Source organism: Crinia signifera, chromosome 3 (assembly GCF_055691185.1).
Source record: "Crinia signifera chromosome 3, ASM5569118v1, whole genome shotgun sequence".
In the NCBI taxonomy this organism is placed as follows: Eukaryota; Metazoa; Chordata; class Amphibia; order Anura; family Myobatrachidae; genus Crinia; species Crinia signifera.
In genome coordinates, this window is record NC_139219.1 from 160773688 (window position 1) to 160917866 (window position 144179).

The 144179-nt window shown below is 43.5% G+C and overlaps 1 protein-coding gene and 2 pseudogenes across 1 annotated transcript; 2 read left to right on the plus strand and 1 right to left on the minus strand.

The window, feature by feature from the left end:
• Positions 1 to 14900: 14900 nt before the first annotated feature.
• Positions 14901 to 91465, minus strand: DCBLD1 (discoidin, CUB and LCCL domain containing 1). The gene is made up of 15 exons (XM_083176828.1): positions 91032 to 91465; positions 64792 to 65010; positions 50717 to 50854; positions 47867 to 47918; positions 47520 to 47592; positions 39404 to 39537; positions 34635 to 34675; positions 27506 to 27712; positions 26697 to 26821; positions 25778 to 25925; positions 24845 to 24961; positions 24557 to 24638; positions 23342 to 23388; positions 22974 to 23093; positions 14901 to 18195 (listed from the first exon to the last, which is right to left on the minus strand). The coding sequence occupies exons 1-15, from the start codon at positions 91135 to 91137 to the stop codon at positions 17672 to 17674; spliced, it is 2133 nt and encodes a 710-aa protein (XP_083032954.1). The 5' UTR covers positions 91138 to 91465; the 3' UTR covers positions 14901 to 17671.
• Positions 91466 to 134245: 42780 nt separating this feature from the next.
• Positions 134246 to 134382, plus strand: LOC146066109 (U2 spliceosomal RNA; annotated as a pseudogene).
• A 4311-nt stretch (positions 134383 to 138693) lies between these two features.
• Positions 138694 to 138830, plus strand: LOC146066106 (U2 spliceosomal RNA; annotated as a pseudogene).
• Positions 138831 to 144179: the final 5349 nt, after the last annotated feature.

The window sequence follows — 144179 nt, forward strand, 5'->3', positions numbered from 1 at the left end:
CGGGGGGGCGGCATCGCAGCCCCCCCTGGGCATGCAGGGACATGTCTGCTGTCAGGGACAGCAGACATCGTCCCTCTGTCACTGCGTCTCTGTCACAGTTTATGACGTACATTTATGCCATGTGTCGGGAAGTACATCCCGACCATGACGTAAATGTACGTCAAATGTCGGGAAGGGGTTAAACTGATTTGTCGAATTTTGTGAATTCATTATGGAAACATACCCCCGATGAAGTCTTGACTAAGATGAAATGCGTTTAATGAAATTTTACTTCCGTTTTATATGTATGAATTTACTCCAATCAAATAAAGCTTCTGGACAAGTCTACTCGCACATCCTTGTTATGGACTATCAATAACCATATATATTTGTTTTCATTAAGGAGATATTTGACGCTGTTCCACTACTGTTGTTTGTGTTTGCTCTTGTATGGTTCCCCACCTTCAGGGAATTGAAGTGGATAAGCTGCATGTTTACATTCTTTTACTTTATCATTTTAAATACTACCATTATCAATTGAGCGTGAATAAGGGTATTGTTTTACTTTTTTTTTTTATTATTATATATTTATTGTATGCACACATACATTAAGGATTAAAATGAACAGCTTGCCAAAGCACAATCACAGCGTAACACCATAATGTGAAGATGACATATAGAGCACTGCTCAATCAGCTGCAGTACGTGAGCACTATTTGACATGCTGACAGTCACGTGCCCGAAGATGCTGATGGATAGACTGGACCACAGAGAGACATCACTGCTTCAGGATGGAGAGGCCACGTCCAATGCATTTTGTCACAAGGTAGGACTTTGTCAGGGGGTGTGGCTATCACCCGATATCCCCGTACTTATATACCGGTTTTCAACTATTTACAGGTGCTGCCAAGCAATTAATTCAAATACATTGAGAAACAAATATACACGTTCTTTACAAACATATACAATTAGAACAACAGAACAAAACATCAAGCTGGCTATTGCTGAATGAAAAATACATACCATACATTTTTTTACATCAGTCACAATATCTCAAAAAATGTATAAAAAAATTGAATAAAGATAAGACTCTCTATCTCTCTCTGACAAAAAAAATCTATAAAAAAATGTATATATAGAAAAATATAAACTAGAGGAATAAGCAAGTGTGTAGTGTTCATCAGCATGTAAGATTTACAAAACTAAAATTACATACAAATATATATATATAAAAAAAAAACATATACAGTACATATAAAATATATACCAGAAAAATACCACAATTAGGGGAAGACATAAGTCAGGCATGTCCAAACTGTGGCCCTCCAGCATGCCTTGCCATAGTTTTAGCATCCACTAATAGAAAAACTGTGGCAAGGTATGATGGGACTTGTAGTTTCACAACAGCTGGATGGCCATAGTTTAGACATGCCTGACATAAGTAAAAAGAAGGAAGAAAGAGCCAGAGAAAAAACACACACACCACACCACGTTCATATCGTTGATAACCCCTATAGTTTCTACTGGTGGGGTGTTTAGCCCAACAATAACAGTGAGAAAAGTGGGCACCAAGAAACATTAATGTAGGAAAGGAGTGATCTCATACTGTAGCTCTCATTCATACACGCTGGGCTCAAAGTGCCCAGTGTATAAATCCAAAACTTCTCCCTTTTACTTTATTTGTTCAATACATTACCACCCTGTTATCTAAAAGTACATGCTCAATGGCTTTAAAGGAAAAAATATTAAGATCTGACTGGCAACAATAAAAAAATGTCTAGGGACACTAAGATGGGAAACATTATTTTTTATATTCCTGGTATGTTCAAGAATATGTCTTTTTAGAGGGCGTTTAGTTTTTCCCACATAACGTTTACCACAATAACAGTCTAATAAGTAAATCATGTTGATGATAGTGCAACTAATCTGACTTTTCATTTCGAAGGACTTGCTATTATCAATGTTCCAAATTCTATGCCTATCCTTATTGGCATACTAACAGACCTTACATTTATTGCAGGGAAAAAAAAGCCTTTAGATTTCCTTAGATTACTTGAGGCCAAAACTGATTGCAGTTTTTTTTAATCTGCCGTAAATGAGAATATGGGCTATTACATAACCATTAATGGTAGTGACAGCTCTCATAGCACACATAACTGTTAAGGTCCATACACACTAGGTGACTATGCCCAGCATATATGGACAGCGATGATAGTGCTCATCGCTGCGGAGAAAGCCGCTCAGTGCATACACATTGAGCGGCTTTCCCCCTGCCGGCGCCGACGGAAGGGGGGGAGGACGCCGTTGCAGAGCGCTACGCAAAGCCATCCTGAAAGCCGCTCATCTGCTAGTATAACCAGCAGATGAATGGCTTTCCCGGCGATGTTGCGGGAGCGCACAGCAGCGCTTACCACTCATCGCTGGGCCATACACACTGGGCGGCTTTGAGCTGAGAGCCGCTCAATCCTGCTGTTTTGAGCGACTTTCAGCTCAAAGTCACCCAGTGTGCATGGACCTTTACTGTCAACAGTCTTCATGTGAGTGTATGTCCCAATACCTGAATCCTTAGTCAAATCCTTGGTATCCAGGACCAGATTCAAAAAGTAATTTTTTTTCTGCACTTGTAAGTAACCTTAATTATTAATATTCAAATTAACAACAAAAGTTTAGAAAAATTCAATGTCACCTTGCCACACTATTAGGAGATTGTCAATATATATTTTAAAACATTTTATATGGAATTTATAATTTATATTAATATCGGGATTATTGTCTTCCCATTCCCTTATGTAAATAAATATATATATATAAAATTGGTGAGACTTGGGGCATAAGGGGTTCCCATAGCCACCCCTCATTTTTGGGAGAAAAAACAAACGTAATTATTTTCCATGACCAACTTGACGCATTCAACAAGGAATGTTCTAAAATCATCATTTAAGGTTTCATCGTTGTCTAAATAATACCTAATTGCTGTCAGTCCCCCTGCATCAGGTATAGAAGTGTAGAGAGTCTCTAAATTGATTGAGTATCATAGGTAATGAGGGTGCTATTTGAAAGTTTAAAAAAATCTTAACACCTGGGTGGAGACTTTGAGATAAGTGGTTAAATTTAACACATATTTTTGGATATGTAAATCTATAAATTCTGAAAGAAAGGAAGTGGCAGATCCTATACCTGCGACAATAGGTAGACCTGGGGGTTAACAAGTTTTTTTTTGTATACTTTAGGGAGATAATAAAAAAAGTTATGGATGGTATGAATTAATATATTGGGATTCTTTTATTTATAAGACATTTCTTTTGTAATCCACTATTGATAAAAGGTCCTAATTTTATCAAGTACACTATCAGTAAGGTCACAAATCAATCTAGAATATGTCTCAATATCATTGAGTAATCTATAGGCTTCCTCCATATAGTCCTCTTTATGAAGGACAACAATCCCCCCCCCCCCCCGCCTTAGTCAACCTGCTTGATAATTACATTTTTGTTCTCCTCAATGTTCTGAAAGGCTTTATATTCCATTTTACTTAAATTATTATATTTTGAGATTTTATTTTACATAGAATATCAAAATCCTATTTAATTAAATTTTGAAAATGAAATGTGTCTATATTATATACTACCTTGTGCTTCTACAGCGTAAAAGGAGGATTTAGGTTGAAGACCCATACAAGGTACAGATGGAAGACATTTATGTTCATTAATGTTCATTTATGTTCACCATTTTTTGGAAAAATGTATTTTAATCAATAAACAAATTAAATCCGTCTGGGCCTTTCGATGGTGCAAAAGATAGCCCTTTGGATAAAATAAATATTTTCGTCAGACGTAAATGTATAATCCGTTGAATTAAAAATACCAACACTATGTACAGGTTTTGGCATCTTATTTTGTGACCTCTTTCCACCGGGTCCTGTTTTCTTTTTAGGTTTTGCTGGGGACTTTCCAGTCTGTTGTGTTTCGGAGAGGTATCTGCTTCTTAACCACAGATTATTCTAACCATGCCCTAGTGATTTTTTTTTTGGTCCAAAAATTGCCCAATATATGGCGCAGCATAATGATACCATGCATACATTTGCAGCAACCCCCTATAGATCTAGTGGCTACTTACCCTCAGGACTGCTTTCTTAACATCAAATCACTTCCAGCAGCTGGTGGTGAAACTTAATTTGTGCTCTGGAGGGCGGGCCTTGTATTGCACACTAGGTGATTCATCGCGCCCTATGGGCGCTCTTCACACCGTCGTCCCCTTAACCTGTGAACGCATTTATTGCGTGGGTGAGGGCAAGGTGCAAGGATGGGGGGGTAGGTGCTTTGGGGTGGTGGAGCGGTGGGACTGGGATTACTGTGGGTGGTGGAGTTGCAAGGGCTGGGCTTGGCTGTGTGGGTAGTTTGGATTGTTGCGTGGTGACGTGGGGGAGGTGCGGGTGTGCTGTAGTTGGGTTGGGGTTGGAGAGGGGTGTGTGTACCGTGGGTGTTGGACACACACCCAAAGCTGGGAAAATATATAGGAGATATAGTGTCGAGGACTGAGGGCTGGGTAGAGTGGGCAGGCTCACGTACTGGGGAGAGGATCGTACTGTCGGTCCACACACCGCAGGTGATCTGGCTGGGCGATGCACTACAGTGATTAGTGGCGCCGGCTGCCAATCACAGCCCTACACCCGCCCCAGCTGTCCAGTGCCAGGGCGTGAGCACCACCCCCTTCCTGACCCCTGACATCGGCAGAAGCTTCATCGTGGGCACCTGGTGGCACACACAGGTCAGTCTCCGTCTACTGTGCCCCACTGTGTACAGCCTGCTGCACCCCACTGCCCCCCTATAACTCTTTCTTCTATATATTAGCCCAGATCTGTATGTATAACTCTGGGAGGAGTCCTACAGTGACTCGACCCAGCGTTATACACACAGATAATTGACAGATCTGGCTAAATATATAGTACATTAGGGAAATGCACAGGTTTACAGTTTTGCTCATAAGTTTACATACCCTAGCAGAACTTGTGATTTTCTGGCCATTTGTAAGAGAATATGAATGATAACTCACAAACTTTTCTTTCACTCATGGTTAGTGTTTGGGTGAAGACATTTATTGTCAAGCAACTGTGTTTACTCTTTTTAAATCATAATGACAACAGAAACTACCCAATTGACCCTCAATAGCTTATTGTTCTTTCTATCACATACCCCTGACATTTTCTTTTTCCAAAATATGTTTTATTGAACCTCATAGATCATTGTTATAAACAATAAAAATAGAAATATGACAATATTCAAATGAGGATCAATCCACAATTTCCAATTTTTCCAAAAAGACCCAACAAAAAGGTAAAGAGAAAAAATAAAGTAGAAAGGCATGATGCGGCAACATCAGTGATATTACAGTGGTCTGGTCAATGAGTAATAAACAGCTATGTTTATAAATATAGTCAATCTCTACCAATATTTAGTAATAAAAACGATCAAAGAAATAATCAAATATAGAAATTAGTAAAGATTCAATATTAACCAAGATATCAGTATTGAGATATCTAAATAAATAACAGCCAGCTCCTAGTTCCAAGCCATCTACCCATCCATGGACTGATCCAGCATCCAGCGGAAGGAAGGAAGGAAGGGAGGGAGGGAGGGAGGAAGGGAGGGAGGGAGAAAGAAAGAAAAACAAAAAAAGGGGGAAGAGTGTATATGTAGAGGAGTCACAGAAGATGACGTCTAAATATTTACAGGGGTCTTTTTCTGGAGGAGTTGTAGATGATACCATGAGGTGGACTGGAAGCACATTTGGACAGCAGATTTGGTCCTAAGTGGTAGGATTTGGATATATTTATCCCAGCACTGGATTAGGGATGCGGTCATAGATTCCTTATGGAGGGACGTTTCCAATCAATCCATAGTGAACAGAAAGAGTAACCTAGAGGTTGCCATCTCCAGGGAGGGAGCCTGGGTGTGTATCCATTGCTGCAGAATGGCTTTTCTGCCAACAGTTGACAGGATCACCAGGAGTTTTTTGTCATGTTTGGGGACAGAGGTCTGGTTAGCAACGTATCCAAATATCGCCCACACCTCACTACACCGAAAGGTCAGTTTTAATGAGGAGGTGGCAAAAGTATGTAGGGTATTCCAGAAAGTTTGAATATGTGGGCAGGTCCATAGACAGTGGTAAAGGTCAGCCTCGTGTGAGTGACATTTGGGACAGTCAGAAGAGTCAGCGGTACCCATCAGGTGACATCGCTTAGGGGAGAAGTAAGCCCTATGTAGAATTTTGTAGGACATCACCTGATACAAACTAGCCGGGATAAGCTTGAGGTTGGAAAGGAAGGTGTCTAAGATGTTTTCAGGATCTAACGTCGACATCTGTGAGGCCCATTTGTGAAGTCCAGGAAGGTCCGAGTCAGGGTCAAGTTCAGAGCGTATGCGTGCATATAGCGTGGATATAGAGTGTGTGCAGGTGCGAATAACTGAGTCAAGGGGATTTGTAATGTCTTGGGGCCGCAGTTTAGGGAGTACAGATTGCAAGTAGTGTATAGCTTGGAGGTAAGCAAATTTGTGGTGTGGCAACAGGTGATATCGTGACACAGCTTTGTCAAAAGTTAACGTATGCAGGGTGTTCAGTAAATGTCGTAGAGATAGAATGCCAGAAGAGCGCCAGATGGTGAAAGGTGAGGTGGTTCCGCCATTCTGGAACTCTAAATTACCGACAAGGGGTAGGGACAGAGGCGTAACTAGAACTCTTTGGGCCCCATAGCAAACTTTTGATATGGGGCCCCCCACCCCCTCATGCCGCTGGGAGACAAAAGTTATGCTGGTGGGAGATGGGTGGTCAGGAAAAGAGAAGGGATGTGAGAATAGAAGGAGAGGAGCAAGTGAGAAAGGGAGGGGAATGAGCAGGAGTGAGAGATAATGTTAGAGGGAGGGATAGATTCTGGGAGAGACAGTGCCAGATAGAGTGACAGGATGGGGAGAGAAAGAGGGGGGGGGGGGGGAGAGAGTGGGAAATGGCGGAGAGAGGGGGGGAAGGAAGGAGAGGGAGGGGAAAATAATGGGAGGAGAAAGAATAGGGGCAGAGCAATGGAGGGTGAGAATGATGTATAGGGGTGGAGAGGCAGAGAGAGAGAGAGAGAGATGGCTTGTTACCTCCACATCAGCGCTGGGACCTCAGCAGATCTCTTCAGTGGCGTCCCCACAGCAGCGCGGATATCTGGCTTCCAGCACTATGCCAGCACCAGCAGTATTTATTTTGCTCGCCGGGGCTGGTCACCAGATAGTGACGTTGAGCCCCGGCAGCGTTGGAGAGACAGGGTTGAGTCTGGGAGAGCAGAGGCTGGATTAGCCAGCTCCTCCCCTTCATTGACCAGGTGACGGTCCAGACCAAAGGTGCTGCCAGCGGAGGGGGGAAGAGGAGGCACGGGGAAGAAAGACGGACGGGGTCACGGGATGGCGCTGCGGAGGCACAACATAATAAAAAAAGGTATAATGAGTGCAGGGGGTGCCTGCTTAACCCCCGGGCCCCTGAAAGGCCCAGGCCCCATAGCAGTTGCACCCCCTGCACCCTCCATAGTTACACCACTGGGTAGGGATAGGGAACAGTAACACTGTAGGTGCAACGATTTCCTGGCAGACTTTAAATGCGATGGTTTAGCGCTGGGGTAGCCAACCCTAGTCCTCGAGAGCTACCAACAGTGCATGTTTTGCAGGTCTCCTCACAGAATCACAAGTGAGCTAATTAGCTCCATCTGTGTATCTTTTAAAATGTGTCAGTGATTAATGAGTGCAGCAGCTAGGTTGCCTGGAAAATGTGAACTGTTGGTAGCTCTCGTAGGCTAGGATTGGCTACCACTGGTTTAGCGTGTAGAATAAAACTGAGGGAAAGGGGGTGGCAGAGCTGGGAGTCTAGAGAGGTATCGGTAAAAATGTAAAGCTGCGTACCCACGGTAAGATATAGTGCACAATCTAGCACACTATCTAGCCAGTTTCGAATAGCATGCTAGATAGTGCACTATATCTTACCGTGTGTATGCACTATCCGACGTATGATGCGCGCTCCCGCAGGTCGTATGGGAGGGAGCTGATCGGGTGAACATGCAACCCAATTCTGTCTAGAAAGCATAAGATAGTATAGTGTAGTATAGCTGTGACGTCAGATCGTCTGCTATATCTTATGCACATCGTACCTTATTTTAAGCACAAATCTTATGCTTTTTAACCACCAGGACTTTTCTGGGGAATTGTATATGATATCTTACGGAACATGAATCGTACCGTGGGTACGCACCTTTAGAGTTAGCAATCCAATCCACTGCAAAGCGGAGGATGAATGCCAAATTGTAGTATTTAATGTTAGGTAGGTTAACTCCACCCTCGCTGGGTAGTTTGCATTAGCTTGTAGAGATTAATTCTTGTTTTTTTTTTTAGTTCCATATGAACTTGGAGACCATAGCATTAAGAGATAAGTCAGATTTGGTGAGTAAGACTGGGGTCATTTGTAAAACATATAATAGTTTAGGGAAATTAACCATTTTAAAAAGATTACAGCGGCCTATAAAATTGAGAGGTAAATTTTGCCATAGAGTAAGTTATACTTAAATTTTTTGAATGACTGGAGTAATGTTATGTGTATATGGGGTATGTGGGTTTGGAGGGAGGATAATACCCGAGTAAGTAATAGAGGAAAGGGCCCACTTAAAGGGAAAGGGGGTGGACCATCCAGTACGTGCTTGACCAAAAATGGCGAGGGCTACAGATTTGTGAAAGTTGATTGAAAAACCAGCGAAGGATGAAAAACTATTAATTGTGTCAATAAGAAAAGGGACGGAGCATTTGGGATTGGATAAGAAAAGCAAGATATCCGTGAACGCCACTACCCATAGCTCCCTGGTTCCTATGGTTATGCCCTGGATATGAGGTGATGAGGCAATGTGGCGAAGGAGTAGTTTGAGTGCCAAATTGAAAAGTAGGGAGAGGGGGCAACCCTGGCGCGTCCCTCTTTCAAGAGGGAAAAGGGGGGAGGTAACATTATTAACCATTACCTGAGCCCTAGGGTCTGTATATATGGATGCAATAAGAGCCCGGAAAGATTCACCAAATAGTTGAGTGGCTAGTACCCTATGAAGATGAGGCCAAGCGATTTGATCGAAAGCCTTTTCGGCATCTAAGTTAAGGAGGATATTATCATGAGTTTGATGTAGACGTGTTTGGGTTATTGCGGCAATAGCTGTGCGAAAGCCCACCACTGATTGTCTTCCTTTAACAAAGCCCAACTAGGCAGGTGAAATTAAATGTGGTGGACATTTCTGTAGACAAGTGGCCATTAATTTGGTTACCCCTGACATTTTCTAAATAAAATCAACTTATTCAAGCTTTGTCGCAGAGATTTTTTTGGTACATTCACCAATACAGCACTGATGCCTATTTACAAAAAATCTACATTCACTCCGGTGTCATCCAACTACAACATTAAAAGTATTATTATCTACATGGACAATACCACAGAAAATGTCTCGGTTAGAAATTAACATCTAAGGCGCAATAGAGATTAGCAGTAAAAAATATATTTAAGAAATCACTAGGGCAGCGGTTCTCAAACTCAGTCCTCAGGACCCCACACAGTTCACGTTTTACAGGTCACCTGACAGGTGCACTCATTACTCACTGACACATTTTCATGCCTGAAGCATGGTGAGCAATCTGGTTATACAAATTGGGAGTCCATGTCGATATGTATATAAAACAAAATGGTGAAAAACTCATGTCAACCTTTTGTCAATGTTGACCTAATACGTGATTTTGTCGACCCACTGCCTGTTGACTAATAGTGGCCGACCAATTGACTGTCTATTTAGACACTGTAGACTTTTAAATCAGAAACTGCTCAGGCGGAGGAAGTTGCACACTTTGGGGTATTATGCAATACCCCATGACAAGTTGTGATGGCGAGCCATGCCTATGGCGAGCCGTCACAGCTCGCAGGTTTTTTCAGCGAGGCGAGTGTGGCTGTCAAAACAGCGAGGATCACGGCTATATGCATTGGGCTCGCTGCATTAGCAGTGACCCTCGTCTTTCTAACCCCCCTCGCCCTATTCTATGTTCCGGTGGAATCCTCGCCATCGGAGGAGTCCCCCGGAACATAGAATAGGGCAAGGGGGGTTAGACGGCGAGGATGGCTTGCACCAAGCGATCCCAGACTTGTTTGATCCCCTGGGCCAATAGGGGATTCCCTTTTAGTCATTAACTGTCTATTACTGACTACACCCTCTTCGCAGTGGGCGGTAATTCATTGCCATCACCTTTACGTAGCACCTGGAAACACCACTTCTGATGTGTATGCATAGACAGGCTGCAGCCACCTGATTGGTGTCAGCTGGTCCCATGGAGAAGGCACTGCAAGGTAGCTTGCAGAGGGCAGAGCTTGGAATTAAATGGTTTGGTGCAAATCTGCTGTTTGCAGGAGATAGTTGTCTTAAAGGCAAGATGGTTTTTGGTCAAAACATCTTAAAATAAAGACTCTTGCAAAAATAGCTTGGGGATGCAGTGTACATTTCTTCCAGAAGTCACAGAAGGTATACACACAATAGAGATTAAAGGCCTCCTTTTAACCTAATTCAACACACGATGGGGGTTATTTTGGTTCACTTTCTGACAAATTCCTTCTTAGATGGACAAAACCACGTGCAGATGTTACTTGTTGTGCAGAGAGAGTTAGATTTGGGTGGGGTTTTACTTCAAAGTGAGATCTATATTGCAGTGTAAAAATAAAGCAGTCAGTATTTTCCCTGCACAGAAACAAAATAACTCACCCAAATCTAATTCTCTCTGCACATTTTACATCTGTCCCCCAGCAGTGCACATGGTTTTGTCCATCTAAGAAGTATTTTGTCAGAAAAAGTGAACTAGAATAGGGCCCAATACCACAGGGGTACCAACCTTTCCCCTTCCACATGCCTTCTACCCAATCAAGTTAAGTTCATTTCTCTGGCATACAGACTTTTAACAGTCCCTAATGGATAGTAGAGCGTGGTCGCTCATCTGTACCTGAGACCACCTGTGCCCACACGCAGATTCCCAATTATTAGGTATCTTTGTCTATCGAGGGGGTGGGGTTAGGCCTGCTTTCCCATAAACAGGGGTGTGTCACCCCCAATTTTCAGGGAGGGGAGAGCCAGAGGTCTGTGTATTACCTCCTTCACTTGGTCCAGCAGAGTAAGCTGGGGAGTACTCATGGTTGCAATAGTGCTGGAATCACAGCTAGATGCAGGAGGCATCTTTTCTACCTGCCAATATCAGTGCGCAAGAGCTTGCTTCCATCTTCAAGGAAAAGATTGCTAAAATCCAAGATGAAATGGCATGCTCTTCTTCAGTGACTTGCTTACTTCCTTTCCTGAGCCCTTTGCCAATTTCTCCTCATTTGACCCCACAAGTGAGGATGAAGTATCCACACTCTTCTCATCTTCCTACTCCACTAACTCTCCTCTTGATCCTTTACAAGCCAGTAAATCTCTGTCTCCTGTGCTTATCCCAAAGCGTAACTAAAATCTGCAACCTCTCTCTCTCTCTCTACTGGTATCTTTCTTTCTCTGTTCAAGCATGCACTTATTACTCTCATTCTAAAAAAAACAAAATTCTGATCCAAACTGTCTCTCTAACTACCGTCCTATCTCTCAGCTCCCATGCCTCTCCAAGCTACTTGGGAGACTTGCCTACACCCGCCTCACACACTTTTTTTTAACGGCTACAACTTATTGGACCCACTTCAGTCAGGTTTTTGCTCTCAACGCTCCACAGAAACAGCACTGACTAAAGTAGTCAATGATCTGGCCACTGCTAAATCTAAAGGCCATTTCTCACTTCTTATTCTTCTAGATCTCTCAGCTGCCTTTGATACTGTTGACCACTCTCTACTCTCTTCCTACCTAATCGCTCTTGCAGTGTTCACTTCTCTGATTCTACCTCCTCCTCACTACCTCTGTCCGTTGGAGTACTACAAGGCTCAGTCTTAGGTCCTCTGCTTTTATCAATCTATACCTCCTCACTTGGGAAACTAATCAACTCTTTTGGATTTCAGTATCATCTGTACGCTGATGATACTCAAATCTGTCTATTCTCCCCGGAATTGTCACCAGTATTGCTCCGTGTCTCTGAATGTCTTTCTGCCATTTCATCTTGGATGTCATCTCCCCACCACAAACTCAACATTTCCTAAACAGAATTAATCATAGTCCCACCAGCCAAGAGTAGTTACCAACCTGATATCTCTATCACCGTTGAAAACACAACAATTAATCCTACTCCACAAGCTCGCTGCCTAGGGGTCATCCTCGACTCTGAACTGTCCTTCAATCCTCACATTCAATCTGTGGTACTTGTGTATTTTGGCGGCGCCCATCGCATACCATAACGCATACGATGGTATGCGATGCGACGCGATATCGTACGACGGTGCACGATGGCATACAATTTTGAAATTGTATGCCATTGTACATGGCATACAATGCCATACGATGCGATGCGATTAAACATTGTATAAGCACCCTAATGGGTGCTTATACAATGTTAAGCACCCTAATGGGTGCTTACAATGTTAAATGCCACCCCCCCACTATAAACGTGAAACCGAAGCGTGGCGAGCGCAGCGAGCCCGCGAGGGGCGGCGGTACGCGTCCTACCACCTTTTCATACCCCCACTATCCACGTCGGCGCGGAGTTTAGAATAGAATAGTGTGGCAAACGCAGCGAGCCACCGAGCCCAGCGAGGGGACGCGGATACCTGTGAAGCCTGCGAAGGGACGCGTTTACCTGTGAAGGTATCCGCGTGCGCTCGTCACGCTTCGGGCTCGGTGGCTCGCTGCGCTCGCCACACTATTCTATTCTCAACTCCACGCCGACGTGGATAGTGGGGGTATGAAAAGGTCGTAGGACGCATACCGCTGCGCTCGCCACGCTTCGGGTTCACGTTTATAGTGGGGGGGTGGCGTGGGGGTGCATTTAACATTGTAAGCACCCATTAGGGTGCTCAAAAGCACCCTTTAGGGTGCTTATATGATTTTTGATCGTATAAGGGGTCAAAATCGCGTTGCATCGCATGCCATCGGGTACATGGCATGCGATACGTTCGTCGTACGACGGACATCGGGGGCGCTGCCAAAATACACAAGTACCCAATCTGTCTCTAAATCGTGTTACATGCATCTAAAAAACATCCAAAATTCATCCATACCTCACACAAGACTCTGCAAAAACTCTAATCCATGCACTCCTATCACACATTGACTATTTCAATAGCCTCATTATCGGTCTTCCTAAAAAAAGACTCACCACTACAATCCATTTAGAATGCAGCTGCGAGGCTGGTCTTCCTGGCTAGACGTTCATTGTCTGCTGATCCACTCTGACAGTCCCTCCATTGGTTGCCTGTATATTACCGCATTCAATATAAAATACTTCTACTTACATACAAAGCCATCACTCTGACTACACTGACTTCTCCGTTCTGCACAAGATCTGTGTCTCTCATCCACACTAAATACTCGCTCCCACTTACACTTGCAGGATATTTGTCGGGCAGCACTCACCTTATGGAATACTCTTCCACGCACATTAAGACTCTCCTCTAGCCTCCAAAATTTCAAGCATTCCCTGAAAACTCCCCTCTTCGGGCTTATCATATTCAGGACCCCCACACAACCTCCAGTAGCATTCAGATCTAATTGCATCCCATCAGGACTGTCTAGTAATCTGATGGGACTGCCATGCTATGGAATTCTATCCTCATGTATCCCTCCTATCTCTAGATTGAAAACTTGCGAGCAGGGCCCTCCTACCTCCATGTCGCTTTGTATCTACCCAGTTTGTTTAATCACTGTTTTTTCCAATTGTAAAGCGCAACAGAATATGCTGCACTATATAAGAAACTGTAAATAATAATGTCTCCTGTATGCCCCTCCTGGAGATCACACAAAAATATAATGCTGCATTACATTTTTTCTATTTCTGAATCAGGCCCAAAGTAACCATCTATGTGTCAGCATGTCTAAAGTGGGGGAGAAACGTTCACTCCAAAAGAACTTCAAGGAGTCTGCAAATGGACCCAGTTGACTATTTCAAACTTGAATCCGAGCACCAAAAATTGTCAACCAAGGTCCCCAAGACAGGGTTTCCTGGCCATGGAGGTGAAGCTCTTTGGAGCTCCCTGAAACTACTTAAGTTGGCTGTGTTAAGGAGCTTTTTCTCTACCATCTCATGCCACTTTCATGGAAGACATTCTGCTTCCCTAGGAGGGGGGGGGGGGGTGGGAGTTTAAATGCATTAATTTAAAAATACCTTTTACGTTGTAAAATATACACTGCGTCTCCATACCACAGTAACAAGTTCCCACACAACAGCTCAGGAACAGTTGACAGGACTCCTGTCAGCTGCAGGCACTCCTTATTGCCCCTCTCAGTGCTGGGGGGAAGGGGGTCCTGTTGTGACACTGCATCTGAAAATATTTATTTACACCTCCACTTCCCACGAACGATATACCTCTGGTGAGTATCTGCTGATGCTTCCCAGTCTCATCAGTGTACCTGTACAGCCAATTTCCCAAATTATGCACGTCTGCATCAGTTCCACCTCATTCATTCCAGCATATGCATGATTTTATAGGAATGTGACTTCTTATACCACACAATACAATACCACACGAATCTTGCATGTTAGACACCTTTGCAACTTGGCAGAGCCATATGGTACACTTGCAATTACCGCACAGTCACTTTTAGTAGTCACAATATCTGCAGCTGGCACAAGTACACATGATGGTAACTCAAGATATAAGTACTGTACACCCATTATTTGTTCTAAGCACAGACCCACAAATCTACTTTCCACTATGCGATGCAATTTAATCAAACGGACTAGTTGTAAATCCAAAAATAAAAAGGATAAAACAAATGCATTGATTTTATTCAATAAGTGTACATCAAGCAATGAATGGATGTTGCAGGCTTTTCCAGCTAATCCAAAAACAATTTCTATTGTAATGGGCAAGCATCAACATTTTGTGTAACACCAGTATGTACAGAGAGGTCATGATGAGACTGCTTTCCTAATGCCAGCTGTGACAATGACATCTGCAGGCAGTACAATGGTGTTGCATGTTCCAACACTAGAAAGTGACAACAGAAGCAAAATACCGCACTTATTAATAACATTCTTTGAATTGGGTACATTTATCTTGCTTAACATTTTGTTAAAAACAAAAGAAACTTAAACGAAACCTGAACATTACATGGAATGGAAAGTATAACTATTGAATGCTTTCTTTTGAAAAGAATAATAAAAAAATTGTACAGTAATCATTCTCTTTTCACATAAACCTATTCTGGTAAAAATAGAATATACAGTCATATACAAAGCACAACAGTTCTTCTAGCACACACACATGGGCACTAATTGTGTGCCTGTGATGCTTTCCATTCAAAGTGCAGGCACCGTAGGCTTGAATGGCTAGTCAAATATAGAACGGGGTTGTCAATACAGGATGCACTGAAATGTTCTCAAATGTTTAACAGACCCACTGAGTAAACAGATTATCACACTGGCTAAAGGGACCAGGAATCTCCACTTCATTATTCAAGCAGCGGCGACTGCAGCATGAGTAGACAGCACCACAGATGCAAATAAGGCACCCTTATGTTTCCACCGTAGCATTTGGTTTATAAACACACATATCTGGTCAGTTACCTGAGATCATTAATGTCCTTTGGTCCCGCCAAAGAATCCATTTCTATAATATGTGTAGTAAATGGATTTTATCCTCTAGCTAAATACATTTTTTTCTGCATTCTGGAAATAGCCATTTTGTGGTGTAAAAATGATTCCTGAGGATGCAGCACTCCAAGCCCAGTATTCAGGAGGCCTAAGCAGGAAGCTGTATTCTTATGGCTATAGGTCCAGCCCACACACTTGCTGCCTATACTTTATGTATGGTAGCCATAGGAGGTGTTTAAGTACAACTTTAGAAAACATATCCATTAACCTGAATGAAAACATATCATAGTGACAATAAAACAGTTCACATATAAAAACTTTTTTTTTAAACTTAACAGTTCCAATATATAAAAGCTAACCCAAAGAGACACATACATATTGCATAAAAGTAAAAACTCCATACTGCTTCTAATAAAGTGATTATCCACTGCTGATCTCAATTTGGCACGTGTTGGTCGTCAATGAAATAAACCATTTGGTTCAAGCCCCTGAAGCTGAACTGGTTTATCTCATTTATGATCCAAACCCACCAAGCTAAGATGCACAGAGATCTGAAGGTGCCTACACACGTAGCGATGAACGTCCTGAACGATGCTAGATCACTGGACAGCGACGAGAACACTGGCCCTGCCCTGGTGATTAACTAGATCATGGGTCTTCAACCTGTGGCCCTCCAGATGTTGTGAAACTACATGTTCCAACATGCATTGCCCCATTTTTTCCTATAAGAGCACGCCAAAACGGTCAGAGCATGCTGGGACATGTAGTTCCACAACATCTGGAGGGCCACAGGTTGAAGACCTGTGAACTAGATCATCCAGCATGCTGGATATTAATCACTGGGGCAATAGCGCTACGCGGAGCCACGCATTGCTATGCCCCTACACAGGGAGCGATCACTTGAGATCACTTAGAAAAAAAAAACTAAATCGCTGCCTGTGTAGGCCCCATAAGATCAGAGCATATGCTTATGACACCATAAATGGCCTCTTGGTTGTCTGGTAGCATCATGCACACGTCATCTATGATGTGACAGCTCTGGCCCTTACTACCCCTCTGAATTTCACTGTGCAAAACACGGCAGTTAATTCACAGGTGACATATGCAAGTCAGAGGTTACGGTATAGATGATAGACAATGAATAGGTTGACAGTCATTAGGTCTAAGTGACAGTGACTAGGCCAACACCCAAGAATGGTCAACATATCTTAGTTTAACATTAACAGAAGGTCAATGCACTTTTTTGGTGTCTATGTCGACATGGACATATTATCACTCTATGCCCACTTGGATAGTAAAGTATGAAAAACCCCCGAAAAACTCATGAATCTTCACCTTATTCATGTTGACCATGTCCATTCGACCATAAGCTTGTCAATGTCAACCTAGAGTATGTCAACCAATCTTAGGTGCTAATTTAGTCTCTATCGACCATTTGTGGTCAACCTAGACATTGTCGACCCAGGGGCCGCAATACCCAAGTCAGACATCTCTGCAACATTAGATATATACTGTACAAATGAATAAGCACTGTGCCCATCAGTTCCTGTTTTACAGGCAATATAAATTAAGGTGAGTTACATGTTAAACATTCACAGTGTTAATTTACAACATTGAACAAAATAGAGCACCAGAGTAGTGTAGCTGTGCGATAATGGTTACACGTAAAGATCAAGTAAGACATCCAGTCTGAATAGAAGAGATTTACAGTACAGTAGTTACATTTCTCTTGTCCATCTTCTGTACACATTGCACATATTTCACAAAGTAACCGGGAACTCGGGTATTGTAGCAATACACCATATCTATTTCTGAAGTCACATGACAACCTCAAACAGCGGCACAAAATAAATTCTATGGTAATGTAAACAATATTGTTTTCAGCAGCTGGGCAGTAACATTCACGAATGGGGCTGATCATACATGTAGCACCCTTAAGCCTGTTATGAGAGAGAAGTTATGGCAGTCTGATTTATAGGCTTCAAACAGTCCCTAGGAGAGGAGTATCCATCTGCCACTAAAGAGCAGGACTGCGGTCGTTGGTAATCATCACCGCCCACTGCCGCCCATGTCCTGTTGGCTCTCGGGCTGTCATATTCACACTCCTCTATGTGTATTCTGTGGGGTGTCTGGTAGTCTCCGCCACTGTTCTCGGCACTGGAAGACATTTGAAAACTGACAGCAGAGAAAGAATGCTTACGGTCCAGAGCTACCACAGGGATATTGTAACCAGACTCTGGTGAAAATGTACATTCGCGCATCATGTGGCGCTCAATGATGGGAGTAGCATACTCTGGCTCCGGGTATGTGAGGGGCAAAGCATATTCATTGGTCCTGAGAGGGCAGTCATAGTGGTTTTCTATTTCCTGGCTACAAAGTGCGTCTTTGAAATCGGCATCGATGGGCTTGAAGGTGGATCCCTTCCTGGATACTGTTCCAGTTCCAATCATGAGAGACTGCTCGTAATCTTAACACAAAGAAAGACAGGTGTAAATAGACACATAAGTGAAAACAAAACTAGGTATACATTGTAACAAACAATGCAGTGATCATAAGGCTACAAATTCAATTCTTAATATACTATATATTATATATTTATCTAAAAATATATAATTGCAGAAAAGCAAAATGTAATATTAGTGTAGATTTTTTTTCTAAAAAATGTCTTCTGTGCAAAAAGTAATGATTCTATAGGGGTGCTTGAGAAATTTGACTCTCTGGGACTTTTCCACTTAGAAACAGGAGTGGATAACTACATTTTATCTGCACCAAACCACATTCTGTTTATAAAAAGCAAAAACTGAACCCTGCTTTATTAACTACTGTTTATATTGGGGTACACAATGAGTGATGGCGCTAAAAGGTTTATTCTCCAATAATGAGGGTTATTCTAATCTAACTCGGTCCCCCACACGCTCTGATGTTTTGCGCATGTGCATTTCTGCGCATGTGCAGATGCAGGCTGTGAGCGGGCACAGCGATTTACATGTTGGCCGTCCGGCTCACACCTAACAGTGCGGCCAGCACAGACCATGGGAACACCCGGCATTTCATGGGTGTTCCCAAGAAAATGCAGGCCGTTCCCATGCAAATCGGCTGGCGACATGGGTGCAGACAGCTGACGTCAGCTGCCTGCCTGCTTTCCGCACCAGGCACTCGCAGATCAGAGACACCATAGAGGTGTCTTAGATCTGCGAGCGCTGGACCATCAAATGATCCCCCCCTCCCGCACCCAAGGCTGCGAATGGATACTTATGCAAATCACCCATTTGTAGCGGTGCAAGGGATCACGGCGTGTGAGGAGCTGTCGGCCATGCGGGCGGCGTCTGGGGGCCTCGCAAGGCTGTGAATTTAGCAGGGCCCGTATCTGTAACAATTCTAAACACAAATCCTATTTTTGAGTCTTAAATTAGTTACATTCTCAATAATGCACAGGGAATGATGCTGTCATGATAGAAACCTGTCTGGGTTACCTGAAATATACAAATTAATAAATAAATTAAAAGACAATAAAAGGACTGCTTAAACAAGAATCCCACATGGGCAAAATTAGGTTTGGATAATGTAATACAAGTAGGACACAGAAGATATACAATGGTAATGGGGTAACCCTAGTAGCTGTGTTAGGATTTAGGGTAAAATGATTGTTTAGGAAAGTAACCTATTTGTTTCTATTAGAGCATTATTACTCCACTACCCTGGCCTCTTCTGTAACTCACCACTTCCACACCTCTTTTCTTTAGTCATAAAACTCTAAACCCGTTTTCTTCTCTTGTCTCCTAGATGACCCATGACCCCCAGAGTGCCCTCAGTAACTGCATTCACAATAATCCATGCACCCTTCCCTAATTCTGTATTGTTCCATGATCCATGCAACACATGCTACACAACAAGCCCTCCACTAAAGAGACCTTTAACTTCCATAAACTAGTTGTAACTCTGGTACTTATGTAATATCTGGGCTCCCGTTTTTCTTATGAGACCGCGTCCCCTTGCGGGGCTCGCTGCGCTCGCCACGCTTCGGGCACGGTGGCTCGCTGCGCTCGCTACACTATATAAAATCAACTCCATGCGTAGTTGGATAGTAGGGGTATGAAAAAATGGGGTTCATTTAACATGGGAGCCCAGATAATACATAAGTACCGTAACTCTTTATTGATGACATGAAGACTATTGCTAGTTCAATATATTAAATATTGAAAGACCATCCTTAGACTTTGGCAAAAATAAAAATGACACGCAGATTTCTTCTTGGACGCATTTCATTTTGGACTATATCCACTTTGGTAGCATAGTTATAATACCCTCCAGAGGGTTGGGTACAGGATACAGGCAATCAGGATGCTGGCGGTCAGAATAAAGACATTGGCATATCAACGGAGTAAAAAACAGACTAGGCCGCCGATCTAAAATGAACCCTGAACTAAAATTACCCCAAACTCCTTTAGCCTAACCCTCACTGGGATACTTAAGTTTGGGATTCCGACTGTTCAGATACTGGCTGTCAGTGTTTTGACAGGTGTCTCAATTCTTGCACCGGCATTCTAACAGTCGGGATCCCATCCACCAGGATGCCAACTACATCACCCTCCAGAAGATCAGAGGAATATCCATTAAATTCTATAGGCCTATATAATTTAACACACCCATAGGATTTCTTATACCGCTTTCGCAGCTTTTTTTATACGGCTACTGCAGCTTATACAGATGTGTCCACATACATCTAGCATGTTAAAACAATCCCTCTAGTGACTCTGAAGGGATGAATGTGGTGGTGTGGGGGACTCATACAAGTTTCTCTGAATTATAAATTATAAAGGGGGTAGGGTGCTGCAAGTAAACCCAATTGTAGTACATTTTTAATGGCTATCATGTACTATTAGACTGTGCAAAAGAACATTTTTTTAAGCTCATATCCAAGAGCCCTGGATCAAAATTTGTCACGGGTCTCCTGTTTCATATGTACAATATACAAATAGGGCCAGACTCTCTCAGTCCACCAGCTCGCCATATGCCTATGGGACGGGAGAGTGCCTTGTGCGCCCCATTATGACGTACAACGCCGTCCGTCCAGTGGAAGAGAGCGGCTCCATCTGTATGCCCATATAGCCAATTTCATACAGTAGGACAGACACACAACATAATAAATATATAGCTTTATTAATAAATATAGCTTTATTGTCTGGTAAGCTAAAGGTAAAAATTTGTAACTATTTTTTCCCAAAGATAATATCCTTATTTATGTTATTATAGAGACGGGCATTTAAGCTGTGTACACACGGTGCGATTTTAGCTGTTCATTTTGACTATATATTCAAAAATCGCATAGCAAGTTAGTCAAAAATGCAGTGTACAGCCACATATGATCCTGACGCGCGGGGGCCAGCGACGTTGGTATTGCATAGCAATGGCTAAATAGACTGTGCAGGCAATCTGGACTATGTCCTCTGTAGAAGGTTTCTGGCCTAGGGCAGTGCAGTTTGCCAAAATCAGATAGCAAAAATCGTACAGTCAAAATTGGCCATTAGCCTGGATCTCACTGTGTGTACACACCAATAGATAATCAATGAGTGCATAAAGTAAAATACTCCATGGCATGAAAATATATACAATACTCTGTCCATAGTCGTTTCTGAACTTACACTTAAATTACCACCAGGTGGCTCCACTGTCCAAGAAATGCAGATTTCTTAACAGTTTCTTATATAGCACAGCAAATTCCATTGCCCTTTACAATTGGAAACAGCGATCAATACTGGGTAATGAACAGAGAGGTAGAGGTAGGAAGGCCTTCTTTTACACTCATCGGTCTTCAAAATTAAAGGTTTAAAAAAAAACCATTTAGTTGCTCGATTCTTCAATATTACGAAAGAACTAAACTTTTGAATACATACTCTGCTTTTAGGTTATTGGGGCCAGATGTCATAGCCTTGGAGTTCAGCACCCGTGCAGCATGCCTTCTGAACTCGGGAGGATCTTTAAATGGGGCAATCATTAACAAGGCATGGTTTGGACTTGTAAATGATTGCACCATTAAAAAAAATAAAAATCAGAGTTCGGCAACGCAGCCACTGAACTTGGAGGCTATCTAATCTGGCCCCTGGTATTTATGAGTCTAAAACGGTCAATGTTGCTCACATAAACCATTACGGTTCTTGCCATGTGAGAAATACTGGGCTTTTGTTATGTGACCAAGATCATGATCCTCCTATAATTCAAACCAACACAGCTGGTATGTGTGATTTGAAAGGATGCGATTTAAGTGTGAGAATCAGTCGGTCAGCTGCTGCTTGAAGGCAGTTAAGAGAAAATAATTTGCTGTTATGAGAACCTTATCTACATATTTACGCAGTCTCTAGCCAAAATCCTTTGAACTACCGATATGTTCTTAGAGTATGTAAGCTCTGCATGCTGGACCCTACAAAGGAAATCTATTTCAGGGTTGCCTACCTGATCCTCTCATTCAGGGAGAAAATGCTCTGCTCCTGGACTTGTATGATTGCCATCACCTGTGGTGGGCCACCTGTCTTATCCACTACCTAGCTCCCTACAGGTGCTGGCAATCCTACATTACCAGGGAAGTCCAGGAACAGAGCATTTTCTCCCTGACGGAGAGGGTCAGGTAGGCAACCCTGAAATAGATTTCCTATGTAGGTTCCAGCCTGGAGAGGGTCAGGTAGGCAATCCTGATCTATTTCGAATGTTTACTTTTTGGTTACAGAAGTATGTAGAGCACATTTGTGACCCATCAACAGAGTTCTTATCAAACCCTTAAAAGTGGACAACTCTGCATCTGAATTACTTCTCCTTTTATTGCCAGCACTGCTACTGGGACAAGCTACAACTGTATCCTTTGCTACTGTGCAATCCTTATCTTGCATATTAATACTCATTGTACTTAAAGTATGGAGATTACACAAAGGACATTGCTAATTTCCCACCCCACTTCCCAAAGCAACAATCAAACCAATGTTTTGTAATGTTCCTGATTAATGTTCTGGTTCATCTTAAAGAGAAATATAGAATTATTATGTAACTTGCCTTTCAGAATGACCCCTGTGCAAACAGTATGTTAGATGCATAAATGTAGCATGCTAGGCTGAGCTGGAGGAGCTCAGGGGTATGTACGGTATATGCAGGGAGTGTGTTTCATGCCCAGGCACATGGAGTATGTTAAGCTTCCAGAGTAATACAGGTGGGAGGCAGGAATCACACTGCAGTAATGTACACAAGCTTCTTTCCTACCTTCTGTGTCACATTTGACAAAGTCAAGTTTCTGCAGCACATCCTTATCACTAGTGTAACTGATGGTAAACTCTGTCGGCTGCTGTCTCACAAATGGTTGTTCAGGATGATTCCAGCACCCTGCACAAGAGAAAAGAAATGATATTAGATCACATTTATCTCTCACACAATTTAGGGAAAGCAGATTAGATTCCAGACCCCACCTTCCCCAGTAATGAGGGATGAGACCTCAATGACATGATTTGTGACACCGTGCCCCTGCACCTAGCATTCCTAACCCCCTCTAGGATCTACTGGGAAGGTAAGAAGTACTTGCGATATATGCCCCTACTTATCACACAGGAAAACTCATCATAATCCCCACTTACCACTTTTGTGTTCCTCCGTCTTGTAGGAGTCCGTTTTCAACCTGTTCCTGCAACAATATATATATATTTTTTTAAATGACAGTTTAATAAGCTACACTATAAACAGAATATATCATATATATGTATAGGAAGGATAGGAATTTCACAAGTAAAGGAATGTGTGCTATGTACATACACACCCGTCTAATGTTCTGCAACTCTGCACAGTATACTACAGTAACAAGTCTGCTGTTTTGGTGACAGTCCAGTAGCATTGTTCTAAGGTATTTTCCTAAGGAGACACTTCCCAGAACATGCTGCTAATACATATCCCCACACAATGACATTAGCTGTAACTATGCAAAACATTTTGTAGAATGAAAGTCACCACCCCTTTGGCTGCTGTTATGGCTTTAATTTAACATTTGTATGCAATTTCCATTAAGTATAGCAGGGACTAAAACTGTAGGAGAATACATTCTACAAAGGATAACAAGGAAACATATGACCGTAGATAAATTTCATCATTTTTACAACCTCCAAATGAAAGAAGTATCACCAGAGAGCGGGTGTGGTATGCGCCTCTGACAGTGAGGATCCAGACTGCTGGTGTTCTGACAGGGGGTTGAGCACACAGAAGCCCCTTGCGGGCTCGCTACGCATGCCACAGGTTCTATTCTCCCTCTATGTGCTAACATATGTGATTAGCATCATAAAGGGCAGCTCTTCTGAAAAGAGATGTCCTTACAATGGTCTCCGGTCCCTGGACTTCACACCTGGAAATCCCTCTGCACATGTGCAGAGTGACACACTGGATGAGCAGACCCATCTACAGCACCAATGTAAAAATAATCCAAGTCTTCTATTGGGTAACGCCACCTTTTGCTGGCAGCACCCATCACATCTGAAAACCCAGTGACTTGGAATTAGTACATACGGGAAATGTGGTAAAACCTGGGAAACAGGGTTTTTTTTTAAACACATTTTCCTGTACATCCCACCCTTTCACTGTTGAAATTTAGACCATAACAAAATGTCAAGATGGTCAGTATATCACCAGTCATGCAGACATTCCTATTCTTAACTTTTGACATATCGACTGTATCTGTTTTATTGCCTAAATTTTAAACCTGAAACATTTTATCCTGTGTATACATTACTTACATTATAATCCTATCGGTTTGACATATTTATTGTGGCGATACAGGCTACCATGAAATAAAAACGTAAGTGTACCTTGATATGCATATGCAGATAACAGTGACCAGCACACACACTACTAATGCTAGTGGTATGAGAACTGCAATCATTTTCCATCCTAAAATAAAATTAGAGGGGAGACAATATTAGTTATCATACCTACAGCATATCGCACATGCACATTATGCCTAGAACTGGGCAATCCTGTAACTAGAATTGGTGAAAGCCACAGACGCAGGTTTAAATAAAACTAATCCACTCTCATTTATTTAATGCTTTGGGGATGTTTAAAAACTAGTACATGTGCCAATGTTTAATACATACCAAAATCATTTTCTTCAGAAGGAACTGGCTCGGTGATGTTTTTTTCTTCTTTTACTATATTTTTACCCTTCTTTTCATTTGGCTTCCTCCACATGGGATGAGTGGATGAGTTGTGAGCTGTGGAAGTGAAAACATGTTTAAGCAAGGGATATTTAATTAGGATTCTCTTTAATACCCCCTTTTCCACCGCCGCTCATCTTCTTATATCAGTAGATGAGCGACGGGTTGGACCGCTTTCCATGGTGTCCTGCTACAGAAATCCATTCAACCACCTGTGAAAATCACTGGCCAAGGGGAAAAAATTAATGGCTCAGTGGCAGGTATTCAATGCGGCCGGTGAGGGGGTTAAACAGCGAGGATTGCAGAAAACCAGCGATCCTCGCTGTTTAACCCCCTCACCAGACGCTCGCCCTATTCAACGTTCTGGGGAAATGCTCGCCGTCATGTGAAGGCGAGGATTCCCCCAAACAGCGAGACCCGCGGCTAATGCAGCGAACCCGCTGTATTTAGCCACGAGTCTCGCTGTTTCGGGAGTCGCATACGCCAATTCCCCCTCGCTCAAAAAATGGAGCAAGGGGGAATTGGCGTAGATGGGGGGGGTGCGTTGAATACTGACAGGGTGAGTGGTGACAGCGAGCAGGAAGCCCTCAGCATTGAATACACCACAGTGTGTATGCACTAAGCGATTATCAGGCCAGCAACTTTCACAATATCACTGTCCTTACACACTGTACAAAATCGCCTTGTGTGTATGGACCTTCAGGGTAATAGATGATCGCATACTAGACTACTCGATTTAGGAGAATTGCCAATTACAATTTAAATCACAGTTCAGCAACATTAACTAGGTCCATATTATGAGTTTAATTAGCAGATAATGCTGCATGTACAGCCATCTGTACAATGAGAGATAAAGGTAATGTTTGTACATACTCTGTGCTAGAGCACATCCTGTAAGTTCCACCTTCAGAGCAATTCTTTGGTTCCAGGTCCGTGGTATTATTCTAAGTGCTCTCGTCACAACTGGAGGGATAAAGTTGTTACGAGTCCAATCCTGATTGTCTGAGTTACCCTCCAATACCTTTACAGTGATGGATACAAAACAGAGAAATAGGTCACGATACAAAACCAATAGAGAATCTTAATGTGATTTTCACAATAGGCCTTTGACCATTTTTAGCCACAGGCAGCATGTTCATAACCATTCATAGCCATGCAGACTGTGAGGCAGGTGGAGAATGCTGCCTGACCTATCTGACTGTGAATCACACACAGTGGCCATACAGCATTCTCTACCCGTCTCCTGTACTGGCGGAAAGGCCCCCTTGGTACCAGCCCCCCTTGCTTGAAGGCCCCAAAAATCATGGGGCCATGGGCAGCTGCCCAGTGTGCCAATATAAATTAAGATGGCCCTGCTTCGTAGAGGAGCATACACTGTAAGATGGGGTGTGGTATAGGGCTCAGACAGTGGGGATCCCGACAGTCAGTATCCCGACATCGGGATCCCAACAGCAGGTGCTCCGACAGGGGGGCGAGCGCAAAGAAGTCCCTTGCGGGATCGCTGCACTTGCCATGCTGCGGGCCCGGTGGCTTGCTACAGGTTATATTCAACAATCCACAACCCCCATAAGGGAGAATAGCGCGTGTGTCGGGATCCCCCCTGTCAGAGCACCGGCAGTTGGGATCCCGACGTCGGGATACTGACTGTCAGGATCCCCACTGTCGGACCGTCATCTGGCACCCGTAAGATGAAGGAAGTCATCAAGTCAACATTTTGATAAACAAATTTAGATTACATTCCAAAAATGTTATGTGTCTTAAAAAATAAACAGACATAAAATAAAGTAATAACCTTTTCGTCATTGCTCATTGCTCCCTTGTAAGTCCTCCACTTTGAGCCATCTCTTTTAAAGCTGATAATGTAAGATTTCACAAAAAAATTGAAGTTTGGCAATGTGGATCCTGTCGTTAGAATGCCTAAAAAAAAATAAAACACAACATTTAGGTTCCAAATTCAGGAACAATAAAGGTTCCAGTAACGAAAGGAATATACATAACTTTAGTGGGTGAAAAAGTTTGAACACATGTAAACAACTGGCATTCTTTATGATGGTCGGGGTGAGTTCCCTTCGTCCCAGACATACTGTAACAATTTGCTTGCACCCATTATCAGTAAACAACAAAAAGATATTGTTTGACTGACCGCGTTTTCATGTGAAGTGAATAAACAATATCAATGTGAAATGCAAACAGAACCAACATTTAGTAGTGAGGGCATGAAATAACTGTAAAGAGCAACAAATTATGCTAGCATTATATAAATGTTATTCATAATAATAATAGATGATGATGAATACATATAAACTGAATAATGTTTTCTGTTTGGGGAAAAGTGAATAACCAAAGGCCAGTAATGCTAAAACATATGTCTAATATAAAATGTATACTATTATGATTCAGAAATATAAAACAATTTAAGACATTTCAAATAAGTTTGTGACTGAGCTTATTTCCCATCAGTACACCTACTGAAAGACAAAGTAACCAGCTTCTGTTATGCCAGAATCCCTGTAAACGCTTGCACAATTGCGCAGCCAGTATACAGTCTTGCATGGAATGAGGCATCTGGTACTTGTGAACATGAACAGTAATAAGACTTACCAGTGATTTTCTTTTTTTCTCCTAAATCTATTTCAAGCCATTCCCTGTCAGCATGATGGCTGGAAGCCCAGGAGGCACCTTGAGTGTGGAGCTGTGCCTTTTCTGGGGACCACAGGACCATCTCCCCAGTCTCACCGCTCCACTCCCAAGAGGAGGTTGCTGAAAAGGCTTCTGACCCCAGTCCAGCAGTCAGGGAAGTGCTACAATCTAACACAAATAATAAATCAAAATATGCAGTATTACAAGGAGAGGAAATTACTGTAATAATAGACACCATAAGGTGAATAATTTTTAATGATTTTATTCAGGAATTAATAAAATGGAGTCATAAATGAAGTCATCACTGTGCTAACATTACTACATATTTACATATAAAAGTTTCTACCGCATACTAGAACAAAACATTACAGTTACAAATTGATCACTGGGGAAGCAATTGTTTTTCAATGGATAGAAGACTTCTTTCTAAGTAATGTTAATTAAGGATACGGCAAACAGATGTTCAGACCACAAAAGGGATAATATCTGAGTTCAGTTAGACAAACGGAACCTTGCGCTAGATTGATCAGCCCCTTATTGTATCTCACAGGACCAGATTATGGGCCAGTTGGCTGACATCACCCTGTAGTCCAGGCTTTACTCAGCCAGCATTGCAAAGTGAGACAGACTGCTGTTACATTTAATGAATGATCTATTCAGATTATAGCCTAGGGGCCTAATTCGTGTTTGTAAGTAAAACAAAAAAAGCAAGTAACTTTGGGGCCCATTTATCAGTACATATATGCGCAAATATTAAGTATTCGCCCATATGTATGAAAGAGGGACCGCAGCAGATATCTACAATACCTGCTTCGATCCCATAATTCACGCACGTAGCCACAAACCCCATAGGTTTCTATAGGGGATGTAATGCTGTTCACGTCACCAATATCTGGAACGTGAATGGGCTACTCCCCTAGAACCCTCCCTGGCAGTGTCCACTGTATTTGTGCAGTCTGTCTGATCGTGCATGCGCAAACCCCCCCCTGGCAGACATCACAGCACAACGCAGGGATGCATGTGCGCGCGCACGCCCCATTCGCGGCAATGGACGCGCGAGCGTGACAGACACTCGTGCATCCCCATCTCTGCAAACAGTGCACCAGGGTATATCGATCTGGCCAGATAGATACGTGCGGCTCTATCTGTACATTTCGCAATTGGATCCTGTGCAGTAAGGTCCTGCTGAGATCCATTTCAATATATAATCCATCATAAATGAGCCCCTGAATGACTGGAACAAACCATGATTTCATGCATTTTTTTCTGTGCAGGGTAAATACTGGCTGCTGTTACATGTAGCCCACAATGCTAGACAGTTATTTATGTACGTTGCACTTTACATTTCAGTATGATTACAGCCCACCCTAATCTAAATCTCTCTGCACGTTACATCAGCACCACTGATGGTTTTGACTAATTGATTTTTTTGACATGAATCAGGCCCTATATACGTTCTGATCAGACAGAGCCCATAATGCCCCTTTCAGACCGCACTTTTAAAACGGTAAATTGCCGTTTTTTTACCGTTTTAAAACGGTAATGTGTGCGGTCTGAAAGGTCCAGTCCCACTTAACCGGTTAGAAAATGCCGTTTTTTCTAACCGGTTAAAATGCAGGGTCCTACCCGTTTCTGAACCGGTATTTTAGCGCAAAAATCGGCTCAGAAACGGTATTTAGGACCCAGCCAATGAGCTGGGTCCTAAATTCAGCACAGTGAATACTTAATGAGCGCTCATTAAGTATTCACAGCACTGGAGCCCCCCCCCCCCGCGCGTGTCGACACCCCCCGCGCGCGTGTCGACGCCCCCCGCGCGTGTCGACGGCCCCCCGCGTGTCGACCCCCCCCCGCGCGTGTCGGCGCCCCCCCCGTGTCGACTTACCCCGTGCCGGTATCTCCGTTGTGGTTCCCGGCACTGCAGCTCAGTATGCTCGGAAAGCACTTATGAAAAAAGTGTCTTTCAGAAAATGGCTGCCCCCCATACGGAAGACAGTTTTTTTAAACAGGGTTTCCTATGGGGCAGCCATTTTCTGGAAGACACTTTTTTCATAAGTGCTTTCCGAGCATACTGAGCTGCAGTCCACAACGGAGGTACCGGCACGGGGTAAGTCGACACGGGGGGGGGGCGCCGACACGCGGGGTGGGGGGGGCGTCGACACGTGCGGGGGGCGTCGACATGCGTGGGGGGCGTCGACATGCGCGGGGGGCGTCGACATGCTCTTGGTCGACACGCGAGGGGGGGGGGGAGCTGCACGGAGGGGAGGGCTGAAGGCTGCACTGGCTTTGACCCTGTATTTGGAAAGTTTCCAAAAACGGGTCTGCCAGTGTCAAAAAATCGGCACTTAAACGGTAATATACCGTTTAAGTGCTGCGGTGTGAAAGGGGTTTTATCTGGCAGACCCGTTTTTGGAAACGTTTCCAAATACAGGGTCAAAGCCAGTTATGCGGTCTGAAAGCAGCATAAACTATATATTTGTTTTGAAAATATTATGCCTGCTTCCAGTACACTACAGGTCCCAGCAGGCCTAGATATCAGAGGGTGTTTTGTTTTATATTTTGATCAGTAACTGTGAAACTAAAGCAGCAGATGAGCAAGAGATACCCTGAAGGCAGACTCAGAAGCAGGAATTTGTGTAGCCTTCGCTCACTGCCTCAACAAGCTAGATATTTACTGAACAGCTGCATGTTTATGCTGACCTCTGGTGACTTGTGATTATTGGAACCTCTTTATTCTTCACATTAAATATTCTATGTCAGACTGAGCTATTTACTTTAATGATTCATGACAGTTTAAGTCCAGTATTAAAACCTATTTAAAAATTTTAAGTCCAACTCTATTTTAATTAACAGGAAAGAGAAAGCTATCAATTTATGAGCATTATCATTTTTAAATAAAACAAAACAGAACTCCGCAGTCACATCTGGTGAGTAATAAGTGTGGTTGCTCTCCTAATAAACTAGGTCGCACAAATAAATCTGTGATATCTGTCTAATGTTGCTTTTAAGAGATTATTTTGTTTTCACAGTATTCTAAAAGGTTATTTAGCTCCAAGAAAAAGTGACAATCTCAAAAGTTAAGGCCCCCCATAAACTAGTCCGACTTGTCCAAAGGACAAGTCAGACCCAATTTCTCATGAGCTCCCCCCTCAGCTCTCCGGGAGGGCTCACATACTATTTGGCACTTGATGTGCCATTTTTTACATGCGATAAATCGCATGTAAGGACTTGTCTCCAGGGGAGCTGCAGGTAGGTGGGCGGGATTTAGAAAAATCCTTACAAATGAATGGGCGGCCACTGAGGCCAAGAGGGCCCTCTCTCCGCTCCAGCAGAGGATGCAGAGCACCTCTCCTGCCTGGCGCTTCCCTTCTCTGTAGATAGGTGTGTGCCAGCAGTGCGGCACCGCTAGCACACACTTGATCTGATGCGATACATTGCGGGTGCTAAAAACCGGTGATGGCTGTACATTCGATTTGACTTATGTGAGGCATGTTGGCCCTCTGACTTCGGCCCAATACGCATGGGACAGCGCATCGAATCAGATGTTATAAGGTGCCCACAAACATTAGAAAGATCTGTGATCTTAAGATTTCCCTTGAACTCCCTGTCAGTTCTGGACAAAAGATTCCGTCCCTCTCTGAGGAAGCCGCTGACAGGAGAAGGCGGAGAAATGCATAAGTTTGGTACCAGGACTCTTTCTTTATGCCACCTGTCATTTCAAGTACAAGGATTGTCTTCAGATAAGGTACAGTGCAAGTGCTAACTAGCCAGGAGACACCCTACAAACGTGGTGGTACAAGTTGCTATCCCAAGAAGCTGCACACATGCAGATATCTAGTAGGTAAATATTTCCACATGATTGGTAACTATTATACAATCAAAATGAGTTACTTTTTCAAAACACCAGTCGGTGCATGCTAAACCTTAATATTTATTGACATTAGGATAACAAATATTTATTACTAAGCATACAAAACATTAAGGGGGGTATTCAATGTCAGGGGCACGGCTGCCTGTCCCGTTCTCGCTTTGCTTGACTTGAGCTCGGCGGTTGGGATTCAATGTCCCGGCCGCCGAGCGGCGAGAAGGGGGCGTGGCCGGGAGCTGAGGCCGGAAATAGTCGAGTTCCGGCTGGGATCTCACCTATTTACGTCTTTTCTCGGCAGAACGAGCCCGACAGCTTGTGATGTTGGACTCGTTCTACCGAGAACCCCTGTTCAATGCTGTCGGGGAAGACAGCAGTGAATAGGGCCCCGCAGCCATCTCCCCAGTCGGGAGATGGCTGCAGGAGCACGACAAACATTGAATACCCCCCAAAATCTGTTTATTACTAACTGCCCAATTATTAGGAATTTATTCCTCTTGTGGAAACTTAATTAATTCTCCTAACTATTGGATATATGTAGGAGACCGGTGATCCCCACTGGAATGCAATTATTTTCATTTCTTATCTGTATTGTTTTTTCTTTTATACCATTGTATGTTAATTGTCTAAATGTACCTTTAGCCAGCTATAATGAATATTGATATTAACTATGTATAAGAGATTATTCATGATTATTTCTTTCTAATTCTTCTTTTTTATAAAATAAAGAAAAATGGCTTTATTGTAATGCAGTCTATTTCAATATTTGCCTAATTTTCTTAGTGTCAAAATGCTGTGTGTAGATACCAACAAAATATACCACAACCCTCACTACAAAAATGTACAGCATGTGTAATATTTTCAATATATCTCCACAAATGAAGCCATGCATTTCAGTTCTAGATCACACAATAATGTTTTCCCCCTGTGTTTTGGTGTACAGTTTTCTCAAAACTTACAATATGGACAATCTATGTTTTTTTTCCCTACTACTATGTTATAGTTGATAATCGTCTCGTTGACTTAGGAGGTGGTGATCGGCACATCAACAATATTAATTTCAGTATATTAGGGACACAATCATTATACTGCATGGTTATTGATTAGAGACAGGCTGCATTCCCTTGATTATAGCCACCTCACAAATTCAATACATCCAACTCTCCCATGTGAAGATAAACAGTGCACCTTAATGTACATGCTCTGTAAACCTCTCTCGCTGTCTATTCTGTGGCGATACAATACATCTGCATGCCAATCCTATATTGTGAGTACACAAAGTTTAAAGGTATTTTCAGTTAATTAAATCGGTACTTATGTAATAGCCGGGCGCCCAATTTACATATGCATGGCACCGTAGTGAAATCGCATTGCATGCGATTTTCCTATGTAATTTATTCACTGCTCTCTGGCCTTGGGCAGTGCGATGAGAACGCATCGCATCTCCTGCAAAATCGCATGCGATTTTATAGGGTGCGATGCCATTTAATGTACTATACACTTGTATGACATACAATGGGATTTAGGCACCCCCCCACTATCCACGACACCCTGAAGCGTGGTGATGGGCGGCGGAATGCGTCCTCCTGACCTGTTCATACCCCCACTATCCACGTCAGCAGAGCTGATTTTATATAGTGTGGTGAGTGCAGCGAGCCACTGAGCCCGAAGCGTGGCAAGCCCCGCAAGGGGACGCCGAATACATGTAATGTAATTCGCTTACGCTCGCCACGCTTCGGGCTTGGTGGCTCACCACACTACATAAAGTCAACTCCACGCCGACGTGGATAGTGGGGGTATGAAAAGGTCGGGTGGATGCGTTCCACCGCCGCTCTCCACGCTTCGGGGTGGCGTGGATAGTGGGAGGTGCCTAAATCCCATTGTATGTCATACAAGTGTATACTACATTAAATGGCATTGCATCCTATAAAATCACATGCGATTTTGCGGGCGTTGCGATCTCATCGCACCGCCCAAGGCCAGAGAGCAGTGAATAAATTACATAGGAAAATCGCATCGCATGCAAAAAACGCATGCAATACAAAAGCTATTTGCTTAGTGGGCGCCCGGCTATTACATAAGTACCATTAAATCTCTACCTATTTGTGAATAATGGATAGGACTTCATTACTATTAGCGGTTACAATTCTGATAGTAGTGTACAGAAATGTTCATCACTCAGCTCCTTTTTCCTACTGTAGGTAACCAAAATGCTCGTAATCTCTACCCCCATGCCCGTAATCTCTACCCCCCTCTATTCCCATGCTGTTCTCAGTTCCCCTGCATCTCAGGTACAAATTTGACACACAAAGGAGATTTCTTTGCTCTTGTGGCCTTATATTCTGAGTGGTACTCAAGGCCCAGATGGCGAGCTACCGGCACATAGAAGTGCCGATAGCGCGCCATCAGGGTATTTAACTAATCTGTTTCACTCACCATTTGCCTCCTCGCCTGTTTCCTGCAGCGAGGCAAATATGGCCATTAAAATGGCGAGACTCGCTACGTGAGGATGGCCTATTTTCGGCAAGGAAAAGCCATCCTCACCATAATACCGCTCTTAGGCTATGGGTTGGGGTACATGGTTGAAGTTACCAAAAGGATAAAAATAAAAAGAGGCAGACTAGGTAGGCCAAGATTTGGCATCAAATTCTATGTTTCTATAATAGATATGATAGACAGCTGGCTCTCAAGCAGAGCTCCTAATAGTGAAACTGGGGAATTGAATTAGAATTCTGCAGACATGTCACAAGGTTACCATGCTACATGGGAGCAGTATCTAGTGATGCACAGTGTGTGCAAACCAATCAGTCACTGCTGGAATGACAAGTGCAAAGAAAACCACAAATGACATCCATCATGGTGAGATGTTTTTTTTAACACAAGGTTAAAAACACGACAAGTACAGCAACTATTTGATATATTTAACTGTACATTACAAATCCATCGCAATTTTTTTTCCCCATTTTGTGAATTACTCATAGGTTCTTCTGAATTGAAGAATTGAAGTTATTTGTAGGAAAGTTTGATACAATGTTAATGTTAGCTGTGCAACGGAGATCCTGCCACAGATCATTATCCTGCCAGAGATAGGGACAGTGTATTGTACACTACACTATAATCATGCAAATCAGGCAGTGCTTTATGGGAAAGGAGGTCTGACCTCTTCCTAACGCAATAATGAAGTTCAAATACAGACACATGCAGACGCTTACAATGTATCATACTTACCAAGACTGTTAAACACAAACCGCCGATCTGAAAGTGAGCCGCTGCGAGAAAGAAAAACAAAGAAAAAAAAAGTGATTAGTAGCAGCCAGACAAAGCATTTTTCCTAAGGCGACTAATCTCATTATCTTTGGTACAAAGTGCTGCACCTATCAGTGTCTCCACCAAGAGTACAGCTGATCACTAAACAAGGATGCTTTCTAGTTCTGAAAGGCCTTTGACCTGTGTCTGTTTGTGCAGTGTGCTCACAGTGTCACGCATCATTGTCATGTTTGAGTTTTCTAAGGCAGCATTTCAAGTGCCATCTTGTGGAAATGTAACAGCTGCACTATAACGGTGTATTGCAAGCTTGAAGCATATGTGACAGTAGTCACCTTGTCATCTCTGTGAGAAAAGTCAGATTTCTGATCTATTCTGTATATGTAAACCAGATTGCTAAATATCTAAATGAATATATGACAACAGTTGATAAGTATTTAGAACAGTTATGGTGCCTCTGGTCACTTCAAACTTAAATTTGCTATTAGTTTTGTTAGTTTTCATTCTTTCCTTTTTTTTTTTAACGCTAAAGTTTTTGTTTGGTACTTGTGGAGTATCACGGCTCCCACGACCTGCATCGTATGCAGATCGTATGCTAAAAATCGCATCGCATGCGATGCGATGGCACCCGATTTTGCATTGAAATGCATCAGAATGCATTGAAATGTGTATTAAACTTGTGAAATGCCCCCAAATGCCATTTTTCACAGTGCACCACCCCCACTATCAACGACAACCCGAAGCGTGGCGAGCGCAGCGAGCCCGCGAGGGGCGGCGGTACGCGTCCTACGACCTTTTCATACCCCCACTATCCACGTCGGCGTGGAGTTGAGAATAGAATAGTGTGGCGAGCGCAGCGAGCCCGAAGCGTGGCGAGCGCAGCGAGCCCCGCGAGGGGACGCGGATACCTCCACAGCTATACGCGTCCCCTCGCGGGCTTCACAGGTATCCGCGTGCGCTCGCCACGCTTCGGGTTGACGTTGATAGTGGGGGTGGTGCACTATGAAAAATGGCATTTGGGGGCATTTCACTACTTTAATACACATTTCAATGCATTCTGATGCATTTCAGTGCAAAATCGGGTGCCATCGCATCGGATGCTCAAAAATCGGTAAAACATTGTATCGCATCGTATGCCACTACATATGTCATACGATGCCATGCGATGGCATACGATTTTTGAGCAAAAATGCTCAAAAATCGGTAAAGCATCGCATCGTATGCCATCGTATGCCACTACATATGGCATACGATGCCATACGATGGGAGCCGTGATACTCCACAAGTACCTTTTGTTTTGTTGGAGCATTTCAGATTATTTTGTCAAAACAGCTTTGCTGCTTGGAAAAGGTTTTAATATATATCCTGCGGATTATCCTTATTTGAAGTATGTGGGCGCTCTTTTGCCAGTGTGATGCACGTACTTTAAATGCATTCCTTTTTTATTTTAGGTATATAGACTCACAAACCACATATGATCTCAATCTGTACAATTAACTGCCACATACTGTATTTGAAGCTGCAATATGTGGAACATAACTCACCACAAACACGTATTTACCATAGAGGTCTGATAAATTAGATCAAATCTATATTATGAATCAGCTGTGCCCCTCTAGCAGTACTTGGGTAAAACACACAGAATACGGAGTATAACCGTCCCATGCAGAGATGATAGAACATAAAGACAGAAGAACAGAGACACTGACTTTGGTATTTGAACCAAATTTACCCTCCATCAGTCAAATGGCCTCTTAGCATTTAACCCCTAACAATGTCCATTATGCATCTATGAAACAGACACTATTGTCTTCCCATAGTAGTAGGGGATCGCAAAATACTTCCAACCCAGCGGAATGATGTGCCTGGGATGGATACAGAATGGCAAGGTCATGACTGCACAGTAAGCAAAGCAGTCATTCATAATGGAATTACAACTCATATTTAAAGGCTGATTGCACATTAAAGGGTCATGTTGATCATTGAAAATGAAAGGCTAAACCAGGTCAGCAATAAGAGCGCAGCATCCAAAAACTGCTACTACAAACGCATTACCCAAAATCTACAGGCATTTTAAGGCATAAATCATGACACAAATGTCAGCTGTCCAACAATTACAGCATGTCATAAATAAGCACAAAATATAGTATTGTATGGATACCAACAGTACCCCAAATAATAAAAAAAAAACGACACAAATTTTTTCATCAAGTAATTGCATTAAGATTTACACAGAAACATAGAATTTGATGTCAGATAAAGAAAAACTCATGGCCCATCTAGTTTGCCGCTTTTCTTTATTTATTTTGGTCACTTCAACCCTATTTGAGTTTTATTTCTTTGTATGGATATCCCTGTGCATATCCAAAACATGTTTAAATTGCTCTACTGTATTAGCATCCACTACCTCTGATGGGAGCCTATTCCACTTGCCCACTACACTTTCCATGCAGCAATTATTTTAACCCAATGGGGCATACACACGTTGCGGTTTTTGGCTATTTTTTTTTTAAGTGGTCTGTCTAGATCTCTTAGAAATGAACACAAATCACTCCGTGTGTACACCCCATAGTGTTGACAATGCGCTGTCCCGCACATCGCTATTGTCAGCTCAGATCGTGTGTGCATGCAGTCAAAATCTAGTTAGATCGCTTAACAAGTGACTCACAGAAAGAGCAATAGCCATCTACTATTTAATGCAACTTTTGGTTTTTTTGCTCAGCACAAACTGCTACGTGTGAATGGGTGATCTAGACACCAGGAAGTTTAACGGAAATCGTCTACCCTTAGCAAAAAGGTTAAGTACAAATCTCACCACCCATCAGGCTTTCTGATTCCCTTACCTCCTTCAAGCGCTCCCTCAAAACCCACTTTTTTCGACTAGCCTATCCCTCCTCCTAACCTCTTTTAATCCTCTTATCCTGCCTCCGTTCCTCTCCGTTCCTACTTATCCTATTGTTTTTCGTTCGTCCACCCACCTATTTTTAGTATGTTAACTCTTATGAGTAGGGCCCTCCTTCCTCACGTACTCACCCTACCTCTTTACCTCACCTGTGCTCCTGTCCTGTTCTTCCCTTCCTCTACTTCATCTTTAGTCTCCTTGACAATTTTGACACCTACTTCTGAACTGATGCTGATTTTAGTTCTACCAGCTATACCCCCATTTATACTGTATTTTTCAACACACCCTGTACGTTACCTCGTCATTTATTTTTTGTTTGCTATGTACGGCGCTGCGGACACTTTGCGGCGCCCTATAAATAAACGTACTACTACTACTACTATCTCAATGTGTGTGTATGCCCCTTAACTCCCTCCAGTTTCAGTACATTGCATCCGTGTTGTACAACTTCTTTTACTTTGAAGAAGGTTTCCCTCCAGTACCTTGTTAAAACCCATTATATATTTAAAGGTTTCTATGTTTTTATGAAGACATGATATGGCCTCCACAACTTTAGAGGATATTCTAGATAAGACTGTACCAGTGACCTATACTAGTGGAACCCAAACCTTTTGAATCCCAGCACCCTAGAGTATCACAATTTTATTCACGACACCCTAGGGCAATTTGTTATTATAAAAATATATATATATATATATTAAATGAAGGTAAAATGAGTTTTATATGCCATACTTCACTTCAGCAGTCCTCACGTGTGCAGGTGCCAAGATGGGATGGACCTAGACTTCTGAAACATTTCTGTATTATACAGTTTGTTGTCCAATAAATAACTAATTAGGGGCACAATCCAAAAAAGGATTTCTCAAGTATCAGGATGGGAAAATGAATCGTAGCCAATATGTTGGCAATGAGCCCCTATCTGTGGACTTCATAATGATCTGTGCAGTGCATTGATGTTCTCTGGTGATTACACAATCACCAGAAAATAACTGGTCAGGGTCACATAATTTGAAAGAGTGGACAGCCCTCTTTAACATCATGACATAGTTTAATTTGTTGGTGGGAGAATGAGTACTTTTAATACACTCTTCCCCTTTTTTGTTATTTGGAAAATATCTGCAGTGCAGTTCCAATAGGAGGCATGACTTAACACCGCCATTGCACTCAGACTCAATGATGTCATGAAGCAGTGTCCACACTTAACCTTCAGTGACACCAATTATTACAAGGCAGAAACTTTAAGGTAAGCTAAACACTCCCATTTGAAACCCTGCATTACTTAGTTTAAGTCCTACTCATACGTAGCAACGAGGGGCTTCTTTTATAATAGGTATAGTGATTTTTTAAACATGATAACTAATTAATTGAAAGAATAATCAATTAAATTCATGAAATAAAAAAAAACAGTTGGTGTTATAAACTTAATTTCATATAAATGTATTTAATACAAATAACTTTTTGTATTACACAGGGTTATTATTAAGCAAACTGCATCACCACCACTGTTACCAATCGGATTCAAGTACCTCTCCTATCTCCCGATTGGCAGTCATACAATGTGTGCAAGTATAACAAATGCAGATAGCATATAGACCAATACTAGAAACCCTCAGATAGCTTTTTGACCTTTTATTGCCATTTAGGGTTGGTTGTACAGTAGTTTAGTTTTAATGTTACAAATTAACTAAAAAGCTCTACTGCACTGATAACTAGAACAGATAGTATTAGCTTTTTCATTTGTAAACTTACAACTTGTTAGTAACAAGGGTTAAAACATTTAAAAAAAAAATAGAGGAAAATTGCTCCTCATGGGATGAAGATTAGAACATACTCTTTTGAAAAGACTCCATTGGCCAGAACTCCTATGTATCGACTTATGCCTTTGTACTGAGTGACATGAATCTGTCCACCGAGTTCATCTGCAATAACTCCAGCATGAACTGCAGCTTTGCAGAGTAAAGAGGTCTGCAAAAGAAAACAAAAATCAAAATGTTTAGAAAATTTGCAATTTATTTGGAAAAATAACATCTCTTTGCATGAAAAAAAGTAAAAACATGAATGGAGAAATTTGAAGAGCAGTATCTTTAGCAGATATTAATATAGACTGGGGGTTAAAGTGGGGCGGAACAGGGTGTAACCGAGTTCCACCACCTGTAATCGTGTGGTGGAACTAGTTCAAGCTCTACCTTGGCACTGCACAGTAATACTAGCAGAAAAGCATTATAGTTTGTAGGGGGTGCCAAAACCCTACCACTGGCCCTGGCTCTGCCTAATCGGGAAAGTAATTAGGTAGAAGAGGGACATGCGTTCCCCGCCTCTCCAGCACCACTATGAGCATTTAAAGGACTGTGCATTTAAAAACTGGACTGCACATACTTATTTAAATCTGAACAGCATGAATGTATGGTAAGGTTACATATGGAGTCGGCTTTTCAGTTTTGTACCATCTACGGGACTTCAGAAAGTCAGTGAAACAAATTATCAATCTCCAAGGCAACAGATGCATTCATTTACATAGAAGTTGTAATGGTCACATGACGTTAATATCAAGGGCCATTTCTTGTGTGCATTATATACAATTTATTTATAACTGATAAATGCCAAGTTTTGACACTCAAAGGAATATGCTGCCATTAATATCGTGTTCTATAACTTCCCATCCCTTCCCCATCTCCTAGAACTTTTCCTTTTTATAAGAATGTGTTTGATGTGAATAGAGCTGACCTGTGTCAGGTGCTGCCATGAAGTCACATCTGTCTGAGCAGAAAATGGAGCCTATTTACTTAGGCAACCTGTCTGTCAACTGGCCACTGAGGCACAAACAAAGTACAGAGCACAATGCTAGTTGCAGACGGACAGCTCTGTGAACTGGAATAGCAATGAAGTAACTCACAGCTGGGTGACCTGAATACATGTGAAATCACTGAGCACCGAAAAAGACACTCCGTCCAAACACGGCCATTTGTGCTAAAAGTATTAGTGGAATCTAATGGTCTTAATCACTACATCCGGTCACTGCAACGACTAAGTTTGGCCAAAATATCTGAATGTTTCTTAAAATACTATTAGCAGATAATATTTAAACCTGCAAACTAAGAAAAAAAGTGTAAATCTCCATTCATGTGTATTACTAGCACAAGAACCAATATACATTTGAAATAATATGCATCAAGATTTAATTATGTGGTGTATGTATACACAAAGTTTTTACATTAAAACATCACCATGGGCCCGAGGTTGTAAGCTAGCCACACTTGTGTCAGGTTTGCTGGATAATCAGGTAATTTACAATGAAATGGGCCCGAATCCAGTAAGCAGATGGGTACATAGATCAGGCTGTGCGTGGTCACTGGCCGATTACATGAGCCTCTTATAAACTATAGTTGCTATATTACTGAATTATTGTGCCCAACAAGACATACAGTATGTTAACAGCTTACATTTTGTCTTTACTAGCTCTTGGGGATAAATTTACTGAAGGTGCCCATACACGGTGCGATGATCAAACCTGTTATGGGCTGGATTGCATTGCATGCGTTTTGCATGCAATGCAGCACGTACTTTTTGTACTGTGCGGTGCAATGCCCGCGGGTGCTATCGCACAGTGTATGGCCACCTTAAGGATTGCCTTCTGAAAGATTTAAAATAGATTTTAAAAAAAGTTTAATGTCAGTCACTGTCAGTTCTGTTCCGTTCAAAATCCACTGCACATAGACAGAAAAATCCACCACAAAACACCTACAGTACTTTACCACTTACTGCTCTTTGGTTAAATAATACCACATACAAGAAACCTCTGTGGTGTTTCTAATTTTACTTTGCCGCATACCTGATTGTGGATGGGCATGGGCAAAATTAACCCTGTGTTTCATTTGATTAATTGGCAGACACTATGGTGATCACAGCTGAGGATTTACACAAGTATGAAAAAAATAAATAAAAGATCAGTCCTGAAAAGCATAGGCACACCCACCAGAGCAATTGCAAAGGCACAGTAACTGCATATACATTCCCAGCGCACAAGCAAAGCACTGTATAATTGTCAACTCAATTAAAGCAATGGCCACGCAGCATGGCAGCCTGAATAGACATGCTGGAACCACTCCGAGTATAGATTTGCAGGAGTAGCAGGTGACACACCCTAAAAATGGCCGTGGCAGAGCTGCGTTTTTGCCAATACCCACAAATGATGCCTGTCCTTTACTGTGCGTGAAGGTAAGTGGAGTCAATGGCAATTGACATTAGTCTTTGGTGCATGCATTACAAAAACATTGCCATATCAGGTTATATCTACTTTTATAGGCATCACAAGGTTTCAGCCAATTGCACATGTTTTATTAAATAGACAGACCCGTTTCAGATGTGTCCTAAATTTGAATGATTTTGGTCGATTTTTTGGCTGTTCAAAATAAGAGATTTGAATAGAAGTCTAGAAAAGTACCAATGGTCCATTGTATCCTAAAGTCTATTTCAAGTTTGGTTTCAGGCGATACTACCTTTAGTAAATACAAGATTTTAAAAATCAACTGAAAAATCGACTTAAAATTAATCAGAAAATCAAAATGGACGTTTAGGAATTGTACCCTACTTGTTTTTAACGTAAGTATTTACACAACTGTTTCAGAAATATATAGAAAATGAAGTACAAATATGTTCCATGTATGCTACTGTATATATTATTTTTAAATACATAAATAATGTCACAAGAGAAATAGGAGGATACATAAACAATGAAAACGTAATATAGTGTATATTTGTGCTGCACACGTGTAACTACCAGAGCTTGTGCTGAGCACATGCAGGCCAATATAAACCGATCAATGAGAAGTTGTACCGCACACATGCAGACTTATATCCATCTACATATAACTATCAGACCTTGTGCTGAACATATCCAGGACAATTATATGCATGTAACAAAGTCAAACCTGTAATGTGGAATTTATGCCTCAGGTCACAGTTCTAATTAATAAGGAAATTATGTCAGACAGCCATGTGGAACCTATCATTTCAAAATTAGTATTACAAACACATTTCTTTCTAAATATAACTTTTTTTTTAACAATACACAATTCTAAATGGTCTATACTGACTTGGAAGTTGGTTAATTTGGCAGATTTAGTCCAAAATCCTTTAAAGTAATCCATATTTCACTATTCCAATGTATTTGTTTTTCTTTTTTGGTACCTTCTCATTGAGAGAAACCAGTACACTCTAAATGTGATCAGCCCCCTGGAACACACTGAACTCTTTCTCTCTGTGGTATTGTATGTGATGTATTGGTGATGCATTTATTCAGAGGTGCTTCTAGAGGCTGCTTTAAGCGCATACGTTCATTTAATTTCTGTTCATCTGTATCTGTAGTTGAAACTCCTGAAACTATGACATATCAGTCACACATTGATGAGAACGCAGACAGATCAATTAATGTGCAAGAAGGGGGAGTACCTAGCACTCATACACTTTTGATGATAGTCATTTATAATTGTCAGGTGTGGCAATCTATTGCTTCCTTCTTTTGTTTCCCAAATGAGCGAAGTATCTTCAAAAGAATACTGGGATACATCAAGCAATCGGTATTAGCTCAGATCTTAGAGGTCACTAATCTCAGCTCCCTTCATGTGGTTGGGTGGTGGCTAAATATTGGGGTGTGGATGGTGCAGCTTTTAAAGAAACAAGTGGCTTTTATTCTACCACAGGCAATGTCTGTGCATGAGCTTGAAGTAGACCATTTCTCAGAAAGCTTGCGCTTCACTAACCTACATTTTGCACCTTCAATACACAGTAATAAAGGATAAACAAAATAAATAAGTTGCAGAGTATTACAGGAGTTAAGGCGATCTAAAAACCAGAGACAATAAGACAAACATTATGTTATGACTGGGAGCTTAGCATAACATTATCCGCTTAACTACAAAGGAGAAGTAATTTGCAATGGTGTACATTCTCACTCTCCAACTACTGTGTAAGTTACAAGAAAGTGACCAGTAATTATGGGATATCTACATATGCAATTACATGTGGTGAACTATGCGGGGCTCTGTAATCAGAAATTAGTACAGGCAATAAAAGAGTCATACATATTTCAATTGCATTTCTATTTACAACTGAAAAGGTGTAACTGGGCTGTAATGGTGGTTTTCCAAGACAAAGGTTATTGAGGACATGTCAAAGCAATTGTATTATGTATAGTTGGACACAAGGATAAATACACACATTTTCAGACCTAAACGTTTTGCACTTAGTATAGACTAATGCACACAGATTATGGTGAGGAGTAGCAAAATGAATGTACACATATGGAGCATACACACAGCAACATCAGTGGCAAATTTCTTAAGCTGGACTTGGATGCCTGTTTTACAGTTTGTTACTAGTAAGTTAGGTACCAGTAACTGCTAAATATTTCCACTAAGAGATGCACATGCTGCCCCCATAAGCTGTCCTACTTCGTATATACAAGGTGTGTCTATTAAATTCCAGGACTGGGGCTAATACAACGGAATAAAAAATAAAAAACAAACATACGTTTAATAGTCCTCAAAATAATCACCTCCGGCACTCACACACTTTTGTGCACGGCGGTACAAATTCTGGAAACACGCTTCGTAGTCCTCTGAAGATATGCTTCGAAGTTGAGCGGTTACGTTTTTCTTTATGTCCTCTACGTCCTGAAATCGATGCCCTTTCAGAGCAGTCTTACGTTTGGGGAACAAGTAAAAGTCAGGAGGTGACAAATCAGGAGAATACGGAGGATCATTAACCTCTATGATGTCATGTTTTGCCAAAAAGCGCTTCACATTGAGAACACAGTGGGGCCTCGTTGTCGTGCAGTAGGAGCCAGCTGCCTTCATCCATATTCGGTCGCACACAACAATTTTCAGTAACTCGTAGGTGTCACTCTGTGTTTTCCCGATTTTTCAACAAAACTTGATATTCACTCTTTGCTCCATCACCAACCGTGACACGCGCTCTAATGAACCACCTGCGTTTACCTTCTCCAAACCGGAAATGCTGACATAATCACTGCGCATTTGTTCCACCTTCGTGCCTCATTGGTTACGCTATCCCATCCGCATGATGACGCGTTCCTACACATTTTTCATTCATTAACTACACGTACAATCCTGGAATTTAATATACACACCTTGTATGTGTCCTAGTGTCTTTTTATAATTCTACTAAATTGGCAAACTCAAATCAGGGCTTATAACCAACCAATGAAAATAATCAAACTAGCCAAGGGGGTAGGGGGTCACCCATTACTGCACCCCCACCCATAAATTAGCCCCTATGAAAGACGAATACAAGTGTTGATATTGGCAGACATAACTATTTTTTTCTGTGCATACAGCAGATTTCCACATAATTCTGCATCAGGAGCTCAATGTTTCAGCAGAACCATGGCCCTAACTATGTGGCATACAGTATATTCTCCGTGTGCTTGCTTTGATATTCTCCGGGTATTCCGGTGTCCTGTCATTTTTAGTATGTTAACTCTTATGAGTAGGGTCCTCCTTCCTCACGTACTCACCCTACCTCTTTACCTCACCTGTGCTCCTGTCCTTTTCTTCCCTTCCTCTACTTCATCTTCAGTCTCCTCGACAATTTTGACACCTACTTCTGAACTGATGCTGATTTTAGTTTTACCAGCTATACCCCTATTTATACTGTATTTTTCAACACACCCTGTACGTTACCTTGTAATTTGTTTTTGGTTTGCTATGTACGGCGCTGCGGACACTTTGCGGCGCCTTATAAATAAACGTACTACTACTACTACTGTCACATTCTAAAAATATACTGGTTCTGTAGGTTAAAAATGAAAACTGTGTGTGTAAATGTGGTATGGATCAAAAGCTTCATTGGGACAGGGAATTGCCAAACATTCTCTGAAGAGAGCTGCAGAATGTGTTTATGCTATATAATAATTATTACTTTTATTATTAATAATAATGCAACATACAACATAAACAAATTGAAATATTGTGAAGAAAATGGGATCACCAATATCATTATCTGTATTACTCTTCTCTTCACTATTCTGAACCCAAGAGCTCACCTTAAGCCCCATGAACACAATATTATAATCAATATTCTAAATTATATTGTTCATTTTGGCCTTTTTGAGCAATATTGTTTATAATACTGCTCAGTGTATACATGTTTCTTTAACAAATCGTTAACTAGATCGATCGTTCAGTATGTATGCGCTATATCATTTGACCGAGAGCGTTAACAGTATGGCTCCCTGAGCAAATGCTCTAGGGTGTATGGGGGCTTTAGTCTTCCAGCACCGTTCTTATTAAAAAGTCTTACAGAAGTGTACCGCTAAATAATTTAATGTTTATTTAGTGACATGAATGCTCAATGAAACAATAGACACACTGGCAATATTTCCAACAGGAGACTTTTAAAACGAGACTTTACAGAGCTCCACGGGGCTCTATCACCTCACATTGTAAAGTGCATTACCTCATCCCCTTGCCCTGACAGACCGCTGCGGTCACCCACATAGGTACATAGGTTCCTACTAAGGGACCTATGGATTAAAGGGACCTACATAGGTCATACTAATACCTCATAAAAGGCCTTGTGGAGTGATACCCCGCTGGCCTATTCCGGCATTTATCAGGACTCCATACATCTTTCTACCATAACATAACCTTTAATAAATTCCCTTTGAATTTTATCTATTTACCATCTCTCAATCTGCATTATTTATCCATTCATTCTCATCTTTAAACATACTACATATTCACACATACCTTTAGTGCATCACAGGTGAGCGCAATCTATCCAACTCTTTTCTCTACACTGGCAATATTATTAGAATATTTTTGTATTTAAAAAATTTAAGGATTCAGTTTATATTTAGGTTACATTATCCATTACAATCCAATCATTCCATAACAACTTACTTTTTACATTTCTTATTAGATATTCAATATGTTTGTGTGATAATCTATTGAATCTGATCAAATATAATTTAATTGAAAATCTGGTCAGATGGAAAAATATTCATCCAAGTGGATGGGACAAGAGCAATTTGAATAGTATGTACTGTAAACATATGAAAAGTCTGACAATGCAAAATACCGTTACTACGCTGCACATGACCTGAGGATGTAGTCCTGCTCCCCCAGAGTAAATTGGTACAAGTTATGAACCAACCACATTTTTTTTTAAATTAAGATCTTATTTTAAAAATTATAAAATGTAAGAAAAATGGCTTTGCAGCATCGGGTTCAAGTACAATTGAATGATTCAGACAAAAAAAAAGTTAGACACAGAAAGGGGTTTTGTTATTCGCACAGGACCCTCATTATAGTTGAGAAAATTGGAATGGACCCCCCTAAGTAGTGTTGGAAACTGGGTATGTTCCTTTAAATTCTATATACCTCCCGTGTGCTACCACTGGGCATAAACAAGATATATGAAACCAGAAGAAGAGAGAAGTATGTCATGTCGTGGTGCACCTTAATGGACTTTCACAAATAAAAGTTAACTTTTATTGATTTTGTTTAAAAAGAGCGAAATATAAAAACACACAAAACAGAAACAACATGAATGTGGTGTGTTAAAAAACGGCAGCTCACTCACTCAGCACAATTCGTTAGCTATACATATATGTCTATTCTGTCGACAGGTGAGAGGGGGGGCAGTACAGCATGTGAGAGCCCTGCTAGATCAGAAGAGGCCAAGTGATTCTTATTTTTGTTCTTAAGACTTACATTTTTATTTTGTAACTGCGGAGGGCGAAGGGGGCAATGGTTAGGAAATTGTGCTGGCTGAGTGGTGGCTGTGATGTTCGTACTGCTGGCAGACAGGAGGCGCCAACATGAAGAACACAGAGACAATGTTGTGCCTAGGGATGGCATGACAACTAAATTTTTCCGTGATAAACACTATCCATAAATGAAATACTGTAAAGCGATAGCACTTACATCTCTATATCCTTCTTGCACATCACCTGATATGTCCCCTTCAACATCTCTACAGCCAGCCGGACAGTACCTGCTGCAATCACAACAATAAAATACAAATATAACCAACTGGATAACAATACCCTTGCATCACATCACATATATTGAATAAAGTGGAACTTAACATTAAAATAAGCATTTCTTTACCCTTAACATGCATTTAGGGACAATGTTATTTTAAGTAGTACAATTTTTTTATAAAAATGCTTGATGTGCTTATTCATTATATTTTGCATATCTTTCCTGTGGTAAGAAAACACATTTTTAACTTTAAGCTGTGTAATATATATGTAGAAAATACACCTCACCTGTACTCTGACTCTTGATAGTGGTTTGAACGAGCTAAGCAGGTGATTAAATCTATTGTTAAAGGAAAAAGTTGACAGAAGAGAAAGTTACTATTAACTAGGAAAATATGTCCAAATATGTAGTGAAAAAGCAAACATTATGCATTCAAGCAATGAAATACTTTAGCAGTTTCAAGCAGTTGCTACAGCCACAGAAACTGGTGTTTCATGAATGGTGGGCATAAGAGAAAACAAACCCTTTGGCCAGGATTGTATTATAGCAATGGAATGTAGTTAAACAAGAAGAAAGAAATGAGTCAAAGCTGAACACATGTAATCTTATAGTGATATCGTCCAAACTTCAGTGGCCATGCAAACATTTGGAAGATCATAGAACACTAAGAAGATGATCCAAAGGCCTCAATAGCACACAATAAATATTTTTTAAATATATTATTCCAAACCCTTCAGTTCCAATAACCATGCCAACATACTTCTGTGAAGGGTTCTCTCAAGGTTGATCAATATTAACAGTCGGCCATGAAGGAAGCAGAGTGATGGTACAGTTGTGGATATTGGGTTGCAGTTTTAAAAAGAAGAATGTAAAAACATTCCACACAACCTGACCAATAGCCGACAGGCCGCAAATGGTGAGAATTATTCTCAAACACTGCTATCAACTCTGCCCCAACTACTGTATATAGGTTGAAGGAAAAGGCAGTTGTGCTTTGTAATCCTATAAAAGCATTATAGAATAAATGTGACAGGACAAAGAATGACAGTCTACAAGAGGACAAAATCAAGGTTTTATTTAATATAATCTATGGTTTTTAGCTATTTTTATGCAAAGTACAAATTATGAGAACATGACCAAACAAAGATAATTGACAATATGGTAGATATAAATTTAGCCGCAAAAATGCATCAGAAAAAAATAAAATAAAATACATCCTTTGCAGTTTCACCTATATAACAAATATCTATATATCTATGATAATCAGGGCTTGATAAAAAAAAAAAAAAAAATTCAAATGTAGATGTAGGAGCCAGGCTAGCTTAATGGTGCCATACACCGTGCATTTTTATTTAGAACTCATCTAGTTCAAAACGCATGTAATGTGCTACAACACCGTGCGTTCTCAACTAGCTGCGATCTAGTTAAAAAAAACAACGTGCTGCACATACTTTTTGTACCGTGCGATGCACAAAACAGCTCATCGCCTCGCAAGGTACAAAATGTACTATGTATGGGCACCATTTCTCACCCACAAAAAAAGCAGGAAGTGGAAAGGGATGGTTGGCCACTGCTGCCCGCACTGCCGCTGATCTGTCAGGAGGGGGAGAGCTGTAAGATTGTTCCCAGCGAACAAGCGATCTATGATAAATGGGCCCATACAGAACTCTGTCTGTGTCTCCATACTCCTTCCACAATCATGTCACCCCATGCAGCCCTTTCCTGACTAACACATTAGTTAAATCCTGATATACCCTGTGCTGCTGGGTAACCAGTACACAGGGAGGCAACACTGCCTGTGCTGCCACTGTTCTGTCAGGAGGGGAAGTGGGGTTGGGCTGCCACTGTTCTCTCAGAAGGAGGAGAGAGTAGGGAAGGGGGGTTGGTCAACGCTGCCCGCGCTGCCGCTGTTCTGTCAGGAGGAGTACAGGGGGGGGGGGGGGAGAGAGGTCAACGCTGCCCGCGCTGCCGCTGTTCTGTCAGGAGTAGTACAATGGGGGGGGGGGGGGGGAGAGGTCAACGTTGCATGCGCTGCAGCTGTTCTGTCAGGAGGAGGAGAATTAAAAAAAATCAAAATTTGGTCGCCAGGAAGCAGAATCTGGTTGACATGGCAACCTGGCCCCTGGGATTTGTTGATGTATATATATATATAGATGGGTTCTTGTTTAGTTTCACGGCGGCAGCATGGCCGCCCGCTACTTCCGGGTTTGGCGCTCGGAAAACTATCTAAAATAAAGTCCATGCCAACGTGAATTGGTTCATACCCCCACTATCCACGTTGGCATGGAGTTGATTTTAGATAGCGTGGCGAGCGTAGCGAGTCACCGAGCCCGTAGTGTGGGCGAGCAAAGCAAGGGGACACAAATGCTGCTGCGACTGAGACGCTGCCGCCGTGAAACTAAACAAGTACCTATAGATGTATTTATATTTCCTTAAAAAACACATTCACCCAAAAAACCCAGCTGCGGTTCATCTCCCTGATGAACCGCAGCTGTGTGAGCATAAAAACACACAGTTTTTATGAAACCTGTTTGATTTCATGCAAAAAACAAAATATTTTTTTTTATAGGAGAACCAATTGGATTTCCCATAAAAAAAGCAGCGAAACATCAGGGAAAAAACATGAAAAAATGTCAGTTTTTTTCGATGCTGCTAATTGGATACCCCTAGTCTTGTAATATTTTACATCTTGTATTTACATAATTTTGCAGACTGGCTGTATTCATTTTTAAACAGAACGTACTTCAGTTGTTTCAGAAGTCAGCAAAAACTGGTATCTTAAGGCCCATACAGAGGGTACGACTTCAGCCCGTGCTGAGTGATCTAGATTAGTACAGATCGCTCACACACATGCTATGTTACAGAGATCTGTGCAGACCAGTGAGAACATTGGCATTTTCTAACTAGATTTTAGCTGTGTGCAGTCAAGATCTAGTCAGGCGATGATGACGCGTGGTATCGCGCATCACAGTCGCTAGAGCGCATACAAACAGAGCAATCTAGTCCTACCTCTGTCGGGAAATATTGGCACAGATTAAATACTCCCCTTAAAATGTTAAGCATCCAATATCATTCTGCGGAAATAGACTTTAAATTAGTAGTATAAGCTGTAGCAGATTTCAAAGGTGGTCAGTTACCTGGATGATCGCTGCTGGCAAAATTAATTAAGAAGCCTCGTCCAGACTCGTGGATGGTACTCTGGAAACGGATTGTTACTTCATTAGTATCCAGGTAGTGCTCCTGTGGTACAGTGTCCTGGTTACCACAATAACTAGCTAAAATAAAACAAAATATTTAGGCAATATAAACAATGGGTAGAAAAGGAAGATATAATTCTGCACTAGTGAGAAAGGTATATTTCTCACTTGTAAGGTTAGGTATATGTATGTGGGCAATCATCAGTACAGCACTTTGTTGGTGGTGATCCCAGTTTAAATGAATCCATATTTGCAATCAAGGGAGTGCAGAGAGCCATAGAGCAAAAAGCTATTTTTTGGGTGTACATTAGTATACAGTAATACGCTGAACAAACTGTAACTTATAATTTATATAACCAGTAAAGGTCCATACACACTGTCATTGCTGTGGGGAAAGCCGCTCAGTGCATACACACTGAGTGGCTTTCCCCCTGCCCGGTGCCGTCAGTAGGGGGCGGACGGCTTTGCATAGTGCAGCTCTATGCAAAGCCATCCACAAAGCCGCTCATCTTCTGGTAATACAAGCAGATGAGCGGCTTTCCCGGCGATGATACGGGAGCGTGCATCACCGCTCACAGCCATACACACTGGGCGGCTTTCAGCTCAAAGCCGCTCAAACTTTGTGTTTTGAGCGGCTTTCAATTTAGCCGCGAGTCTCACTGTTCTAGCAGTCGCATATGCCGATTCCCCCTCGCTCCAAAAACCGAGCATGGGGGAAATCGGCGTACGCAGGGGGTCAGTTGAATACTGACCCTGTTCGCTGTCACAGCTCGCTCGCAGCATTCAATACTGGCCAATATGTCTAGAGGATGTGGTACAGTTTCGAACTCAAATTTAAGATGACTCAATCCAGAAAACACACAAATGTAGTAACAATCATGTCTGGTTGCGCCTTACATGTGAAGCAACAACTCCTAAGTAGTATGCCAGGTGTGTAATTAGTATACAAAAATACTTCTAATGCTGTGTTCACACTGCCAGTGTGAACAACACTACTTTTATCTGGCATATTAATTAATGCCAGAGACTGCAGCGCCAGACCCCATTCTTACTGCTAAAGCAAATTCCCAAATGAAGCAGTTCTATCCGTTAATTTGCCTTTTAACATGTTTTTTTTTTTAAGTGTGAATGGGTCAACTGGTGTCTGCATACATGGGTCTCAAATCTGGGTAAAAAGCAGGGTTGGAATTACAACGCTTTTACACTGCAAAAATGGCATGGACCCGGTATTTTTAACGCTTTTAAAAAAGGTCAAACAGCTAAAACCTCTTTAACACCGCATATCTTTAAACTGTATTTCAATGCAGTTTTTGTCCCTTCACAACATTGAACCCGTTTAAACCCATAGAAAACAGTGTATGAAAAAAAAACATGTCTGAAACAGGTAAAACACTGCTTTATTACCATTTAGAAATACCTGTTCTATAGAACCGCTAAATTCACTCAGCACCTTTCAGACTGCACATATTACCATTTTGAAACGGTAAAAAAAAACAGCAAAAATACCAGGTAAAAAGTGCAGTCTGAAAGGGGTATTAAAAGGCAAATTACCTAGTCAACATGCTACACCCCGGAATTTGCCTAGCAGTGAGAACGGGGTATAAATGTGATCTGAATACAACAAGCAGGTGCTGCCAATGCTGCAGTGCTGTCTGAGTCCTCTATATGCAAGTTTCAAATATATATATATATATTTTTTTTGTTTGTTTTGTTATTTATTAATACAATAATCTTGGTTTCCATATGATTTCCATAAAAAGTGTCTCATATAATGGGTTGACAAAATTAAAAGCCAATGAGAATATTGTGTATGATTAATCTTGGCTTACAATGATTGACAGAAATGAAAGCAAATAGGAGTGTCAGTTATGACAAGTCCTGGCTTTTAATGGGTATTGATAGTACTAGAGATAACCAGCAGATTAGTCAATGCACATATACAGACATTTATATATATGATGTTTTACCCCCGAAGCAAGAGAAATCTCTAGCAGTATATTTTTAGAATACTTTCGGGATATATAATTCTTATCTATACAGTGTTCATACAATACAGAAATTATCATAAACTAACATTTTCACCTAAAATAATCTCCTCGACGAGCATCTGCATATTTGAATGAGGAAGTTCTTATCTTTAACACATTTTTTATATTTGTTCTCAAACTAAACCCTGTTCATCGATTGAATGGGGCAAATATACGAAGTTACATTGTATTCAGTCTGTTCAGTCTTTAGTAGTCTGTTTCTGTATACTAAAGGGTGCCCCAAAAAGACAATTCTGCCCTTTGCATCTCCTTGTAGGATAAATATACAGTATACAAGTTAATAGCAATTCAACATAATAAGAAAAAAAGAAAATAAATCTGTATTGCATTGTGAACATGCAATAAGTAGAATAGTCTTCGATAAACTACAACCAAACCTTTATTACACCATGGGAAATATCAGTGCTTTTAAGATGGAAATTTATCACAGGAGATACTTAGAAAACAACAACAGCTATAAAACGTCTCTGTTGGCAAAGAGTGGACATTCGTATAATCTCTCACAGCTTTGCTTTAGGTCTTCCTTTGTGCTGTTGTGTCTACAAAGGGCAGACTTTGCAGCCGATGTGCTCCATACTCTCTACTCTGCTCCAAGATTATGTTTGAAGGATGGAAGTAAATTGCTTTGCAAAGTTGTCAAGTGTGTGTTACAGACAAGGCAAAATCACCTGCTGTCTCCGTAGCAAGTGCCACATTCAGTTACTACTGGCCATGGTAATTGTCTGTTATTTGGCTGGGAACACAAAAACCATTTTGAGCTGTTATTTAGAACACTACTGATTTTGAAAATATAGTAAAAAATGTGAGAGAAACTTTTTTTTTGTTCATTTTCAAGAATGTACTTTTTTTTTTTCAAAATGTCTATTCTGATTTTTAACAATTTTGTAAAAAAAAAATTGCTCTACACTAACAAGCAATTATACCACTCATAAATGCTAGAACATATTGATTATATTTTGCAAATTACTTAGCCAAATAATATACTTTAAAAATAATATTTACATCTAACATTTACTGCAAGCACTCATTTTACATTAAAGAATGAGTTATAGTTCTGTAGCTCTCTGATCATTACATACAATACTGACAAAGTGCAAAGGTCAGGGAGTGATGTCACTACAAGACTGAAAGGGAATAACAAACTCTAAGCTTAACAATTATCATGCTGTTTGCTGACATAAGGGTAAGGAACTACTCCATCGTGTTTTACTTTTTAACACAACACTTGAACCTTGTAGAAAGACTTATACCCCTATCACATCGCACTTTTAAAACGGTATATTGCCGTTTTTTTCCCATTTTAAAACGTTTAAGGCTGCAATGTGAAAGTGCCAGAGTTGATTTACTGGTTAAAGTTAACCGGTATTTCAACACGGTTAAAAAGCAGAATCCTACACGTTTTAAAGCCGTTTTTTTGGCAGTTTGAACAGCTCTATTTCAGTGGCTTGAAACGTGTCCCTTGGGGGTTAAACGGGTTGAATGTTTGAATGGTATTAAATGATTTTTAAAACGGTTTTCACCTGCAATGTGAAAGGTCTCAAGGCTCAGACCCGTTTTAAAGTCCCATTTAAGAATACCGTGTCATTACCCATTTCTGCAATGTGAAAGCAGTATTAACGTTGCATAAAAAAATAACATGGAAGCTCCTGTTAATCAAGTAGATATATACAACTAAAAAGGCACATGTACATCATCATCACAATGTAGATAAACAGCTAGACAAGGATTACAGATGTATATCACAAATATACTATTGTACAAAAACTGAAATTAAATGAAAATAAACATTTGTGTCAAACAAGTATGCTTTTATAGAAAAAAATAATAATAAAACACAGGAATCTATCATGTAATCTGTGGATGACAACATGAATATTAAGACTGGTATGAGTTCTGCAATTCAGGATGCTAATAAATGGCCCTATATTTAGAAATAAAACTTATTTCAAAGTAATAATAAATAATAATAAAACGTATATCAAAATAATCAAAGAACTCATTCTTGCGTCTCCCTGGCCCTACAAAGCATTGTAAATACGTTTCTACTTGGATAGTTGTAGAATGAGAAAAGACATGGGAAGGAAGTAAAGTCATTTGCACTATTTACAGCAAAGGGAAACCTCCTAAAGGCCGTTTGTGAGCACACACACATATTATAATGACAAAACCATGTTTTGAATAAACAATTAATTTGACTCTTAAGGGGGTATTCAGTGTTGGTCATTAGGTCTGTTTTGGCATAAAAAAAAGTCTAATTGATTTCTCCTATACAAGGTCATTTTTTTCTCTCCAGTCTAAAGCATTCCACCTCTCAACTCATTTTGTTTGCCTCACCTGTCTAAATTTAAATATGTAGACATTTTTGTCTAATCTCTGTAATGTTAATCTGATTAACCTATTCAGTGTCAAACTGTCTAAATGGATTTGACAGTTTTAAGTCAGGTTCTAGAGCCTAGACAATGTGAACTAGACATTTTTCTGTCGGGACTAGTGTACAAGACATTAAAATTGTATTTTATTTTACTATAGATAGCAATATATAGATCTATATAAGTTCTGGGCAATGATTCAAATTGTTAATCGCATACATTTTTTGTGATTAACTGCTATTAATCGCATTGTTAAGCACATAATCTCAATGCCAGGGTTTCCATGCTTGTTGCCAGGGGTGATAACATGCTTGTTGCCATAGGGGGTTTTATGTGCCTTGCCAGCAGTTACCTGCTCGTTGCCAGGGGAATTGCCAGTAGGTTACAGGGCCACAACACTCCCGGAATCCGCACTTCCGGGTAGCACTGGGCGCTCTGCACCCCCTGACAGAAGCTAAAGTTGAAGTAGCACCTCTACCGTATGTCTCCTTTACAGCGGTGGCCATTTTTGGAGGGGTGCGCGTTCCCCCTCTGCTTGTGGACAGAGACTCTGCACCTCTGTGGTGCAGTTTCCCCCGCCAGCCCCATTTCACGTTTCCTGGCACAGCGGATGAGGTAGGAGAGGGGGCCGGCAGCACGCCTTCTCTCTGACACAGGTGCAGAGGGAGGAGGAGTACAGGAGGCAGCAGCCAAGACAGCGGGCAGCGAGTGTGGTGCGCAGTGCCCTGCTACCCTTTTGACACCCTCACATTAATGGCATAACATTTTTTAGTGGCATTAAAGTGCTCTTATTTTTATGTAACTGTTGGGGGGGCTCTGGGGTTGCAGCGACGCTGAGAGTGAGCGGAGGCGGTCTTGCAGTGAATATTAATGAGCGGGCCCCTGCTCCAGCGCTGCTGGGGATAATTAGTTACCGGGGACCCGGTTCGAAAAGAATATTAATGAGCAGTTCCCCGCTCATTACTTATGCGGCTGTTGGCGCCGCTATCCCCAGCTCCGACTACTGCTGCCAGAGTGCTCGGCAGTGGGCAGGGTTCACATATCCCGCACTGGTAGAATCCGTTGCCTGTATTCCATGTATATGTGTTACCTTTTTATTCAATAAATTGAGTGTTCTTTTAAATATATATATATATACCGTGTTTCCCCGATAATAAGACACTGTCTTATTTTTTTCTTACACAACCCCCATTCCTTCTTTTAAAGTAACATGCCCCTAGTCCTGATGTGGAGAGTCTAACATAACAGACTCCTCACCAACAATACAGCACTTTTCAGTTCTTCTTCTGCTTGTTTTCCGCCTTCGCCACTGCTCCCTCCGTGTACAGCAGCCGGGTGATGTGCACAGTGACGTCACGCGCTGGGCGCAGTGCATCCCTGGGACCGGGAGCTGCAATAGCTTCTACGGTACAGTAGAAGCCTGTACAAGCAAGGCGGCGGTGAAGGGGGTTAGCGGGGGTGGAGATGGGGTTACAGAAGTTAGTGCACCCACTCGGCTTAGCGAAATTTTGATAGGGCTTATTTTCGGGGGAGGTCTTATTTTGGACCAGTGTCCAAAATCTGGGGTAGGGCTTATTTTCGGGGAGGTCTTATTATCGGGGAAACACGGTATATACTTTTAATGATTTTTTTGGACCAAAAATCATCCAGGATTTCAAAGAAACTGAGATATGAGGATACTACACGAGACTGTGTAAGCCAACGTTTGAGCCTACTTTTAAATTGCTTGTACGGTGTGGTAGTCTGGATAAAAGATACCTTTATATGTTTTATAAAACACGTGTGAATGCAAGCATCATGTAAGAGAATAATCGGTACTTATGTAGTATCTGGGCTGCCGATTTCTAAATCGGGTCGGATCGGGAGATCGCATCGCATCGCATGCGACCATGCGATTCGATGCGATGCGATGCGATGACCCGATTTTTCCATAGGAATCAATGTTAAAATGGACTGAGTCCATTTTAACATGGAATTCAATGGGAAAAATGGGTCCTTTTCATACCCCTACTATCCAAGTGGGCATGGAGTTGGATATAAACCTGTGGCGAGCGTAGCGAGCCACCGAGCCCGAAGCGTGGCGAGCGAAGCGAGCCCCGCGAGGGGACGAATACCGTCCCCTCGCGGGGCTCGCTTCGTTTGCCACGCTTCGGGCTCGGTGGCTCGCTACGCTCGCCACAGGTTTATATCCAACTCCATGCCCACTTGGATAGTAGGGGTATGAAAAGGACCCATTTTTCCATAGGAATCATTTTAACATTGATTCCTATGGAAAAATCGGGTCATCGCATCCGATATCGGATGCGATGCGATGCGATATCGCATCGCATCGCATCTGATTGTATGCCTTAACTTAAGGCATACAATCAAAAAATCGGCAGCCCAGATACTACATAAGTACCGAATAATCTTCTTCCAGGAAAGAACTTCTCACGACCCATAGCATAAGAGTTTTTTGGATTTCTCTTTATGATCAGAAACTGATTTTTTTTTAAATTGGTTAAACCAGGGGTCCGCAAACTATTTTGCTCTGGGACCCCATCAGACAAGTTACTGCAGCAAGTTACTGCAGGAGGTCATCACATGTGTAGTCAGCAGACAGCACATACATGGCAGCATTGTGGAGGCACAAAATGATGTGGAGAGTCTAACATAACAGACAATTCAACAGATTATTCAGACTGAATCACTGACTGAGATCAGAAAAGTCATCAGCATGATGGTCAGCAACATGGAGTCGTGATCCCATTTTGATAAGGTTGGGACCCACTTTGGGGTCAGGACCCACAGTTTGAGAACCGCTGGGTTAAACTATGATCTTTTTCATTTATTCTTTCTACATGTTATAAATCTTATGGAAGAAAAAGAAAATTACATGAAAAAGAATTTGGAAATGACAGTACCCTGACCACCCAGTAGTCCAGGTGCTAAGAGCGCAATTAAGGAATTATCTAATATTTTTGTTTGAAGCAGTGGGCTGTCAGGTGGAATGCCTGATTGATATTCCGCTAGATGAGCTGACGTAAAATCAGCAAACTGGCGGAATATACTCCGCCACTGTCTGACAGTGAATATACCTCACAAGCTCGATACACAACTACAGATTTATCTGTTCAATCTGTCTGGTGGTAACTAAAATCTGGTAATTTATGGCAGCAGATGGCAATCTACCATTTGTTCCCAAATGCTGGAAACCAGACAATAGCCATTCAGACAAATATGTTCAATCTGTTTGATTTAACACATTCTCCAAATAATCATTTCTGTCCATTTTCAAGCATTATGGAGCAAATGGTTGTCTGTCATATATTTCCATATATTACCAGATTTTTGTTCTCACCAGACAGATTGGACAGATAACTCTGTAGGTGTGTACCAAGCATTACAGGGCATCCCACCAACACAACAATTGGGAGAGTTTACTTTCTGGTCAAATTAAATGTAATTAAACTCTGGAATTTAACTGTAAAAATTATTTTATAATAATATTGGTTTCCAATAGAAATTTGATGAAGTGCGGCATGCAGTAAGATTTTTTTTTAGACTGAGCATCAGTAATGAAAGTGCACTCTATGAAAACAACCAGAAAATATATCCACACACTATTAGAGGGTAGTAATAGAAGTGTCAGCAACAATCCTCAAGTTAGCCGCAGACAGGCACATTGGATTATAGAGCTCACAGCCTGAGAAAGATAAGAGGACCTGGACACAGATAGGAGTGTGACTGATTACTTGCTGTCATAGCAATGGATTTCTCATCCATGAAGGGTAATGCTGGCTTTATCTTTCCTCTAACTCAACAGACAAACCTTAATAATTCACTGACTGCTGATTGCTGGACATGAGTTAGGGACCTTTCACTCAAAGGAAGGAGTATGCAATCAGTATGCTTCACCAGAGGCTAGGGTCTGAAGCTGAGGTCTCTGTTGCTGGAGATAGACAATAGCAGGCACCAGCTTCATCTTTACAAAGATCTTGGGCCAGATGCGCTTAAAGGCCCCCATACACTAGGGCGACTTGTCCTTAGGACAAGTCGCCCCCGACTTCCCCCTGAGCTTCCCCGGCTGCTCCCCGGGGGAGCTTGATTAGATTGGCACTTGATGTGCCATTTTTTAAATCCCGGCTCCCCCTGCCCGCCTGTGTCCCCCGCAGCGTCCCCAGCCCCCCCCTGCTCCCTCCACCGCCACGCCGCCCCACTAGGTCCCAAGTCGGGTGGTCGGACGTGCAGCAAGTCCAACCACCCGATGCAGATCCGATGTGCACGGGACCGCTCATCGGATCTGAGGGGACATCAAAACTAGCCGATTTTGGTCCGATTTCAGCCAGATCCGACTGATCTGGCCGAAATCTGACCAAAATCGGCTAGTGTATGGGGGCCTTTAGCTTCGAACGTGATAAAATGGAGAGTGATAAACAACCAGCCAATCAGCTCCTACCTGGCATGACACAGACTGCGTTTGAAAAATGTCAGAGAGGAGCTGATTGGTTGGTTGTTTATCACTCTCCATTTTATCACTTTTGAAGCTTAGTACATCTGACCCATAAACCCTCCAAAGTCAATCGCTAGACTTGTACACTGCACTATACAGAACATTAAGGGCAGGATTCTCTAATAACCCCCGCAGCACATCGCCGGCACTCGCATTGTTAATAATCGCATATGCAGTAACATATGCGATTATTAACACAAAGGCATCAGCCGGCTGTGAGAGGGCTCCTCTTCATCCTCCCTGCACCCGGAAGCGGTGCAGGCAGGCAGGCAGGCAAGAGATCACTGGTCCGGGCAGCACAGCAGGAGGGGGACACGAAAGGAAGCCCATAGGCTTCAATTGGGTTACGCCATCTAGAACTGGCGGAACCCCCCGCAGCGAAGCCCCGGCGGTGGGGCTTCGCTGCATATGAGATCGGAACTATATATAACTACAAAAATAGAACATGCACAAGTGTAATGGTGCAATGGTTAGCGCAAATCAGTAACATCTACAAAGTCTGAAATCTACATAACAAACTTGGATATTTTTTTTTTTATTGAGGCTATGGATAAAATATACAATAAAGGAATATTTTCAAAAACAAGATTGTCAATAAAAACTTAGATATTTAACTTGCACTATAATCAGCTTTGAGGTACTTTACAGCAGCAATGGTACTATACACATTAGACTTCGATGATGTGTGATGAGCCCACACATGGAGCAATGATCACTCAATTTTACCAAATGAACCATACTAAAGAGACAATCTGCGTCATGTGTTGGTGGTTTCATTTAGAGTTACTTTAATATAACCTTAGCTCCTGAATAAAATGTTTCTAGGGCCTACACCAGTCACTGAAGCATTATGGCTACACAATGCCTTTGTTTACCTTTGCAGACCATTGACAGTTATAACATATGTGTATGACTATTCCAGCTTCCTACAGTCTACATCCGCTACAAATATCTTCCCTGTCTGCGCACAGTACACAGTAACGTTACAATATGACCATACCTTTGTTCTATTTCCTTACACAGCACACAGAAAAACAGGAAATCATCATTTGGCCAAAAAGGTCTTCAGCCTAAACATGAACATCTAAATAGCATACTGTAGGAGGCCACAGAAAATAGGATCATTTCACAATCCTATTGAAACCACAAATACACTTCTCGTTATTGCCCAAAAAGAAAATGTCATCATTTTAGAATACCAATGCAGATATTACATTTTCTTATAAGCATGCAAGTACATAGTGCTTTATGGGGACATATGGCCACTACAGGAGGAATTAAGACAAGTAGTTTGCACTGGATTTCTGCTTAGATTCCAGTGATACAGTAGCTGAACTGATTAAAAAAAGAAACACAGTAAATAGTTAAAACCTAGATATATATAATCTACTCATATATCTACTATGATGTTAAGAATTCATATTTGTGAATTAATAGCTTGACCAGGAGGAATTCTTAAATAAGTATTGAGCTTGTTCAATAGGAAATAGCAAAAGTCAATGATATAATTCAGTCCAGCATTACCACCAACGTTTTAGCTCATATTCACCCAAAAATATGTTATAGGCTCAGGCCTCAGCTCCATTCATATTGTCACTTATCGCCTTAGCAGTGGAGCCAGCCTCAGCTCTCATAGGAGCTCCTGTTCCCTGCACCCCTGCCTTGGTGAAGCAAGCAACCCCCCCCCTCCCCCCCAGTGCTCCAGGCTGCAGCCTATTTGTTTTCCATGCCATATTTTAAAAATGGAAGCAAAAATTTACAAATAATGCTAATGCAAGCCACTAACAACCTCAGCTTTGCGGCCACCGCTACACCAGTTACGTTACCTGCTACGTAAGGATTTTCGTCGAGGGTACCGTTACAAATCTGCTCTAGAGGCATTTTTTGAGGTAAAATATGTTTACTATATTTAAGTTACCACAAAATGAGGAGGAAATTAATTTTACTGCAAATGAGAAAATGTGCCAATGGACAGGAGATGAAATTACATGTCCAGGACAGTGTACACCACCACCCTTTGTCCACGCCACCATCTATCCCCTTTAGTAAAGTTGTGGTGAGCAAAGCGAGCCACCGAGCCCCAAGCGCGCCCGTGAGGGGACGCTGATGCTTAGCAGCGAAATTCCGTAGCTTAAATGGTGTCTACAAAAATGAGGAAATACCCAAACTTCTGCTAATCCCAGTTAAACAACTTATTTCATCACTATTTGCACCATCCCATTCTAGAACACAGATACATGGATGTACTTTATTTTCTCAGCAGACCCCAGTTTAAAGCAGTGGTTCCTAAACTTTTGAATTTGAATCAAGGCACCCTAGTGTATCATCATTTTTTCACAGCTCCCCTAGGCCAGAAGTTTGATACTAAGAATTTAAGAAAAAAATAGTAAATTAAAAAAGCTGACCTTATATGTCATCTGTAGGTTCAGTTATAGCATGAGGAACATGATTCAATTCTGTTTATCCACATATTTTATAATGAGAAGTCAGCAGCACTAATTTTCCTTAATACATTCATCATAAATAATTTGAATTGGTCCTGGACTACCAACCCAGGGAACCCCTTCAAGTGCTCCGTGGCACCCCTGGGAGCCAATGCACACACTTTGGGAAGTAACTGGTTTAAAGTATGCAATATAAGCCATGGGGTCCATTCACTTTTGCGTTCCTTGCTGCAAGAGATTTGATTGCAAACAATACAAAAAAGTTCTCTATTGGAAATCATTTTGTACATATTTTCTAAGGTTTAACAGGAGCAATTACACCAGTGCTCTTTCTGGCACAGTGCACCGAAACGTCTAGGCACGGCTCTGCCTCCCTCTTGTGCTTAAAGCTTTCTGCGCTGTATAAGACAAACTCTTAATAATAATGATAACCCTACCCCCAACACACACCAGCCAAACCTTCTAACACAATCTAACCCTAAAGCGCACAGTCTGCTTTCTGAGAATGTCGACATTTCATATGGTGACATTGTAAAAATATCAACATTCTAGGGATGTCGACACGTTGAACAATATTTTAATTCTAGTGTAGACATTATGAATGTCAACATGTCTGCTTTCTGAGAAAGTTCTCTATTTGAAATAATTTTGTACATATCTTCTATGTTTTAACTGGAGCAAATAAACCAGTGCTCTTACTGGCAGAAGGCACCAAAATGTCTGCCTGCTGCTTCACGGTGTGGGTCAATGGGCCGATATGCATTGGGTCAACAAATGAATGTCGACATGGCTTAGGTTGACAAGCCTAAGGTCAACATGGTTGGAAGGTCGACACAATCACTAGTTCAAAAATGGTTAGGTCGACATGGGTTTTCACTTTTTTGTCATAAATGTTGAGATGGACACTGTCAAAGTGTATCACTGCGCTCGCCATGCTTCGGGCACGGTGCCTCGCTACCCTTGGCACACTATTCTGTTCTCCCTCCACGCCCTAGTGAATGGTAGTGCATGAAATACTGCCTGTTGGCACATGTTGGCTCAAAAGAAAAAGTGAAAACCCCATGTCGACCTTTTGTTTGTTGACCTAGCCATTGTTGACCTAATGCTTTTGTCAACTTTTCAACCTTGTTGACCTTAGGCATGTCGAACTATTTCATGTGTCGACCTAAGCCATGTCGATCCAATGCATGCTGACCTTATGTGTGTCGACATAATGAATGTATATCATGCTTCAAGTGCAATGGAATTTGCTGTACTATATAAGAAACTGATGATATTAATAATAATCCTACCCACAACAAACACCACTCGAACCTCCTCCTGCAGCCTAACCCTAAACCTGCTTTCGGGGAATGTCAACATTTCAGATGATGACATTGAAAAAATGTCAACATTCTAGGGATGTCGACATGTTGAACCATATTGACATTTATGTGAATACAATATGAACGTCAATAAGGTACCTACTGACCACGTAAGCGGACATTGTGAAAACCTATGGTGACTGCTGTTCCGATTGGCTGCAGCAGACATTTCCAATATGTGCTGAAAATACATACAAGGGTATTAATTGTAAGCAGCAAACCTCAGCTTTGTAAGAATTTATCCTGATAAATATGATCATTTGGTGCAATGTGCTGCCACTATCCATCTAGGCATGGCATCTTTCAATCAGAAGGGGTCATGTGAGCACTCAATCATCTTAAACAGTTGGCTCCTACAAATCATTGTGTTTAAACCATACATGGACCAGACTGACCGGTATAAATAAAAAAACAAATAAATGAACAGTGAGTGCCAAACATTATTGTGAGGATCTAAAGCAAATAACTTGTGACAGGGACAGATGTTAGGGAAGGCTCAGACTAACAAAGACTAATGTATGTGGAAAAGAGAATGAAGGTCACATGGGGGAGACAACATATGTTAGAGCTCTTTAAGCTCAAGACCACAACCTATTATCTGGTAATTAATTGTTAGGACAATAATATGTAATTAATCTCTGATCCTTCTTAAGGAATAATAACAGACAGGTAGCCAGACACAGTTTTATATATAAAATGAATCCCCCCTATACAAAATATAAATACTTATAGTAACATTGACTGTATATACCAAGATATCCCAAATCATATTAAAAAAAAGTATTTCTTAATTACCAGATGCTTCACTTTGTCATTTTGTTGAATCAATATCATTCTTTGAAACATAAATATATTCAATATTTAACTAAAAATAGATCTCTCATTAAGTAGACCATATCAGTAAGCTCATCCCAATTATTAAATAGAGGAATGCAGTTTTCACCTGTCAGGGGATAATTTTAGAATGAGAAAAGGAACAAAATAATGATAGATTGTGAATTAGTGTTTCACACTTCAAGGTCACTCGCAGCTTCTGTTACCCACTTTTTTTTCTAAACCATTTCCATGGAAACCAAAAGGTGGTTATAATGTAGGAGTAGGGATGTCAGAGGTCTCCTCCTGTTCAGATTTATCCGAAACAGCATAAGAGGAAAGAGCAGATGTTGCCTATTACAACTTTCAACAGCTTCCATTGAAACGGTGGTGAAATAGTTAGCGGCATGTTATAATAGATATCATGACAATGGAATAAATGTCATAGTTCATTCTCTTCCACAACGTTAAGACCATGGACTCACCAATTTCCACTGTAGAGGATCCTTTGTATATTTTGAGATAATCAGAGTCACAGTCATTGGATTCTATATCCAGGTCTGCCAGCTTTATATACAGATTTTTACCAGGAGGAACTTTGATTGTTATTAAGCAAAGTGTGTAATTGGGATAAGTGCCGGGATAGTTCTTTGAGGTTAGTGTTCCACTCTCTCCATTGGGTACTATGTGTCCACATCCATCCACTGCAATGAAAAAAAGGTAAAAGTCACGGTGTGAACTAAATCCAAATTTTATTATATAATGCACACATATATTAGACAAAAATGACATGATAATCTATATAGCCTATTCTGTATGTGCCTAGTTTGCATTTTTGATCATTTTTGACCAGTTTCCACCTCATGGATAACAAGAACTTCGAAGACTTCTAGGTTACAAACTGCAGGGTATCTAGGTGTCGGATGATTCGCCGAAAGTCAGGATCCCAACAGTCACAATGCAGATGTCAAAATCCCGACAGTTCTGCTGCCCGACAGTCGCAACCCCAACCAACAGGGGCTATTCTCCCTCTGGGGAAGGGAGGTGTTAGGCTTCACGACCCACATAGAGTGGGACTAGGTAGAACCATTGACGAGGGGATGTAGTACACTAATTGGGGGTCCATTTGCTCAGGTGTTGACCATAACACCAGAAAAATTTAAATCAACTTTTTGATGTGTCAATATTTTGTCAATTTCAGCGTAATGACGGTTACCCTAGACTATGGCATATATTCAATGCCGTGGGCGAGCGGTGACTGCGAGCAGGACTTTTTGCTCGCAGTCATCGCTCACCCTGTCAGTATTCAACTGACCCCCCTCATACGCAAATTCCCCCTCGCTCCGTTTTTTGAGCGAGGGAGAATTGGCGTATGTGCCTCCAAAAGCTGCGAGAATCAAGGCTAATTACAGCGAGTTTGCTGCACTAGCCGCGGCTCTCGCAGTTTAGGAGAATCCTCGCCATTCTGTGACTGCGAGGATTCCCCCGGAACGTTGCATAGTGCGAGCGGCCGGCGCGGGGGTTAAACTGCGAGGATCACTGATTTTCTGTGATCCTCGCAGTTTAACCCCCTCGCCGGCCGCTCGCACCGGCATTGAATACCTGCCATTGTCTGTGAGCTATACCACAGTCAAACTGGAGATAGTATAGGATATATTTTTTTTTTTATCTACCAGACAATTGAACCTTACTTTCTGTCAACTTATAGAATTTCCCAGTCAAAATAAATAATTAGTTGTACACATATACACACATTTTGTAACACTATTTGGGGAAAATAAATAGTTTTTCTTGATGGCGTCTGACAGAAGCAATTCAATTGTTCTGACGATTTGGTATCCAGCAGCCATGTAGGTTACATTTTTTTTTGCATCTCTTGAGGTGAAAGAAATAAATGGGTGCAAACTAGGCACTTTGAAAGTCCAAAACAGGACTTTAGATGGGTTTTGCCTTTGAATACAATAAATATATTATAGTGTTCATTCTAGCACCCGCCATCTTTGAAAACCCATGCAGTTCCTGTTCCCTGCCTGGGGTGGCACTGTCTGCTGTGGTGTTTCTAGCACAGGTCTGTTTGCATATCAATGCTGATATACAGACCACACTGTGCTAGAAGCACTGCAGCAGACAGTGACACCCCAGGCAGGAAAGAGGAACTGCATGGGTTTTCAAAGATGGCAGGTGCTATAATGAACACTATACTATATAGGCCATCTTGTCTGGCTTTCTAATTTCCATTTAAATATAGGAGTTGCCACAGCACATGAACATGAATAGATACATAAATAGCTAAATGCTACAGCAGAAAACAGTAAATATTTTGAAAATATTAATCCCAATCTAAACTATAGTAATTGGCTGGGACAAATATGTCCCAAATTACACTAATTACACTTAGAGATCTAAGGAGTCTTACATGTAGACAGTGAATTAGAAGTTTATGTTAATGGTAAAATGGCAAAAGTATTAAAAAGTTATATTTCAGTACATAGTCAAAGAATACTTTTACAAGAAAATGACATAACTGCTGATGATTTCCGTACATCTCCGATGTTTGTGGAACTGAGCATGTACAAGAACCACAGTATGCATGACTGTGTCCTGCATCATGATATGCAGCATCCCCCAGGCTGCAGCCTCATTGTAATTAGTTCCTATTTCTTGTCTTTTGTATCAGATGACAATACAAAGAGCTCTATACAGGGCTGGGAAACAGTTGCTTTGATTAGCTCTATTTGGTCCCTAAAACATAATGAAAGAGATTTGATCCAGAGGCAGGAGGTGTCTAGCCTCAGCGGGAAATTGGCCCTAAATTGTTTTATTGCCATTTATTATAGCAACAAAGTTACATAATATAGGAAAGGGGTTGTTAGACTAGAAAAGGGAGATTGACGAACAAGGTCATGATCTGGGAGTGGTAGAAATATGAATGACATGAGGAAATGTTGCTTTTCACATTCATAAAATAGTTTCTCAAGGACTTTAACATTAGGTTAAATCACACTAGTTTCCTCACGTTTCACACACAGATTATAATCTGGTAACACTATCAGCGGTATTCAATGAGCCTGATTCGCCATGTTTTTATGGCGAATTTGTGCCGTTTGGCGAATTTCTGACTAAAACGGTGAATCACCCTATTCAATGACCACATGGCGAATACATTTCAAGGTTTTTTTCACCATGATTCACCGAATAGCAATCGCTATCTTTTTATGGTGAAGTGGAATGTGAACTTTTAAAATAAAGTGTTTTGTTTTTTACATTTGGTGTAAAAAAATCAGGAATTTTATTCTGAGGAGGGGCATGCTATTTTTATTCATGTGCTGTAAGCACATGAATATATATTTAATTTTAAATAAAATATATATATATTTTTTTTACACAGCAGCCAGCAGGGGGCGCCGGAGCCGAGACGCTCATTACATATTCATATATTCACTGCACCCGATCGTTACGATCGTGTGTAGTGAATATACGCTCCCCTGCTGGCACCCCGGGGGGCAGCCTGTGCTGCCTGGCACCCGGGGAGCCCACCTACCCCCCACAAAGTTCTGGGGCAGGCAGAGAGACTACCATCTCTCTGCCTGGCACCGTCCTCAGGCTCCCTGCGGCAATCGCCGCAGGAGCTCATATTCGCCAGTCAGGGGCAGCGAGCCCCTGACACGTTGAATACCGAAGCCCGCCGGCTCCGGAACATGGCGAATGTGCAGCGAATCCTAAAAAGGATTCGCTGCACCTCGCAGGTATTCTCATTGAATACCGCCCAATATATGGCCTTTTCCTACAGGCAATTGGCACTGAAGCTGCATGATGTCCGATATTTTGGCCAAATGTGCATTATTGGTAGCCAGTTGACATGGCTTTTTCAGGTGGTTTTTTTTTGAGCCAACATGTGCCCACAGGTGGTATTCTATACCCTACCATCAACTAGGGCATGGAGGGAGAATAAAATAGTATGCAAAGCATAGCGAGGCAACGTGCTCAGAGCAGATGCGAGTTGACGTGGTGCACCGAGAGGGTTTCCATGCCAACTTTTTGACGGTCAATCTTGCCCATGTCACCCTAATGCTTGTGTTGACCTAATGACCCAAATAAAAGTCTAAATATTCTGTACATTTTCTATTGATCCTTTCAAAAGGCTCTAAAAAACAAACATAAAATGAGTATCACATCACAACCTAACAAAGAACATATTAAGTAAAATTGGTACTCTTTACTTAGCACGGCGCCCATCGCGGGCATTGAATGCACTAAAAAATCGGGTGCGACGCGACCGACGCGATGCCCGCGATTTCCCATAGGGAACAATGTTAAATGTCTCAATTGACCCGATTTTCCTGTTCAATGCCTCAATTGACCCGATTTTTCCATAGGAAACAATGTTAAATGGGCCACAGAGGCCAAATAGGCACCCTGAAGTGTGAAATGGCCCCCACAATTGTTAACGCCACCCCACGATCAACGTCAACCCGAAGCGTGGCGAGCGCAGCGAGCGGCGGCGGTACGCGTCCTACGACCTTTTCATACCCCCACTATCCACGTCGGCGTGGAGTTGAGAATAGAATAGTGTGGCGAGCGCAGCGAGCCCGAAGCGTGGCGAGCCCCGCGAGGGGACGCGGATACCTGTGAAGCCCGCAAAGGGACGCGTTTACCTGTGAAGGTATCCGCGTCCGCTCGCCACGCTTCGGGCTCGGTGGCTCGCTGCGCTCGCCACACTATTCTATTCTCAACTCCACACCGAAGTGGATAGTGGGGGTATGAAAAGGTCGTAGGACGCGTACCGCCGCCGCTCGCCACGCTTCGGGTTGACGTTGATCGTGGGGTGACGTTAACAATTGTGGGGGCCATTTCACACTTCAGGGTGGCTATTTGGCCTCTGTGGGCCATTTAACATTGTTTCCTATGGAAAAATCGGGTCAATTGAGGCATTGAACACGAAAATCGGGTCAATTGAGACATTTAACATTGTTCCCTATGGGAAATCGCGGGCATCGCGTTGCACCCGATTTTTAGTGCATTCAATGCCCGCAATTTTTTTACCTGCGATGCCCACGATCAAAATCGTGGGCGCCGTGCTAGGTAAAGAGTACCGTAAAATTATATGCTTTTGTAGTAAGTTCAGACCAAAAAAAAAAAAACTATCACAAGTGCTTAATGGTATATTCAGTTTGTTCCTGTTTATCCACTTTGCCTGATTCCTGAAGGGTGAGGTTTGTAATGGGAGTTGCCCCTGCTGGAATATACATTCATCACATGATACTGTAGAACGTGTGTGTAAGTTTCTGTTTTCAACGTGTCACATTCAACAGATTCCTGATGCAGTTGCCTCTGTTCTAGGATATTTCCTCTTGCACCTTTGTTGGACAAAATTGTGCTTCTGTTGTCAGTTCACTAGCTCCCATAAGGTCATGGTACAGTCTGCTAGGCCTATTATTAGGACATGTGCAATTGTCTCTTAAAAGGAAATACTTTTTTAGACCGGTTCATTGTGTTGGGGTATGGAAATAGACCTCTATTGCACTAACCAAGATAAACATATGGGGGGAATTAGGAGTTTTACACTTATGAATATTTGCAGTTGCCAGCACCAACAAATGCTGGTTTTATAATCTGCTGTTTTTCTAGCATTCCTATCATTTTTATTTGTACTTTAAATAAAAAGGATTCTGATTCAATACTATGGAAAAGCTCAATACAATTAGGCCCCTATAAAGTGCATCTAGGAGGTTTAAATTAAAAAAACTTAAAAATCTCGCAAACATTATAAACAATTACAATTATTTCCTTTATTTATGGATACCTAGATTCGTCTACACAGCAGCTCGGCCCACTCCTTAAGTTACACGTTCTACCACACTAGTTGTAATAAATGTTGCATAGCCCTCTTTTGCAGGAAAAAGAAAAGAGAAACGCATAATTAAACCCAGACTGGAGGTGGAGCAGCAACCAAGCACAACAAGACAATGCTAAAAGTAACGAAATATGGTGATGAACCCAAATCTAGACTATGTAATCTAACAAAACTAACTGTGGTTTCCAGAACACAAATGTCTTGGTCATAATACCACAAGCTACAGTGAACAGCAGTGACACTGTCTATCAAGGTTTGACCCACAAATCTAGAAGAGGCAATGAGATCAAACTGATTCTTTCCAAAGCAATGATTTGGAACGAAGTACAAACAAGTAACCCATCAGCGATTGAGTATGACTAAAGGTGCCCATACACAGGTCCGATCTCACCCAAATCGGAAGTGTTTGACATCAGATAGGATCCGATGCGCGTTCCCGTGCACATGAAATCGGACCATCAGCAGCACATCGCTTTCAATTTCCTTGAACTCCTCCGGCAGCTCCCTGAGAGTTCTTTTACATGCGATAAATCGAATTTAAAAAATGGCACATCAAGTGCCATGTTGGATGGAGCCCTCCCGGGGAGTTCAAAAGGAAGAAAGGTACGACTTGTGCATCAGACAAGTCACACCTGTGTATAGCCACCTTACTCAAGGCCACAGTTACTGTGGCCTTGAGACACTGGTAGGTATTACACAAACTCCCCAATACTCTAGAGAAGCAGGCAAGCACATGCAAACATAGTAAAATCAGCTAAGTTCTATTTAAAAATAGATAAGAAAAACAAATTAGTTTAACTGCTTTATTGGAAAATAGGCCATTGTAACATTTTAAAGCAAGCATAGGCATACAACTGTACATGTCGCTGCTAAATTTACAAATGAAATTAACCCTTAGCATCATTTTTTTATAAAGGGGAAACATAGTGAGGGCTCCATTTAGAATGCAACTAATTATCACTGATACAACAAAAGTATTGATCACCAAGTTAAGATGATAGGTGCTGGAACAGGAGAGCAAAGGGGCGGCTCAACCTCAACCAATTGTGTTTGATACATGGTTATTAAATTGTTTATTATTATTTTAAAATTTGTAATCCACATTATTTATTAATTCGTTAAGCGCAGAATACACTTTCTTTTTTCTTGCAACTGTAGATAGATAGATATCGGTGTCATTAGGTAAGTGGTGTGTAAATCCAGGTGCCCCTGTGGGGATGACATTCACCGATTTAGGGGTGCCAAAATTATATACTGCCCCTCAACCAAAAAGGTTGTGGCACCACTGCTTAGGATGCACTTGGATAGCTGCAAATTATTAAAATGGCTTCGCAACTCAGTAGTATCTAACCACAAATGTAAAATGCCTGCAGACATGAAAGGTATCCAGTATGGTATGCCTAGCAAAACATGTCTTACTCCAGAAGATAAAAAGGTTGCCCACAAACACAGTAAAGGTGCCCATACACGGTGCGATTAACACTCATAGCACCTAGTACAAAAAGCATACAATGTGCTACAGCACCGTGCTTTATGTACTAGATACCATGCAATCTAGTACTAAAAGCACGGACTGCACAGACTTTATGTGCTGTGAGATGGGATGAGCATGGGAGCGCGCATCTCATTACACTGCATGTCGCACCGTGTATGGGCACCTTACGTTGGGCCTAATTCCAGATTTGGTTGATGGTACTATCACTGCTGCCTACTTGGAAGCAGAAGTAATAGCTTGTGGCAGCTGTGGTGTCGCACAAGCCGCCCAACCAAGGACCGAATGCTTTGACCTCTTCCCTCTCCTAAACAGCGATTACACACTATGTTGCAAAACCCATTTGCGAAAGTGCTGAAAAATTCCAGCGCAAAGTATTGATAATTGATACTTTGCACATCATGTAGCACTTGCTACTGGACCTGTATAGACCCCACAAAACAGGCCACGGCAATGTTAGGCCACTCTTACAGTCAGGCCTTAAATGTGACTAAAACGCAAGGTCGACAATTCATTATAATTCGTACCACAACCATAGTGAACGGCTGCACATTGTGATTCAGAGATAATAAAGATGAAAATTGAACAAAAACACACTAGCAGCCTACTTCCCTTAATCGCTCACTTCCATGTGACCCGGCAAACAGATTGCCACATAATTGTGAAAACATTTGAATAACTGGAAGAGAGAAATAGGATTAAGACACATTCAGCTAATCAGATGAATCTGCTGGTCATCGGGTCAGCTTGCACCAGGAGTCACCCAAAAGTTATCCAACTTGCATTGAGGACAGGGGGAAAAATCATGGGTACTGACCTCCCTTCTATTCAGTCACAAGAAGCGCGCAGGGATAACTGCAGATGACCAGGCACACCCTACCATATAGCAGGCACTACAGGGCCATCCCGGCCAAAACAACTAGGTGCTGAAGAAGCCTCTTCCCCCAGTCTACCAGTTGAACAAAGAATCGGACTCACTGTAAATAATAACAATACACTATAGTCTTCGTATGTTGTGTGTTACTCAATTCATGGTTTGTCATTCGATTCTTTGATATGTTATATGTCCTCCCCCCTTTCCATGTTGTCACTTGGCTAATGCAATGTAACAGGAAAATAATTCCTAGTATATGCAAGTATACCTGGCCAATAAAGCGAATTCTGACGTATCTGCATGGTACACACATTATTTGTGATCACATCTTTACTTTACCATATGAATAAGCCCCCTCTTACCCTGCCTCAGTAATTGTCACACAAGGGGTCAATTTAATTCACAGTGCCGGGAGTGAGTCCCCGGGGACTATTGAAATCATTGCGCTCTTCTCTCTGTACTTGCGAGTGTTTAGTCACTGACTTAAATGCCCGACGTGCTAGAGCGCAAACATCATTACTGATGTAGTTTGGTCTGATTTCTGCGGGTAGAAATGCACTAGTCAGACTTAGCAGCGCACCGATTCGTATAACTCCGCCTTCTCTGTGCTATTTACAATGGGTAGTATTCAATGTGGCCGGCGAGGGGGTTAAACAGCGAGGATTGCAGAAAACCAGCGATCCTCGCTGTTTAACCCCCACGCCAGCCGCTAGCCCTTTTCAATGTTCTGGGGAAATCCTCGCCGTCACAGGACGGCGAGAATTCCCCAAAACAGCGAGACCTGCGGCTAATGCAGAAAACTCACTGTTTTTAGCCGCAAGTCTCGCTGCTTCTGGAGCTGCATACTCCAATTCCCCCTCGCTCAAAAAATGGAGCTAAGGGGAATTGGCGTATGAGGGGGGTGCATTGAATACTGACAGGGTGAGTGGTGACAGCGAGCAGGAAGCCCTGCTCGTTGTCGCCGCTTGCCCACGGCATTGAATACACCCCAATGCTGTGAATTGATATGACCCCAATGAGTTGTTTCCTTGTGCGACATGCACGTTGTGATTTGGTATGCATGCCCAACAGAGAGAAACATTTTACAAAATGCATTTACATCCATTTCTGCATGAGCAACAGAATGTTCAGTTTCAAGAACTATATAAATAGTGAACATAGCAAATTTATAATACGTAAGAACACCTAAAATATGTTTAACAAATGCTAGAATAAGCTTTTGCCCCACACATCACCGTGGCTGCAGTATAAATTCTTGGTAGTTGGGCGGCTTTGTTACAGCTTGTCTAGATCGAACCTGTTTCATAAAAATGTGCTTTAGTGTCTGCAGTTATAAATAGGCACACCTTATAATATCAAGGAACATTTACAACAACTGCAATGCGTGCATCTCTTTGCTGGAAACTTTTGCAGCCATCTTAGTGCAAATCAAGGTGGGTTAGTGATCTTCTTAATGGCACCACTGAGCACAGTCTTGCAGCAAAGGACTATGCATCCAAACAAAAACTCAGCAACTGATTTCTACATTAGAATATAAAATGCAAACACACTGTACAGCACATGAATGCCACTCCCCCACAGGTGTGTCTGCTGCCCCGGGACCCAGCACATACTTGCAGTCTGTCAGCATTGCCATACTGTTGGTGACAAGAGCATTGCTGTAGGCCAGGCATGTCCAAACTATGGCCCTCCAGCTGTTGTGAAACTACAAAACCCATCATGCCTTGCCACAGTTTTGCTATTAGGGAATGCTAAAACTATAGCAAGGCATGCTGGGATGTGTAGTTTCATAACAGCTGGAGGGCCACAGTTTGGCCATGCCTGCTGTAGGCCAATCTGTCAGGCCATTTTGTGTGATAAATGTGTACTCAGTGCCAAAGCTGCAGCATTGTCATAGCATCTGGAGGTCTGGACAGATCTGTGCTCATTCTTTCTAACAATCTCTGACAATTTTATTCTCTTTGTGTCACTGGCCTTTAATTTGCCTAACATCCACTTGCATGAATTTCCATGTTGTATATTATGTCCTTTCTCTATTGAAAGGGGTCATTTAAATAGGGACAGATGAACTCAAGGTGCGTACACACGGGGGCGATTTTGTCCAAAATCGCGGGAAATATGGTCGCTGAGCGACCATATTGCCCGCAATGGGAGTGTGCACTGGCGATATATCGCCGGGTGCGCGCTCCCGTTTTTGCCCCTGTGGTGATCGCTGGTCGCAGGAACATGCTCCTGCGACCAGCTGATTACCACTGCCGGGCTCCCCCCGGCAGTTTCTTTTTCATCAGCGACCATCTCTGGTCGCTGATGAAAAGGAGAAACTGAGCAATATATTGCTCAGCCATATATTGCTCAGCAATATATGGCTGAGCAATATATCTCCCCCGTGTGTACACAGCATAAGGCTTGGAGAGTGATTAAGTATCAACCAATCAGGTCCTGGCTCATTTCACAACAAGATTGGATGGTACATTATCTCACGCCAATGCTAAGTACATCTGCCCCATAGTAAGGAGCAGATGATGAGCTGACAATGTTTTCATTTTTGGGAGGAATTGCACAGGTTTTGAAAGATACAGGGTGCTATAATGAACACTATACATCTATCCTTTTTTGCAACATATGGTGCAATCCCCATGCTGTGCAATTTTACATCCTAAGGCCCCCATACAATGCAGCGACTTCTCCCCTCAGAGTAGACGCACAGTGTTCCCTTGAGCCACCCAGGACCTTCCGGGCGGCAAGATCGCATGCGGTGCTTTCGCATACAATATATCACATGCAATACCAGGCAAGCCGGCCCAGCTGTGCAGCAGGGGCTACTTGGCAGGTTCGATGTGATGAGCATGGGACCGCGCATTGCACCAGACCCGCTGTCAGTCACCTGCAATTTGGGTTATTTTCCTGTGATTGATTGCTGCAAGAGTGATAGCATGGGTATTGCACCACATAATGCAAACATCTTATGATTTCCTGTCAAACCCTCTGCAGGCCTAAGACCTTGTAATATTTCCCCCTCTCATAACCTTATAGCATGCCTGGTTCCAAGACTTATTCCACCCTGTTTAGGGGTTGGGGCCACTTAAGGAAAAATGTTTGCTAGGTATTATTATACCTATCTCCCAAATTGCAGGGAGTTAAGCTTGACTCCAGGTAAGTGTACGGAACCCTCTCAGAGCCCATCATCTTTCCTGACAAAATGTTAACAGCAGATCTTTAAATGCTGTAAGTTGGGAGGTAGGGTCTCCATGTCTCAGGCTTGCATTTCAAGCACATCCCACAAATGCAAGGTTGGGCTAAGATCTGGGGAATTTGAAAACCAACACATTGAACGCTTTGTCATGTTCCCCCAGACCATTTCTGAACAATCTTTGCAGTGTGGCAGGAGGCCTTATCCCATTGAAAGGGGCCACTGCCATCAGGGAATACCAATGCCATGGAAGGGTATATTTGCTCTGCAATAGGGATTCCAATCCCTGGATCGGTAGGAGCCTGAAAAACACGTCTTCAGGAGTCCAAACCTGGATCCCAGGATTTACAGTTTTTCACTCGTGAATCACAGGAATAAAAAAAATGGCCTAGAATTGGCCTCGCTAAGCTGCAACAATGTTTTTGTAGGTAGTACATGTCCGGGTAACATACACATGAATACCAGGACCCAATGTCTCCCAGCATATCATTGCCCTGATCATCACATTGCCTCCAATAATCAGCTGATCAGGAAAATAACTGAACAGTGTACTAGAGCACTCACATGCGTAGATCCCCAAAATAAATAGCCAAAATAGCCACAGCAACATTTTTCTGGGATCTCGGCAACGGAGCGCTGGAGAGTAAGTATTCAAAAATTGGTTGCTGTAGCGTGGTATGGGGCCCCTGGGGCCCGTGTGCACCGCTCACACTACACCCATTATAGATATGCCACTGGCAATGTGAGATCCAGGTGGTAAAGTTTGATTTAATGTTGTATTTATACGTGGACATGTCACAGAATACATAACCACAGGAAGAGCAATTAGGACAAAGGTCAGGTAACTGTGTTGTGCCTGGCATAGGACTAGGATCACATAGCCAAATTCAACCAGATAGGTGTGTAACATTTTAGAGCCAAAAGTTGAACATGGTACATATTTTTGGGGAAAAAATGTTGCTCATCTCTAGGCCTGACCTGTGACACAGAAGAACCCTGTGATGAAGACACAAAAGCAAGTCATTCAGAATTTAAATGATAAGAAAGGTCATATGAAAACCAGCAGAGCATGGGGAGTTTTGTTTTCAACAGATCAGCACACAAAAATACCAGTCAAATCCCTGAAAGTGCTGAAGTCAGCTTTGAATCAGCCAGCTGCTATCTCTCCAGAAGAAAATCACCTCACAATACCAAGGAAAGTTTTAGGTGTAAATGATAAACTGATTGTGCAGAGACAACCCAACCTGTTCTCTGTGTACACAACATGAGCGTACTCTGTTTATTCATAGAAAGAAACTTGCGTGTAAATGTACAAAAATACCATACAGCTCACTGTGAAAATATTTGTGTCAGGTTTTATTGGTGTGGAATTTACACTAGAAGTCCAAAGTTCACAGTAATTCCATATACATTTTAGATCTTAGCAGGAGAAAAGTACAAGGACCATAGTATCCCATCACACCCTTTTATTATTAACAGGTTTCTTATATAGCGCACATATATTCTGCAACGCTTTACAGAGACCCTTGCTTCCCAGTTGTATCATATGAAGTGTTGTAGAAAAACACAAAGGGATCAATCCTACCTCCAGCAATTTTTTTCTATTTTTAGATCTGGGTTACTTATTAAAGCATAACACCAGAAAATGTATTGATTTTTTCCCATCACCCGGAGCTCCCACCCTCAGCCCCCAGAGAAGAGGAGAAGGAGAGTGCGGCCAGGGAAGGACAGAGCGGAGGACTGGGGGCCGGGAGACACACGACAGATTGGCAGCTGCCAGCGGTGAGTCCAGAGAGGTGAGGGCCCAAAAACTACAACAAACCACCAACTCCTGGCCCCGGCCTCATCACTGACTGACTGACTCTCTCTGCATGCTGGCTCCTCCCCCCCCCCAGCCACAGCTCCAGCCAGGGCCCTGACACCCTGCCCTCCCAACCCTACAGCCTATGTCCATCCTGTGGACTGCTGTAGGGAGATGGCTTGTTTGAGCCCTTTGACTGCTGCATGAGAGCAGCATGATCAAGATGGCGCCGCTAATGGCTGCCTAGGAACTGTGCACTCAGCCATATGAACTCCTGTGTCTCACACCGCATTATAGACATCTATGTACTGTGTCTGCTCATATTCGGGCAGATGTATCATAGCAGCGCTTATCGCGCCGCTATGATACTTCCTGCTTCGCCTCAATAGCGAGGCGAAGCAGGAAGGGACATCGACAAGATGTATTAACATCTTGTCTGCTGAAGCGGGGGAGCGTTAACTCCCCCCTCCGGCGATGTCCCTTTCTGGAGATAGCGCATCAGTTAATACTGATGCGCTATCTCCTGTCCCCCGGCCGGCCGCACTGGGCATGCGCGGGATCTCGCTGTTCACGCGAGATCCCCAGCGCAGCCCAGATCTAACAGCAGGGACAGCGCTGTCCCTGCTGTTTAGATAGGGCTTCGCCAGCCTGATGCTGGCGAAGCCAAAGCAGGCTTCGTGCGGAGCGGTCAGCGATGCTGACCGTTCATACATTCGGCCTGCTATCATTTTGATAGCAGCGCCGATATGGACAGGGGCGCATAGCGCCCCTGTCCATTACCGCATTCCCGGCTCTATCATACATGGGGGAGAAGCGGTATCAGTGCACATAACGTGCGCTGATACCCTTTCTCCCCCATAACGACACATCATACATCTGCCCCACTGTTACCTGCCTGGCTGCTGCAATGACCAGTGGCGCTACTGATGGCTGCCTAGGCGCTGTACAGCTCAGGGGGTAGGTGTTACCTGTGTGAAAACTATACTGTCCCTGCCTGGCTGTAGCAGCAACCAGTGGCGCCGCTGATGGCTGCCTAGGCGGGTACATGTTCCCTGTGTGATAACTGTACTCTCTCTGCTCATATTGTTACCTACCTGGCTGCTACAATGGCCAGTGGCGCCGCTGATGGCTGCCTAGGCGGGTACATGTTCCCTGTGTGATAACTGTACTCTCTCTGCTCATATTGTTACCTACCTGGCTGCTACAATGGCCAGTGGCGCCGCTGATGGCTGCCTAGGTGTTATGTATTTCTGTACTGTCACTGTTTAATTGTCACCTAACCAGCTGTTGCACAGCAACCCAAATCTAATTCCATATACGCAAGTATATAAATAAAGCGGATTTTGCTTCTGATTCTGAATTAAAATCTAGTCAATTCATCAGTGTTCTCACCAAGGAACACTGGTAAGCACAGATCACTCAGCACACTTCACTGATACATAGCATGTGTGCGAGTGATGTGTGCTAAACTAATTCACTCAGTTCAGAGCTAAAGTCGCTCTGTATGTGTATGGGCCTTAAGTTATTTAATACGGGCTAATTTATGTCCCAAACAGAAATCCACATCAAGTGCATTAGTGCAGGTGCCATAGATGCGTTAACCCATAGCTTCAGGTACTTAACTCATATACTATGGGATAATATACCACACAAGTTAATATATACATATATTTTTTTTTTCCTCTGCACTGTAAAATACCACATATAGGGGCAGATGTATTAAGCCTTAACAAGAGATAAATGCAAGGTTGAAAAAGAGAGATAAACGTCCAGCCAATCAGCTCCTTACTGACTTTTTTTCAAACACAGCCTGTAACATGGCAGGTAGCAGGTGATTGGCTGGATATTTATCTCTCTTTATCACCCTTGTATTTATCTCTTGTTAAGGCTTAATACATCTGCCCCATAATTAGATCCAGTCCTAACTATGTTATTTCAAGGTATGGTTATGCATAGTTCAAAATAACATTTTATAGGGCATGTTGTAGTCTTGGTTTAGCCATCTGCCCCCCAGGCCAGTATAATTTGTGTTGCAGGGCCGCCCACCTGACTACCAGGAGCAGGTACATGTCATTATGCTCCGTGCTGCCTCCTGCTGCTACCCATGCCACGGCCGATACTCCGCTATGTAGTAGCATGGGGCTAACAGATAATGGCCGCCCCCATAGCTGGCTACAAAAAGATGGCTGCCTTTGACCAATGGAGAGCCAGGTTTCCTCTCCCAGCCAAAGAGTGAAAAGGGGGCGGAGCTTATCAGGGTTTGCTGCCGCTAACTGTAATGGAAAGAGGAGCAGAAAGAAACCTTAGGGAGCCCCCAGAGTCCACACTGCAGAAGAGAGAGGGCAGATGTGAGGAAGATACTACTACTGCACTCCTTTAGAAACCAATGGGGGCTGGCTGGGTTTACATAATAAATTCTATATCTATATAATTTTTTTGTGTGTTTGTATACAAGTTATATGTGTTGGTAACTTTGTTTTTTTCCCATTACCTATGGTTTCCAATTAAGAAAAATTAGTTGCATGATTTTTTTTGCAGACATAGGGCCAGGGCCAGAAGCACTAAGCTTCCAAAGTGATAAACAAGTGAGTGCTAAACAGCCAGCCAATCAGCTCCTTTCTGCCATGTTACAGACTGTGTTGGAAAAATGTCAGAAAGGAGCCGATTGGTTGGTTATCACTGTCCATTTTATCACTTTTGAAGCTTAGTGCATCTGGCCCATAAATCCTATGGGGGGGGGGGGGGGTTATAGTCAGCCAGCAGCCTGGCTGCCAATGGTATGTGCGGGTGTAGGGTAGTAGTGTGATGTACAAGGGAAGCAAAAACAGGGGAGTGGCGGTGGTGTAGTTTGTAGTTAGGGGTAGTGTTTTTGCGAGTGCAGGGTTAGGGGTGTTGTAATGTCTGCGGGAAAAGGGTTCAGGGTAGGGGTAGTGTAGTGTGATCAGGTACAGGATTAGTGGTAGTGTAGTGTGTGTGAGGAGCAGGCGCAGGGTTATGGGTGGTGTAGTGTGAGTAGGTGCATGATTAGGGGTAGTGTAGTGCGTGAACAGAGCAGGAACATGGTTAGGGGTGGTGTTGTGTGTGCAGGGAGCAGGTGTATGGTTAGGGGTGGTGTATGTGCAGGGATGGTGTAGTGTAATACCGCTTTCAGACCGCACTCTAGACCCGGGATATTGCTGTGTTCTTGCGGCCCCAACACAGGTCAAGGTGCGGTCAGAAAAGGCCACCATGGGTTGAGCAACACGGGCTATGACCCGTGTCAAGTGCAGTGTGAATGGGTGCCTGGGTCGAGCGACCCGTGTCCCGTTCACAGTATGAAGGAGGCAGCACTGTCAACTCCAAGTACTGCCTCCTCCTGAGCCCCCGATTACGCGGCGCCGCCCAGCTCCGCCCCATGTGACTTCACCGACTCTGCAATATGCCGTGTCGGAACTTTCAGACCGCATATGCCGTGCTGCTCTGGGGATGGGACCCGTGTCCTAATCCCGTGTGTGACAAGGCATTTGCAGTATGAATAGTATAGTTTGTGTAGGGAGCGGGTGCATTGTTAGGGTAGTACCTGTCCTGTGCTCTGGACATGGAAGCTGTCTGCAATGCATTGGAAGAGACTAATTAAGCTAAGTGGAAACTTTTAATTGCGTGTTCAGAGAGGCCAGAGCAAGTGCTGACAATTTTATTTTTTTAAAATATGGATTTAAATTTTTATTGGGCTTAAAAAAAAACTGAATATCAAACTTTTTGCACATGCCGGTAAACCCCACATGTGCTTATTCAAACCTAGGGCCGGTGGCAAGTCGGGGTGGGGGCGCCCCGGTGCCGGGGGGGGTGGGGTGGTACCTGTGGAAAAAACTTGCGGCCCCGGCATCCCTGCAGTGTAGGGGTGTCCGTGCGGCAGTGGTACCTGCGGCGCCATCATGTGTATAAAGCTGGCTGCTGCCGGCGGGGTCCCTGCAGTGAATAGAAAATAACTAGCGCTTCCCGCACCGCCGCGCGCATAGCGCTAGTTATTTTCTATTCACTGCAGGGACCCTGCTGGCCGCAGCCAGCTTTATACACATGATGGCGCCGCAGGTACCACTGTCACACGGACACCCCTGACCGCTCCAGCAAGTTTTTTACACAGTTTGCTGGGGGTGAGGGGCGAACTGCCTCTCTCCAGGTGCCGGCGCCCTAGGCAAATGCCTAGAGCTGCCTAGTGGTGGCGCCGGCCCTGTTCAAACCACACCCACACAAGCCACTGCCTCAACATTATTGTCATGGCTATTCCCCTTGAAAAACTGGGCCACTTGCTTGTGTCTGTCCCCCAGGCTGAAAGTTGCCAGCCAGCCCCTGCAGGGAAAGAGTCTCAGGAAAGAACAACCATATGACACTTTTATGCCAGGATGCAGCTGCTGAGTAAGCAATGTCTCAGTGACTTCTTATTGAAAATCCCAAACTGAGCAGACAAGATTTGACAGGATTATGAATTTGGTTCCCATCAGAGTTATCATTTTATTAGAGTACAGTGGCCAAATTGAGGATAGAGTGCAAATCCAACCAAAAATTGCTGAACCACACAACCATGAATGCTTAGTAGCACTAAATGGTTATTTCTACAAGGTATGGATACCATTTTAAAAAATAAGACAAGAACACCTGAAAAGTATCAAAAATAAATATATTAACTCAGATATGTTTTCCAAAACTCTTGGGGGGGGGGGGAGATTTGGTAAAACTTGGAGAGATAAAGTACCAACTGATCAATGAGTGATATCTTTCTAGCAAACCATGTAAAATGACAGAAGCTAGTTATGTGGTACTCTCAAAGCTGTAATAATCCTCCACTTAGTATTCTTTTTACAGATAAGAGTGTTTATGCACTTTGTAAACACATCTAAAACATGAAAGAATTCATCACAGGGGGCCAGATGAACTAAGCTTCAAAAAGTGGAGAGTGATAAGCAACAAGCCAATCAGCTCCTAACTAACATGCTACAGGCTGTTTGGCAAATGGCAGTAAGGAGCTGATTGGCTGGTAGTTTATCACTATTCACTTAGTACGTGGCCCCCTGTGAGGAATTTTGTAATAGTTTAGGTAAAGTAGGCAAAGACCCTCATCTAAAAAAAAGAAGACTAAGTGGGGGATTTATCACAGCTTAGAGAGCACCAAACTACCAGCTCCTGTCATTTCACAGAGTTTGCTAGAAACATTTTGTAGCTTACATCTGGGCCCCTAGACGTCCCATCCTCAGTTTAGCAGCGCTCCTCATATTAACTGGACTCTTTTCTTCAGACTTTTACATTTTTATTGTAAAAATGTTTACATGTGATTAACTAGCAGATAGGATTTTGTGAAATTTTCTTCAGTGGTTCATTAAAAAAAAAAAACAACAACTATCAAAAGTAGAGTTCGGGAACCATTTGTTATTTTTATTTACGGTAGTCAATATAACAAGATCACTTGTGAGTGTTGGGGAAGACTGGAATGAAATCTGTATGTCATCACTTCAGAGATAGTGACATTACCAGAATGTTCCACAGTCTGTGTGGTCTGAGGTGGGGGGTGAGTACAAGGTTTGCAATACAACATGTGTTTACCAAACCCTCTCCCAGTGTTCAGTGGGGCCCATACATCGGCAATAGAAAGAAAAAAATAAAAATCACCAATTGATTTGTAAGAACTAATATGTTGTACAACCTGATTTACCTATTCCGATCACTTTTTGGTCAGAAATGGCAAGGTGAATCACATACATCACACCAATTTTTTTCACACTGTCACCTGCGAAAAGCAACATGGCTTGAATCTCCCGTTATGAATCTCTAGCACAAATCTCTGCATATGTAAGGCCCTATAAAAGGTTTAAATTTTCCATCACAAAATACAATAAATTGCAGGGTCAATTGTCATAAATAGCATTTTGTAGACACAATAAAGATGACCCAATGTTCTTATCATAGGATTTTAAGGGGGTATTCAATCCCGGGTGCCGACAGTCGTGACCCTGACCCGTTCTCGGCCTGCTCGCCTGTTTATCGGCAGGCGGGATTCAATGTCCCGCCTTCCGATTGGTAAAAAGGGGGCGTGGCCACGTAAACAGCAAAACGGGCCATACAGCTTTTACAGTCGGGTCTGTTCTGCTGAGATGCCTCTTTAATGCTGTCGAGAAAGACAGCATTGAGTAGGCTTCTGCCGCTATTTTCCCCATTGGTAATAGCGGCGGGGATTGAATACCCCCTATTGCTCTTATATTTAATTATTTAACTTACTCTCTAGATCTATCTTTCTCTATTTATTATAGAGATTATTAATATATATATGAATTCACATCTGCCAAACCATATTTACTTGTGTGTATATTTATATATATTCTTTCTTACATAGGACGCCTTCCTGAAACAGCCTTTGATGCACTGCAATATAGTTTTACTGTAAAGAGAATGGCAGGAAATCCTATGGACACCTTCAGCAGACACTATGCCGATACTACACTGAGTGGGATGTTATCGCTCAGACAGTAATCAGTGGAAACAAAGCATTCCCCTGGCAATCTGTACTGAAACCAGCGCAAACAGATAAATACCGTCTGTGCATAAAGCACCATGCATATGCATTCTAAACAACCAAGACAAAAGAAGAGATGTTCTATTAACTGATGCTCATTTACTTGTTAGATTAATATACTGGCAATTAATTACAAAGAATAGACAATTTATTTAAATGACAAACTGTCTGATAGGGACTACCATTTACTAATTATAACAAACAATGCATAGTGTTGATACAAATTAGCACAGGTCTGCTCTGCGTTATATAATTCTTTCAGACATACCCAAAAGCATGAGCTCTGCTTTTGTCTGAAAGGAGCAGACCCAAGTTGATAGTCCCGGGTCTGCTACCAGGTTTATTTCCAGGATTGGGCAGCCGGGTCATCAGTGTTTTTATAATGGGTGGTAGCTGTGCGAAGCACACGGGCCCCTGGATCCAGATCGATAGTGTCTGTATCCTGTTCTGCAGGATCTAGGGCAGGTACACCACTTTGTGACCACACACACAGCCTCCTTGCAGTCAAGACCACTATGGGTGGCCCCAGCCTTACTCTTGTGCTGGGGTAGCCAACTCCAGTCCTCGAGAGCTACCAACAGTTAATGTTTTCCAGATCTCCTCACAGAATCACAAGTGAAGTAATTAGCTCCACCTGTGGATCATTTAAAATGTTTCAGCTAGTAATGGGTGCACCTGTGCAGCAGCTAGGTTGTCTGGAAAATGTGAACTGTTGGTAGCTCTCGAGGACTGGAGTTGGCTACCCCTGCTTTTGTGCATAGTGGCCAAGGGTTGGTTAAAACAATCAGAAGATCTACAGCAGAATAAATGCATAGCCTGGTAAGTAGTTTAACCCTACAGCAGCCCATACTCGCTGCTTTGTGGGCGTGCTTTCCGTGCTGTACTAGCACGGATCACATTGCATTGCATGTGCATCCGTTGTGCATGCAATGCGATGAAACCTAAGTACAAAAAGTATGTGCAAGCACATACTTTTTGTACTTAGGTTTCATCACATTGCATCGCATTGCATGCACAACGGATGCACATGCAATGCAATGTGATCCGTGCTAGTACAGCACGGAAAGCACGCCCACAAAGCAGCGAGTATGGGCTGCTTAACGACTACTCCCACAGCCTAACCCCACCACCATCATGTTTTTCCCTGACTAAATCAGGAGTGGACCATCAGGACTATAGTTAGAAAACCGCCACCACTTCTGCCCATCACATAAATAAATTCCTCCCCAACCTCATAAAAGGTATTTTGCCATACAGGCCTATGCAATTTCTATAAATACAGACACGCTGCATAGAAATAGGCACACAACATTATAAAACTAATTCCTGGTTCTATAGTTCAGATGACATGCCAAATTGAAAACCTCACCATACACCCTGGGCGACTTTGTGCTGAAAGCTGCTCAAAACAGCAGGTTTGAGCAGCTTTCAGCTCAAAGCCGCCCAGTGTGTATGCCCCGGCGGTGAGTGCTGTTGCGCGCTCCCGCATCATCGACGGGAAAGCCGTTCATCTGCTGGTAATACCAGCAAATGAGTGGCTTTGAGGATGGCTTTGCATAGCTCTGCGCTATGCAAAGCCGTCCTCACCCCACTGTCGACGCTGGGCAGGGGGAAAGCGGCTCAGTGTGTATGCACTGAGCGGCATTCCCCCCCAGTGATGAAAGCGATCATCGCTGTCTATATGCGCTGGGCATAGTCCACCAGTGTGTATGGACCTTAAATGATACCATCAAATGTTTTATGTATACCTTAAAAAGTTGGTTACAAGCAGCCTGAAATTTAGGCCAATGTCTTTCAAGCACGTGCCTATGGTTGCTTTTAAGTCCTCAGTCTTAAGAAACCTTTATAGACTTGGCTCAATAAAACTTGAGCAAATGAATCATTCCTAATGTCTTTCCTATGGGATTCACACATCTCTTTTAGAAATATTTTCTCACACCAATCATGTTTAATCATAGACACCACATTAGGAGCTGGTAGACCTAAACAAAATGCAAGTCACAAAGCCAGTCTGCAATGTTTCTCAGACAATGACTAACATGTTACTAAGGGGACTATTTATAAAGCAGGTTTTTCAGAAAGTTCAGTACAACCTGCAGGTTATGCAAATTTTTTATGCATCACGGCTATGTAACAACAGCAGGTCATTTCACAGCAGTCTCCTACCAAGGCTAAGTATGGCTGCAGATTGCAGTCCCTATTATTGTCTACAGCATGGGTCTTCAAACTGTGGTCCTCCAGATGTTGTGAAACTACAAATCCCAGTATGCCTTGCCACAGTTTTTCTATAAGGGAGTGTTAAAACTGTGGCAAGGCATTCTGGGATTTGTAGTTTCACATCTGGAGGGCCATAGTTTGAAGACCCATGGTCTACAGCAGTGGTAGCCAACCCTAGCCCTCGAGAGCTACCAACAGTTCACATTTTCCAGACAACCTAGCTGCTGCACAGCTGCACTCATTAATCACTGACACATTTTAAAAGATACACAGATGGAGCTAATTAGCTCACTTGTGATTCTGTGAGGAGACCTGCAAAACATGCACTGTTGGTAGCTCTCGAGGACTAGGGTTGGCTACCCCAGGTCTACAGTCTGACCCCTGTGAATCAAACTCTGAAAAGCAAAGCTCTCCCCTAGCCCAGTGGTTCCTAAACGGTGGGCCATGGCACCCTGGTGTGCCTCAAAACACTTGCAGGGGTGCTAAAGGTTGGTGTCCAGGACCAATTACATTTATTTATGGTCAATATCATAGGGACAAATCAGTGCTGGGGGCTTCAAAATATCTGGACAATCCGAAGTGAATCCTGTACCTCACCACATATTTAGACTAAACGACCCCATACACTACTGCAATATATCTGAGCCTCCAGTCACATCAGATTCCCCTTGAACTTCGCCTGTAACTCCCTGGCAGTATGATTTAGTACTTGATGCGATTTATCTGAAGGCCTGTAGTACAGGGCCTGGCAAATATGGCTATATAAAGCAAATCACACATGATATATATCACAGGTGGTAAGGTAGACAATGTTTACCCAGCGACATATCTGCAGCAAAGAGACCCAGTGGAGGCATGGTGCATTCTGTAGCATTTCTCTTGCTTATAACTTCCTACATGCACCGATGATGGTCTAATTTATCATTTAGTGTGTATGCACCAAAAGATAATGGCAAATGGCAAACTGCAATGAGTCTGTACACACGAGCCGATTTAAGCCATTATCGCTGGCTAAATGGTCACAGCGACAATATCGCGAGTGTGTTTCTTGTGTTGTGGGAGATAAATCTCTAGTAGCGCGCTCCCGCAGCCAGCCTTAATGGTCGCTTGTCACAGGATCATGCTCCTATGATTATGGCTAAAAATTGCTGGTCGCTGGTACACATTGCACTGTTCACCAGCAATTTCTAGTCAAAATGAGGTAGAGACAGAATAGCTAGCAATTTTCAGCCAAAACCGCTGGTCGCTGATGAAATGGTTCACTGAGCAATATTGTGCTGAGAGATATTAAGCCAAAATTGCTCAGCGACCATATTGCACCGTGTATGCACACCTTAAGGGGTATTTAAATAGTGCCTTTTTTTTTCAGGTAGCTGAAAAAACTAATTCAGCCAATAAAGGTGCCCATACACTGAGTGATGTTCTCCTTACTTTTAGCACTAGATCGCATCGCGTCTAGTACAAACAGCAGGAAATTTGCTTCAGGAGCGTGCTTTTTTGTACCAGATGCGATGCAATCGAGTACAAAGAGAATGTAATGTGCAGCACATACTTTTTGTGCTAATTGATGTGGTGTGTACAGGAGTGGTGTGCACACAACACACCCAAAAAATTCCCCCGCAGCTTTACTATTCAATTGCAGGTGTTTACGTCCATTTAAAAAAATATATATTTTCACTTTTTATTTATGTTTTGGGACAAACCAGCATAGGTGAAAACGGACCCAAAAGGAGTCGGAAACACCTGCATATTGGAATTGCTGTGAAATCCCCGTTCCACGCGGTATTTGGCCATGCTGGATTTTTTGGCCAACTAGGCATTGACTAGGGCAAATCTACGTACGATTTTTTTGACTGGTTGAAAAATCTGTCAATAATTGAATACCCCCCTAAACAGGAAGCTACTATGGTGCATAATAAAATAGATGAGATATATATTCACAAATTGTTCAGTTTTTATACATTCCTCAAAGTGGTATGTGCCAAGGCTCATGTTTTTAATGTAAAGGCTAGGGGGGAATTTACCAAGATGGGAGGGTACTTGTGTAGTTTCACGGCGCCACTAGATAGGATAGATAGGATACTAGATAGGATACGATTTAGTATGCGATTTGACATAAGATATCGCATAAGATATAGTATAAGATTTACTATCCATTTCATTACCCCACTATCCACTAGGGCGTGGAGTTGATTTTATATAGCGTGGCGAGCGCAGCGAGCCACCGAGCCTGAAGCGTGGCGAGCGTACACGGAATGTATTTTATGGAAGTGCATGCAAATGGCATGCGATATTGGTGACTTGCTTTGAAACAACATCCGTGTCCCCTCGCCACGCTTCGGGCTCGGTGGCTCGCTGCGCTCGCCACGCTATATAAAATCAACTCCACGCCCTAGTGGATAGTGGCGTAATGAAATGGATAGTAAATCTTATACTATATCTTATGCGATATCTTATGTCAAATCGCATACTAAATCGTATCCTATCTAGTGGCACCGTGAAACTACACAAGTACCGATGGGAGTTCTATTTCTCATGGGCAACCGATCAGATACTATCCATTATAATCTAGAAGGTGCTTAATAAATAAGTAGATACTGATTGGTTGCCCATGTGAAATACAACTCCCATCTCAGTACCCCCCCCCCCTAGTGTTCATTATAGCACCCTGCATCCTTGAAATCCAGTGCACTGCTTCCCTGACTGAGGTGTCACTCTCTAGCACAGTGTGGTCTATATCTCAGAACTGATATGCAGCCCGGTCCTGTGCTAGAAGCACCACTGCAGGGAGCGACACCCCAGGCATGGAAGAGGAAGTGCACAAGATTTCAAAGATGCAGGGTGCTAGAATGAACATTAGATGCCAATAGTAATTAATAAGCTTCTGTTAGTTTATATACTGTACCAGATACATGGCAGCTAGATTAAATGCAATAGGCTACTTCTATACTGCAGGGAACCTCAAACTATTTTGCTCTGGGATATCAGACAATAAAAATAATTACAGGACCCCAGCAAGTTACTGCAGAAGGTCATCACATCGCATGTGTAGCCAGCAGACAGGACATGCATGGCACAGCAGCATTGTGGAGGCACAAAACGATTGGAGGAGTCTAAAATAACAGACAATTCAACAGATTTTCCAGAAAAGTCATCAGCCTGATGTCAGCAACATGGAGTTGTGACCCCATGCTGAGCAGGTCAGGACCCACAGTTTGAGAACCACTGCTCTACTGTATCACTATAAAAGGATTAATACACCCCCACTATAAAGCACATTTCTAAACTCATTTATTGCTCTATTTATTATAGCTCGTTCCAGTGGGAAGCAAAACCCTATAAAACAAAGCACACTTTTGTATAAACAGCCAACCAATCAGCTCCTGCATGACATTTTTAAAAAAACTTGCGATGCTTGCAGCCAGCCTCCGCATGTATACCGGCATTTACCAATAGGACTTCTGGGTTCTGCACCTGGAGTATTATCTGCGCATGCGTCAAGTGACGCATGCAGCCGGGATGCTGGGAGGGATCTGGTTATCCATCACAGCAGGGGAATGCAAGAGAAGCCCATAGGCTTAAAATGGTGTTGCCCATCGCATCCAGGTCGGCTTGGTGCATATAGAGGTGTTTGACATCAGGTCTGACCCGATGCACATTCCTGTGCATCAGATCTGTGTCTGGAGATCTTATGTGCAGCACACAAGATGAATCGGACCATCAGCAGAACATTGCTGTGACGTATCACATCCGATTTACTGTGAACTCCCCCTGGCAGCTTCCTGGGAGTCCTTTTACATGCAATAAATTGTATTTCATTTATCGCATGTAAAAAATGGTACATCAGGTGCCAAGTAGGAGGTAGCCTTCCCAGGGGCAGTTCAAAGGGAAGACAGGTCTGACTTCTGCCTCCGACAAGTCGGACCTGTGTCAGTATACTTACCTGACCCCTGTCGGGATTCTCTCCTTCAGGATGCTAGCATCTGTATTCTGAATGCTTGCATCCAAACTGCCAGTCATCCATGTAAAGGTGCGTACACACGTACAGATTTTTCTGTCTGATCTACCTGGTGGGAACAAAAACCTGGAAATGTATGGGAGCAAATGACAATCAAAAAATTGTTCCCAAACACTTGAAAACAGACAGTGATCAGTCAGACAAATTGTTTAATCGTTTTGATATAACAAATTTATCAAAGCATATATATTTTTTCTGTTTTCCTGCATTTGGGTGGAATTTTTGGATTGTCATATGCTCCCATACATTTCCAGATTTTTGTTCCCACCAGATAGATCAGACAGAAACATCTGTACGTGTGTATGCACCTTAAATGTATTGTCCTGAAGGGGATGACTTGATATTAACTGCCAATAATACAGCAAGCTGATCTGCCTTCCTATTGACTTTGGTGTCACAAACTACCTGCTAAATTCAGTGAAAGCAGTTACAGTACAGTAGATTTGACGAGTATGTTGATGCTTGCCATACTAAAATACTACATCAATACGGTTTCCAACACAATCATGCAAAGATTATATCAGATGGGGATTTCTCTACTGGCATTACAGCAATGAAAGCTTCTAGGAGGAATCCCAGCCATAAGCGATGTGGCAGGAGGACTGCATGTGGCTAGTTACTGCCTCCAGCTCTCCCTGCCCGCACTCCTGCTAACTAGCAGCACTCACCAGCAGGTAAGGCTGTGCACTAGGTACAGCCAGAGTAGACGATCAATGAGGACACAACAGCACTCACCCAAAGTCTCTGCCAGAATCATGACAGGAGCACTTAGCGAAATCCCCAGCAAGGTCAGCAATCCAGTGACGGGCTGCGGCCAGCACAGACCTCTGCTCCTAGCCATGCCTCAGCTCGGAGCCCTGGCCCCTGTACAGTCCTTTTCCCTTCAGAAAAAAGTTTCCCGCAGCTTCGGCTCACAGCAGGATTTCCTCTATAGACAGTGAGGGTTGGAGTCTCCATGCAGAAACTGATCACAAACTCTGCTCTCCCCGTGTATGAGAGGGAAGCTCTCAGACTCAGACCCAGCTTCCCTCTATGTGAGTGATCTTTACTCCTAGCCCTACACTCACCATCTGACTGACATGAGTTCAGCGGCAGCAGCAACCCCACGCTCCACCTGACCTAACCCGGCGGAGGGGGCTGGGAAGGAGCACATACACCCAGATCTGTGCGTGCTGGCGACCTCTAACGGCCAGTAGAAGTAACTGCTAAGTACTGTATGTTCCTTCCGTGAGCTCGGTGCCGACTAATGGATAGAGGGGGTGATTCTGATTTTTTTCAGCCCCGTTCCGATGTGGGTATGGATTGTATGGTCAACCTAAAGATGGTCGACATACTGCAAGGTCGACATGGGACAAGGTCGACATGTGACAAGGTCGACACATGCATTAGGTTGACATGATCTAGGTCGACGGTCAAAAGGTCGACATGGGGTTTTTCACATTTTTTTTACCCCGAATGTCAACACAGTCGACATGGACACAGGATTAAGTGCACCACATCCCCTCACATGGCTCGCTGCGCTCGCAATGCTAAATTTGGTACACTATTTTAGGTACTTGTTTCCTAGCACGGCGCCAGCGATAAAAATTGTATCCATCGGGACCCCCCGAAATCGCGTCGATCGCATCGCATGCAACCAAATCGCATGCGATGCATGTGATCGACGCGATTTTTACATTGGAATCAATTTAAAATGGTCCCTGAGACCCGATTTTACATTGGCCCCAATGTTAAATGTCCCCCAGACCCCAATTTTTATTGTTTCCCAACCCTGATGGGTCAAATGCCCCCCTATTGTTAACGCCACCCCACGATCAACGCCAACTCGAAGCGCGGCGAGCGCAGCGGCGGTACGCGTCCTCTGACCTTTTCATACCCTCACTATCCACGTCGGTGTGGAGTTGATCTTATATAGTGTGGCGAGCGCAGCGAGCCCCCGAGCCCGGAGCGTGGCGAGCGCAGCGAGGGGACGCTCATCACTTCACAGGTATCATGCGTCCGCTCCCACGCTTCGGGCTCGGTGGCTCGCCACACTATATAGAATCAACTCCACGCCGACGTGGATAGTGGGGGTATGAAAAGGTCAGAGGACGCGTACCGCCGCCCCTCGCGGGCTCGCTGTGCTCGCCACGCTTCGGGTTGCCATTCATCATGGGGTGGCGTTAACAATGGGGGGGGGGCATTTGTCGTGTAAAATACCCATAAGGGTGGGTATACAATGAAAAATCAGGTCCATTGGCCAATTTAACATTGTTCCCTATGTAAAATCGCATCCATCGCATCGGTCGCATCGCATGCCATCGCAATATTTTAATTGTCGGGGAAAAGGCTAAAAATAGCCCTAAAATCGCGTTGGTCGCGTCCATCGCATACCTTATCTTAAGGTATGCGATCGCATACCTTATCTTAAGGTATGCGATCACCTACGACGGGCGCCGTGCTAGGATACAAGTACCCTATTTTAGTCTCCCTCCACGCCCTAGGTGGCGGCGAGCCAAACAGAATCACTCCCAGACTTCGGGAGCACACTATGAAATGATGACGGGGCATCCTCCATCAAATTGTTTGATGGGATGGTATTATTATTATTATCCTTTATTTATATGGTGCCACAAGGGTTCCGCCGCGTCCATTTACAGAGTACACAACCAAAACAGGAAAACAGTGACTACAGTTGAAGACAATACAGGACAAGTACAGGGTAAATGATTATAGGAAGTGAACATCAGCTGATTACTGCAACATAAGTATCCAGGCGGCAGAAACCAGAATGCTTTGGTGCTTTTTACCCAGGGTCGATGTAGGAGCCCAGGCAGTGGGTAGAGAGATGACAGGCTGCCCCCCAGAACAGCCTCATTCCCCAGACAAGCACATGCTGCTCAGTGCTGAGCTGGGGAGAGAGAGACAGCGACAGCCTGTCCTCTCGCTCAATGTGCAGGTGTGCGATCACACCCGAACCCCACCGGCACCCGCCCGCAAAAGTTAGGTATTTTTCCCAGTAGCGGGTTCTTTGCTCCGTTGGACAAGCCTCTATGATTATCCTCTCCACTCCAGATAATATGTGTACCATAAAAAATAAAATTGAATAACAATGTGTAACTCTATTTAATTACAACATGTGAGTTTCTTTTGTGATGGAAAAAGAATCTCGTGGGCGCACCTCACTCACTTAAAACAAGGGGGAGGTACACACATAAAGGTTTCTTTTCCCATATCAAATCAACGTGTATATTTGTGACAGAATGGTAGGCGTACCCTACTCACGGTAAGTATGGAATAGTATAAGCCCGTAGCAGGTTCTTTGCCTTCCTTTTCAAATTTCCAAAATGTTGTACATATTCTCCGTTCAACGTGTATACATAAAAAACAAAAATAAACAATGTGTAGTCTCGTCACTACTTCCTATATCTCATTTAGAGATCTACAGGACAGCAGGATTTTTTTACCCAGATTTTATAAAGGTAGATGTACATTCGTACCGGGACTCACACTGAGTGATGCTATCAACATGTGCATAAAGGTTTCTTTACGTGCTCATAGTTTGTGAACAGGAATCCTTCACCAAGTGGAAAGAACCATAATTCTATACCCCGTCTTGATAAAGGTGCTAGTCACCGAAACGCGTCGACAGCCAGTGTGGAGAGTGAGCAGCCATCACATCTTATCTACCCAACATTGGATGTATGTATATCTTTCAAGAATTTGTTTTTATTTTTCTGGTTTTATAATATTTTTATCCTGTGTAAAGACCACTGTGGGTCTGAATGATTATTGGAACTTGTGCTATTCTACCATTATGGGGATGGAGAATTTTTAGAAATTTTGGAGAATAAAATATTTTTTTTTATGGAAGAAAAAAACATCGTTTGTCACTCAGCTTTGAATCGGCTTTTTCTATTATCCCTGTTAAATTGGGGGCAAGAACTCTGAGGCATTATTTCCTTTTTTACCCCATGCACACCGGGTATATATCTGGATGAGGATCTCCCAGCATTATACCAGCAGCACAGGGCAAAAAGAAAACGCTACGGGAGTGTAAAGACCCCCACAATCGTAAGTTGGGGTACGCCAATACAACGAATATTAAGAATCTTCACGCAGACGGGGTATAGAATTATGGTTCTTTCCACTTGGTGAAGGATTCCTGTTCACAAACTATGAGCACGTAAAGAAACCTTTATGCACATGTTGATAGCATCACTCAGTGTGAGTCCCGGTACGAATGTACATCTACCTTTATAAAATCTGGGTAAAAAAATCCTGCTGTCCTGTAGATCTCTAAATGAGATATAGGAAGTAGTGACGAGACTACACATTGTTTATTTTTGTTTTTTATGTATACACGTTGAACGGAGAATATGTACAACATTTTGGAAATTTGAAAAGGAAGGCAAAGAACCTGCTACGGGCTTATACTATTCCATACTTACCGTGAGTAGGGTACGCCTACCATTCTGTCACAAATATACACGTTGATTTGATATGGGAAAAGAAACCTTTATGTGTGTACCTCCCCCTTGTTTTAAGTGAGTGAGGTGCGCCCACGAGATTCTTTTTCCATCACAAAAGAAACTCACATGTTGTAATTAAATAGAGTTACACATTGTTATTCAATTTTATTTTTTATGGTACACATATTATCTGGAGTGGAGAGGATAATCATAGAGGCTTGTCCAACGGAGCAAAGAACCCGCTACGTGCACGTACAGTGCCATCCACACTGTGAGTTGGGTACGCCCGTCTATGACCTCCTATCTCAAATCCAGACAATAGAAATTCATTTGTATTGGTTTACATCTAACTGGCGATTTTCCTTTTTGATTTATCCTCGGAGAATTCATCTGAAAAATCACCAGACATATCAAAGGAAACATTGATGACCAGAAAAAACATCTGGATGGTTGTTGCGCCTCAGAAGCTTGGGAAGTCCATCTCTGTATTTCTTGTATTATTGTTTTAGTTATTTGGTGATAACTAGGGATAAGTACGAGCTAGGGGCAGCATTGCGCCAAAGAAGGGTCATATCCTATAATCTTGTTTTGTATATTTTTCCCAGTAGCCACGCCCTTCCCAATAGCCACACCCCTACATTTTACTGGGGCACAGACAACCTGACGGCACCTCTGAGTACCTGGGGTATGGTAATCAACCACGGGTCTGGTCACCTATCCCAGCTCCTGCATGGGCAATTGGAGTGCCGGGTTTTTAACAGCATACCCCTGGCATTTGCCACTGATGCCAATTTTAGCTAAATATAGAGAAAGTGGTGGGCCCCTAAGCCTCCAGGTCCCTTCACCACTATAGATATACCTCTCAAAATGACTCCTTAGTAAAAAAATATTCTTTAATAAAAAAAATATTAACCCTTTTAGTGCCAAGTGAATTTGTCAACATAGGTGTAAAAATTGCCAAGCAAACATTTTAATTCATCATAATGATCTGTACTGTTTACCTTACAGTATATAGAAAATATAATCTTTATTTACACATTTTTATTTGAATTTATATACCAAATATGAGTGAGCTGGCATTTTTAGTGGATGTTTTGCACATCTTTGACAGAGATGATGGCACTCAAAGGGTTAAACGCAGTTCCCTCCACCTACCCTCAGATGATGTAATCCGCTTTATACCTATAAAGGCATTATCTGAGACTTCCAGTCTGTCAGTGTGCACGGTACTTGTTTCCTAGCACGGCCACAATCGCGGGCATCGTGTGTAATATTTAGTGGTATACGACGCGACCGACGCGATGCCCCCGATTTTCCCATTGAAATGCATTGAAAATAGTCAAAATCGCGTCGGTCGCGTCGTATGCGGCTAAAAAAGCCTTAAATGGTCCAGACGCGATGGCCACGATTTCCCCATAGGAAACAATGTTAAATGGCTCAATGTACCCGCAATGCCACCGATTTCTCATAGGGAACAATGTTAAATACCTCAATTTCACCAAATCATCATAGGGAACAATGGTAAATGGGCCAGAAATCCCCAAAAACACCCCAGAACAGTGAAATGTCCCCCCAAAAGTACTTTACGCCACCCCACGATCAACGCGAACCCGAAGCGTGGCGAGCGCAGCGAGCCCGCGAGGGGCGGCGGTACGCGTCCTCCGACTTTTTCATACCCCCACTATCCACGTCGGCGTGGAGTTGAGAATAGAATAGTGTGGCGAGCGCAGCGAGCCCCGCGAGGGGACGCGGATACCTGTGAAGCCCGCGAAGGGACGCGTTTACCTGTGAAGGTATCCGCGTCTCCTCGCCACGCTTCGGGCTCGGTGGCTCGCTACGCTCGCAACACTATTCTATTCTCAACTCCACGCCGACGTGGATAGTGGGGGTATGAAAAGGTCGGAGGACGCGTACCGCCTCGCGACCATCGCACCCGATTTTTTAGTGCTTGCGATGGCCGCGATGCCCCCGATTTTTCCTCACGATGCCCACGATCATGATCGTTGTGGCCGTGCTAGGAAACAAGTACCGTGTGCACATGCTCTCTGGAGTCTCAAACATCTGAAATCCTCTGATATGTTGGAGATGTAAATCACAGGGACAGTGGTTAGCTTTAGTGCATAGCAGGGATATTCCATATTTCCATTCAAAATGATAATATCCATTGCTATAGTGTCTTTTAATCTTGGCAGTTCATTCATTTACACAGGGCCCTTAGACAAATATTTTGCTATATACACTTTTTTTAATCTAAAATATACTAGGTGTATGAGGCACACAAAGTTTAAACCAGAAGCGGAATTACTATCGGTGCAGAAAGTGCAATGCACCAGGATCCCTGAGGACCAAGGGGCCTACTGCTGCCCCCGTCACCCTCTTCCTGTCACCCACTGTTTTTTCCTGTCACACTTAGCCTCTGGGCTCTCCCTATCACCCACTGCCATGTTGCATATTGTGAACGTGTTGTGTTTTTAAAAATGCCACACATAGAATGTGATTTAACACAAACTGCTTCTATGAAAATACTATACCACCCACTCAAAAACATTTCAAGTATGTAAAGAACTATGTGCCACCCATTCTGCCAAAACAACACATAGCACATTCCATGAGAGCAAATGAAGGCTAAGCAAAGGTGTCAGCTCCTGAAAAACTTTTAAAGGAAACAGGCACACAGTTGTCTTTATGCTGCTGTGACATTCTGTAGTTTCCTTTAAGTGATTATTAATGAACATAGCTTGTTTATTGTGTCACATTATTCACTTTACAACATATAATGTCATATCTGGTTGGATCTATCATTAAGGTGATTTAGGATTCGTGGGTTGTGGAGGATACATTAACCATACCTCCCAACTCTCCTGCTTTCAGCGGGAATGTACCGTTTTTGGGGACGTTCCCGCTGAAAGCAGTGTCCTGGGAGAGGGGGCAGTTGAATAGATGCTGTGCGCATGCGCACAGTGTCTATTCATGCCCCCACAGTGGCAAAAATGGGGACGTGGTATAATGGGAGCGGTGCAAGTTTAGGCCATGCCCCCAAAATTTTGGGCACGCCGTAGTGTTCATACTCGTCCTCCCTCCTCAAAGCTGATATGCATTAACTCCAATACAGAAAGCAAGTGATCTGCTTATGGACTTCGGGCCTTATTCAGACCTGACCACTGGGCTGCAAATTCACACCGCAGCCGATTATCAATAAACTACACATGAGTATGGGACACAATGCCTGCTAGCAAAGGGATACTGCTAGATTTTTCCATTGCTTACCAATCGCAAGGTGATTGACAGGAAGTAGGCATCTGGGAATGGTAACCAGACGTTTAATGGAAGTGTGAAGAAAAATGCTAGGCGTGCCAAAAAGAAAACGCTGCGAGTGTCAGGGAAAATGCAGGCATGCCCTAGCAGGGGAGGGTGTGTGACGTGTGTGACGTCTGCTCAAGGCTGGATATGCCTGTATTCATCACAGCCACAGAGTAAGTCCAGGGCTTTGCTGCGTTTACGATGAGTGGTGACCAGTGTAAAAATCATGCGACGGGATTTGGACATTTTGGCTCTCCTGCAAACTCTTCACTAGTCGTACACATCCATTTCACTATAACGGGGCAGCGTCTACCTGTTCGCTGGCCGCTGTGCATTCATACAGCAGTAATCAGGTCAGAATTCCACCCTTTCTAGCTGCAGTCCAAATAATGTAATAAAGAAGCTAAACACAAGCAAAAGGGGTGTATGTAAAAACAACAATCCATTATATCAAACAGGTACAGTATGAGTTTTAACTTTAATGTTACATTACAATACCCCTTCTATAGATTTGTCCAAAACTTTACACATGGGGCTCGATTTAATTGTTTTGGGTGTCTATTTTTCCAGTTGAAACAGGTAAATATAGACAGTTGTCAAGATTCAGTTGTGTTTGGACGCCTATGTATATCGCACAAGATATGCCCAAACGGACATGGGGTACTTGTTTCCTAGCACGGCGCCCATCGCATTGCAGACCATAAGGCATACGATGGTATGCGATGCGATGAGATGGTATGAGATGCGATGGCAGCCAATTTTATACAATTTTAAATTGTATACCATCGCATTGTATGTCACTGTATGCCATATACAATGGTATACGATTTAAAATGTATAAGCACCCTAATGGGTGTTTTCAATGTTAAATGTGCCCCCTATAAGATAATTAATTATATAAACACCGTAATGGGTGCTTACTATGTTAAAAGCACTCCAACGCCTCGTCCACTATCAACGCCAACCTGAAGCATGGCGAGCGCAGCAAGCCCGTGAGGGGCGGCGGTACGCTTCCTCCGAGCTTTTCATACCCCCACTATCCACATCGGCGTGGAGTTGTTGTTATATAGTGTGGCGAGCGCAGAGAGCCCCGCGAGGGGATGCGGAATACATGTAAAGTAATATGCGTCCCCTCACGGGGCTCGCTGCCCTCGCCATGCTTCGGGTTCGGTGGCTCGCTGCGCTCGCCACACTATATAAAATCAAGTCCATGCCGACGTGGATAGTGGGGGTATGAAAAGGTCGGAGGACGCGTACCGCCGCCCCTCGCGGGCTCGGTGTGGTCGCCACGCTTCGGGTTGGCGTTGATAGTGTGGGTGGCGTGGGGGTGGAGTGGGGGTGTATTTAACATTGTAAGTACCCATTAGGGTGCTTATACAATTAAAAATCATATAGGGGCTTATACAATTTAAAATCGCATCGCATGCGGGCATATGGCATGCGATGCAATGCGATTCGATGTCATACAACTTAATGTCGTGGGCGCCGTGCTAGGAAACAAGTACCGGACATGGTTTAGCAGCATAAAAAAAACAGCTAAAGTAAGCCCATCTAAAGTTCAGCTTTGGGCACCCAAGCTCCCATTTAAATGCAGAAAGGAAGGAATGACACCTCCACATTTACCTGGTGTCTAAATTGAGCAACAATTTAATTGTTTTGTGCTCCCTAGTGGTAGCCGCAGATAAAAAAATAAAACAATTTAATCAGCCCCCTTAATTGTTCAATGTGTTTGCAAAAACTAAGAATAGAGAACAGGCGTGCTGCCTGATCTACACAGGGTGGACTGTCAGGACACACTCATTCCAAATGTATAATAAATTAAGTTCTAAATATTATTATTGGCTTACTGTACTGACCTATTCGTTTTAGGGTCTGATTCAGTGCTGGGTGTAGTTGAGCAATTTTCCAACTGAGCATGTGCAAACATTTTTAAAAACCCCTACAATGCATATGATACACAGAGGGCCCAATTCAGACCTGCATGCTTGGCTGCGAATTTGCAGCCCGAGCGAATGGTACGCTGTGTGGGTGTGCGAGCCGGCTGTACGAATGGAGCAAGTGAAGACTAGCCTTTGCTGCCCGTATGCGAGGTGATTGACACTATGAAACTGTTTTTGGGGGGGGGGGGGGGGGGAATGGGTGTGTGTACCCCAGCATTTTCTGGGAGAACCCCAGAAAATGCAGGTGTGCCCGGCTGCTGGGAGGGCTGCTAATGTCATCAGTGGCCTCCTTCTCCCCACGGCCTTCGCAGTGAAGAGTAAGTCTAGACTCAGTGCTTGCAAACAGGTGGCATCCATTCAATGGTGAGTGATTTTGGATTTCCCCCTGTGTGCACGGCTGAGAATGCATTCGTAGCCAAGCACATGGATGGAATTTCACTCACGCTGGGCGGTTTTAACCTGATCGCTGGGCACCAAAACTCCCATCCCAGTGATCAGATCTGAACAGCGATGTGCAGTGGTGGCTGTGTGCAGAGAGGCCCCTAGTGTGTATAGTCAGTAGCAGTGGTTCTGGCCTCTGGTGAGTACAAGGTAATCGTATATACACACTCGGCCATAGTCAATATTAGTGCTTCTGGGAAATTGCATAGTCAATATCAGGTATGGGTCACAGAGTAGACTGCATTAAGGTCGGCATGCATTAGGTTGACCACTGAAAGTCCACAGGGCTTAGGTCGACACCTGAAATAGGTTGACTTGGTTAAGGTTGACACGGATAGAAGGTCGACAATGTGGAGTTCAACTTTGAAAAGGTCGACATGAGTATTTCAATTTATTTTTCTCCCAAATGTCAACTTAGTTGACATAGATACCGCCTAAGTGCACCGCATCCCCTCACACGGCACGCTGCTCACGCCATGCTTCGGGCACACTGTTGTATTCTCCCACCGCGTAGTGGATGGCACGGCATGAATTACTGCCTGTCGGCAAATGTTGACTAAAAATAAGGTGAAAAACTCATGAAGATCTTTTGATTGTCAACCTTCCCATTGTCGACATAATGTTTGTGTAGACCTTTCGACCCTGTCGACCTTAGCCAGGTCAACCTATATCTGGTGTTGACGTAAGCCCGGTCGACCTTCAGTGTTCAACCTAATGCATGTTGACCTTAATAGGGTCAAACTAATGTCCGTATCCTGCCAATATCGCCCATAGCCAAATCACAGGAATTTGTATAATCATGTACATAAACTCGCACAGGAGATCGCAGACAATCCCAGATCCAGCACCAGATCCAGCATACGCTTTTACGCAATACTCAGAATAAGCCCTAAATGGTTACACTATACAGTTGAATCATTAGCCTGATGTTGCTGTTACGCTACTGACTGATTGATGGTTGATGAAGTGCAGGCACTAGTTTCACTAGAAACTTAGCTTTTCTCTCCTGTTTTGTTTATTCTGTTTATATTCAGTTTTGGAAGTTTACCAATGACAAAGACACTGCACACTCCTGTCTCCTTGTCTTTGTGTTGCACTATGTGAGTGAGAGCTCAGGGCTCCATGCTGAGAGTGATGAATACACCGGCCACTGAGCAAATGCTGCACCGGAAGATCTGTCCATTCATTCATTCAAACGCATTTCATCCTTTTCTGCTATTATTATTACAAGTGAACACCATGCACTGTATGTACACACTGCTAGATAGATAGATAGATAGATAGATAGATAGACACTCTTCCAGTATAAATGTATACACCAAGTGTTTCCACAAATAGTGAATAAAAAAGGAAGGCCAATTATACAGTGTATATGACATTAGGAAGAAGGTTATTCTTGTTCATTCAGTCCGGTGGACCGCTGTTGCGCGTCTGCGCGTGCGCATTTCTGCGCATGTGCAGACATAGGGCGTGCAGGGGCCAGAGACGGGTAGGGGGTGCCAGGCAGCCCCATCACAATATGGGAACGCCCAGCATTTCAGGGCATAATGGCATAATGAGGCAGTGATGTCAGCTGCCCACCCATATCCGTCCCAGCGTACACACATATGGAAGTGACTTCAAAGTCACTTTTATATGCGTGTAGCTTCCACATCTTTCGATGGTCGGCGACCATCGAAAGATGTGGGAGGTTACACACAGCATACGAATGGATGTTTATGCTAAATATCCATTCTCAGCCTGTGCTGGCAAACCCGTCCTGCGAGTGCGGGGTTGGTGCGCGGACATTCCCTGGGTGGGGTTTGGTGGATTTGAAAGGCTACGAATTCGCAGCCTTGCAAGTCAACCAGAATAACCCCCAAAGTGCCTGTATTTCTATCCAAGCAAAGGAGATTTGTGTGCGAACAGTATCCGCAGACACATGAACACACACTGAGACCTGTGCTTTCATTTCCATAGTTATTTGAAAACGTGTTAACTACATTAGGGTTATTTGCCATAGTGCAAATGAAAATGATAAATGAATGTCTAGCAGCACATGATAATTGGTGATATATGTTACAGGAAGTGTTTGATGTATTATGTGACAGACAAAGGAGTCATTTTAGACTAAGAAGAATCCCAGCAGGAGTCAATTTAATTCCATAAGGTAATTTTTCCCATCTTCCATCAGTTCCATTTTATATCTGGATTGGTGTGTAGGTGGATCACACCTGCCTATAGTTTTAACAATGCCCTCAGAGAGGATTCAGTATTGAATCCCGGCGGTCGGGATCCCGGCGTTCAGAATCCCGACGCCGGAATCCCGACAGCCGAAATGCCGACAAGGGGGGGACGTGGATCGTCCCCCCTTGCGGGCCCGGTGCCTCGCTACTCTCGGCACACTAATTTATTCTCCCTCCAGGGGTGTCGTGGACACCCCAGGAGGGAGAATGTGTCGGCATTTCGGCGGTCGGGATTCCGGCGTCGGGATTCTGAACACCGGGATCCCGACCGCCGGGATTTTAACTGCATCCCCTCAGAGAGATTCCAGCATCATGTAGCAGGGGCTGGGGCCACAGGGCACTTGGGAAGTCTTTGACAATGGAGTCCAGGAGGTTTCCCTCGAAACTCAAGGGGCAGCTTGTCTGTGTATGCATCCACTTTCACCAACACGCCTGCAATACGCTAATAACTCCACCCTAAAGATGGACAATGGCCTTTATTCAGATCTGATCGCAGTACAAATTTGTTCTCAAAATGGGCAAAACCATGTGCACTGCAGGTGGGGCAGATGTAACATATACAGAGAGAGTTAGATTTGTGTAAGTTATTTTGTTTCTGTGCAGGGTAAATACTGGCTGCATTATTTTTACACTGTAATTTATATTTCAGTTTGAACACACCCCACCCAAATGTAACTCTCTCTGCACAAGTTACATCTGCTCCATGTTACATCAGAACTGAATAAGGGCCTATGTCCATGCATCTGATAAGCCATTTTTAACAGGTTTCTGAGACATATTAATCTCTCACTTTCTGAATCTCTCATCCTATTAAATCTCACCCGGAGTCTCCTGTGCACCACAAATGCAACTCCGATTGCTTGCACGCGCAAATACATATGAACGCATAAAAAGTGCAAAATAAATGTATGTGCAGAAGAATAAAAATCGCTCTACTGCGTGACAGTGGCAATGTCTGCTACTCAGGATGCATGCACTAAGATTTAAAAGAAGAACTCGCTGCACTAAGAAGGACTAGAACACATCATTGCACAACTCAGCCATCATCAGATAATGGTGTGAGATTACCCAAAGTCTGATTACAGTTCATCCAGAAATTGGAAAGCATATACATAATTTCAACTCTAAAGTGATGGGAGATCGCAGGTCAATTGATGATGCTGATCACTGTTGTCGCACTCAGAGTGGTTAGATTTAACCACGTAAAGCTGTTGAACCGGCCAAACTAATGGGCGCAAGACGACAAGTCCCGTTTGAGTGTTGAAACCGGTCACTTTTTTGCTCATTTCAGCTCACCGGCTCTGAGGGTGGCAAGCTAAAATGCCAGAATCGGCAGCCAATCACACCTGAATGGAGCTCCGTTGGTAGCCATCTGATGGCTTCAGCACAGAAAACAATTAGATCCCTTTATATGTTATACAGGTGAGGCAAAAAGCGCCAACATTTTAAAGGTTAACAAAAAGGCATGGTAATTGCTATTCAAATTGATAATCTAAAAGTGCATGTAATACAATTTTCAATTCATTTTTAATATGAAATTGAAATTTTTTGGCATATAGCACCCTTCTGATCATTAATGGGGCTTGTTCGATGTTTGTAGACCTCAGATTTCTTATTTAATTTAAAAAAAAATTATTTCTTCTTTTTTATTATAGTATCAACCATCCTTCTGGAATTAAGAATTCTGCAACTACTTTGATAACAGGAATAAAATGTACAGGAGGCATGCAATCACATCCTAGAGAAATGAACCATGTTCCCAGCCACTCTGTGGGCATTGCACTATGACCACTTGTGGGTTTGGAGGCAATGTTCCCTCTAATTTTACGAAGGCTGTGTGTGGCAAAAGATTTTGGCTGTGCAACTTTGGAAGGAAATTTCAATTTTTGTGCGTCACTTATATATAACTGGAAAATGACGTTCAGCATTTGTGTTAACTTTACTTCAAAATGATATTAAACATTTAAACATTCAAAACACAGTACACAATGTAGTTAATGGGTGAAACACACATTAATTGAGTCCACAACGGCAAAAAGGGACCACTGCTGCTTTGTGCGCTCTGTTGTAATGTCTGTGCGCACGCTCGTTGAGTTGTGTGCACGCGCACGTGCGCACAGCTTAGAGGGAACACTGTTTGGAGGGCTTCTGGTTTTGGCATCTGAAGATAGTGATCCAGTGATTTTGAGGATAATAAACAAACCTATAAGGACTACTGACTTTGGAAAACAAATTTAATTTGAAATACTAAAATAAGGACTTTTTTTTACATATCCCACTTGCACTTCCTGTCCAGGGCAAGAACCAGCATTGGCTCCTTCTTTAACTGACATACAGTATTTAAATGGAAAAGCTGTAAACACCATCAATGCTTTGAAATAGAGAGGATAGCTCTTGAAACACATCGACTTGATGATGTGCTGCACAGATGGATTTTGCACTGTGAAGTATGGATTACTAGGGCATTAGACCTTTTGTTTCCTCAACTTGGGTCACATCCTCTCTGGGAACTGCATGCCTCCCCTAGACAGTACTTTATAGTTATTTATTATTTTATATTTGCTTCAAAGTATTTTTTTTTATGTTGTAATACTGTAACAATATATAAAAAGTTGCAAGAAGTCCAGTCCAAAGAAACCGCTACATGAGGTATAGTGCTGCTTTTAGCATGAGTAATGGTACGCACCAAACAACATATTTTTAAAGAAACCTTGATGTGCTTCACCACACCCATATTAGTGTAAGTGAGGTGTGTTACCTCAATAGTCACAATCCTCTCTTCTTCAACATACATCTTAGGATGCAATCTGGCAAAAACACACCATATATCACATCGGTCACAAAAGAAACCTTGATGCATATAATTACACCTTTATGAGTGTAAATAATGTATGTAATGGTCTCTTCCACTGACCAGCCACCACTACTGTGTAATAGGATTGCAATATAATACCTTTTCTATTCTACTACTCATTATTTTATACAGTGCATCCGGAAAGTATTCACAGCGCTTCACTTTTTCACATTTTATTATGTTAAAACCTTATTCCAAAATAGAATAAATGAACCTTTTCCCTCAAAATTCTACACACAATACTTCATAATGTCAACGTGAAAAAAGATTTTGAGAGATTTTTGCAAATTTATTAAAATAAAAAAATTAAGAAATCACATGTTCATAAGTATTCACAGCCTTTGCTCAATACTTTGTTAATGCACCACAGCCTCAAGTCTTTTGAATATGATGCCACAAGATTGGCATACCTATCTTTGGGCAACTTCGCCCATTCCTCTTTGCAGCACCTCTTAAGCTCCACCAGGTTGGATGGGAAGCGTCGGTGCACAGCCATTTACAGATCTCTCCAGAGATGTTCAATCGGATTCAAGTCTGGGCTCTGGCTGGGCCACTCAAGTACATTCACAGAGTTGTCCTGAAGCTACTCCTTTGATATCTTGGCTGTGTGCTTAGGGTCATTGTCCTGCTGAAAGATGAACCATTGCCCCAGTCTGAGGTCAAGAGCGCTATGGAGCAGGTCTTCATCCAGGATGTCTCTGTGCAGGATGTCTCTTTCCCTCGATCCTGAATAGTCTACCGTTGAAAAACATCCTCACAACATGATGTTGCCACCACCATGCTTCACTGTAAGGATGGTATTGGCCTAATGATGAGCTGTGCCTGGTTTCCTCCAAATATGACGCTTGGCATTTCCACCACAGAGTTCAATCTTTGTCTATTCAGACCATCAGAATTTTGTTTCTGATGGTCTGAGTGTCCTTCAGGTGCATTTTTGTAAACTCCAGGTGGGCTGCCATGTGCTTTTTACTAAGGAGTGGCTTCTGTCTGGGTACCCACCTGAAAATTTACGAGGTTACCTTGACACGGTTGGTGGGATAGTATTTCTTGGCCAACAAATATACAAGAACCTCAACTTATTGCTCTATATGAGATAGCAGAGCTTAATATTATAGATTGTGCATCAGGGGAGCCCGGTGCTGGTTTCAAAATACGGGGGACCCCAGTTTTTTTGTCCCCCGTATTTTTGGAACCAGGACCGGTCCAAGAGTCCGGGGCTGGTTTCAGAAATACGGGGGACCCCTACGCTTTTTGTCCCCTGTATTTTTGGAACCAGGTCCGGCTCAATGAGCCCGGGGCTGGTTTTGTACAGGAGGGGGGACCTCACGCCATTTTTTTTATTTATTTTTTATAACTTTTACACATATTTTACCAAAGAACCATACACAGATCTCAATGATCTGTGCATAGTTCTGTCAAATTCGCCAGTCAGGATCAGGTCTATTTTTTTTGCGAGGTTTAGACCATTTTTTTGGGCGATTTCCAAATTTGCATCTCATTTAATATGCGAATTGTATATTTTATGGGAAAACATCTGGATGCGAGTTCCGGAGATAAAAAAAAAACTTTCAGAAAGTGCGATTTCGCAGCAAATACCACATTTTTTGCAGATTTTCGCATCTCATGAATTATGCGAATTCGGGAAAAAGTGCGAAAACCGCTGTTTTTGCGATAAAAATCGCCAAAAACCCAACATCGATCTCTAATAAATTTCACCCATGGTATCACAGAAATTGGGAGGAGCAATAGATAGAGAGGAAGTGGTGCAAACAGGAGTGATAGAGTTTCAGTGAGGAAGAGAGTGAGTGTCATGGAGAGAAAAGCGTGGCAGTGTGCTATGAGAGAGTGAGTGGGTGTATCTCTATTGCATGAGTGTGTATGTCACCCTTGGTGCCAGTGAGTGCTTTGGGTGGGTTGAAAAGATTGTGCATCCTTCAAGCTCTCACTACGTATTAAAATGATAGAGCCCTTACCAAATATAACAACATGTTCTTAATAGCTCCATTATATTAAATAATGTTAAGGTTAAAAGTAGAGGTGATTTAAGGAAGATCCTTATTACATTGACATACAGTACCTTCTCATTTTTCACAGAAATATTTTGTTCTAATGTAAGAATGTGTCCCAATTCTAGGACAGCTCCCCTGCTGCCAGCACTAAAGTAGCGGCCGGCTGACAAGAGGGAGCTGTGTCCCCAGTGGGAAGCAGCTCCAGACATCGATAAGATAAAAAATAACAATCCCAGTGCTGACAGGGTGGTGGGGAGCAATGGAAAAGTGGCGCCGGCGGGTTTGAATGACCCACCATTCGGGAGCCAATCACGACTCCTGAATCATCAGCCAATAGGAAAACGGCCACGGGAAGCAAATTTGTTCTCGCCAAACCGTTCTCGGTCTGACATCAGACGCTGCCGGGAGGGGGAAGAGTGAAGTCCGTCGGTGGAGACGTAGCGTGGGAGTGCTCCCGAAGACCTGAAAACGGAAAAACCAGAAGATGCCAAGATCAACAAAGAAGATCCCCGTTCTTGCCGCCGCCTGAATATGGATAAGAAGTGGTGCCACCACAGGCCAGCGGCAGAATCCAGAAGATGGCAGCTTGTCTCAGAGAGGCCAGCGTGGGTGGAAAGCACTAGAGCTGATGAAGCTTCCCTCTGCAGCCTCTCCAAATGTTAGGTGGCCACCTATCCCCTACCCTACACTACACTACCGGGGGTTCGGGTATTAGGGTCGCAGGCATAGCCAGGCCCTCACGGCCTGGGGGCACTGTAGTCAGGCCCCCTCGGCCCATGGGCATTATTATCAGGCCCCTCGGCCTGTGGGTGTTGTAGTTGGGCCCACCTGGCCTGTGGCCATTTTAGTTGGGCCAATCCAGGCCTGTGGCCACCTAAAGTTGGGCCCTTCTCGCAGTTTTTTGCTGGGCAATAGGCCCGTGGGTAAACTGTTGGGCTCTCTAGGCCTGAGGCCCCAGTAGGTCTGGCGCTAGGCCCATGGGCTCTATTAGCCAGTCATTATGCATGAGGCCCAGTTAGTCAGGCATACTTATATACTGGCTATATTTTCAGGCACTAGGCCTGTGGTCACCAGCATGGTGGTCGACAAGCATTGGGTCGACACCATTAGGTCAACATGTATTTAGGTCAACATGACTTAAGGTCCACATGCAGGAAGGTCGACATAAGTTAGGTCGACAGTGTCATTAGGTTGACAGGGTCATTAGATCGACATGGTTTTTTTTTTCTGTTTTTTTGCGCAAAAATGTGCCAACAGGTGGAATTTCATGTCCAATCATCCACTAAGGCCTGGTGGGAGAATAAAATAGTGTGCCGAGCATATCGAGGCACCGTGCACGAAGAATGGCTAGTGCAGCGAGCCATCCGAGGGGATGCGGTGCTACATTTAGGTTTCCATGTTGACACGACACGTGCTGACAGGCGGTATTTCATGCCCTACCATCCACTAGGGCACTAGGGCGCGAGCACAGCAAGCCATGCGAGGGGACGTGGTGCTACATTTTATTGTTTGTTGACTGAGTTGACATTCCAGTTAAAAAATTCTACTTTTTCAATGTCGATCTTACCCATGTCGACCTAATGACCCTGTCATGTCGATCTTCCTGCATGTCAACCTTAACTCATTTCGACCTAAATGCATGTCGACCTAATGCTTGTTGACCATAATGCTGGTTACCTAATGATCCATACCCTCTGACCCACAAATAGGAGGATTTTAAGTGACTTTGGCGCTAGGCCAAAGTCACTCGGGCAATTAGAGGCAGGCAATAGGCCTGAGGCCGCAGACCAGGCATTAGGCCTGCACTAGGCCCAGGGTACTGAGCTCCAGTTAGGTGATCCTGAGCACTAGGCTTCCTGTGGGTGGGAGGGGGTTATGAGGTGGACAGGCTGTGCCGCTGTCATCTCTCTGGTCCCCAAATAGGAGTAGTGGGAACAACCAGGAGACGTTGGCTAGCTCTAGGTAGGGAGGTGTAATAGACAGCTGTGTAAAGGGTGGTCCCGTCGCTTTTGTTGCACTGTAATTGTTACTGTGAATGTTGTTTTCCGTGCAGGGCATAGTTTGATGCAGTACTGGAAATTCCGGTTTCCGGTATTCACCCCGGAGCCGGATATGACATCAGCGGTCCACCTATACGCTGTCCTGCGTGTCAGTGGTTCTTTCCGTCAGCTTCCTGGTTTCCATCTCTCACTTGGTACCGGAAGCTGTCTTTAAGGTTCACGAGGCGTCGTATTTGCGTTCCATATAACCCATGAACTTCCGCATTCCATTGTTTTGTCCGGGGAACTTTACAAAAAGTGTCTTGAGCATAATAGTTCATCCTCCATATTTTTCAAGAGGTACATAATGGCAGAATAAATAAATAGATAAAAATTTTATTAATATACCATATATTGTATTAAAACAATTATTTAATAAATACAGGCTAAAATATCCAGATATGGGTATTTATTAATAAATTAATTGCCTTGCGAACCTTAAAGACAGCTTCCGGTACCAAGGTAGACATTGGCAAAAGGTTGACATGCTTAGGGTCAATATTGACAAAAGGTCGACACAAGTAAAAGGTCAACATGAGATATTCATGATTCTTTTAACATTTTCATCCTTTCCTATCAATGTGGACTCCATTTGGGAACAGTAAAGTGTGCTAAGAGCAGGGGTAGTGGAGTGAGACACCAGACCCAAAACATGGCAAGAAAAGCAAGTCATGTGAGGGTACGTGCTACATTAATTGGGTGTTCACATTCTTAGGTGTGGAAATTGACAGCAAAAAAGTTGAATGCGATTTATCACATGAAACTCCCTTGGAGCTGCAGGCAGAGGGAGGCGGGAGCTGGGCGGGGGGTTCGCGGAGAGCCGGGCAGGGTGAGCCAGGAGCCAAGCTGCAAAAAAAAAAACCATGCAAATGAATGGGAAGCCACTGATTGGCTGAGAAAGCTCTCAGCCAATCAGTGGTTGCCCATTCATTTGTATGTTTTTTTTTAATTCGGCCACCGCCTGGCTCCCCCTGCCCCCTTCGCTGGCTCGCAACATCCCCTGCCCGCCTCTGTGTGTCCCTCCATTGGCTCTTAGTGTTCTCCCTGTGCCCCCCCCCACCAGGCTCCCAGCATCCCCGCACCCAGATTTATTTTATGTGCAGCTCGTCGGACCTTTAATTCCAGTCTGATGTGCACGGGACTGCGCATCGGGTTGGACGGGATGTCAAACACATGAGATTTGGTCCAATTTATTGGCCCGATACGTCAGAATCGGGTGAAATCAGACCAAATCTTGCAAGTGTATGGGGGCCTTTACGGTTCATTCAATGTAAAATACTAGCTGGGAGGACGACAGATCGCATATCAGTAGCGCACACAGGGGCGGTTTCTGAGTACCCAGAAACCTCCCCAGGAATCTGGGCCCTAGTCTGAAAGCTGAGGGTCCCCTCTTTCCATGGGTACAAGAATTTTAAAAATCGACCCTGGGGAACAAGAGATATCTGACTTAAAATCAGTGGTCCCCATCCAAGCATGTTAATTAGTCTCCCCAGTCAGATATTTCAGTTTCTGTCTGATTTAGAGTTTTTATGAGGGTATATTCCAAAAGCTGGGACTCTCTCCCTTTGAAGGACACTAGAAGCTTGTCTCTACTGTGCCCAGAACCAGAGATATCAGCCTTCCAGCAGCTGGCTACTGCTCCAGCTCCAGACACCTGGTATGTAGTTTTATATTCTCATTGGCAGATTGCTCTGTCTCCTGAAATCTAATCCCCTAATCCCAAATACCATTTGGTAGGTGGGATTCTCTAGTTCCGGGAACTGGAGATATCTGCAGTCAAGCAAGCTGTCCTCCCACCAGAAAATTATGAATAATAAGCCCACTCCACTATACACCCCTCCTATGCGTATTAAACATCCTCTACCACCCTGGAAGTTATGTATTGGGACCCCTTCATTCAGCCCAATGCCCCCTTCTCCCACCTCATCTCCCACCATCTGTGCAGTAAAGGGGTAATGTGTGGAAATTACTGAGCCCTACATGCTGAGCGGTTGATATAATACCCCCTACCACCCGCGGGACATCAAAGTTTCCGCTCTGAGCACCCCCCACCCCTACCGCTGGAGGATAGGTAGGGGCCTTAATACATTGCTATGCCCAGGGGTCTACACTGCTATGTATATATATATATATATATATATATATATATATATAATTATTATTATTTATATACATTTGGTCTTTCTATAATACTTTAACTGACCCGGCATATACTGGGTCACCTAAGTGTCCATCTCCGTGCTTTGCTCCGCCCCTCTGGAAACCCCCTTCTGAAAATCCTGCGTTTGCCCCTGCGTATGTAGAGTGAGCGATTTCTGCCAACTGTGTCCTTGAAAGTAATTGTATTACTGTTGTTATTATTTTGAGAAAATGCAGTGCATATGGAACTTTCTTAGCATATTAATAGCACATATTAAATATCTATTACATACATAAAATTTTACTGTTCAGGTTCATGTGGCATGTGTCCTTAAACTTTCTGTCTGTAAATGAATGCTATGCACTACATACCCACTTTTGTGATATCTATGCTTGGGCATGAGGAGCCCCTTACCAGGGCAGTTAGTATAGTCGGTACTTGTGAGTTATCCGGGCGTCCGATTTTAAAATCGGGTCGGATCGGGACATCGCATCGCATCGCATGCGACCATCGGATGCGATGCGATGCGATGACCCGATTTTTCCATAGGAATCAATGTTAAAATGGACTGAGTCCATTTTAACATGGAATTCAATGGGAAAAAGGGGTCCTTTTCATACCCCTACTATCCAAGTGGGCATGGAGTTGGATATAAACCTGTGGCGAGCGTAGCGAGCCACCGAGCCCGAAGCGTGGCGAGCGTAGCGAGCCCCGCGAGGGGACACGGAATACCGTCCCCTCGCGGGGCTCGCTTCGCTCGCCACGCTTCGGGCTCGGTGGCTCGCTACGCTCGCCACAGGTTTATATCCAACTCCATGCCCACTTGGATAGTAGGGGTATGAAAAGGACCCCTTTTTCCATAGGAATCATTTTAACATTGATTCCTATGGAAAAATCGGGTCATCGCATCCGATGGTCGGATGCGATGCGATGCGATGCGATATCGTATCGCATCGCATCGGATTGTATGCCTTAACTTAAGGCATACAATCAAAAAATCGGGAGCCCGGATAACTCACAAGTACCGTATAGTCTTTATTTCTACAAGTATAATATTGGTACAGTAAAATGTAGTACTCCGGGGACTGGATCTACTTCTAAAGGAACAGTCGTTTGTTATGCTGTGTGCTTTCAACCAACAGAAATAGAAAGGATACATTTCCATTTAGATAGGAAACCGCATCTGTTCACTTTTTTCTGTGCAATGGTCATGGTCAATGGTCATTGATCATTCATTACAAAGCAGCAGCATTGCCTAGTGAGTAAATGTGTATTAAAGCAAGCTACCGTACAGAATCTGCGATAAAAATCACACAAACCCATTTAAAAGAACAAAAAAACCCACAGAAATAGCCATTGCAACACTACACCATGGGTGATCCCAGAATCAATACATCCTTGGCTTAGTTACTGTATAATGCCCAGCAGAGTTTGTTTCCAGGGATGACAAGACCAATAACATTGACATCCTAAATCTCTCTGCATCTCCGATCAAACTGTCTTTAGTTCCGGATAAGAAACCATGACTCTTTCTGTCAAGAAATGACACCCTTAAACAATGGGATAACCTGAAATAGGATTTGCATGAAGCTTAGTTCTTACAAGCATAGCATAATCCCCAGTAAGAGTTACATATCCTCCCTGATACGCAACTGTGTCTAAAATCCAAATAGTTTCATATACAAAGCAAGATGTATTATCACACATATCATAAGCTGGAAATGATACAAGTGTGTGCCCTGTACATTATCAAATATTTCTATTATGTCATTCAGTGTACGTTTATTCACTGTTTGGATGGGTTTTTTGTTACTGATACTTTCTCTTAGAATGTTTCTTATTAAGATTCTCAGCAAGAAACATTTCACTCTTTTCGGAACAATACACAGTGTTTAGTGTCATTTTTTCGGCAGGGCGGCATCACAGGTGCTCGGTAAGCTGTGAGATTCACAGCATAGCGAGCTAATCAGAATCGCTCACATAATACTTTGTCTAAAAATTTGCACCCTGATACAGTTTTCCCCAAATGCATTCAAATGAGACAATCTTGTCCAGGAATTTCATATTGGAAATTTACTAAACACAAAACTCGGCAGTGTCTGCTCCATTCAAATTGAGAAACTCGGTTGAAAACACCTAAAACTCAGTAGAGAACACCTGTTTGGACAAATAGACCATCGACCAAACTCTGAAGGATTTGTCCATGGGTGCCGGGCGGCTCCCCGACAGTCGGGATTCCGACAGTCATTCCTCCGACGTCGGAATCCCGACTGCTCCCTCGTGGGGGTCCACGACCCCCATAGAGGGAGAATAAAATATTTGGCGAGCGCAGCTCGCCACCGTGCCTGCAACGTGGCGAGCGCAGCTAGCCCGCAAGTGGCTTCATTGCGCTCCCCCCACTGTGCTGTCGGGATTCCGACGTCTGAGAAATGACTGTTGGAATCCCGACTGTCGGGCATTTATACCACACCCTTGTCCATAGACATCAAATGGACCTTGACATTTACAAAGGATTCTTATTTGAATTAATACTTTTCCCAAAATAAACTTCAAGACACAAAAATATGAACCAAAATAGAAATCTCAACTAAAACATATTGGGGGAAATTTACTAAGATGTGTATTCTACTTCACATGTGATCTTGCTATGGGCGACCAATCGGAATCTACTTCATATTTATTTAGCAGCCTCTAGAAGATAGTAGACAGGGGGGGTTATTCTAGTTCATTCTTTCTGACAAAATCCTTCTTAGATGGACAAAACCATGTGCACTGCGGGTGGGGCAGATGTAACTTGTGCAGAGAGAATTAGATTTGGGTGGGGTTTTTCTTCAAAGTGAGATCTATATTGCAGTGTAAAATCATGCAGTCAGTATTTTCCCTGCACAGAAACAAAATAACTCACCCAAATCTAATTCTCTCTGCACATGTTACATCTGCCCCCCCCCTGCAGTGCACATGGTTTTGTCCATCTAAGAAGGATTTTGTCAGAAAGAATGAACTAGAATAAACCCCAGGATCTGATTGGCTGTCCAACATCACATGTAAAGTAGAATACACATCTTAGTAAATTTCCCCCATTTTGACTTTCATGTTTCACATGTGAAATACTAAACTCAATTATGTTGCCTATAAAAGGGGATTAAGCACATGCATACATTTCTCTCGTTAACAAAAGAATGGAAGCATGACTGAGTTTTATGTGCTGGTTGAAGATCTGGCGGGGGCTGTGAGATTTCTGAGACTCTGCTACCCGGCAGGAATAAACCAGGTTCATGAAACATGGTCAGTAGGATGTGCCAGTACTGCGGAGGCTGTTCAAGCCTTATTTAGGGGGCATTTGAACTTGAAATCTTTGGACGATGGTGAGGTCATACAGATGTTCCAGCTCAATCGTAACTTTTTTGTCTGTTGACCTTGTCACCTTGAGACAGCATGCTCCCACTCTGTCTCAGACTGGCATAAACTTCTGGCTGTGTTGCACTTTCTGTATACTGGCAGCTGTTAGTTTGTCACTGGCAGAGTGATAGGGGTTTCTCAGTCCACCCTTTCCAGATACCTCATAAAGTTGCTGGAGGCTTCACAGCTTCTTGTAGATGCCTTTATCTGCTTTCCTAGCTAAGGGTTCACAGTTGCATGCAATCAAGGAAGCATTCTATTACATTGCACGTATGCCCAATGATGTGGGTGTGATAGATTGCACACATGTACAGTTGAGACCACCTAGGGGAAGGCAGCATGTTTAACTTGACATTTAACTAGACATAATATGCAGCCGACAAATATGCAGGTGGTTTGTTATGCAAGAATCAAAATCATGAGTGTTGTAGTGGGTTTCCTTGGGGCATGTTGTAAATCCTTTATACTCAAACAGTCATCAACAAATTTTAAACCGGCCTCATGCCAGAGGGATGGTTGCTAGGTAAATCCTTTTATCATTGACCGTGTAATGTAAACTCACAAACTACTATGCTACTCTACATTTCTAACTATACTATCTTTGTGTTTCAGGTGATGCTGGGCACGGCTGTTTCTCCTAGCTTCTGACTCCATTGTCGCTTCCTAATTCCCCTGCTGAATACAATTACAATCATGCATATTAGGACACTCCCTCAGGGATAGAAGGATGTTTTGGTGTGATACAGTCTCAGTTTTGCTGTATGGATGTCAGCTGACCTTTTGCTGTATAGATTATGTTCTGCTGCTGTGTTCTGTGTGCAACAACATCTGCATACCCTCCAACTGTACCGAATTTGCCGGTACAGTACCGTTTTTGAACGGTCTGTACCGGCAAATAACAACTGTACCGAATGTACCGTTTTTCCCAAATATATATATATTTTTTTCTGACTGTCGTCCTCTTCCTGGCTCCAGAGGCTGTGGTGCGCATCCTCCTCCTGGCTGAGGCTGACAGTCAGTGGTGCGCACTGCGCAGCGCTCCCTGGGCAAAGCACCCGTTCCCAAGGGTGCATTTCGGGTCCTAGGCCAGCGTGCGACGCGTTATGACGTCACACATCGCGGACCCGGTGCACTCAGGGGACAGGGTGGTTGTTGCTGTGCACCCAGGCTGGGGTGAGCGAGAGCAGCGTGGGGTATGTCTCTGTGCAGCCGGTGTGAGTGAGAGCAGCGTGGGGAGTGGCGGCTGTGGTATGGAGGTATGTCTCTGTGCAGCCAGGCTGATGTGAGCAAGAGCAGCGTGGGGAGCGGCGGCTGTGGTACATGGGTATGTCTCTGTGTTGCCAGGCTGATGTCAGCAAGAGCAGCGTAGGGAGCGGCGGCTGTGGTACGGGGTATGTCTCTGTGCAGCCAGGCTGCGGTCAGCACTCTTTCTATGCATGTGACAGTGATGGCTGCTGGAATATTGCAAATAAGTAAAATGTATTCATTTTTCTGTCTGCAATAATTTTTCTACATTTTTAAAATGCTCAGTACACATTTGAAAAGGGGGTGTGGTCACGCCCACTTTACCTGTGACCACGCCCCCTTTTCGCATGTGTACCGATTTCTACCAATCAGATGTTGGAGGGTATGCATCTGCCACATGATTTTGTAACATCTAGCGACAGTTTAAGTACAGATTTAGGGAGGCAGGTAAGATAGCAAGTAATACACGGGCAGCAGTGGTAAGTAAATCAATAATTACCACATTTCTACATGTTATGTGTATTGAAAATGTTACACTATTCTATGACTAATGTTGTACATAAAAAAAAAAAAGCCTACATAAAAGGCCATGTCCAAAAGAATGTTTTCTATGGCCTACTTCTAATTAAAAATGAAAACCGCAATTAGCCAAACACTGATGTATGTGGAATTAATTGTATGTTCTTACTGTAAGCAGGACCTACAGTAAAGTGAAAATGAAACCATTGTCTGAGATATTGTCAGAAACGTGACATCATTTTGCATCATTCCACTCTTCTTTTTTTTGGGGGGGGGGGGGGGGGGGGGGGGTTTAGTAATTTAAGGCATGAAGGTGTGGATGGATGAGAAGTGAGGCAGTGGATGAGAAGGTTGATCTCATGTAATATATTTTTGGTTACAGACCAAGACTGGTACAATGGCACCCTCTACTGGAGCAATAAAGCAGGCCATGTGCATAAGTGGAACATAAATGATACAGCTGAATTTTCAGAAGTGAACATATGACGCTTTGCAGGTTCTGGCAACAAATTAGAACATTTACCACTACGCCGCTCATTTTCTTCATTTTAGTATTATTATTATTATCCCTTATTATATGGCGCCACAAGGGATCTTCAGCGTCCAATTGTAGAGTACATAAACAAATAAGCAAAACAGTTACTTACAGATGAATACAATAGAGAACATAAACTTAGCTGCATCATCTGACGACACTGAAATAAGTATCAGGATAGCAGATAAATGCAGCATTATCAAGCAGGAAGCATCCAGCGTCCTATTGTAAGTGTTAGTAGGGCTCCTGGAATAGAGCTACAGTAATTGACTATGCAGCAGCAGCGGGTGCATCGCAGACCTCCATTGGAAGAGCATCGGTCACACTTGGATCCCACTCTCAACCATCCAAAGGCCAAAACACATACAAGTGAACAGAGGCCCTTATTCTGATTGAGTCAGATGGCTGCGTGTTCGGTCGGACGGCTGATGTATTATGTTTGCGCATGTGCAGAGGCATTTCTGCGCATGTGCGAATGCCGCGCACGTCCAGATATGCCGTGAATTCCGTACAGAAAATGATCGGTTGGAACAATCCGAGCAGGGGGTGGAGAGGGGTGTGAAGGGCTGTTTGGGCTCATTACCATATGCGTACGCACCACGTTTCACGGGCGTTCCCATGAAAACACTGGGCGTATGAAGGTAATCCGGCTGTGACGCACGCCTGAGGGGCGGACAGCTGACATAGTCGGATGCCAGCTGCCCGCCCATATCCCTGCTTGTCCGAGTAGTCTGGAGCACTCGTGGCTGCCTGACCGCTCGGTCTATCATTCGATGGTCGGCATCCAACAGATGGGGGAGTTGTTCACATGAAACATCCACTTGCGGTCCGTTCTCTCTGCGTCTTACCGCATTCGGATGGTGTGAGCGATCCGTACGATAGGCCGTCCGAAAATACGCATCCAAAGTGCATGTGGACAAGTTCCAAATATGATTACAACTGATTCTTTCATATATTTCATATGTGCTGAGCCATCAGCATACCCGGGCACGTGCCCCCCCTGTCATTCATTTTGTAGATGAGGACCAGAGCTTTCCAACGATCCCAGCCTCATGTCTCTAGCCCCCCGGGAACCGGAGATATCGCCTGGTAAAGCTGTAACATTTTTTCCCCATAGGATAATATGGGACCCGTCAATTGCGACCCCCACCCGGTTCCGACGGCTGCCAGTTCCCCCCCTGGCATCACAGGAGCTTGTTGATGTCATTCAATTCCAAATCGCTGGGCCTTCAATATGATACCAGGATGGTCCATATCGGTCAATCGGTTCCAGAGATATAGCATGTAAATCGATTTTTTTTTTAAATGTAATTTCATGGCTGTTCATGTTCTTTGAGGGCAGATTACTCTGGAACCAAACGTTCCAGTTTCACTGGACCAAAATCATTCAAAGCCCACTCTAGTTCCGAAGATATAGCCGGTTAAATGAGATAACTGGTTAAAGGGGGGGAGGGGTTGTTTTCTCTCCCCCTCACACCAGAAAATGCAGGGACTAGGCTGGTGTAAAAGGGGCCAACCTGGGAATGCATTTTCTGGTGTGAAATGGGTATTATTTCAAATAGCTGGGACCTGCAGTGCTCGGAATACAGCCAGGCTCTGCCACTGTCAGTGGCTATCACTTCTGCCTGGCGGCGGCTGTCCCCCATTTACCACGAGCATGTATTCCCCGTTGGCAATGAGCATGTAATCCCACATGGCAACGAGCATGGAACCTCTGGCAATGAGCATGGAACCCTTGGCAATGAGCATGTAGATAAGCAGCACTTACTGTATGTAGCATAATTTTTAATAGGCATTATGGTGTTTGGCATAATACATAATGGACATCATGCCGTGTAACTTAATGTGCAATGGACATTATGGTGTAAATGTTTAATGCGCGTCTTTGGTGGACAATGTCCCTGTTTATGAAACGTATTGTGAATTTTGTCTTAGTCTGTGTGGCATTATGTGAATTCTGGCTCAATCCGTGTGGCATTATGTGAATTTTGGCTCAATCCGTGTGGCATTATGTGAATTTTGGCTCAATCCATGTGGCATTATGTGAATTTTGGCTCAATCCATATGGCATCTTATGAATTTGGCTCAATCCGTGTGGCATTATGTGTATTTTGGCTCAATCCATTTTGCATTATATGAATTTTGGCTCAATCCATTTGGCATTATGTGAATTTTGGCTCAATCCGTGTGTTATTATGTAAATTTTGGCTCAATCCGTGTGGCATTATGTGAATTTTGACACAATCCATGTGGCATTGATTGAATTTTGGCTCATTCCATTTGGCATCATGTGTAAGGGGCAAAGTATAATGGGGTCTAGTATTTTGTTGCATAATGTGTAGAAGTTGTATATGGTGTTGTACACTACACTCAAGGACATGCCCCCTGTTGAGTGGCCACACCCCCTTTTCCAGAGCGCGCCTTCGGCGCGCGCACAACTACAGCCTTCACTTTTGTTGCCATGGTGGGCCTGCGTACTTTAAATGCCAGGGCCTATTTTTAATCCCATTGCCACCCTCTCTCTGCCGCTATCTTAGCATGTACACTGGCACCACTAACACTGGCCCTCCCCCACCTAAACCCTCTTTTATCATGGTGCCCCCCCCTGTCATTTTATCCTGGATCCGCCCCTGATTAGGAGGACCAAGTTTGGAACCATTGTTCAAGATAAATAACAGATACACAAATTTCTTTGGTGAACAATAAAGAATCCTTTATATCAAAATTATTTTGATGCATTTATTAGGATTTCATGTAGCATTAATATTTCCCTACCCACTCTTGGCAATACACCTCGGCCATTATTCAGATCTGATCGCAGTACAAATTTGTTCTCAAATGGGCAAAACCATGTGCGCTGCAGGTGGGGCAGATGTAACATGTATTGATAGAGTTAGATATCATTGAGTTATTTTGTTTCTGTGCAGGGTAAATACTGGCTGCATTATTTTTACACTGCAATTTAGATTTTAGTTTCAACACACCCCACCCAAATGTAAATCTCTCTGTACATCAGAGGCAGAACTCTGGGAGGCAATGGAGTCATCTGCCGCCGGGCTCCTGCTCTCAAGGGGGCACTTCTCCACCACTACCAGTTTAAATCCATTAATTGAAAGCCATCAAAATTGCTTCTGTGGCTGAGTTCTGAAATATATATGTGTTCTCCCTCTCTTTCTGTATATACATACAGTATATAATATATATTTCATAACAGACTATATATGTTTTGAATAACATTGTGTGTGTGGGGTGGGGGGGGCACCAATATACATCTTGCCTCCGGGCAACTGGGACGAACTTACACCACTGCTGTACATGTTACATCTGCCCCAACTGCAGTGCACATGGTTTTGCCCATTTTGAGAACAAACTTGTACTGCGATCAGATCTGAATAAGGCCCTTATGTATTTATTTTTATTAAAAAACAAAAAAAGTTGGGGAAACATACAATACGACCATGTATAAATGACAGATGCTAGTGTGCAGAGGTGGATTTAGACTTCATGTGGCCCTAAGCCCTCCTCCCTCAAACAATCCATAGCACTATATACTTGCTGCTGGTTGCAGCCGGCAATGATAGAGTACCTTGGAGTGTGCACAGTCTACCGATAAATTATCAGCTGCGTGAACATCGTCATTGCTACAAATCTGAATCATGCTCTACAGATGGAGCCATGCTTGTTCAGCCTGGCTGCACACCTGAGGGATCGCAGCGTGCTGGCGGGTGAGACAGTGATGCTCGAGTGCCTCACACACTCATCGGTCCCATTGCAGCGAATCAGGCTGCAAGCATCTCACATTCATGTGAGTCCAATTCTCAACAAATGGCGCAATGAGACCCAACGCTTTCGGGATGGATAAGCGTGGCTCCATCTGTAGGTCTGTTGGAAGTATAGTTAAATACCTGTGTCACATTTAAAGTAAACTGACTGCCCACATTTTGTGTGTCCAGGTTTTTTTATTCAATTAATGAACATCATGACATTACGTGTAGTCACGCAATGCTCCTCTGGGAATAGAATGGCAAATGCCTGGATTGGGATCGGCGGGATCCTGGGATTTGGTCTAGACTGGGCACGAGCAGTTTAATGCCGGGCATCGTCTGAACCCCCGCTCAGACGTGGCTGTTCCTAACCCCGGTGTGCGGCCTGCACAGCCTGGCTTGGTCAAAGGTCAACCTCCGTCGACAGAACCCTCTCGCTGCCCATTCCTGGCGGCACTCAAGTCCCTCGGCCACCCAGCATCACACCCGCTGACTGCCTCCACCTGCCGCACAGCTGCCGCCTGCTTCACTCACCTTCTCCACCAAGTAAGTTAATGTGTGCTTTTTTCTTTTAGGGATGCCAATCCCAGGATTCCTGGAAATGAGCATTATTCAATCCTGATTCCCAAGATTGAAAAAATGCCGTGTGATTGGCATCCCTACCTGGGAATTTTTTTAATGGCCAAGGTCTTGGGACTTTCTGGGCCCTAATCAGGTGTCTAGGTTGCCTTGTGGAAAATCCTTCTCTGTTAGTGTGTATCATCATTCTTATGTAATGTAAGTACAAGAGCTACAATAACAATGGGAGGAATATAATTGAGTAATTAATAAAGAGAAGTTTGGAAGGAAGTCATTTTTAGAGCTAATATTTAAGAAGCTTGTTGGAGTTTAGTAAAATAATTGTATTCCTTATATTTATTAGTATTTTAATTAGTTCTATTATAAATACCGCTGTTAACTAGTTTCGTTATTGGTTTGAAAAAAAATAATTATTTCAATAAAATCGTGGCAGCCCCCCTCCGCCACAAAGGTAAGAGCCAGCACTGCTTATGTGTCTATTATAGCAGAGGTGCAATACCAAACTGTTTGATATCTACTTTATATTAACTTTTTATTTGAATTTGAATTTCGTAATATAAAGCTATTTACAATAATATATGTAACAGGTTTGCACGGGAGCAATTTTGAATGTATATGTACTATAACCTGCTTTCCGTCTTGGCTTAACAGTAATACAATATTTACATTTTGTTCAAAGCTTTATTAAAAACAGACATGTTGATGCCACAACAAACTCATTTACTATGGACGAGCACTATTTGCCTTTAAGCATCCCCATGCTTGGAGATTATAGGCTTGTTCAGACCTGTAGGCTAGGCTGCATATCATCAGTAAACGCCGCCCGACCAAAACTCCCCCTGCTGCACGAATCTCTGCATTTGCATGTGTGGGAATGTGTACGCTTACACATCGCTTGCACAAGTGGAAAATCATTGGATGGCCAGTGATGCATAGAAACACTGCTTTCCTAGGGGAATGCCCAGTGTTTTTATGGGGACGCCCATAAAAAATGCTGGGCGTTCCCCTGCTGCCACCCCTTGCTCCCCCAGCAAATGCCTTCGAGAGTGTGATACTCACCGAAGACGTTTGCACAGGGGGTCTGCACATGCACATATTTGTCCATGCGCATTCACAGACCGGAAATGGCCCTGACCAATTAAACCTAAATCAGGCCCTTTATCCTTTTACCCTTCTCAATATAATGGTCACTGCTAGGCATGAAGCAAAGGTAGATTTGGGAAGGGGAGCTTATAGATACCCATGGGGAGACAGGGACTCTCATGGAGAGGGGACCAGAGGCATGAATAGTCAGGCAAGAGGAAGAGCATGCTTGCCTACCTTTATTGTGTCCTCTACGGGACAAGCCCGGGCAGGTGCGGGGACAAATGTGTGTGTATGTGTGTGTGTATGTGTGTGTGTGTGTGTGTGGGGGGTGTAAATACGAGGTAGAGGTACATATGGAGAAGGGAGATGATAGGTGCACAATAAGGTAAGAGGCAACGGCTCTGATGGGGTTGAGATTTAAAAGGCTGGTTGCAGAGGTACATTTGGGGAGGGGAGATGATAGGTGCGCAGTGGCAAATGCAGGATTTTTAAAAGGGGAGTTTACAAATGTAATCCAAATTCTCACACTCTGCAGCACATTGGAGTAAGTACGTGAGTTTGGGGGAGTGGTAACAGCACCGAAAATTAGTCTATTTATACACTGGATACTGTATGGAATACAGTATTAATATTTATCAGTACAGCTGGTCTATAGTATAGGCTGTTTCAAACATTTAAATTAAATAAGTGGTCAGGAAAAGGTTGAACATGCCATAATAAATAAATACACATACATAAAAAGAACCAGTACTGCACTTTCTAAACTCACATTTTCCCACCTTATGTTAAGGGGTGGCAGCCCTATTGCTCATATTATATACCAGTGCTATTGTCATAATTTAGGGCACGTGCCAAGAGGAGGGGAGATTCTGTGCAACCAGAACCCCCCCCCCCTGCATTTGCCTGTGGTGCACATGAGGAGGAAGGAGGCAGGAGGCAGGAGGCACTCATGTGAAAGACTTGATTTTTTTACTGATAGCTCGTGGAAGCAGGTGAAGGAGGAGCATTAACATGTTTATCTTATTGTGCATATCTATTCCCTAAATCTATTATTGATCCAATTTATAACAAACAAATATGCAGAATAGACAAGCCATATAGTGTGTACACATGGTAAGATTTGGCTTCCAATGTTCCCGATATAGTGAACATCGGAATCCATATCGCATGCTGCCGATGCGCACTCCCGTGTGAGCGCATATCGGCAGCCAGATAGAGAGGGCAGGCAAGACTATATAGTGCAGATCTGCACTATATAGTCTAAATTGTGCCACTCATGCATGCCGCGAGATGCGAGTCCCGATGCGATCTGATCGCATCGGGACTCGCATCTCACAGCAGGATCTGCCGTGTGTACACATCAATACACACACAGCAAAAACAATACAACTGCAGTATACTGTATATTAATGCCTTTCAACAATTCTCTTTTCTCACTAGATGGCAATATGTGCTAAGGATTAGCTCAGTGTGGAAAATGCCTGAGATTGGAACATGTGAGCCAATTAGTTTAACAGAATAAGATATCATTGCATGGTGTTCTGAAAATATTGCCTTGGATTAATGAGAAGTAATGAAGTACAGTAATGGCCTGTACTATTTACTATTGTATTGAATAGGGAGAGTGTGATATGAGATGATGTTATATGAAATCTCTACTTCATATGCATTTAGAAAAAAGTAATCATGGCTATTTTTATGCTAGAAGGTGGCATACATCTTAAAAACCAATTCATCTTGGAAGCTATTGTAAAAATTAATTTATAAATATTAAATAAATGAAAAACTCATGTCGACCTTATTCATGTCGAACATAAGCTTGCGTTGACCTCATGTCAATGTCAACCTTGGGTATGTTGACCATTTCAAGGTGTCAACCTTGCCACTGATGACTATTAGCAGGGCCGAAACTAGGGTTTCCGGCGCCCGGGGCAAGGCAGTCTTTTGGTGCCCCCCCCCCAGCGATGCTGCTGCGCGCCGTAGGCGCGCCGAATTTTTCTGGGGCGTGGCCTAATTTGGGGGCGTGGCCTATAATCGCTGCTCTCCCGCGAGGCCACGCCCCCCATTTTGCCGCTATGGGGGCATGACCCAGAGGCTCTGTGAGCCTCTAGCCATGCCCCCAGCCCCCTGGCTGCGGGAATAGACGCTGTGCGCATGCGCACAGCGTTTATTCCCCGCTGCTTAGTTAGCAGCTGACAGGGGGACCGACCAAATGACGCCTTGTCCCTGGCGCCGGAGACCCCCCCCTCCCCGCACAGCCGGAGACCCCCCCCCCTCCCCGCACGGCTCTCACCGTCCATCTCCTTCTAGCGCGGCTGCAGGAAGCGCTGATGACTTCAAAAAGACTTGCCGGACGCTGATTGGCTGAATTCAGCCAATCAGCGTCCGGCAAGTCTTTTCGAAGTCATCAGAGCTTCCTGCAGCCGCGCTAGAAGGAGATGGACGGACTCCGACGGCCCCGACAGCGCCCCTTACCTCCAGCGCCCGGTGCGCGTGACCCCCCAGCCCCCCCCCTAGTTACGGCCCTGCTATTAGCGGTCAACCAAGTGACTGTCGACCTAGATATTGTCTACCCAGTGACCGCATACCCCTTCACTGGCCTTTCAATTGCCTTCTTTCTTCGGATTTCTTCTCTTCTGATTTTTTAGGCGACACTGTGAATACCCTGATAATGTCAGGGGCATAATGACGTCACCCCGGACATTCAGTGTGACCACTGGAGGAGGAGGAGGACAGGGGGAGAAGGGATGCCGGCCAACACTGACCAACGGTATTGAGGTAAACAATGATTTATTTTTTATGAGCCCTGCTTCTGGCTGCCCTGCGGCCCCTATGCATTTCACCTGTGCAGACATTCCACGTGGAATACAATGCGCAGCGGTCATTTTTTGTGTCAGCCACCAGTGGTGTTGTGGAGGGGCCTCTCTTTTGACCTTGGACCGAATGTAATAGCCTCCAAGATTAGTGGCCATGTGGGGAAAAGCATCAGTTCCACGAATCTGAGCCACCCAAATTTTTGCCGGCATGCATCAAGAACACTGCTTAAGGTAGCTGCTATTGCATGTGCTGCACCGCAGACGCACCTTAAATGGCACTCTGAAGGATATTAAGCTGTCTGTAGCCAGCACCAGAGGCAACAGTCTGTGACTACTTAGCAATTGTCTTCCAGGCACTACAAACATATAAGTGCACCATATCTGCCAGTCTGGTCTTCCACAATTCTGCTTTAAAATCCTAACAACTGACTTGCTTAACACTAGATAACTATATCAACAACTATATCAACAACCCATGCTTAAACAGGGAAGAGGGGATGAGGGAAGTACTTCTGCACAAGATAATGTTGCTAGATTGTTTTCACTAATGTCCCCAGTTTCTGATTGCTGTGTTGATACTACAATTAGTGCATGGATAGGGGTGCTGCCAAAGACAATAATGGTAATCAATGAAACAAGAAAGAAAAAGGATTGTCTTTGTTGCTGGCACACTGAGGAAAAGAGTTTAAAATGTAACTTTTAATAATATTGGTAAAAAAAGAACCGTTTAGGGTGAAATATATGCTACATACATGACTTACATAAACATTGAACAATTATTAAAAAGATGCACGCGCTATATGTGTGTTACTTCAAATGTAAATCGTATCATGGGGTTTCCGTTATCCTGTTATTATTACAGTGGGTAGTATAATAAACGGTGTTACCCTCAGTGTGAACCACTGTTTCTATCTGAGTACTGTCAGGGAGGTCGTGTGGGTGGTCTGACTGTATGTTATGTCAGGTTCCTCTATTGTGTCACGACTGTACAGTTTAGTATGGATCGTTTTGGATAGATTCTATGTTCAATATCTGTCTATTGCATTGGTAGGTGTGTGTCGATTTAGCAGGTATTATATAGCCAACACATTTTTATCACACTAAGATTTTATGAGATGAATTGATTAGTGTGTATCGGTGCTGTGAGTATTGCCGTGTCGGCAGCACCTCCTGCCCGTCAATATGTTTACTAAGCAACTATTGGTGTACAGTAAGAGTTGGTTTATGTGCACAGTAAAATTTGTGCATATACTGTTAGCTGTGTACACTCTATTTTATGCCGACAGTGTCGATTTGGTCGATCGTGCACATGGCAAATGCTGCAATCTCGGCCGTCCTTGCGGTTAGTGGGTGTTTTGTTCGGCAACTATTCCTGCATAAATGGAATTTTCATGCTATGCACAGTAAAATTTGTGCGTATATGATTGGTTGCATAAATGAACAGATTTATGTCATTGATTGTATGCACTTTGGTTGCACAACCGGACAACTTGATTACACACTGCTGATTGAGTACAGGTCGATTTGGTCAATCGTGCACGTGGCAAATGCTACAATCTCGGACGTCCTTACTGTTAGTAGATGTGTTTTATTCAGCAACTATTCCTGCATGAATAGAATTTTCATGCTATGCACAGTAAAATTTGTGCATATATGGTTAGTTGCAGAAATAGACAGGTTTATGTCATTGATTGTATGCACTTTAGTTGCAGAACCAGACAATTTGGTTGTACACTGCTGGTTGAGTACAGGATAGACAAGTATTTGCAGTAATCGTTTATTTCTTGTGAAATGTATTGCGCCGGTCATGTATAATAGACAAGTTGCATTATTCAGGGAGGTCACCCGTGTATTTTGGAGGTATCCCTTTTGCACAGATGGAACTTGTGTGCTATGCACGATAAGTTTTTGTGCATGTGTTGGCAAATGCCCATACTTTTAATAAGTCATGAACTGCTAATTAAATCGAAAGTAGACAGGTATTAACAGTAATTATTTGTTCCGTTAATATAGACAGTATTACATTGATCAAGCGTGGTAGACAGGTCATATGTTTTAAGAGGATCACGTTATTGCTTGGGAAGTACCCTAAGGGAAATTGTCTGGGTGATCTGACAGTGTGTATAGTGTCAGATTCCTCTATTATGTTACAATTTGTCACCTGGATACTTTAAGCAACTGTAGGTACAGTGTTTGTGTTTCCTCTTTACACAGGAATAGGAAATCTCAACAGGGATTTTGTCATATTAATTCCATGGTGCTTTTATTTAACACTTTCTTGGTTAACAGTAGTCTATAGTCTGCTGGGTTTCAGAATAAATTGCGTGGGGGATCTCTGATTTATTATCGTTGTTTGCTCGTTGTGTACGGTATCTATTGTCCGGTGCTCCCTCTCACAGGGCACTCGTCATAGTAAACTGGCTTGGACAGATAGAAAATATACTCATACACAATACTGCTGATAATGCCTGCGGTCTGCTTGGTTTCAGACCCAGGCTCTCTAGTCACTTACGGTCACAGGCGGATTCATGTAATATTTATGAACACCAAACCCCGCTACGTGGTATTAGCTACTGCATGACAATATTCCTGACTATAGGTTGCTCTGTTATGCTAGTATATCAGTTAATCAAGAAACATTATCAACACACAATCAAATAGCACCTGTATCCGGCCAACGCGCGTTTCACATATGGCTTTTTCAAGGCTGGACCCGAACGGCATTGCTGGTGGGTATAAGTCAGATGTCTCACTTCTCCTGAGGAAGCCGCTGATCGTTTTAGGCGGAGAAACGCGTTGAGGGGACTACCAGGCTGCTATTGTACCCAGCAGATTGAAGTTATCTCGGATATGACCGCAGTGTGGGCGGTCGGAGAAAATTCATCGCTGAAGCCACAAGCCACAATACCCATGGATTACAATTAAGTATAACCACAGATTAAATGTGCACATTTTGTGGGGACTTGAACTCTCACCTATCTCAAAACCTACTAACTGGCTCTAAGTTGGAGCAAAGAATTTATGCAATTGCAAACCTAACAATTACTAACCAGTTCTAACCTTGATAAGGAGATTTTATGTTCAATGTGTGTGTGTCTTGTATGTATTATTAATTGTATCATTGTATTTTACTGTGATTAATTTTATTAAATATTTCATATATTCAGTACAGCGCTGTACCTATTCTTTTTTCTGTTAAATAAAAGCACCATGGAATTAATATGACAAAATCCCTGTTGAGATTTCCTATTCCTGTGTAAAGAGGAAACACAAACACTGTACCTACAGTTGCTTAAAGTATCCAGGTGACAAATTGTAACATAATAGAGGAATCTGACACTATACACACTGTCAGATCACCCAGACAATTTCCCTTAGGGTACTTCCCAAGCAATAACGTGATCCTCTTAAAACATATGACCTGTCTACCACGCATGATCAATGTAATACTGTCTATATTAACGGAACAAATAATTACTGTTAATACCTGTCTACTTTCGATTTAATTAGTAGTTCATGACTAATTAAAAGTATGGACATTTGCCAACACATGCACAAAACTTATCGTGCATAGCACACAAGTTCCATCTGTGCAAAAGGGATACCTCCAAAATACAGGGGTGACCTCCCTGAATAATGCAACTTGTCTATTATACATGACCGGCGCAATACATTTCACAAGAAATAAACGATTACTGCAAATACTTGTCTATCCTGTACTCAACCAGCAGTGTACAACCAAATTGTCCGGTTCTGCAACTAAAGTGCATACAATCAATGACATAAACCTGTCTATTTCTGCAACTAACCATATACGCGCAAATTTTACTGTGCATAGCATGAAAATTCTATTCATGCAGGAATAGTTGCTGAATAAAACACATCTACTAACAGTAAGGACGTCCGAGATTGAAGCATTTGCCACGTGCACGATTGACCAAATCGACCTGTACTCAATCAGCAGTGTGCAATCAAGTTGTCCGGTTGTGCAACCAAAGTGCATACAATCAATGACATAAATCTGTTCATTTATGCAACCAATCATATACGCACAAATTTTACTGTGCATAGCATGAAAATTCCATTTATGCAGGAATAGTTGCCGAACAAAACACCCACTAACCGCAAGGACGGCCGAGATTGCAGCATTTGCCACGTGCACGATCGACCAAATCGACACTGTCGGCATAAAATAGAGTGTACACAGCTAACAGTATATGCACAAATTTTACTGTGCACACAAACCAACTCTTACTGTACACCAATAGTTGCTTAGTAAACATATTGACGGGCAGGAGGTGCTGCCGATACGGCAATACTCACAGCACCGATACACACTAATCAATTCATCTCATTAGTGTGATAAAAATGTGTTGGCTATATAATACCTGCTAAATCGACACACATCTACCAATGCAATAGACAGATATTGAACATAGAATCTATCCAAAACGATCCATACTAAACTGTACAGTCGTGACATAATAGAGGAACCTGACATAACATACAGTCAGACCACCCACACGACCTCCCTGACAGTACTCAGATAGAAACAGTGGTTCACACTGAGGGTAACACCGTTTATTATACTACCCACTGTAATAATAACAGGATAACGGAAACCCCATGATACGATTCACATTTGAAGTAACACACATATAGCGCGTGCATCTTTTTAATAATTGTTCAATGTTTATATAAGTCATGTATGTAGCATATATTTCACCCTAAACGGTTCTTTTTTACCGATATTATTAAAAGTTAAATTTTAAACTCTTTTCTTCAGTGCGCCAGCAACAAAGACAATCCTTTTTCTTTCTTGTTCCATATATCAACAACCCACTAGGTGATTTATCGCGCCCTATGGGCGCTCTTCACACCGCCGAAAGGGGCTCCATCTCCTTAACCTGTGGACTTTTTTATTGCGTGAAATATGGGTTGTATTATATGGGGGATTTTTAGTATTGCTACTTTAGTTAGAGGTGACATTTTAGAATAAAAGGGCGTGTGATTCTGAAGGGGGTGTAGCCTATTTTGTTGGTATGAACAGTGCTTAGAGAGCGGAATATGTAGAGAATTAAGTTATGAAGGAACTTAGTAGTAAAGGGTGTGTAGTGGGTATATGCATAGGTTGCAGGGTGTGTTGCATGTTTGGTGTACAGTAAGTGTTTGTGGCTTAGGTGTAGGGTGGGTGTGGATGTGTGAGAGGTGTGTGCAAGTGTGCTGTGGGTGTGGGAGCGGTGATGTTGGGGGGTGCAGGAGGTTGGCTGGGTGTGCTGTGGGTGGTGGAGCTGTGGATGGGGTAAGGGCGTGTGGGAGGGTTGTGTGGGTGCTGGAGGGGCAAGTGCGGCGGGTTGTGGAGGTTTGTGTGCGGGGATACTGTGGTAGGGGAGTGGCGGCTGCGGGGTAGCAGCGAGTGGTGGAGGTGCCTGGTGGGTGCTCACATACACAACAGAGTCAGCAAAGCACTGACTACAGTGTGAGCAGTGACTTTCAGCAGCCAGTCACTAAATGTAACAGGTGTTAGTGCCTGTGGCCAGGCCCCAGTTCCTGCTATGCGACCCTGCTGGAGCCATGTTGCAAACTTTACGAACTCTTTCTTGCACAGCGTGCAGGAGGGTGACAGGCAGAAGCGACCCAGGGGAACCCCTCATATGGCACCCCCTTCCCTGGCACAGGCAGGCCTCTACAGTAACATGCACACCCAGGTCCCCCCGAGTCTGTGAGCAGTGCATTGGGGGCCGTGGGATCAGTGTAGGCAGCCTTGGGGCTGGCAACGGAGCCATGTTATACGAAAGTGATACTTCCCACTTGGGACTGTATTCCAGAGATCTCTTCTGCACAGAGAGGGTATTGCATTATATTGTATTATTATTATTTCTAAGCTCACATTCTCCCACCTCATGTTAAGACTCCTGCTCTCTTCCTCCTGGCAGCTGCTCTCTGGTCCATTGCAATGTTAGAGGGCTCAGATCCACACATACAGTAAATGTGGTGGAAGAAGCTGGTACTCTGGGCATGTGCAGCTGCTCCTCTCTGTCCCTTACACTGCATGATGTGGTGGCAGCTCTATTGATCATATTATATACCAGTGCTATTGTTGTCATATTTTAAGGCACTTGCCAAGAGGAGGGGGATTTCCAGGCAACCATTGTGCATTGCAATCAGGTACAGTTTGCATTATGCATGTTCAAATCTCTGCTGTGATAAAATCCTGCTACTATTTCTATTTGCTCGCCGTTTGCAAGGTTATTAACAGGAAGTAGGTGTCTGGGGTTGGAAACCGGCAGTTTAGTGGGTGTGTTAAGATAAACACTAGGTATGCCAGAAAAAATGCTGGATTTGTCAGGTAAAACACAGGTGTGCCTAAGCATAGGTGTGGGTGTGTGATGTCTGCAACAGGCCAGATGTGCCTGGTTTCATCGCAGCTGCCGAGTAACCCTATGGCTACTCTGAGCCTGTGAATGGATGTGTAGCTGTACACATCCATTTGCACATAATTTTTAATGCAGGATTTCACTCATAACTGAACGCTGGTTGTGCAAATTTACGATCAGGTCTGAATTGGCCCCAATAGGTTTTACAATTAAATGTCATATACGAGGTTGTTAGCACAAATTAGGCCAAATATATGGGCTTTCCAACCAATATCAAGGTCGCCTCTGTCTCTGTTTCTAGCACACTGCAGTTCACGTCTGGGGCACAAGGCACTCCCAAACCAGCCCAGCCAAAAACAACCCCAGGCCATCCCACATATTAAAGATTGCAGTGAAGTGTTATAGGGGGAAATTTACTGAGATGGGAGTTCTATTTAACATGGGATGTTGCTATGGGCAACCAATCAGAATCTACTTCTTATTTATTTAGCATCTTTTAGAAGATAATAGATAGAATCTGATTGGTTTCCCATAATAACATCCCATGTGAAATAGAACTCCCATTTTAGTAAATTTCCCTTATCTACCCCTTTCACTCTCCACAAATATCCTGGGTGCGGTGTGACAGGGCCTTTTTAATACCCTGGGTCCAGCAACCAGGCAATCTGACCCGAGATAAAAGCAGTGTTTTTATGCAGGTCAGAGTTGGGTTGCCGGGCCTCCTCCTCCTCCCCTGAATGACACCCCACTGCTCTGCCCCTCAACCCGCCTGAGGTCAGTGCCTGGCAATATGCTGGGTGCTAACAGGTCATGACTTATATGAAATGCCAGGTCGCTCCCGGGCCGTAACTGGGTCCAAATCCAAAAACGATCCCGGCATTTGCGATGTGAAAGAGTTATCAGCGTCAGGTTTGTGAAAGCAGCTACTCACTGTTAAGAGTGTTGCAAGAATAAAAAGGTGTGAAAAAATATTAATATTCTAGACTACTAATCTCTTTAATACCTTTTTTTAGTGTCGGTTAGGTTTTGGTGTTCATCCTGCTCCAGTTCTAATTAGTATTTCCCCAAAGCTAATAACATTTAATAATGTAGAAAGAAAGAGGGAGCTATGGAATTTTACAGGTGAGAACATAAAGATGGTTCCCTACGTAGCCTATGATGGAAAAGTCTAATACCCAATTAATGCTAATGCCCGGTACACACCAGGACGATGGTGCTTGTGAACAGGACGTACGACCCACTCACGAGCTGACGGCGCCGCCGACCCGTCGCGAAAATGCCCCTAATGTGATTGCGATCTGATCGCGACCCCACCTACTACAATGGTCCTTTCTCAAACCCTCCATGCGTCAAAAAAGACCGACCCGCGGGGCCGCGCATCGGATCGGGATCGCATCAAAAGGGCAGCAAAATGGCCCAAAACACGGGCGATTTACATACAATCGGTCGAGATTGTATTTAAATCTATATCATCCTGGTGTGTACCCCACATAAGATCTTATTGAGAGATATAAAGGGCTGTTCTAGTATTTTGGTGCTTGTATGAATCATATTATGGTAAAGCAGGGGTCCAGACATTTTTTAAATGTCAGTTTTCCAGTTCATGAAAAAGCACAATAAGTACTTGTATTCCACAGATAAAACTGCAGTATTACAATAGCCAATTACACAATACAGTACAAAACAATACAATACACAAATGAATTCTATTAAAAATAATAATAGAAACTCTTTAAAATCTATGTTCTGTATAATGATAAACCACTCAACTGACTAAGTTAAGTGTGATATTCATTAAATGTAACCTTTTCATAATGTTGCTACAAAAGAGATCATTTTGAGGACTACTCCAGATGAGATAAATGCAACACCAAACACAATAACACTAAAGTGGTAATTGTTAAAACTGTGAACAATACATGAGAACACATTATGCCTTTTGCCTAATTCATTTCCATACATACTTACAAAAAGCAGCAAGGTTTTCAAACTCAGAAATAATAGGTACTTGATATTCTATTCAAATGATAATTTTTTTGTTTATTATTAACTTTGAATTCCAGTGCACACTTTTTAGAATTAATCTTTGTATTATTTGTAGTTTTTGGAACAGAGACGTCTCTCCGGTTGCTGTAGTATGACAGCATACTGGATTGCCAGTCACATTTATGTGTCTGTACATTGGGACAAAAATGGGATCCAGCTTCTCTTTACCGATCTGGTACAAAAGTTCACTTCTCAGACTTTTGGCTAAGATCAAGTGTAGTATCTGTTCTTATCAGTGGGTGCGGACTGGTCCCTGGCAGAAGAATAGAGAAAGGCTGCACTGAGTAACTGCTCCAATGGGCAAAGGGTATGGGACCCCTCATACTCAGGCCAGGGAAAAGTCTGGCTGAGTACCTTCACCCTTGCAGATGGTGGGAGGTGTTGTTTACGTAATTCCACTGGTAAGGGAGGGGAGAAACACTGGGCCCTGTAGGTGGCTCTCTTTTTTTTTTTTTTTTTTAATATATATTTTTATTTTCAAAAGAGCATACTTTAACATACATACATATAAACCTTTAAGTATACAGAAATATCATTGTCTTCCTTTTTTTTTTTTCCTTTTAAAATCAGATATTGGCGGTTTTACATTATGCGTTTTGATGTTTTACAGGTAATGTCTAATCTATCCGGTCCCCGGTGCCTCAATAGTGACCTCCACTTTTAGTTTACTGTTCCCAATTTAGTTCTATCTGTTCAAAAAGTGCATAGTGCTTTGTGATGTGTTCGACCTATTAGAAATATTTTTTGTCCCTTACTGTGAGGTGTTACTAATTTTAGTGTCTGGCCGTTGCCCGTTATGATTTTCAATATGTGACTCCCCTTCCTTATTCTTACATAGTGGTTGTCATTATGTGGCACCGGGTCTCGTTCACAGTTGTTCATTTCCCAAGCCCGTGTTCCCTTCGCGTTATACTCTTTATCTGTCTAGCTATCTTAATTGTTGTTCCCTATGCTTATATAGGTTATCTTCTTATATCGGGCTCCTTCCCTTGCTCCCTCACATATGCTACCCTGACAGATGAGTCACGCAAAGTATAAATATAGCATAAAAGGGTCCCGAAAATGCGTGGCACAGTGAGGAAGTAAATACCCCAGCTTAACGTCTCCCGCTCCTGTCTTGCCCACGTCCCCTCCAGTATCCTTCTTAACCCATAATTCTGGTTCCCAATCTTGTCAGAAGGGATCTGCGCCCGTAGCTTCTTTCTCTATCTCGTACCAGGCTGTTGTTATTATCGTCTTTCTTATTATTTCCTTGGCAGGAGGTGATAACTCTTTAATATGGGACAGCCAGATGTCAAAAAACCCCTTCACCCTTCTTTCCTTATCTATGACCATCTCAATCCAGTCCATCTGGTACAGGTACAAGATTCTGGGTTTTAATAAAGCAATTGAGAGTGTATTTGAGGCCGTCCATTGTGAGAGGATCGTCTTCCGTGTTGCTGCTGCAATTTTTGCTGCAAATTTCCGCTGCCCTTGCGACAATCTGTTCTGTTTATTGTCTGGCAGTATATCCCATATGGCCCATTTAGGTGTCAAATCTATTCTAATGCCATAGGTGGTTTGTATGTATATCACAACTCTCTTCCAGTATCCTTGCACCTCTGGGCAGCTATACATGCAATGATACAGATCCGCCCCTGGTGCTTTACACTTGAAACAGTCTGTATCCATGGATGCTCCCATTTGGAGTTTTTTTTGGGGTGTGTAATATGCCCTGTGCAGGAGCTTGTACTGCATCTCCATATATGATGCTGTCACTAGATTTTTATTTATTCTGACAAAGGCATTTAGTATAGTTTGAAGGGATGTCCCAGGGAGGTCCCTGCACCACTTTCCCATCCCTGTCTGTATATCATCCACCTGAACCTGTTTTCTTATCTGTTCATACAGGGATGATGTAGTGATACCCCTGCTGGCTGCTTGACCTGTCACCACATCCAAACCTCCCATTGACCCTCTATCTGGCAGGGGCTGGCTGGCAACTTTTAGCCTAGGGGGCAAGTCCAGAGCACTGGCCCATACCACCACCGCCGCCGCCCCCCCCCCCCAACTCTCTGGAAGACAGAATGCTTGTTGCGCGCCGGCGGTACGCTGAAAAATTAGGCTTGTGACCTGTACCATGATTGTATTGTGTACCTGCAGATTGCACATTGTGATGCTAATTACACATTATGCCGCACACCTTGATGCCCATTACACCCCATACTGTGATGGCAATTACCCAATGCTCCCCACACCGTAATGCCCAATACGACCCATACCATGATGCCCATTACACCACACAATGTGATGTCCACAGTGCCAGATTTGCCCCCACGGTGCCAGATATTCCGCCACAGTGCCAAATACACATATGCCCCCACAGTGACAGATATGCCCCCCACAGTGCCAGAAACACACATGCCCCACAGTGCCCGAATTTCCCACCAGCAACTCACCATTGTGCTGCTGGGGGGAGGGGGGGCAGGGGAGAGCGCAGTACATGCCCCTCCTGCCCACCGGGGAGGCTACTACCGACCATACTTGCCTACTTTTGAAAACTAGTTTCAGGGAGATTCCAGGCGCTAATAAAATGCAGCACCATTGAGGCGGGGTCTGCGCATGCGCGAATATGCGCATGTACAACTTCCCTGGTAAAATGCCTTCGCTGACTTTCACACTCACTGGGGCGTTCGCTCCAGTATTGGAGGACACAGGGCACTAGCAGGGAAAAGCCCAGCGTTTTATGGGTGCGCCAATAAAAACGCTGGACGTACCCCTGTGAACGCAAGCATGTCTATGGCAGGCGAATGACATCAGCTCCCGGCCTGAATTCGGCCAGGATAAAAGTCAGCCAGTCAGTAGACTGTTTAATCAGCGATGGGGAAAATAAATCATTCGATGGGGAGCGACCATCGAATGATTTCTCTCCCGTGTGGCCACATGCGAGGGGATGTGTAAAAGTACACATCCACTCTCATGCTAATGCGGGGATTCGCACGCGGGGGGGGGGGGGGGTATTGGCGTGATGTTGGTTCGCGTCTACCTGCTTGCTAGGCTGAAAACATATGCAACCTAGTGAACAGGTCTGAATCAGGCCCATAGTCTATTATACACAGCCACACCATATAACACACAGCACATTATTACATTATACACACCCCAATTTTAATTTATACACAGCAGCTCATAAACAGTCCACTCATTATTGCATTATATACAGTACACAGCCCCCTCCCCCCACACAAACACATTACACAATGCATTATATACACAGCCCCCCCTCCCCCCACACAAACACATTACACAATGCATTATATACACAGCCCCCCCTCCCCCCACACAAACACAATGCATTATATACACAGCCCCCCCTCCCCCCACACAAACACATTACACAATGCATTATATACACAGCCCCCCCTCCCCCCACACAAACACAATGCATTATATACACAGCCCCCCCTCCCCCCACACAAACACAATGCATTATATACACAGCCCCCCTCCCCCCACACAAACACAATGCATTATATACACAGCCCCCCTCCCCCCACACAAACACATTACACAATGTGCTTGTGTGATGCCCTCATATTACACCCCCACTCCCCAGCACACTCACCTGCCTGTGTTACTCCTTCCAGGGGAGTGCAGGGACCCTGCAGGGTGGTGGGAGCAATCTGTGTGGTGAGGGGGAAGCAGCATAGGGCAGCCGGTGACAGGAGGACATAGCAGGGAGAGCAGCAGGCTGATGCACGAAGTGTGGTGGGCGGGGCCAACCTCAGAAGCCCTGGCTGCTGCTGACTCCCCTGCTCCTCCCATCCACACACCTCCTGACTGTGGCAGCAGCTCGGCCACTACTTTCCACAACCCTGCGGTGGCAGGCTTTGATGTTACCGGCAAGCCCCCTGCGCGCGGCATCCAGAACACGGCCGCGGCTACAGGAAGATGGCCGCCGGCCTCCCACACTGAGGACATGTACTCAGTGCAGGGGGCCGGCGGCCATTTTCCTGTAGCCGCGGCCGTGTTCTTGCAGCCACGGCCAGCGCAGGAGGGCTGGAGGAGGTGGATCCAGCGCGGCCCGGCGCCAGTGACTGGGTGAGCGGCCCGGGGGGCACATGGCACCCTGCCCCCCGGCCCAGCCCGCCCCTGCTATCTGGTAATTGCTTTATTATATTAAACCACTCAACTGACTAAGTTAAGTGTGATATTCATTAAATGTAACCTTTTCATAATGTTGCTACAAAAGAGATCATTTTGAGGACTACTCCAGATGAGATAAATGCAACACCAAACACAATAACACTAAAGTGGTAATTGTTAAAACTGTGAACAATACATGAGAACACATTATGCCTTTTGCCTAATTCATTTCCATACATACTTACAAAAAGCAGCAAGGTTTTCAAACTCAGAAATAATAGGTACTTGATATTCTATTCAAATGATAATTTTTTTGTTTATTATTAACTTTGAATTCCAGTGCACACTTTTTAGAATTAATCTTTGTATTATTTGTAGTTTTTGGAACAGAGACGTCTCTCCGGTTGCTGTAGTATGACAGCATACTGGATTGCCAGTCACATTTATGTGTCTGTACATTGGGACAAAAATGGGATCCAGCTTCTCTTTACCGATCTGGTACAAAAGTTCACTTCTCAGACTTTTGGCTAAGATCAAGTGTAGTATCTGTTCTTATCAGTGGGTGCGGACTGGTCCCTGGCAGAAGAATAGAGAAAGGCTGCACTGAGTAACTGCTCCAATGGGCAGAGGGTATGGGACCCCTCATACTCAGGCCAGGGAAAAGTCTGGCTGAGTACCTTCACCCTTGCAGATGGTGGGAGGTGTTGTTTACGTAATTCCACTGGTAAGGGAGGGGAGAAACACTGGGCCCTGTAGGTGGCTCTCTTAATGGGGTTTGTAGCCCCTGAAGGACGAGACAGAGAAAAGCCCAGGCTAGTATCCATTCTCAGGAAGCAGGGAAAGGCTGGGATTTAGTAGATTGCTCCCATTCCAGAGGTTCATAGCCTCTGATGGGGAGTAAGCAAAAAGTCCAGCTTAGTACCTAACCTTGGGATGCGAGAAACACTGGGACTAAGTAGACTGCTCTTCCTAGGGGGCCTCAACCCTCAAGGGAGTCAATGGAAAAGACCAGTGGAGTGCCCATTCCCATGCCAGGGGTTGGAAAACACCTTAGGTGAAGCAGAGAAACACTTGGTTGGATGCTGACTGGCCGGCTGCCTGGAACCTGAGCTTGTACTGTGCCCCCGGGGAAAAACTCGGGGGTGCCTGAACTCTGCACTGGTGGACCTTGGCACTGTGCACTAGTATGGCACCTGCACTGTGCACTCTCCCTTTAGGTTGGCGCTGCATGTCCTTACCCTGGGCCTTTTGGCTGGGGCAGTAAAATTTTTCACACCCCCACTATGGCCTTCTGGCTGGGGTCTCTTTAATTATTTATTTATTATCCTTCTCACATTTGTCACTTTTTCACATTTTCTGTTTTTTTTTTGTTAGTTTTGTCACTTTTTTGGGCTGTGTGTGCGACCCTTATGGGCTACCCATTCCCAATGTACCAAAGTTCTCTCCTTTTGGGGAGAGTTGCGGTCCCCGAGGGCGTCCCAAAGTTGCAAGGTGAAGGGAAGCCTACCGGTGGTCTCTCCAAACTTCAGTGCGGAGGACCCACCTCCCCTAACCCTTCCAGGGGTTGAGGATAGAGGGTCTTCTCTGAGCTTCGGTGAGGAGGACCCACAATCCCTATTTTCCCATCTTCTGCCTGAGAGGGGTTAGGGGAGTAAAGGGGCTGTCTCCTTTGTGAGAGGGTCCATACTTACGTACGCCTGCACTGGGTTTTGGAACACCACTCGGGCTGCAGCCCCCCCAGGTAAAATCTGCAACTGTCTCTGTCTAAAGTGAAGCCAGATGCAGTCTGTGAGACTGCTCTGGCTTCAATATGACTGGCAGGGACTTCCTATTGGAAGTCCAACCTGCCAGTCACTCAATACAGTCCCATTGGGAATTGTTCCTTTCCTCCGGGATGCCTCTCTGTGTGCAAATGTGCAGCAGCCCCGAAATTGGGTTCTGCGCATGCGCCATACCCGGGAACCTGATTAAGCCTCCGGGGGCTGCTACAAAGGCAGCACATTGGGCCAGCACATGCGCAGCATGTATGAAGTTACTGTGCATGCACTGGCCCCTTGCAGATGACCGGCGTCCGGGATGGCGTGATGGACGGTGTGGGGATCGTGGCAGGGGCATCGGCAGTGGCTGTGGATGGGGGGGGGGGGGGTCCTGCATTGCGGCAGCCCCCCCTCCTAAATGGTAAGAGCTGCCACTGAATAAAAAGTCAGTTCAGGAAGACTTATTACCGAAGGGGAGAAAAATCATTGTAATGATTTCTCTCCCCTTTGGCTGCATGTAAATGGATGTGTTGTCATGCACAACCCCTTGCATGTTAGCGAGGGGATGTGGGTGGTTCTGACCTGATCGCTAGACTGCGAGTACATGCAGCCCAGTGAACAGATCTGAATCAGGCCCAGAGTTTGTAGCCGGAGACACCCTGGCCAGGGGCGGATTGGCCGTGCCAGATACAGTTGGACAGGCCTCAACAATGCACCTCCTACACCTTAGCAGTCCCGTAGGCTGACTCACTGCTACCACGATTGGAGCACAGCTTCAATGTGCAAGGTGACAGCTGTAAAACGTACATGGGGATGGACTGTGTATAATGCAGTGTGCTTTGTGTACTGGGGGGTGATACGGGGAGGCATACCTCCTAACTGTCCCACTTTCGGCTGGAACATCCCTTTTTTGGGGGACGTTCCTGCATCCCGCTCAGGGCCGGAAGTGTCCCACGGCAGGGGGAGGGTGGCAGTTGGGAGTCCCCCCTATCACCCACTGAGCAGAGGTGAATAGATTATGTCTATTCCTGTAGCCAGAGGGCAAGAAGCTCACAGAACCTTTGGCCATGCAGAGCCGGCCCTAGGCATAGGCAAACTAGGCAATTGCCTAGGGTGTCTGCAATGCCTAGGGGCGGCTCATGTTTACATTGGTGGTTAGTGGGGCACCCGCTGGTGCTGCCTGCCTGAGCTGAGATCAGTGGGCAGCCAGCGCACACAGTTCACACAGCTGTGCACCTTTCCTCACGCGATCCCTGAGCATGCCACTGGGGAGCAGGTGACCCACCAATGCTGGTGAGCAGACCTGCCTCCTCTTCCCACTCTCTCTTCTCTCCCCGCTCCCTCACACCCCCTGTCACCTTACCCCCTTCCCTCTCTTGCCCCCATCATCTCACTCCCCCTCTCTCGCCCCACCACCTCACCCCTCTCCTGCACCCTCACCACCCTCTCTGTTGTCCTGTCACCTACTTGGGGGTAGTTTAAAAGATTATTATGTGGTGGGACCCAGAAAGAGTTCAGTAGGACCCCAAATTTATAAAGTGAGGCGTCCCTGGGATGCCTACATTTTTGCTGCGTCAGCACGGCGATGGACAGATGGAAGAGTTCACTAGGGGGCGCCAGTGAAAATCTTGCCTAGGGCACCAGATTGGCCATGCCCCCACAGCGGCAAAACAGGGTGTGGCTTCATGGAATGATGCAATTTGTAGGCCATGCCTCTTGCCTCAGGTCACACTACAAATTTTAGGCCTGCGCAGACATCCTGCAATGGCGTTTCATAAAGTTCGGAGGTATCGGGAGGGGGTCTGTGCATAATGCAGTGTACTGGGGGTAACATTGGGGAAGGGCCGGTGTATAATGAAGTATGTACTGGGCGGGGACATGGGGGAGGGGTCTTTGTATAATGCAGTGTGTACTGGGGGGCCGCATGGGGGCCGGGGTCTTTGCATAATGAATTTGCTGGGAGGTAGCTTGTGTATAATACAGTGTGCTCCGTGTACTGAAGGTGACATGGGACAGGTGGCCTGTGTATAGTTAGAGAGAAGGGTTTTTAACTCCGCACTGAGAATTCTTTTTGTACGTCCTTCTACAGGTTATATTTTTATTTTCTTTGTTAATTTTGTACTATGAGGTTCTTATTATATTTATAAAGATATGGTGTTACCCTTCTCCTATTAGGAATTAACAATATAAGAAGAAGAAAAGGATGGAGAGTTGTAGGATGCACTCCAAAAATATACCTTGAAGACGTCCAACTGATAATTCACAATCCTAAAATTTTACTTGTATTATTACAATTTTAAAAAAGGGGGTGTGCTATTCATACCCTCTTAAATAAGATACTAGTAAGAATGTGAAACAAAGGAATAAGAAATTGTGATTATTCCTTTTTTTCACATTCTTACTGGGTTGGGTTATTTAGGATAAATCACACACAACTACATTTTTTTAAAACTGGCATATCAGGGGTCAGCAAACCTGTGAATAGAAAGCGTCGCAACTCCTTTTCCAAGCCCATAACCAGCCCATAACCTAAAAACAGAAAGTACCTTGAAAACTACAGAGATGAAGTTCAGGAGTCTGGTCACACTATCTATTAACAGGCTTGTGTGCCTCTGATATGCCAGTTTTTTACTTTTGTAGCATAGTCTTGTGCAGGGTACAATGGTGCAACCAATGGTGGCGTATAAAGATGTACAAAGCATGATTGCAGCATCTATAGACACTGATAATTGGCGTCTCTGTCCTAGCCCGCTCACACACAAATGTACACTAGGGAGGGGGAATACATACAGATGACAGCAGTGGGGATGCAGACATTCACCATACCAACACTGGCATCCCGGAGGAGGAAATCCCAACAGGTGTCAGGTAAATATACTTATCTGCCCCTGCACAACCCTTCCTGTTCACAGCCTGACCCTAACCCTCCCCACAGCCTAACCATAACCCCCCCCTCAGCCAAACCTTACCTCCTTTGCAGCATAACTCTAACCTTTCATGCAACCTAACCTTAAATCCCTGCTTAGTGCCTAAACCTTACCCTCCCTTCCCACCCTGACACTAGTGCTGCCTGGCATATTTATGATTGACACCCCTGCAGTCAGGATTCCGGCACCAGCATCCTAATTAATGTTGGGATTATGTCACATCTCCAGGGAAGGGCTGTGTAGCAGCATTAACATAAATTCAGTTGCAACTGATTCAAAATCAGGACCTATGAGAAGGGAGTATCCTGCCTCCTTTACTGACCCCGCCACCATTAGAGCTGCTTCCAGAAATGCCCCAGACGGCACAGCCACACCAGCATGCCACCCTTTACCCACTAACACACCACACCACCAGTTTGTCTGTCACTCTCTCCCGGCTACAGGCCACCACCATCTGGGGGTCTTCTCTGTAACCTCTATATCCTCATCAGCATACCATCCAACTGTACCTCTAACCCTAACCTCCTCAACACTCCCCTCCCCAGTGCAGCCTCTTCCCCTCCAGCAGCCCTTGCTCTGGCGCTCCTGTGGTATGCCTCCTGAGTTCTAGGCAATTGGAAGTAATTACCGGTACTCACCTTTCACAGCGGGGTCTTCTGTATCCAATGCCAGGAGCTGCAGCATTGGTAAGCATAGTAACGTGTGTAAGAGTCTTTGTGTGTCATCCGGTGTCACCCCCTTCTGAGTATATCTCCTACCCCCTTCCCCATTAGAGTGGGATGCTGGGAGAAATACATCTCCCAACATCCCTGCTTCCCAACAGTCCTGAGGGGAGACCACCAGGAGCCATGGAATACACCCCAGACTCCTAGAGAGATGTGCAGATTTGTTTTCACATGTTGCTGTGTTTTCAGCACTGAAGACCACACAACCATTTTTTTTTATTTGGATACCACATATATCTGCATATGATAGGATTTTTTCCTTATTCCCAATTTAATTCCCGCTAGTTTCATATTTAAAAGGACTTCGTAGTCTTGCAAGAAGTAGAGCTAAGAGAGGGGATGGGTGTTACTGTTGCCTTGGGAGTGGTGAGCCTGGGGGGAAGGGATGGCTGCAGTGAATACAGGTTGTTATGATTTCTTTGGCTATGGGGGTGCCACTGCTGGCGTGAGCCAGATGAGATCAGGCTGCAGGAAAATGATTTTTTCTAAGTGGCATTAAGCAGCCACCTGCAGAGAAAAGAAAGACAATAATCTCTTTGTGATGGATATATATTGAAATTATATCAAAAGAATGGGTAGTAAAT

Coding starts and splice junctions, on each gene's coding strand:
- DCBLD1 (XM_083176828.1), bottom strand. CDS start 91,137: ATGGCTAGGAGCAGAGGTCTGTGCTGGCCGCAGCCCGTCACTGGATTG. Junction 24,962..25,777: donor AGGATGTGCTCTAGCACAGA/GTATGTACAAAC, acceptor TCACTTCCACAG/CTCACAACTCATCCACTCAT. Junction 23,094..23,341: donor GACGGAGGAACACAAAAGTG/GTAAGTGGGGAT, acceptor TCTCTTGTGCAG/GGTGCTGGAATCATCCTGAA.